Source organism: Sceloporus occidentalis, unplaced genomic scaffold (genome assembly GCF_023333645.1).
Source record: "Sceloporus occidentalis isolate IW3139 unplaced genomic scaffold, rSceOcc1.0.p SCAF_3, whole genome shotgun sequence".
Lineage (NCBI taxonomy): Eukaryota > Metazoa > Chordata > Lepidosauria > Squamata > Phrynosomatidae > Sceloporus > Sceloporus occidentalis.
Genome location: NW_028316983.1, coordinates 117,395,589 through 117,539,767, shown reverse-complemented (window position 1 = coordinate 117,539,767; position 144,179 = coordinate 117,395,589). Strand labels below are relative to the sequence as shown.

General features: G+C 40.3%; 4 protein-coding genes across 9 annotated transcripts in view; 3 read left to right on the top strand and 1 right to left on the bottom strand.

The window, feature by feature from the left end:
- LOC149316620 (actin-related protein 2/3 complex subunit 5-like) overlaps positions 1 to 221 on the top strand; it is a 23,400-nt gene extending 23,179 nt beyond the window's left edge. Inside the window, exon 4 of the mRNA XM_089515941.1 lies at positions 1 to 221. This exon is cut by the window's left edge and continues 3,095 nt beyond it. The gene's annotated coding sequence lies outside the window, so the exon portion shown is untranslated.
- Positions 222 to 5,142: 4,921 nt separating this feature from the next.
- Positions 5,143 to 54,893, top strand: LOC149316619 (sterol O-acyltransferase 1-like). The gene is made up of 16 exons (XM_089515938.1): positions 5,143 to 5,358; positions 10,203 to 10,340; positions 22,997 to 23,052; positions 28,820 to 28,962; positions 29,055 to 29,114; positions 32,388 to 32,495; positions 34,586 to 34,868; positions 35,443 to 35,521; positions 36,162 to 36,243; positions 38,479 to 38,524; positions 38,849 to 38,978; positions 39,178 to 39,275; positions 43,539 to 43,637; positions 43,884 to 44,019; positions 48,112 to 48,257; positions 49,772 to 54,893. Exons 2-16 carry the CDS (start codon positions 10,220 to 10,222, stop codon positions 49,826 to 49,828), a joined length of 1,644 nt encoding a protein of 547 aa, XP_089372064.1. The 5' UTR covers positions 5,143 to 5,358; positions 10,203 to 10,219; the 3' UTR covers positions 49,829 to 54,893.
- A 6,452-nt stretch (positions 54,894 to 61,345) lies between these two features.
- On the top strand, positions 61,346 to 120,686 carry LOC149316618 (axonemal dynein light chain domain-containing protein 1-like). Of its 6 annotated transcripts, none has more exons than XM_089515934.1 (28): positions 61,346 to 61,433; positions 63,851 to 63,982; positions 64,573 to 64,787; positions 65,643 to 65,810; positions 68,111 to 68,292; positions 70,126 to 70,226; positions 71,996 to 72,095; positions 76,951 to 77,036; positions 78,003 to 78,059; positions 78,239 to 78,347; positions 79,666 to 79,787; positions 80,208 to 80,348; positions 80,439 to 80,543; positions 81,780 to 81,900; positions 83,795 to 83,896; positions 86,292 to 86,458; positions 88,152 to 88,230; positions 88,504 to 88,738; positions 89,805 to 90,021; positions 92,009 to 92,102; positions 94,192 to 94,400; positions 98,486 to 98,582; positions 100,717 to 100,827; positions 106,164 to 106,319; positions 107,512 to 107,649; positions 110,695 to 110,786; positions 112,762 to 112,904; positions 120,482 to 120,686. In XM_089515934.1, the coding sequence occupies exons 4-28, from the start codon at positions 65,702 to 65,704 to the stop codon at positions 120,574 to 120,576; spliced, it is 3,168 nt and encodes a 1,055-aa protein (XP_089372060.1). In that variant the 5' UTR covers positions 61,346 to 61,433; positions 63,851 to 63,982; positions 64,573 to 64,787; positions 65,643 to 65,701; the 3' UTR covers positions 120,577 to 120,686. The 6 variants fall into 6 exon arrangements, 5 of the variants coding, with proteins under 5 accessions (XP_089372060.1, XP_089372059.1, XP_089372061.1 ...); XM_089515933.1 differs by having other exon boundaries at positions 65,639 to 65,810; XM_089515935.1 differs by lacking the exon at positions 64,573 to 64,787.
- A 3,956-nt stretch (positions 120,687 to 124,642) lies between these two features.
- LOC149316617 (podocin-like) lies at positions 124,643 to 139,858 on the bottom strand. The gene is made up of 9 exons (XM_089518737.1): positions 139,347 to 139,858; positions 136,698 to 136,994; positions 135,629 to 135,732; positions 134,575 to 134,647; positions 133,610 to 133,692; positions 132,272 to 132,475; positions 127,971 to 128,026; positions 126,245 to 126,323; positions 124,643 to 124,973 (listed from the first exon to the last, which is right to left on the bottom strand). The coding sequence occupies exons 2-9, from the start codon at positions 136,978 to 136,980 to the stop codon at positions 124,701 to 124,703; spliced, it is 1,155 nt and encodes a 384-aa protein (XP_089374863.1). The 5' UTR covers positions 136,981 to 136,994; positions 139,347 to 139,858; the 3' UTR covers positions 124,643 to 124,700.
- Positions 139,859 to 144,179: the final 4,321 nt, after the last annotated feature.

The following is a 144,179-nucleotide window of genomic DNA, read 5'->3' as shown; positions in this document are numbered from 1 at the left end:
CATGCCATATTTTCATGCCTCTTTGCTGCAAGCACCAATGATGATTTTTTTCAGTTTGATTGTTGGGACTGGGTTGCTGCAGTTTTATTACATGGACTTGGCTCATTAGAGACAATTACAAGGTTACAGTACAGTGTTACTTATGCATATACAATTGTTCTAATGTGTGTTATGAAGAAACTATATTGCCAATACAAACGTATATGTTTCGGCAAATGAGACACGCCTCTGTTGCAATTATCTAATCATCCACATACAATTATTGTTGTTCCCCTTCTTTTTTGGACTATTGTTTCCACTTAGCAATTGTCAGTGCATGTTGCTTCCCTGTTTATGAGGCGGTATTGTATATGAATATAAAATCTTTTTCCTTGCAGGGAGGAAAAACTGCATGGCAAGGGTTGTTTTTAGCCAACAACTCAATATTAGCATTGCGGTGGGGATTTCTCTTAAGGCAAGGGGTACTTAGCCCTGAACTCAACTTCAAAGGTGATCCTGGAGCTTAGGTTCTGAAGAAGAGGAGATTTCGGTGGGCCACTTGCACTTGCCAAAACCCACTTTTGTATATGCATACCAAAGGCACAGGTGTCACCTCTTACTTAGATTTGGTAACATGCTTGCAACCAGAAGCCTGGTTGGTTCCCTGCCACAATATTAAGCCACTTTTTAAGTCTACTTAATTACCCAAGTTTAAATAACCCATGCATTCTAGTAAAATAATTCCACAAAAGTGGGGAGCTATTTTGAACATACCAGCATTTTATGAATGGCCCAAGGCTCTTAGTTTCTAGCCTAATCAAGATTTTATCTAGCTGAAAAGCATAAAGCACATAAATTATTTTAATCACAGTAAAGCTAATCTGCTTTAAAATCTTGCATATTTTAAAACAACAAAAAGGATTTTCTTTCCAAGATCTATTTAAGAATTCATTAATACTTCCTCATATTTGTGGGAAAAGATTGTTGGCAGAGTTGGCTTCCCTGACTCCATGGCAAGAAAAAGTTTCACCTGCCAAATTTCTGCTATTCGCAGTGGAAGGAAGTAAAAACACCAGGCAAAGTAGGATGTCTGTGTAACTTAAACTGCCAGATGTTGAAAGAAGTTGGCCCAGTGAATGCGATTGATGGAATTACAAATGAGGACAATATTCCTGTAGCTTTAATTGTTGTTAAATGCAGTCATAGTGACACTGACCGTATGGTGACCCTATGAATGAGACCTCCCCAAGTCACCCTGTCATCAACAGACCTGCTCAGGTCTTACAGACTCAGGGTTGCAGCTTCTTTGCTTGAGTTCATCAACCTGTTGGTGCAGTCTTCCTCTTTTCCTCTTGCCTTCTACCAAGCATTATTGTCTTTTCTAGTCAGTTATATCCTCTCATGATATGTCCTAAGTTTATTGTTATTTGACTTCAAGTCAGTTCTGACTTATGGTGAACCAAAGGTAAACCTGTCATGGGTTCTTCTTGGCAAGGTTTGTTCAGAGGGGTGCTGACTTTGCCTTTCTCTGAGTCTGAGACAGTGTGACTTGTCCAAGGTTGCCCATTCGTTTCAGTGACCAAGCAAGGATTCAAGCCCTGGTCTCCAGAGACATAGTCCAATACTCAAACCACTACGCCATGCTGGCTCTCATATCCAAAGACTGTACCCTAACAGCTGGAAAGAAAAGGGAATTTTGGCAGATGTGCCTTCTCTTAACTCTTCCAAGACAAGCTATTAACTAATAAAGACAGAAATGAAGGTTTTCTTACTACACATTCAAGCTCCAAAGGCATCAGCTGCTTACTTTCTGTATCTAATGCAGGCACTCTCCAGATGTGCTGGATTACAATCCCATCATCTTGTTTGCATAGTGTCTGGGGGTTACACAGGCCATAGTCTAACACATCTGAAGTGCACCAATTTGGGGAGGCCTCAGATAAAGCAATTCACACTGTTTTAGGAGGCATCAGATTCAATGGAAAATCATCTGCAAATATTTTCAATATCCTTTTAAATTTGCAAGTTAACGATCACATCACCTGGTGTGCTTTGATGGCACAGAAGATACTATAGTAAACACCAGCTAAATACCATGTCAAAGAGAACATTGGTACAAACAGTGCAAGAGTTGTTATCAGTGAAATTACTCTGTGGGAAATTCCAGGTAGCAATGTCCTTTAGTAACCTTTACGTAATTCTCATCCTGACAAGAAGTGTTGTCCTTATCTGGGAAGCTTCTAACAAACATTTGCTTGAAGTCCAGCTGTCAATCAATTAGAAGATTTTTAGGTGCTGAGTTGGTTTAAAAAACAATTGATTGAGTTGAAATAAATGTGCATTTTATGAACATCTCAGTTGAAGAGCTTTTAATGTTTTATATTAAATAGGTGTGGCATAATTAACAATAAACTATAAGACAGCGCATCTTTAATTTTTATTTCCTTGTTAATTAGTCAAACGCTTCCTCTTTCTATTCTTGCAGTTCTGTTATTAGTCTAAATGTCAGGCCATGGCTGTTGGGGGTAATATTCCACCTGGGCTGTTTGCCAATTGGCAGTTTCATTGCTATTCAGAAACAATTAGGTATTTGAACATATCAGTTTCTTGGCATATTACTATAGTGATTAAACTGAAACTATATTACCTGCTGAAAGATCGCCTGATATTTGAATAGGGTTAAAATTTGGGAGAAAAGTGGGATATAAATCCAATAAAATAAATAAATAGGTGGCCATCACTCAAATTTAGTATTGGGGCACGGTTAATATTTGTTGTTTTTGTGTGACTTGGAGTTGTTTCTGACTTATGGTGACCCTAATGCAAACCTATTATGGGGTGTGTGTGCAAAAAAAGGAAGCATACCAGATACTGACGTAGTTTCATTCCAAGCAGTACTGAAGCTTCTGCAAATATACACGAACACAAAAGACTAGGGCTACTCCAGCCGTCAAGAAATTAGAAGAAGGCTAGGAGTGGGAACAGCAGCCATGAGAGAAATGCACAAGATCTTAAAGAGTAAAGATATACAACTGAACATGAAAGTGAGGATCATCCAAGCCACTGTCAGGAAGTTCTTCCTAATGTTTAGGTGGAATATCTTTTCCTGTAGTTTGCATACATTGTTCTGTGTTCTAGTCTCTGGAGCAGCAGAAAACAAGCTTGCTCCATCCTCAATGTGACAGCCCTTAAAATACTTAAACAGGGCTATGGTATCAACTCTTAAACATCTCTTTTCCAGGCTAAACATACCCAGCTCCCTAAGTCTTTCCTCATAAGGCATGGTTTCCAAACCCTTCATTATTTTGGTGGCCCTCCTCTGGGCACATCGCCATGTACAGATGTGAAATCTAGATAGTGAAGATAGCCGATAAGAAGAAAATAAACTCATTTGAGATGTGGTGCTGCAGGAGTGCTGAAGACAGCCAAAAAAGGCAAACAATTGGGTCTAAGGATTTCAGGTTAAGCCTGAAATCTCCCTGGAAGCCAAGATGATGAAACTGAAGCTGTCGTACTGTGGGCACATCATGAGAAAGGAGGACTCACTTTAAAAGACAATAGTGCTGAGGAAGGTAGAGCGAAGTAGAAAGAGAAGAAGACCACCAACCAGATGGACAGACTTGATCAGGGAGGCCATGGGCCTGAGCCTGAAAGACCTAAGCAGACAGACTGAGGACAGGGGCTCTTGGAGGTATCTCATCCACAGAGTCACCATGAGTCAATGTCAGGGTGAACAGATGATCTAACAGCAAAATGTAGGAGATACAATTCTGTTATTAGTCTAAATGTGAGGCCATGCCTGTTGGGGGTTATAATATAATATATTTGAGGAGGGAGCAAGCTTGTTTTTTGCTGCTCCAGAGACCAGGACCTGGAACAATGGATGCAAACTGCAGGAAAAGAGATTCCATCTCAACATTCGGAGGAACTTCCTGATAGTAAGGGCTGTTCAACAGTGGAAAAGTCTGACTCTGAGAGTGCGGAGTCTCCTTCTTTGAGGGTTTTTAAACAGAGGCTGGATGGCCATCTGTCAGGAGTGCTTGTGTGAGTGTGAGTTCCTGCATGGCAAGGAGTGTGAGTTCCTGCATGGCAAGGAGGGGGGAGGTTGGATTGGATGGCCTTTTGGGATTCTATGGCTCCATCTGGGTTGTTTGCTAATTGGCAGTTTTGTTAGTATTCAGAAACAATTAGGTATTTGGACTAAACTAAATGGTTCCTTGGGCATATTGCTACAGCGATTAAACTGAAACTATATCCGACTTCGCAAGAAAAACGTAGGACATGACCAAAAAGATAAAGCTAAAAACGTTCATATAAATGCAAACCCATGCTCAAAATGGAGGGATGTTTTGGGCAGAAGGCTGAAACAGCAATAGCAATAGCAGCTGCATTTTATATTTTACATGGTTTCATACTTGCCCATAGAGAATCATTGGGGATTACTTCCCCATAGAGGATGTATAGAGGTTTATTGGGCAAGTATTTCCCAGTGATTATCTATGGGCAAGTATTCCCCTATGTGTCCCTATGGGCAAGTATTCCCCTATGTGTCCCTATGGGCAAGTATTCCCCTATGTGTCCCTATGGGCAAGTATTCCGCTATGTGTCCCTATGGGCAAGTATTCCGCTATGTGTCCCTATGGGCAAGTATTCCGCTATGTGTCCCTATGGGCAAGTGTTCTCCAATGATTCCCTGGGGGCAAGTATTCCGCTATGTGTCCCTATGGGCAAGTATTCCGCTATGTGTCCCTATGGGCAAGTGTTCTCCAATGATTCCCTGGGGGCAAGTATTCCCCTATGTGTCCCTATGGGCAAGTGTTCCCCTGTGTCCCTATGGGCAAGTATTCTCCAATGATTCCCTATGGGCAAGTATTCCCCTATGTGTCCCTATGGGCAAGTATTCTCCAATGATTCCCTATGGGCAAGTATTCCCCTATGTGTCCCTATGGGCAAGCATTCCCCTATGTGTCCCTATGGGCAAGTGTTCTCCAATGATTCCCTGGGGGCAAGTATTCCCCTATGTGTCCCTATGGGCAAGTATGCTTTCTCTATTGGCAAGTCTGGGCAAATGCTGTCATTTGTCTTGGCATATCCCTGATAATAAACTACAAAGCGAGCCACAGATGGAGCAAAGGAGGGCCTTCCTCCTCGTCCTCCATGAGGCGGGCCTTGCTGAGCCGGGGAGCCAGCCTGGCCGCCTCAGCCAATAACAATAACCAGCCGGGGAGGCGGCCTTTCCCCTCCTTCCTCCCTTCCCTCCTTCTTCTCTCAGGCGCTGATGCCTCAGTCCTTCACTCGAAAGCGGAGCTGAGGAGAAAAAGAGGGAAAGGAGGAAGGAGAGAAGGCGCCATTGGCCAGCCCTTTTGCGCGCCTTAGAAGGTGAGGCGAGGGCCATGTTTTGAGGGGAAGCGTTACTGAGGACTGAGGCCCTTCTCTTCACTCTGGCTGCATCCACACTGGGGAAATAACCCGGTTTGGTACCGCTTTAACTCTTTGTGTGGCTCTTTGCTATGGAATTCTGGGAGTTGGAGTTTGTTGTGAGGCCCAGAGCGGAGCTCCACTCCCAGAATTCCATAGCAAAGAGCCACACAAAGAGAATCATTGAGCCAGTTTATATACTGCTTCATGCTGCACTGGGGAGTCTCTAAGCCAGTGGTCCCCAAACTGTGCTCTTAAAGTCATTTTGGACTCCAGCTCCCAGAATCCCAGGCTATGGACCAATATGGCTGAGGCTTCTGGGAGATGGAGTCCAAAGTCTCTTAAAGGGCACCGTTTGGGGACCATTGACTTATATACTGCTTCGTACTGCACTGAGGAGTCTCTAAGCCAGTGGTCCCCAAACTGTGCTCTTAAAGTCATTTTGGACTCCAGCTCCCAGAATCCCAGGCTATGGACCAATATGGCTGAGGCTTCTGGGAGATGGAGTCCAAAGTCTCTTAAAGGGCACAGTTTGGGGACCATTGGTTTATATAGTGCTTCATACTCCACTGAGGAGTCTCTAAGCCAGTGGTCCCCAAACTGTGCTCTTAAAGTCATTTGGGACTTCAGCTCCCAGAATCCCAGGCTATGGACCAATATTGCTGAGGCTTCTGGGAGATGGAGTCCAAAGTCTCCTAAAGGGCACAGTTTGGGGACCACTGAGCCAGGGCAGTTAAAGCAGTCTCAAACTGGGTTGTTTCTATAGCGTGTTTTGGACCTTTAGGTGTAAAGGATCATTCCCGCTATGAAATAACCCAATTTGGAAACCTGTCGTTCAGACTTGTATTGTGGTGGGGGGATCGAAAAGCCCAATTAAACCAATGCGTTAGCGGTTCCTTTTTTAAAGAACCGCAACAAACCGCGTCTCTGATAGTGTGAATGCGTTAGCGGATCGATTCGGATTCAGCCACCGTTCAAGGAAACGGAGGCGAATGGGAACTTCAAACTGGATTAAAATGCCATGGAGAGATTCGCCGCCTTAAAACGTAGTGGGGATGGTGAATGGATTTTGGATTGATTCACAGATGCGAATCTCTCCCTGCGAAAATCACAAGTGTGACTGAGCCCTGGATGCCTCCCAAATAAGGATGTTCTCAGAATAAGTCCCTAAACTAGCATGGAGCCAGGGCAGTTAAAGCGGTCTCAAACTGGATTATTCCCACAATGTGTTTTGGATCTATGATTTTGTGACTGGAGAGTGGTGTTTCCTAAGGAGGAGAGAAAGTGGAGGAACTGGGCAGGGAGAAATCAAATTCGGCATTTCCTATTGATGTAACCAGCACTTTTAAAAACATTTCCATCATGTGACAAGGACTGGCTCTGTATTTGTTTTTATGCCCACCAGCCACCATTAGTTCTGTCCTGGCATTTGTTCCTGGACTGGCAGAGCTTGGGTCCATGGGGCACCACTTTGAGAAGCACTGCTATGCCATACCAAGAATTGGTTTTTAAGCTAATAATATGGTATGTTGTGGTAGATGACAGAGGGACAGGAGATGTAAATGATTAATAGAGTGGGGAAACCAACAGACCTGTGGAATCAGAAAAACTTAAAAACCACTTTGTTTTTACACTGCAGCACTTCGTTGGATGCGTCAAAGTGTTACCATAGAGAAAATAGGATGAGCAGTGGAGACAAATAGCAATGAAGTGCCACTAAAGCTTCAGTTTGTAAGAGTACCGACTTCTGAGGGCCATCGTAGTATAATGGTCTGAACGTTGGACTAAGACACTGGGAAACCAGGGTTCAAATCCAAGCTCAGCCATGAAAACCTACTGGGTGATTTTTCAGCAAGATACACTCTCTCAGCCTCAGAGGATGGCAATAGCAAACCCCCTCTGAAGAAATCTTGCCAAGAAAACCCAATGATAGGCTTGTCTTAGGGTTGCCATAAGTCAGAAACAACTTGAAGGCATACAACAATAACAACAACAACAGTGCTGACTTACCAAGTTTCCACTGATTCAAGGGGTCTGCTCTAGCTGGGAATAACAGTCGCACTTACCACAATATGTTTTGTATTTGGTTGCCATTTGACCCCACTTTATCTTATCTTTCTCTGTGCAGGCCAGAATGAGGAGATAACACTTCTTGCTTCTACTGAAGTGGACTTTAGTCCAATAAATAACATGTATGCTATATATGTGTTAGTCTCTAAAGTGCCAGGAGAATCCATAGCAAATTTGGCTGCAACAGCTATGAGAGGAGACAAATAAGTAACAAGCGATTGTTTGTTATTATACTTGAACTGTAATTCAGATTAAATGAGTTGGAAGGGCTGAGACAAAGGGTGCATCTACAGTGTAGAAATAATGCAGTTTGAGACCGCTTTAATGATCATAACTCCATCCTACAGAATCTTGGGATTTGTAGTTTTGTGAGGCACCAGCACTCTTTGGCAGAGAATGCAAAAGACTTTGTGAAACAATGAATCCCTGGATTCCATAGGATGGAACTACATCACTTAAAGTGGTGTCAAACTGCATTACTTCTCACCCAGAGAGATTGCTAAAGCTTTTACAATGGTTTCTATCCTGATTGAAAAAGGCAGGGATGAACAATCTGGATATTGGGAACTTAATGATTCATCTTGTCAAGGGAACTGGGCAAAAATCTGACCAGAATGCTTATGTCATTTCCTCAGAAGGATCTGTGGGATGCTCACTCGTAATTTCTGAGGCAACTTTTCCTTTTGTCCAGTAACAGTATGTATTTTGAATGATTGTTTCTACAACTCAGGTCCCAGGGGCAGTGGAGTTGGTGACTCCTAGGATTCTTCTCCTTTAGCTACTTTCTGCTTCTGAGGAGGTAGGCTTTGGGTGGGCTTCTAGATGAAGCCGCTTTGGGGTCTAATTTTGGGAGAAAAGCGGGATACAAATTAATCTCACATGCTCTCGGCCTTAGAGTTAGGGAAAGGCAAACCCTTTTGAACAGATCTTGTCAAGAAAACTCCATGATAGAACTGCCTTAGGGTCACCTTAAGTCAGAAACGACTTGAAGGCACAACACAACAACAATACAGGCAACCTGAAGGCAGATACATACATATACACACATACATACATATACACACACACAGAGTGGGGATCATGAACTACGGTAAGTCACAGGGTCAAAGGAGGCAAGCATCTTAATCAGACATGAAGAACATGCAGGCTTCATGACTACAATTCTCATCATCTCCATCATTAGCTATTCTTACTAGGGCTGATGGGAGGTGCAATCCAGCAACATCTCTGGATCACATTATTGATCTACATGTTTATTGGAGGCACCCCCAATCTTTGCCTCATGTTTAATTTAATAGGATTTTTTGTGTGTGATTTAAAACTAAAACCATTTTTGTGATTTGAAAACAACACACTACTTTGTTTTAAAATAACCTTGTTTAAATACAATTTGAATTTAAGCAAAATGTAATTGAAGCTTAATCTGGTAGTTTAGAAAAATGCCTGACCTAAAAATAATAAAGTGTTTCTTTCTGTATGTAGTATCAACAATAGCTTTTAAACAGGCCCAACTGGTTCTGCACTTACTTAATTTTGTTCTTCTTTATACATGTTTGATGTTATATGCCTGCAAGCCATTTCCAGCTTGTGGCAACCCTAAGGCAACCCTATCACAGGGTTTTCTTGTCAGGATTTGTTGTGTGTGTGAGATCTTTTTGTTTTCCTCTGAGGCTGAGAAGAATGTGACTTGCCTAAGGTGGGTATCCATGGCTGATCGGGGATTTGAATCATGGTCTTTTGAGTTGTAGTCCAACATTCAAACCACTACGCCACACTTTATACATGTATACCCTGCTTTTTTGTCCAGTGAGCTGAAGGTGACACAGATTGCATTTCCCCTCCCATGTATCATCTCAACAGTTTTGGAAGGTGGTTTAGGGTGAGTGAGAAAATTACTAACCCAAGGATACCAAGTGAGTTTCATGACTCACTGAGGGCAAGAAACGTGGTTTACCAAGTCATTAGAACCAAACTATATGTAGCACAAGAAATCCAAAGGTGTTATTAGCCATCCATACCCGAAACACACATGTACACTAGGCTAACAGCAATTTTGTTTTCTGAGCTAATAACGGTGGAGGATGATTTAGATTTCAAAAACGGCATGTGGAAAAAGATTGAACATCTCTGATCATGAGTGGCTAGCATGGTTAGGCAATTCCCAGGATTTCCTAGTATTGAGTAATAGCGGTAAAACTTGTGTCAAACTGGATTATTTCTGCACTAAGGATGTAGCCTTAGTATAAAAGTGGCCAGTGCAACTGCTTGATTGCATCAGCAGGGCATGCAAGGAAGATGGCCTTGATGAAACTAGAGGCAGGCAACATAGACTTACTATAGGATACAGTATTTATATTCATGTAAAGACCAAAAATAATGGGAGTAAATATTTTCTGTGATTTTTGCCCAGTGTTAATAATCACACCAGCTTGGGCAAGTCTTTTGAAAGAGAAGAGACTTAGAGTATGACTAGAATGATTGGTGGTTTCAACAAATGCTATGATTTAAGACTTTTTCTGGTTTCACAGGTTACATTGGACTGAAGCTGTATCTTTAAAAAATGTTGGCTGAAACTATGAGGACTAGATACTTGCTCTTTTCAAAAAAGCAGAGAGTGTTCATAGACTGTTCCTAGCTATTCTGAATGAAAGTATAATACAGGTTGGTTATTGCTTGGTTACCAAAAAGGTGAAGTGCTTTATACTAATCAGATTCTTTTCTCCTTCCCTTTTCAGTGTGTTAACCAGTTACAATGGTGGGTGAAGACAATATATCTGTAAGGAATCGCCGTTCAGCGTATGGCACCCCTGAAGAGAAAAATGACTTGCCAAGGAGGCTTGAAGGAGACTGGACATGCTCTAGCTCAAGCAATGGTGAGATCTCCTAACTAATAATTGCAAGACATAGAGTTGTCTCTTGGCTGATTAAAGACATTTTAATTGATTGATCATTTGGTTTTATTAGATAACTACTAAACCTGTACTTGGATAATAAATGAATTCTTAAAAAAAACAACTCAGTAGGTACATGCTCAGTTTAGATACGCTATTAAACAGGGGCTTCTCATTATAGCTTAGAACCCATAACAGGCAAATGGTGTTTTAAAGCTACTTGTTTACTGTCCTTATAGAATGGAAATGAAGACTTGGTGCATCTCTAGAATTATCCCAATTCCCAAAACTAACGATCCTAATCCACCTGTTTCAGCCTTTAGACCAATCTCATTTATCAACCAAGACGCCAAATTATTCATGACTATATTGGCCTGGAGAATAAACATCTTTATCACTCAAACAGGCTTTATGCCAACTCGAAAAATATCAGACGCTATTTGTAGAGCGCTGAATGTTATGTATTATGCTTCTTACTCAAAGACTCCGTTGGCAATAATGTCTCTTGATATATTGAAAGCGTTTGATCGTCTAGACTGGGAATATTTATTTGGTGTACTCCAAGAGATGAATTTTGGTACATGATTTATTAAAGTCTTGAAATCTTTATACAGTGGCTCCCAAGCAACTATTATTGTTAATAACTTAATCTCAAAACCCTTTCCTATACAGAGAGGGACAAAACAAGGATGTCCCCCTCTTTCCACTTCTGTTTGCCATAGCTATTGAACCCTTAGCTAATTTCATTCGATCTAACCGTAATATATTAGGTCCAAAGATTGGAGGCCAAATTCATAAATTAAATTTATTTGCAGACGACATATTATTCTTTTTAGAATTTCCTCATAAATCCTTTATGGAATTAAAAGTTATTTTAGATTCTTTTGACCATTTTGCAGGCCTTCGAATTATTTATACAAAATCTAAATTTTTATGTCTTAATGGCCTGTTATAGACTGCCAAAATAAAGCTGCTTCGGGTCTTTTTGGTGGTATGCTGTTTAAATGATGCGTGCATCCTAAGAATCCAGAAGCTGCACCAAAGCTGCATTCCAGTGCTTAGGAATGGAGTGTGGCTTTGGCGCAACCTCCGGACTCTTAGGACCCATGCATCATTTAAATAGCATACCTCCAAAGAGACCCGAAGCAGCTTTATTTTGGCAGTCTGTAACAGGCCAATATGACTTCTGACCAGCAGAATACACTGCAAAAGTTAACAAACTTACAATTATATCCATCAGGGTTTACATATCTGGGTGTATATTTGACCAAAGATATTAATCAACTTACTTTATGTAATTATAAAAATGTCACTAGTTGGATTATTGCAAAATTAAAAGGGTGTTCCCCTTGATGTTAGGGAGACTTGCTCTTGTGAAAATGTTTATTGCCCCTCACCTTTTTTTTTTATTCCAAATGATTCCTATGTCTCCTTCAACCCTGAGAATTAAAAAGTGGCAAAATTGATTAATTCATATATTTTCAATAATAAAAAAACCTCATTTTTCTCAATCCATCAAATTTCTTCCATCAAAAATGGGGGGGGGGGGGTAGCCATCCCACATTTACAGTTATACTTTACAGCTTTTCAACTATCGCAGGCAATTCCTTTAATGCAAAAAAAAGTATTAATATTTCATGGGTAAAAATGGAACTTAATGTAGATTTACACACCTATTACAGCAATTAAAAAAACTATCAGGAAAGGAGATTAAAGAACTAAACCCCTTGGTTTAAAACTACTATTGAGATCTGGCAAAAATGGAAAGATATTCTCTCTCCAGAATTGTCACCTAACTGTCCATTTTTATATCACCCAATTTTTTTCTTCATGTAGATAAATTCTGGCAATACAAAGGTTGGGAAGAAAAAGAAATGTATCAAATTAAAGATCTCTTTAAGAATAATAAACTCAAATCAATTGAACACTTAGCATCTTCTCTAGATCCATTATCGATTTCGTGGTTTCAGTTTATGCAAATAAAAACCTTCTCCTCTAGCTTGCTCAAGAAAGGGGAAAGTTTGAGATCTATGACTCCCTTTGAAAATTTGTGCAATGACCCTAGTGGAAATAGTAAAGGCTCAATCTCCCACATATATCATCTTATCTCGACAAACTCCTATCAGGATACCATATGTACTAAAACATTGTGGGAAAGTGAACTGAATATATCAATTTTGGACTCAGATTGGTATGCTATTTGGTCATCTATTGTATTGAAGTCAATATCAGCTTTAGCCAGAGAGAACTTTCTAAAGCTAGTACATAAATGGTATTTAACTCCTATTAGAAAATCACAGGTGATAAATTCTATATCACCCTTATGTTGGAGAGATTGCATCCACACTGCAGATATAAGTATTAGGGACTTATATCAATATGTGGTTAGACTGTTTTAAAATTATCCACTTCTGGCATGATGTGATCAACCAAACTGCTTCAATTACAAAACAAAAAATAATCTTTTGCCCATCCCTTTTGTTATTTTCAGTATACACAAGAAGTAATAAATCCTTAAAAAACAGAAAGTTGATCTCTTTTTTGTTGACAGCTGCTTGATTAGAAGTGGCTAATAATTGGAAAACAGGTTTTGTATCCCTGGATAGCTGGTGGAAAAGAGTTTGGGATCAATGGCTTATGGAGAAATTATCAGAAAATATGAAATATAACTCAAAACAACAAACTCTAAAGACCCTTTCAGGAAAAATGGTCTCTCCTTATAGATTATATTAATACAAATTTTATATCCGTTTCTCCTCCATCTAGCCACTGTTCTCTATGATCAGATTTATTTTAAATAATTTGAATTGTGTAAAACCTTAATAAGGAATACCTTATTAATTTTAATAAGGAATGCCTTATTAATTTTAATAAGGATTTTCAATTATTTGAAATTCTTTATATATACCATTGTCTTATGATTGTAAGATTTTGTATGATATATTTTTTTAATAAAATTTATATATTAAAAAAGAAAAGAAAAGAATGGTACTGCATGAGTTTCCTCCTGTATTTAGGAGGAAACAACTTCTGGAGATAGAATGGCAGCAGTAATGATTGGGTATCTACGCATGGTACATGCGTGACAGACCTTTCTTCCTTATCCAGAACTTGCAGTGAGATGTCTGAAAGGTGCCAGAAATCTTAGAAGGGTAATTTCCTCTTATGTTTAGTAGGAAAGGAATGCCTTTTCTAAGGCTGAATCCACATTGCAGAAATAATCCAGTTTGACACTACTTTAATTGCCATGGCTCAGTGCTATGGATTTCTGGGAACTGTAGTTTTGTGAGCCTTCTCTATTAGAGAGCACTGGTGCCGCAACAAACTACAATTCCGCAAATTCCATAGCATTGAAACATGGCAGTTAAAGCCGTTGTCAAACTCTATTATTTCTGCAGTGTGGATGCAGCCTAAAATAGTAAGTGTCATTTGCTCTCCCCTCCCCTCCATTTTGGATAAATGTTTGTAGTAAGAAAATATTTTAAAATGCTCCCCAGTTAGTCGAATACTGTTTTGATTTATCTTTAATAAAATATTATTGGAGTAATTGGCTGAAAAAGACTTCTACAATCTAGTGGTTTCTATAGGCACATTGGGCTACAACTCCCATCATCTGCAGTTAGTGTGTGTAGACTATGGCCCAGTGTGATGGGAGTTGGGCCCTAACACACTGGGGAAATCTGAATTAAAGTACTGCACTTTGATTCAGAGCGTCTGCCTTGCTCTGGCGTTTGCCTGCGTTTGTAAATGCATTACCAGAGGGTGGCATATAGTATCACTGGAGTTGGGTTAGGGCTTGAGCTAGTGCACAATTAAGAGCACTGTGCTGGTGGTGTGTCTTACTGTTCCCTTGAAGGGCCTTGAAAATGCCTTTGTCATTAACTCAGATGGTCTTGGGTTTCAACCAAGTGACTAATCTATCTGGAAGAGGAGAGCATGTGGGATCTTTGTCTGGTAGTCTTAGAGTTGCAAGATAGTTGCAATTCTCTGAGGTGGAGGTTACTCTTGGTCATTCTTTAGTGTTGTAATTGCCAGTGCAATCTTGATGAATGATTGATTATTTCTTAGTGCTGAGTGAAAATGGGGCTTTGAAAGGCTGTTAGTCACTCTTGGTAACCTCTGGTTACTTTGGGCTTTTCTCTCCTTTTGAATTATTTCTACTTCCACACCATCTTTCCCTTCCATTCAGTGGCGATGCATACTCTTGCTATTTCTATGCCTTTTTTTTTTTCAGGTAGAAGGCCTCCAAAGCAGCTTTCATAAACAATCTGATTAAAAATAAATGTTAATTAAAATACCACTACAATAATTGGGACCAGTAAATAATAATAATAATAATAATAATAATAATAATAGAAAAGTACATGTAAACCTATCTGGATGATAATAATAATAATAATAATAATAATAATAATAATAGTAATAGAAAAGTACATGTAAACCTATCTGGATAAATCCACTGAAACTAAAGAGCTTAGTCTAGATCACAGAAGCTCTCGTGAAATGAAAAAATATAAACTTAATTTCTAACTAGGTTGTGACTACGTCTGGATGGCGCCTCGAAGAAAAGGTACTGATAAACCCTGGGATTAGTAGCCATCATTTCTTGTACTCCTGCTGTTGGGAAGCAGGAGGTCTGCTGATGACCTGGAGGCTTAGCACAATGTGTGCACAGGAGGAGGCATCCTTTCAGTGTATGTTGGAAGTAGCTTTTCAACTTAGTACAGAATGTCTTTAGAGTAGTAAACACTCCTGTTTGGTTCCAAAAGAGAGCTAAAGATGTGCTAACCAATTTTAACTTTTCTGGTGCTTCAGTCATACAAAGACAGTGTAGATGATTCTGCTGTAACCTAGTCTTGCTTGCCGAAAATATCCATACACAGCCCAGCTCTCCCTTTTTGTGGGATATTTCTACTGTGGACTGGTGCTTTGGTCGTTGTCACCAAAGTGGAGCTTCAGCATAAAAGATAGTGTTGTGCTGCTGAGCTAGTTTATATACAAATCTCTCAAGTGGTTGGTAAAGTTACTTTTTTGAACCACTGGACCTAGAGTCCCATAGCCAGACTAGGCAGGCTGGGCAGGAGATGGTTCTGGGTTATAGTTTGAACTATAGTTCAGAAAGGTAACTTTTCCAGTTCTGACGTTGCCTTATAGTGAACCAGAGTATCTAGTCCAGTGCAGTTCACTGTGACAGGCAATGGTTCTTTGAGGGCTTTAGATGAGGGCTTTCTCAGATGACCAATCCAGATTCTTTGAATGGGGGTGCTCTACAACTGAGTTCTGCCCCTCCCCAAATCTCTCTGTTCAAATGTGCTTAGGTTTGAAATCATTGCATGGAACTATAAACTACAGGGTAAATAGAAGACTGATAGTTCTAGTTGCCATTGCTCTGTTGCTGGGTGCATGCACATGCCTACATCTCACCTGTTAACTTGTGAATTTCATAGGATTTTCTTAGTCAAGGGATACTAAGATAAGATAAGGGTATTTAGGCTCTTAGATTGAGAAGGCTGATGTTTTAGACAGAGAAGGAAGCATGAAGCTGCATTTTCCTCTTGTAAATCTTCCCATTCGTTCCTCTTTCCCATTTGATGCTGCACTTACATGTCTGGGATTCCTGGGCGGAGAGGTGGGGAGGGCAGGCAGTAGGAATAGGAAGGTGCAGCAATTTTCCCCAATTGCCACTCATTTGCTTCTTTGTAATGGGAAAGTAGTAATGGGCTTTCAGCTTACATACTCATGTTGGGAGGAAAGGGGATGGTTGCCATGGTGAGCAAGGTTGTGGACCCCTTTGTTTGCATCGTGGTTGCTGATGGTGTACAGTTTCTCCAGTTCTGCTGATATGGGAACCACTCACATCTGCTTAGAGATTTACAGATCAAATCTGGAGCTTGGAAAAGTTACTCTCATGAGTGGTGGAGATTACTGCACTACACACCTATAGTGCTGCTGTTCCACTTTAACTGTTCTGGTTGCTTTCTGTTGCATTCTGGGATGTGCAGTTTAGAGAAAGGCCTTTAGAATTCTCAGCCAGAAGGCTCTTAGGCCTCACTGAACTACAAACCCCAGAATGCAACAGGAGACAGCCAGAGCAGTAAAAATGGAATAGCATTACTATAAGAGTGTACTGCAGTAATCTCCTATGATTCCAAGGTTTTGTAGTCCAAAAAATGTAAGTGTAAAGAGATAAATCTGAACATTAACGTGAGGACTATCCAAGACATCATATTCCCCATCACCTTGTATAAATGCGAGAGCTGGACAGTGAAGAAAGCTGAGAGAAGGAAAATAAGTTCATTTGAAATTGGTGCTGGAGAGGAGTGTTCATGATTAGCAAAATTGATTCTATCCTGTGGATAAACATCTTCACTTATTGGTTAAAACTAAATAATAATCCTGGTGGACTGTACCAGCTAATTTTGGCAGATAACTACAAATCCTCTTGGGAAACAGCTATTCATAATTTAGGAGAGCTTTGTCATTAGCTTGGCTTAATGTCCTTCCAACAGCAGTATTAGAAGGGAAATATAGAAAAATACCGTATGAATCTCGACTTTGTTCTTGCTATACTGGAGCTACAGAAACCACTGCTCATGTTCTTCTGTACTGTCAATTCTATAAGGACATTTGTCATCAACTGATTACTCCTCTTATAACTAGATACCCTGGACATTCTGATACTTTTTATTTATGCTATTTGCTGGATAATCAGAACCCAAGTGATGTACTTAAGGTAGCAAAATTTTATTATACCATGTGTAAAATACGTTCCCAACTGGCTGATAGCAATTGATGATAGTCAGTGAAGTTTGATCTGATTTTGCCCTTTTGCCTTTCTCACTTTTGTTCCAATAATTGTACTGTTTTGATCATACCATTATCTCAACTTTTATATTTTTTATTATATTTTATACTGGTCAATGACCGAATAAACTATTGATTGAAGGGTGTTGAGGATACTTTGGACAGCCAAGGAGACAGATGGGTTCTAGAACAGATCAAGGTGAAAATACTCCTTGAAGCCAGGATGACCAATTTGAGACTTTTGTGCTTTGGCCACATCTTGAAAAAGCATGAATTATAGAAAATACAACTATGCTAGGAAAGGTAGAGGGCAATAGAAAAAGACCACATGCCAGGTGGATAGACTCAATCAGAGAGGCCACAAACCTGAGCCTTCAGGAACTGAGCAGAGCAGTGGAGAAGAAAGGGTCTTGGAAGTGTCTCATCCATGGGGTTGTTATGGGTCAAGGTCTACTCAAGGGCAGTACCATCCACCACCATTCCCTGGCCAGCTATTTCTTTTGCCACTCAGAACTTTTAAACGTTTTGACTATTTTGTTCTTATCAATGGTGTGCTCTCATATCACAATCTGCATTTGAAGTGACTTTCCACTGCTCTTTACATCTGTCCCTAGAATAATATTTTTTTTCTAAAGTTCCTTCCATATCTTGCTTAGTGTTGCTCCATCACACTACCCTACCAAAAGCCACAATTGCTCATTCAGTTTCATTTTGCTGGGGCAATACCACTGATTTTAACAGAGAACTGAACTTATGGAGCTGTATCACAACCAAGAGAACAATTGTGAGCATGTAAGGATCTATTTGGAAAAAGCTTCTAAATCAGAACTCATTATTTTAGACATGCCTGAGCCCTAGAGTACCTCCCATAAAGCACTTCAAGGAGGGAAAGCAGCATAGCAGGGGCAGAAGGAGAAGCAGGGCCATGTCACCAGCCTTGTTGAAGGATGCCCTCCCTGCAGTCAGACCTAAAAGGACTAAACTGAAGCTATTGTACTTTGGGCACATCGCTGAGACAACATGACTCCTCTACCTGAAGGAACTGTTTCCCTCTCTCCAGAGGTTTCCTTTAGATAGATTTCTACTAACTACCTAGGTCTACATTAAAAACAGAGATAACAAATGTGGCTAGTGTCAATTGTAAGGCAAAGGTGGAGAACCTATAGCAGCTTGTACTAAACCACAATTCACATGTCCAGTTCAAAACTGTCTTCTGTTAGCAACTTTTCTCCACTGATTCCCAAGGATGCAGAGTGGATAACTGGCCTATTCTCTTCACCCTGATGAGCAATATTTAATGAAACCTGGTGATGAACTCTGATTATGCAAATCAATGATGATATCTCTGCTGTAGGTGGAAAACATGAATGTAACTATGATTTAGTCACCTCCTTTTGAGAAACACCCAGAGATAACATTCCCTCTAGCTCCTTTTGTTCCCCTTAATCAGTGGTTCCCAACCTTCCTAATGCCGTGACCCTTTAATACAGTTCCTCATGTTGTGGTGACCCAAACCCATGAAATTATTTTTGTTACTACTTCATAACTGTAATTAAATAGGTGTTTTCCAATGGCCTTAGGCGACCCCCATGAAAGGGTCATTCGACCCCCAAAGGGGTCCCGACCCACAAGTTGGGAACCACTGCCCTTAATCTTTTTACCTACTCCTTCTTTTCTCCACAAATGGGGCCATTGTCATTGCCAAGGATTCATGGCAAAACTAGTTAAGGTTTGCTCCTTCTGGTATGTATGACTTGCAGACATACAATCTTTTGGAAGAATGTAGTTTTATTACTTTTCTATTCTGCCTTGGGTGATGATCTCCATAGTGCAAAGAGAAATTAACATATAATTACTCTAAAACAAATTTCTGCTTCCTACTTCTAGAGGTAACCATAGTCTTTTTAAATGCCAGCCTTGCCAATAATAAATCTGGTTTCCAGTGACGTAGAAGAGATATCTCTAAATGTACAAACCTTTGTTGTTGTTGTTGTTGTTGTTGTTGTTGTTAAGCTATGTGTACTGCTATAATACGCAGGGTGTGGGTCACATCATCCACCACTAGATATCTCTGCCCAGTGTTTCAGGGAGAAAGGAGGCTCCCCCTCTCATAGTCTCATGTGTCCAGTTTTTAGCAGTAGGACTGTACTCCTTAATTTCTACCGCTCTAGACCTGGGCTGTGGAAAGCCTTGTCATCCTCTTTGTTAGCCACTGGATGGGACCTAGGTATCTGAAGAGGGAAAAGGAACTGGCAGTGATGATAGCTATACCTTTGTTAATAGCCCAACTCCCTTCCCTCAGCTTGAACTTCTGGTAAACGGTGAAAGTTCAGTCTAGCCTTGAGGCCGGAGTTGGGCAAGAAACAAAGGAACAAGAAACAAAGGAAGGAGCAAGGAAGGAGTAAGATGAGGCAGTGCTTCCATTATAGGAAAAAAGCAGCACGCAAGAAACAATGAAGAGGAACTAATCCATGCCGTCCCATGTGGCCATGTGACATTGAGTCACCAAGCCCAGGGTTATAGCAGACTTCCACTTTACTGCATTTTTCAATTGTGGTGGGCTCTGCTCTTGTGAGAAAACTGTTTCTTCCCATTTTAGAGGTGCAGAACTTCAGCAAAGACAAATAAGCATGAGGTTTAATTTGAACCCCTCCATATCCTGTTTGGTCTGTACACCAGCACAGAGGATTATCACCATAATAAACTGTCTAGATTTTCTCTGTGCTGAGACTTGTGGCACCATAAACTTTGTCTCAGAGATGTTGCAGCTTATAAGCATGATTCATTTTTTTAAATAAAGGTTATAAAGGTTCATCTCTCCAATTCCAGCAGATTGTTCATCATATGATGAAGTCACATATATCTTGCGTAATAAAATCGGTTGTGTGTTCTAAAGTTCCTCCTCCTGGTTTAATGATTCATATCTAATGAACCTTGATCAATATTAGTCAGTTCAAGTGTTTCTGAATCTTGAAGCTTGTTCTTTTCCTTTTTTCCGAGTTGGGTAATATGTTAGCTGCACCACCTTGTATTTCATCATTTCCCTTAGATTATTTACATCCCATGTTAACTTATTTGCTGCAAATTGGTGCTACATAAATCTGTATTGAGCTGAGATGATAATTCTTAGCACAGACAAAATCTTCTGCTTTTTCCATTTCTAATACATATTCTGTACTGCTGGTGAAGATACAATGCAGAACTTCATGGTGCATAGAGTAATTTCCTTCTGTATGAAATACAACTGGAAATCCTTTCTAAAAATGACAACCATATTATTTTTCTGAATATGATATGGCTAAATAACGTTTATACCCAGTCTGATGAGTGTTCCTGAGCATCTCTTTAGGCAATTTCAGTTATATCCATTGTGTGGTAAGGAATATACCCACTGGATCTCTTTATGCCCTTAATAATCTTATAGTGTTGGTGTGTTTTTTTCTTCTTGCATTTTAAAATCTTATTTCAAAATAAAACCATGGGTTGGATCCAAAAGTGTTGTTCTACTCATGGAACTGCTTCTAGTTACAGGAGGGAGGAGGTTTTCTCTCTTCCTACAGCTCATCAGATCATGCAAAATCTTTTTTATAGGACTGAGGCAGGAGATACTCAAGCGGCTTTTGGTTCATGCAGAGGGCTAGGGTACACCTGTTAGCAAATATTGGCTGTAAATATGCCAAAACATACAATTAAATGAATGGCTAACGTTCTCCATTCAGAGAGATAGCTACATCTCCAAAAATCGGCCTTTTCAGAAGCACAGCCTTCCCCAACACAGTCATTTCTGTGGTGTTGGAGAGTGCGAAGTGATAAGTGGAAATGTGCCCAGCTCTCTTCCTACTTTTTTCAGCATGTCCAGCTATAGGAAGAGAGCTGGAAGCATTTTGGTTGCTCTCTGGCAACACACAAATGGCTTTGTTGGTGCGGCTGTGCTGCCATAAAGGAGGTTGGTGGAAACAATTTGGTCATTGCATGTGAAGTGACCATAAAAAAGTGAATTTCAGTGGCACAATACTACCCTTAGGGCACCAGATCCTGTCTGATCATGCAAGCTAAATAGGCTCAGTCCTGTTATTATTTGGATGGGAACCCTTCAATGAATACCAGGTGCTGTAAACTATATTTGAGAGGAGGGAACTGGGAAAACTGACATTAATGGTTTCCATAAGTCGACAGGCAACTTGAAGGCATGTACACACAGAAGGGAGATTTATAACACCATTATTACTGAAAAGGATGTCAGCTGTATGTTTAGCATCTGTTTAACCAGAATTAAAACCAAAGATGAAAGTTATGTAGTCTTAACTCTGGTAAATGTCACTATCATATGGACTCTTGACACATATCCAGAGCTGTTCCAGACTCCCCCGCGTAAAACAAATAACAGGTATGCTTGAGCCCCAGTCCTCCCCCATTCTTCCATCGCCCCTTCCTCCCCTTGAGGCTTTCAGGACTGGCCAAACATCAAGACCTTGAATAGGTTGAAGAAGTTGCAGATGAAGCAAATATTTCCAAGAATTGATATGTTATCACTTGTTCCTGTCATGACTCCCAAGGTTCTGTGAATGAATAAATCCCAAGAGCAGTAAGAAGCTGGTCTAGCAGACTGATAAATGGACCTTGATCTCTTTCAGAGCAGGGAATCCGTGGAGTAAATGGCTGGAACTTGTTCTTACATTAGCTAAGTGCTGTGACAACTGAATTTTTAAGCTTGAAAGGATTGAAGCAAGTAGCATGACAGCAGGTTGACTTTTTTGTACACAAAAAAGTATTAAATTTAATTCTACAGTTAGAACAAATGTCTCAAAAGTCAGCATAGTTATATACGGTACATTTCTATTACCTCTCACAGCTTTGATTACAGCTTAGTTCACTTGATGAGATATGAACTATTTTCCTCTCCTGTGGTGAGCGACGAGGAACTTTATAAGAGAGATGTATGGGACTGTCTTGTTAGATGTCTAGGATTGCTAAAGCATACCCTGGAGAGGGCTCCTGTACCTTTAATGATTGTTTAGAAGACGGATTTTCAGTAGGTATTGATTGTTACCTGGTTGTGTAAGACAAAACACATGCTGAAATTCCTTCTTCTATACCATTAAGGATATAGGAATTCTCTCAGTTTTCAGTCTGGGAACCCTAAAGAGGCCTACTAGTGAGGAAATTTAGGAAGATTTATTCACTTTGACTTATAGGGACATATAGATATACATAGACTTAATGATACTGCAATATACACTCCATATGTAGTGATTTGAACATTGAAACTGGACACTGGAGATCAAGGTTCTATCCCTATCTCAGCCCTGAAAACCTATTGCATTACCTTGGGCGAGTCACACAACCTCATCCCCAGAAAACCCTGTGATTGGTTCACCTTAGGGTCGTCATAAGGACTTCTTTTTCTCTAGATAGAGGATTATTTCTTCAGGAAACATTAGACCTATATAATTGTCTATAATTTATACAGTTATGTATAAATTTACAGCTTGCTTGGAAAGAATAGTTTTTCTGTGGTTAATGAGAATGCACTGTAAGCACAGAAGGCTTTTAAATTGGAAGAAAGTTGATTTTTATTTTAGGTTGTTGATGGCCTCAAGTATGACTGAGAAGATGGGTGACTAAACATTTCTGGGGCTAGTAACTTTTGTAGACTTCCTTTCAATACTGATTTTAAAATGTACATGTGTATGCTATTTAAATAGTTTTATCTCTGTATATTCTTGTTCTTTTTTCATATGTTCACATATACTAGATAGATATTAGATATGCTAAATACTGTGTATGCATCTCTGCCTTGGAAATAATAGAGTAATGATTTGTCTTTTCTTTAGGTCGAATTGATGTTGACCATACAGTGAGAAAGATGCAACTTTTAGCAGAAGCGGAGGTAAACATTTTGAATATTAGTCAATATGAATTGAAAGAAAGCATCCCTAGAAACATGATGCTTCTTTCCACTATTTATACATTTATGGATCTATGTTTAATATTAGTCTCTCACTTTATGAAGCCATTGCCCTGTTTTTGACAACTTACAGGTGACTGTTTTCTTTTATCAAGAACTGGGTTTCAGTTTGGGAGAAAAGCAGGAGAAAAACCAGATCAAATCAATAAATAGTACTTGATAGATTCCAGCATTGAGGAATTTGGAAATGCCAGGTCTGGGACTGCTGAAAGGTTGCTTGAAATAAGCAGGTGCTGATGCTTGAAGGAAAGGACTATGTTAAAGTTGACTTGGACAGTTTTTCATATTGTGCAGTGCAGACGTCTGAAAGAAAATGTTGATATTTTGTTTTGGTTTTTAACCTGATCTTGTTTAAAAGTTCATAAATTTTAGCTGGTCTAGACTGGAAAGCCAAACATTGTGAGCACTGGACCCTGACCTTCCTCCAAGGATAGAACCTTTTTCTCCAGCCTTGTTCAAATGAACAAAACTACCCACAAGGTCAGGGAACATCATTTACTTCCTCTTCTACTTCAGGATAGAATGGGGATTCATTCTCAGTGAAGCACAGAGCTTCTATGGCTCTCCAAACATCTGAAAATGCCATGAGCCAGACATGAGCCCCTACCCTTGTCTTGATCTTGGGAAAGGGCGCAGAAAAAATTGCCTCAGTGTTTGTGCTGTGGCTTGGAGATGCCTGAAGAATCTTGAAAACAAGTTGGAAATGCCAGATTTCCCCCTTCTTTTTTCAGCTCAAGCCTAAGAGGATTTCTGGAGTTTGTATCTTTTGTGGGTTTGCTTTTAAGGTGTCTGGAGCATTTTGGAATCACAATGAAACTGTGGGAGTAATACTTCTCCCTAGCTCCAGGTTTGGCTGTTCATTTGTCTCTTGAGTGTGTGTCCCATGTTTCCATCACAAATGATGCTCCAAATTGAGCTGGAACTCATAATGTTTGCTACATAAGGATTGGATTCTTACCACAACCAGCATGGTGACTGGAAATGAACAAAATCATATACACATCTAGCATAGCCAGTGTGATGTAGTGGTTTTAATGTTGAGCTATTGCTCTGGAGATTAGGGTCCGATTCCCCATCGAGCATAAAAACCTACTGGTGACCTTGGGCAAGTCACATTGTCTTAGCCTCAGATTATAGCAATGGATTAGCTGGATTGGGATTCCATGGATTAGCTCAGATTCAAGCCTTAGTCTACCAGTTTACTAGTCCAACACTGAAACCACCACACCATGTTGGGTCTTGTCACTTATTGCCCATTAAGAATAACATGAATAATGATAATATTGTGAAGTCGAAGGCTTTCATGGCCGGCATCCATAGTTTTTTGTGGGTTTTTCGGGCTATGTGGCCATGTTCTAGAAGAGTTTCTTCCTGATGTTTCGCCAGCATCTGTGGCTGGCATCTTCAGATGCTGGCGAAACGTCAGGAAGACACTCTTCTAGAACATGACCACATAGCCCAAAAAACCCACAAAAATAATGATAATATTAATGACAGCAATAAAGCCAGCTGGTTTGACCAGTATGCGAACAGCCTATACACCCCTAAACAAGCTTCACAATCTTGACAGTCCACAGAGGTCCCACAGCCATCATTAATGCCAGAAGGATTCCTAGGAGATGGGAAGATTTTGGAAATCAGGCAAATACATGTTATTGTTGCCAGTCTCAGTAAAAGAGAATGAACTGCAAACTACCGAATGTCCTTTTTGTATGGTGCTAAGAGTACTTCAGTAATGCTCAAAATTCTGCAGCATAGACTCCTACCATATATGGAGTGACAGGTTCCAGAGGTGCAAGCAGGTTTCAGGAAGAGTAGAGGCACTAGGGACCACATTGCAAACATATGATGGATAATGGAGTGCACAAGGAAATTCCAGAAGAAAATCAGCATTTGACTGCATAGATCATAAAAAGCTATGGCTCACTGTTAGAGGAATGGTTGTGCCACCACATGTGATAGTCCTGATGAGAAAATCTGTACTTAAAACAAGAGACTACAGTTAGAATATGGAGAAACAGAATGGTTCTCAGTTTGCAAAGAAGTCAGGTAAGAATGCATCCTATCACCCTGTTTGTTCAACATGAATGCAGAAATTATCACAGAGCAGGCTTAGATTCAGAGACAGGAAGAGTGAGGATCAGAGGAAGAAACATTGGCCTGTTACAAACTGCCAAAATAAAGCTGCTTCAGGTCTCTTTGGAGGTATGCTATTTAAATGATGCATGGGTCCTAAGAGTCCGGAGGTCGCGTCAAAGCCACACTCCATTCCTAAGCACTGGAGTGCAGCTTTGGTGCAGCTTCCGGATTCTTAGGATGCATGCATCATTTAAACAGCATACCTTCAAAGAGACCCGAAGCAGCTTTATTTTGGCAGTCTGTAACAGGCCATTAATAACTTAAAATACACAGAAAACACCATGCTACTAGCAGAAAAGACCAAAAACCTAAAGAAAATCAAAGAGGAAAGTGGTAAGGTAGGCTTAATGCTGAATATTAAGAAAACAAAAATAATTACCATGAAAGGACTACATTAATTCATATTAGATAATGATAAAATAGAAATAGTTAAAGAGTTCCCATACCTTGGATCAAACATTGATCAGAATGGAGACTTCAGTCAAGAAATCAGAAGACTAGGACTGGGAAGGGCAGCTATGAAAGAACTAGAAAGGATCCTAAAGTGCAAAGACATAACTCTGAAATGGTATACTGAAGTTAGGTTTGTCCAAGTCATTGTATTCCCCATCACCATATATAGATGTGAGAGCTCTGCAGTAAAGAAAGCATATAGAAAGAAAAGCAACTCATTTGAGATATGAGGCTCGAAAAGAGTGCTGGGCAGCTAAAAAGACAAACAAATAGGTCTTTGAACAGATCATGCCTGAATTCTCCTTGGAGGCCAGGATGACTAAATTGAGGATGGTGTACTTTGGTCACATCATGAGAAAGGAAAGACTCATTAGAAAAGGCAATGATGCTAGGAAAAGTGGAAGGCACCAGAAAGAGAGGAAGATTGCAAGCCAAATGGCTAGAGTCAGCCAGGGAGACCACATGCCTGAGCCTGCAGGACCTGAGGGGAGAGGTGGAGGACAGGCGGTCTTGGAGATGCCTCATCCACAGGGTCATCACAAGTCGAGGTAATCAACTTGAGGGCAGCTAGCAACAAAACCAACAGCAAAGAGTACTTCCAGAAGGAAGGCTCCTAGTACTGCCAGTCAAAAGGCATTGTGCAGCTATTCTTTTTTTAAAATATCTTTGAAGGATTATTTTAGTGTACATCATAGTGTAGTGGTTTGAGTGTTGGACTACAACTCTGAGGACCAGAGTTCAATTTTCAGCTCAGCCATGAAACTCACTAGGTGACCTCGGGCAAATCACACTCTCTCAGCCTCAGGAGAAGGCAATGGCAAATCTCTGAAGAAACGTGCCAAGAAAAACCCATGATAGGGTCGCCATAAGTAGACCTGAAGGCATACAACAACAGGTGGAAAAAAGGTTGGGAAGAAACAACAACACCTGGGAAATAAAGGAAGGTTTAAGGTGAAGACAAAGGGGCCTGAAACCCTCCCCACAATAAAACTCTGGGAATGTGTCAGGGTAGGTTTGTGCTAAAAGCCTCAATTAGAAGCACAGGAAGTCTGAAAAATGGGAAAGTACCTTCCATTAACAAAAAAATTGAATCTTCTCCCTTTGTGTGCCTTCAGTTTCCAGTTTATGGTGACCATAAGATGAACCTATCACAGGGCTTTCTTGACATTATTTGTTCCCTTGCTGCTAAGAGAGGGTGACTTGCCCAGGGTCACTCAGTGGCTTTTGATGCATGAGTGATAATTTGAATCCTGGTCTCATAGTCCAGTGCTCAAACCACTATACCACGCTGGCTCTTACTGTAGGAATCTGTAACTGTGGGCCCTTGTATCTGCTGGGGTTTGGTTTCAGGATCCTCCATGGATACCAAAATCTGTGGATGTTCATTAAATACAATAGTAAAGTAAAATTTATGTCCCTTATATAAAACAGCAAAATCGAGGTTTGCTTTTGGGAATTTATATATTTTTTTGGATATTTTCATGCCGTGGATGGTTGAATCTATGGACTGAACAACAGAATCTCTGTATCCTGCTTCTCCTTCCCCTTCCTTGTTCTGTTATAATTTTTGCCCTTTTTTGGCATCTGTCTATCTTGACTGAACTTTACAAACAGATCAAACCGCTCTGAAGTTTTTTTTAAAAACCTTCCCTTTTGTGAATATAACAAGTGAAACAGGACAACCAAGAAACTTGAAGTTCCTGTTCTTGTAGAGTTGTCAGCAAAAATGTTAAATATTAACTATCAGTTTGTAACTATTCCAGTTTTTTGAACAGCAGTGAAGTGTAGAATAAGTTTTCTCTGCTATACCTTCTGGTTTCCTAAACATAATACCAATCCTACCCCCCAAATTTAGTGTCATACTTCTAAAATGAAGAATAGTAATTTAATTTTAAAAAACTATTCCTTTTGCTAGATATTTTTTTTAACCATCAGAGGTATATTGTCATTTTGGAAATTTTGGAAAACCTTTTATTTGAATTTAGCTTTTTTCTGTTCAGACTTGCTGTCATTGAGGAAAGAACTTTGTCTTTTTAAAAAATTGTCAAACTCCCCCCCTCATTTTAATAGCACTTTTGAGGGGGGGGGGAAACCAAGCATTTTAAACTCAAACAAGGCAGGGAGGGGGGGGGAGGAAAAAATTGGGGGGAGCACCCCCGAAACTTTTTTCTAGAAAAATTGAAAATTAAAAAAAATTGATAAAAAATGATTATGGAATATTTTATTTCAGAATGATGAATAGAATATTGAAGAAAGGATGTTCATGCATTATTCGCATAAAATTATTTCTAAAAGCTATGTAACAGGATCCTGATCATTGCAATTTCTGCTTTTGATTTCTCTTTCTCCCTTTATTTTTTGAGAATTAGTGCTTAATAATAATAATAATAATAGCAGCAATAGTTGTAGTAATTTTGTGTTTTATTTCACACTTTAAACTTAGACTTGGGGTCAAGCAGAATGGCCGCTCTAGCTCCAGTTGCTCCCCATTCGGTGCGGGACTGTGATGACCAAACACCATGGTCCCAAGGCTGCCCGCCATGGCAGTCCTGAATGGGCCACTGGCAAGGAGCACTTTTTAAAGCTCCTTTTACTGGCTGCTTGGGCTGCCTTAGGTGTCTGCAGTGCCGCTTTGGCCCAATCTGGGCGCATGTGTATGCCATGCACTCGGATCAACCCAAAGCCGGCACTTTTGGCCCCTCTGTTTCAGACCTTCTTCAAATTCAGAAGATTCAGAATGTTTGGCATTTGGCTAGTCAAAACCTCTAAGGAGGTGTTAGTCAATTTATCATGTGGGGTAGACCCATCTATTGCTAACAAGGATGGGACAGAATTATGCTAATTACTTGGAGAAATCCACTGTTAATTTTACTGAGAGGAGACCCATAAAAGTCAATGGGAGTTAAATTAGTAAAGATGAGATGAAAATAAAGGAGTTGCTCTCATTACCTCGTTTCTGATTTGACATTTGTTGATGATATGATGTTGGGAAGTTAATCTAGTATTAAGATGGCAGTAGGATACCAATTACCAAGCAAATTAAGTGTAGTCATATTTAAGCTGATTTCTCTTCTCGTGTTTCTCCACACCTGACCAGAAGCTAAAGCCAACTTTTATGAGGGAATTTGACAATCACTTCACAGAATTTGTAAATGGCTTGGTTGCAAAGTCAGTGATGCTGGAGTCTTCACCACCCACCTTCCCAACTACTTGTACAGAGAAAGAGAGCTTCCAAACTAAGTAAGTGTTTCTCAGTTTAGCTTACAACAGAGCTGATTTGTTTTTACCTTGTAATATATGTTTTTAAAATGCTTCAATCTTCTTTTTCACAGAGGATCAAGAGCACCTCCAGAACATGGAAAAGTTTTTATTGCTAGGAAGTCTGTCTTGGAGTGAGTATGTTCATTGAGCTTGCAACTTCCATTGCTGCCTTGTTCTACTGGATGGATGCAGTTAAAATACACTAGTTTTGGTGATCTGTGGTGCAGGAGAGTAAGAAGTGGTTTATTTTACTCCCCCTGCCCCTTGTAAATCAGCTTTCTTTCCTATCTAATCTCCCCATGGATAGCCCAATAAACTTTGAGCGATGTAGCAAAAAGCTTTCACAGGTAGGAAGGATATGGCCTAATGCAGTGGTTCCCAACCTGTGGGGTGGGACCCCTTTGGGGGTCGAATGACCCTTTCATGGGGGTTGCCTAAGACCATTGGAAAACACCTATTTAATTACAGTTAGGAAGTAGCAACGAAAATAATTTCATGGGTTTGGGTCACCACATTAAAGGGTCGCGGCATTAGGAAGGTTGGGAACCACTGGCCTAATGGAAATGCTTTGCACCTTGTCATACTGTCTAGCCCCGCTATTGTTTGTTCCAGTGGTGAGCAATTGCACTGGGTCCATGTTTACTACAACAACCTCCCACCATTGGATTGTGCTAGTTTTGATGTGGCTTTGTTTTTGTCACATCTCATTTTGATTTAGTTGTATTTTCAGCCAACTTTCTTCTGTAGAGGGGCTTATGAAGGAAAGTAAAGCCAACTGCTGCATTTAGGTGTGTGCTTATGGTGCTTTAGGTGATTTGGAGCAATTTTATTTGATTTTTAAAAAATGGGTTTTGGGCTACAAAAGGAGTTTGGGAATCACAGACTACACTGTCCCTACCCTTGATCTATTCTTGATTGGTAGCAGTTTTTTTAGACAATAATTTTCCTCATTATTTGGTGCCTGATCCATTTGGTCTGTTGATGGATACTCTACAACTGAGTTAAGGTGCCTCTCATGGTGTGTAGAATGCAGAAAGAGTGTAAAAGGCTGCATATCCTCACCCATTTTCTCCTACTTTTCTTTACAGAAAAAAACAACAACAGTGAACACTTGTTACCCCAGAAACTGTGGTGTCATAGCAGGAACTAAATAAAATAGTATTGGGGCCCACTATGGCTTGTGGTCCAGTTGCCTATCCTGTTCTTATGAGAAATGTCCCAATTATTTTATGTGTGAAACTCCAGCTGGGTTTCTGTCTAGTTCTCCTTGAATTTTACTGGGAAATCATTGCAAGTTTGTCCTTCACATTGGTAGCAGAATGTCTGTTTTCCTCCTGCTTTTGAGATAAATAACATTTCAGGGACATATCTGCTGTACTGACATGCAAGGTCTCAAAGAGCACAAACATATGCCTTGTTCTTATACTGTTAGATAGCAATGTTATTGGTTATCCTATTTGTTTCAGTTGAAGGTTCTTTCAAATTTCTACTAGAGATATGTTGGAACGACTCTTTTGTAGCCCTGTAGGATGCTACCCAACATCTTTTGTTTGAAATCAAAACTTGTTTTCCCCGAAACCATTTATTGAGTAGGCTTCAGTAACTCCTTAAAAATGTTTTTATGTTGGTTTCGTTAATGATATAAAACACAGGATGTATTTTTGTTATAATATCAAACTTCACAATGGCATTTTGCAATACATTTCTCAGGTATATATTTTGTGTCTCATGAAAGTGAGCCTCTGGCTTGTGAAAGTGGATTTGGAAAGCTCATAATAGAGGGAGACTCAAGCATTATGAAAAGAAACCTGTTAATTACCATCATAATTAATAATTGGAATAGTTTAATTAACAAAGTTGCCATCACTTAATTCATTACTGAAAAGAAGAGGTTGGGCCACACCATGGGATTTACAGATGACGTGTGGGGGGGTTGACTCTTGATTTCAGGGCACATTATTTTAATGTACTTCCTCAGAAAGATTCTTTTTTGCCGTTTAAAGCTGTCTTCCTCCAACCCAGATTTTCCCCCTCTTCACATAGAAAGTAAGGCCCTAATAGAATTGTTGCATGGGAATGGTGGGAGTCCAGTGCATCTAGGAACTGTCAGGTTGAAAGAGGCAGTCCTAAAGCATAGGGTCTCCTCTTATAAGTTCTGCCTTGTTGGTTAAAGGCTAATACAGAGTATTTTTTTTCCAGTTAGAGGATACTGGTCTAAAACAATTGCAGCATTAAATGGTAGATCATCAGTGTCAGCGAATAAAGGGTGGAGAATTCTTAATCAGAAATGTTTTGAGAGCCTCTGAACATATGCAGAACATATTTGTGCACAAATGAACCCTCCCTGCCTTCCCACATCACATCAAGGAGTGTGGTCTGCAAAGTTCAGTGGTAGAGTACATGTTTTGCAACCAGCAGCTAGGGATCCTACATTTATTTGGTGGTTATATTCAATTGGGAGCCAGTGTGGTGTAGTGGTTTGAGTGTTGGACAATTCTGGAGAGGAGGGTTCAAATTCCTATTTGGCCATGGAAACCCACTGGGGAACCTTGAGAAAGTCACACTCTCGCCTTTAGAGGAAGGCAAAGGCAAACCCCCTCTGAAAAAATTTACCAAGAAAAGCTGGTTATAGTTTACCTTAGGATCACCATAAGTCAAAAATGACTTGAAGGTACACAACAAGAACAACAATTTTTAGTTTAAATGCTCAGATATTTAACAAGTCCACTATTCTCTGTACCCATCTTACTTTAACTGTAGTGTTAAAAGAAGGTGGAAAAGAAGGAGGAGGGAAAGTATAAAAAGCAGAATGTAGAGCCCCTCTTAACAGTGTTCTGACTTACTTGGACTGTGATATTAAAAGTTCCATTCCTACACTAACTAGGTAAATCTTGCAAAGCCAAGATTGTCTAGCATGGAGTGGGATGTCACTCTTGTAATTTTAGAAGAAAGAAAGCAGTGCAGAGTGGCAGAATGTCTGTATGAAACAAGATGCCCTTTCCCTCTGGAAGCATATAGAAAAGCACTTATTCCCACAGTGCAAAACCCAAAAGGTGATTTCCATTAACTTAATCCTACGCATGTTGGAAATTAGATTTTTCTGGAAAATATGCATAGGAATTGTGCTCTGAAATGAAGCACTCCCATGCTGATTGGCAGGTAAAAACCCAGTGTTAGTGTGACCTTGGCTGACAGTGCATATCCTCTTGTGCAAACCTACTGAAGACACTCATGCTGCTAGAATGTCTATAGTCACTGTAAGGCAGAGACTTGTAGCACTTTCTGTAAGATTATAATGATAAGGAATGTGTGGTGTGTGTGTCTGTGTGTCTGTGTGCACCTGGACACATGCTTTCCTAAAATGCCCCAGCATATATCTTTCTACTTTTTACTTTTTCCCTCAGTGAGCTGTTTGAAGTGGATCACATCCAGACCATCTATCACATGTTCATTGCCCTGCTCATCTTGTTCATTCTCAGCACACTTGTAGTTGACTTCATTGATGAAGGAAGGTAAGCATCTTGAAAGATTAGCAGATTTGTTTTTAAATAATTGACATTTTCATACAGGAATTAATGAAGCCACCATCCTACTCCTTGGAAATGTGTTGGCTGAAGAGATTGCTTTTTAGTGAGCTGAACATTGCCTCTAACAGGATGAGAAAAGGGGGTCTGGCACAATCAGAGATGGAAGGGTGGGGAGTTAGGAGTCAGAAGACTTGTTTCAAATGTGGTCACCGGGACCAGTCTGTAACTTGAGACATCAATACAGCTGCCACATAGCACTTGTGTTATCAGTAGCTATGCTAGTCGAAGGAAAGAATCATACATGCCTCACAGCTAAAGATGTTATGTGAGTATGTAGGTTTCTCTGCAATGATGTGCTGGAAGGAAAAGCACTGTAGACTGTTTACTATGAGTGAGAAACCATACTGCACGCAGAACAAATTTTTCTCTCCGTGGGTGTTGCCTGGTCTTTATGCACTCTTAAAAGAGTGCCAAAACCTGCCAACCACTACATTGTTTGTCTTGTACCTAATTAAGAGAATGCTGATTTACTGAAAAGTAGTATTTTGTGTCTGTCCTTGGCAGTGCTGCCTTAAGAGGAGGCATTGCCAAATATTTTTTGTGGAATAATGGTGAAGCTAATTATAAGTCTGTTTGTTTTCAGCTGCACTAGAATATCCCTAGCAAAGATTGTATCAAAGTAGCTGTGTTGGTCTCATAGAACCAAAAACATAACCAGTAAGGGTTTTCTAGTTCAGAATGTTTGTTTTTGTAAGTCCTTTTTGGAGAAGTTAACCATTCAAGAACTCTTTGCTCTGTGTGTGTGTGTTCATAAAACAATCCAGTTTTATCTGAACTACCAAGCATCTCTTGGTATGTTCTTATGATTGTCCTGATGTCCTTCTAGGCAGAAGGTAAGCCTATGGCTGACAAGGACAGCACGCTATCACTTTCAGGCAGAAAGATAGTCGTTACTATTTTTGCCCCATACTCAAGTTTTAGTGGGAGTTCTGCCTATAAGTTTACCTTCCTCTTTCTGAAAAGCTTACTGTATATACTCAACTATAAATCAACCTCATGTATAAGTTGAAGGAAGGTTTTGGGGCCAAAATTATGGATTTTGATATGACCCATAGATAAGTCAAGGGTATAACTTAGGGGCATGTAGCAAAGGATGTAAAGGATGATGCAAAGGAAAATGATGCCAAAGAGCTTAGGAAATTCTGACAGGCATAACTGTTTGTGTCAATCCTAAAGACAGGATGGATGAGAGAGTAGATGGGATCCATACTTCTTTTTGATGCTCCTAGGATGTACTAAACTTTTTCCTTTTACCACTTTATTCAGAGAAAGGGGATGGTTCGTTCATATATATATGTTAAAGTACAGTACTTACATTGACCCATGGATAAGTCAACTCAATGTTTTTTTGAGTCAATTTTTGACAAAATTTCTAGACTTATACATGAGTATATACAATAATTTCTCTGCACACTGTAAGTTTGTGAGTAGGCTTATATGAACTCCATGGGACTTACATTTGAGTAATATCTCCCAGGCTAAAGGTGTTCAGATCCCTCACAATTGGTCATTCTTGCTGGGGTTCTGGGAGCTGCAGTTGAACAACATATGTGCACCTGCATGGTAAAAACTACTGTGTTATACCTACACTTAGCCGGAAGTATGTTCCATTCCACTCAGTGGGGCTTACTTCAGAGATGTTTGTTCTTTAAATCATGCATTACTTTTTTCCAAGCTACCGACAACCATTAGATTGCTTTTCAGCTTGACCAATGAAATGCAGTTTCTGGGTGGGGAAATTCAGAAGATTCATAGCAGAACACCCAGGGACTATGGGTCATTTTTCATAATATGCTGCAACAAACCCACCGTTGTCACAAATATATGCTTTCTTTCATGCTTTACAGTGTTATCTGTCTTAAAGTGTATAAACTTTAAAGAGCAGTGTATGGAATAATATATTCTCTTGCTATAGCATTCAATACTGTAATTGTTAAGAATTTCATCTGGGAAAACTTATTTTAACTCAACTGTATGAGGCTTAACTTTTTTCTTTTGTTTCAATTTCTTTGAAGGTTGGTGCTAGAATTTGACCTCCTGGTCTACTCTTTTGGCAAATTTTCTGTCGTCGTTCCTACTTGGCTTTACATGTTTCTGTTCACACTAGTTGCGCCTTATGGCCTCTTTCTTCAGTGGGCCAAGGGGTACCATGGTTCCTCCCACAAGACCATCCACTCCTTGTTCTTTGGGGTGCTCTTCATGGTATTCCAAACGATTTGCCTTGGACTGGTGCCAGTGTACATTGCATTGACCTATGAGCTACCGCCAGCCTGTTGTTTCATAGTCACTCTTGAGCAGGTGGGTTTGAGTACCGAAAAGGTTGATTAAGGATGTGGGATATGAGAATTAGTATGTAAAATATCAGTGGGGAAGAAACAGACCGGCTCTAAATGTCGGTTTCCCAGCATCTTGGGAGCGTGGTGTTTAGACGCTGCATGCCCCCAGACACCCGGAAGCTGTCCAGATGTGGGCTGGCTTCCAGGCACTCCAGCGGCATGTTTACACACCACATGCCACAGTAGTGCTGTAAAGCTGCAGCAGGGTGGGAAAAGCCACCTTTTTGCTGGCAATAAAAGGCGCGGCAATTTGCCACTTCTTTTTGGGTTGGCAAAAAGGCGGATTGGGGCTGCGGCATGTGGTTGCTGCGAACCCAATCCAGGTTTCTTAGAGGTGGCTTCAAGCCCCCCTTTGGGACAGTCTGTTCCACCCCAATATTACTGCAACAGTAAATACATGCCTTCAAAACATAATGCAACATAATGCAAAATGTTTAATGCAACAACAACAACAACAATAATAATAATGGATGAATACAGTGGGTGCTCCATATCAGCAGGCTTGTCTTAGCTGACCTTCTAAACCCTTCCTGCAGGTACGCCTAGTGATGAAAGCCCATTCATACATAAGGGAAAATGTTCCTCGTGTAGTCTCCTGTCCACCTCAGAAGTCAAGTGAGTAATGTTTTGTTAAAATTCTGTAGCTGTGTGAATGAAGGCTTCCTTCTCTCTTGCTGTTCTGAAGGGCGGCTCTGTTGCTTGGAATCAGTTTAAGAACCTACTTCAGTTCAGACAAAATTATATGGACTTCTTGTCTTTCAAGAATTTCATGGAACGTGTTTATCTCCAAAACTTTATTGGAGTAAGAGTACAGCTGAGTACAGTGAATATAGGAAAAGAATATGAATGTCACACAAATTTCAGTTTCCTCATAATTAGTGGCAGATTTTGTGTGTGTATTTTATTTTGATTTTTTTGATATGGCAAGATTCTCTGGTGGAAAAGGACTTATAATAGGCTATTTGGGTACCTTAGTCTTGGTCACTTTCAGAAAAGGATAATAGAAAAAAATAATAAGAAAAGCCACCTCATTGAATTATAAAGCTACAGAAGTGTCTGTTATTAAATTCAGGCTGTAATAAACAGCTTGATGTTTGTTTGTTTGTTTGTTTACTTATTTATTGCTTTCACATATATTCTACCTTTCTCCTTAAATGGAGAGATAGTAATAAAAAATGGGATGGAAAGTGCCTTTTTTGTGTATGTGTGTGCTATGATCTAATGCTAATTGGGTTTTTTTCTTTCTGTTCTCCAGACTCTCTTCAAGTTCCGCAACTTTCCCAGTATTTGTATTTCCTCTTTGCTCCCACCCTTATTTACAGAGATCATTATCCCAGGTAATGTCAACATGAAAAAAACTTTGCACGTGGCAATTTAATTCCCTCTTCCTCTTAAATGTTTTATTTTACTGATGCATTTATTTGTACTGACACCAGTGTTTCAAAAGGGTACAACCAGGTTGCTATCTTTACTAGACATGAAACCCTTGGAGTGGGGAACATGCACCCCTTCAGTTTTTTGTTGGACTGCAGGTCCTATCAATCCCTCACCAGTGATGGTGTTGACTAATGCTGATAGCAACTGTATAATATCTGAAGCAACTCTAAAGAAAATATGAAGGAGGGTATACCATTTAAAAATACAAGAGAGATGGAAAAATAATTTGATCTTATCTTCATGTGAAAAAGCAGAGTCCTATAGAAAATGAGAACATCAGGAGAATGCTGTTCCCCTTCCCTGATGTGTGATCTTCCTATATGTAAGCACATTTTGCTGAATTTGTTGGCCATGCTATCTGGGGGATTCTGAGAGCTATAGCCAAAAGCACAGAAAATGTTTTCCATATTCTGCCTTTTTTTTCCAAGTAAGAACTCACCAGACTCACTATTCTGCTTTTTTGAAGTTCTCTGCAAGAGCTATTCATCTTTGTTTGGTTTAATTAACTGTGAGTTTGGCAGACTGATATGTGCTAGTGCTTTTAAATAATGGATGAGAGGTGCAACATAAAAATATAGAAGTATCAAAAATGCAATATGGGAGATTGGGGTGTTTACAATACATATCCTTAAAAAACTTCAAAACAAGCACCACACAGCATTAAGACAAAGACCAAATTCAACAGATTGTAAAGGCCTGGCAGCACAAAAATTTTATTATCTGCCACTGGAAGAAGAACAAGAAGCAGGCCACCTTGGCCTCTCTGGGGAAGGAGTTCCAAAGTCTGGGAGCAGCCACTGAGAAGGCCCTCTCCCTTGTTCCCACCAAACATGCCTGAGAATGTGATGGGACAGAGAGGAGGGCCTCTCCAGATGATCCTAAGACCTGACTGGGTGCATACAGGGAGATATGGTCTTTCAAATAGTCTGAGTCCTAGTTATACAGTATAGGGCTTTATAGGTCAAAACCATTGCTTTGAATTGTGCCCAAAAACAGACCGGTATCCAGTAGAGCTGTTGCAGAAAGAGAATTGTGTGCTTTCTGTAGCTGCTCCCAGTTAACAACCTGCCTATAGCTCTCTGGGTCAGCTGAAGTTTCTGAGCACTTTTCAAAGGCAGCCCCATGTAGAGCACATTAAAGTAGTCTGAACAGGATGTAACCAAGACATGTACAACCGTGGCCAGATCAGACTTCTCCAGAAATGGACACAGTTGGTGCACTAGCTTTAAATGTACAAAAGCCCTCCTGGTCACTGCCCAAACCTGGGCTTTTAGGCTCATCACTGAATCCAGAAGTGCCCCCCTACAGTGAATCTGCATTTTCAGTGGGTGTGTAACCTCATCAGATCTGTCTTTTGACTGACCAGAATAATAATGTTCTGTTTGCCCTCATCCAGTCCATCACAGCTTCTAGACACTGGTTTAGTACAGGAACAGCTTTGTTGGAAAGGACTGATAGTGTTTGGTATCATCAGCATACTGGCAACCCCAGACAACCTATGCCAGCAGTTTCATGTAGATGTTAAATAGCATAGAGGATAGGACTGAACCCTGAGGGACTCCATAGGCCAATGGCCAGATAACTGAACAGGAATCCCTCAGCATCACCCACTGAGAGTGTTTCTCCAGGAAAGAATGGAGCCACTGTAAAACAATACTTCCAGGTCCCATCCCAGAGAGGGGATATAGGATTTCTTTTTTATCAGATTTCTGTATATCCTCCAGAACCTTCTTCCATTTCCCTCAACTTAATTGAGTAGTCTCAATTAATCATTTCCTTCATTCCACTTTTAAAGAAACATAAGCATAGCAAAAATAATAACAAATAATTAATTCAGAGTGAAGTATGCAATTTAATCAGAGTCCTGCAAACCAAACATAGCAAAAATAATAACAAATAATCTAGTTCAGAATGTTAAATATTATGTTATTAAATATTATGTTAAATATTTCAGTGATACATTACTACGTTGTTGCACTGGAATAGAATTTCAGTTGTAGTTGTTAGAGAATGTGATAGCCTTATCCAGGAATTTCTTACAAAAACATCTTAAGGAGTGGTGGTGTTTCTACTTTCCGCAGACAGCAAGAAAGGTGATGTATTGGAGGTAATACTTTGTTTGGTTTGCTTCACAGGTCTCCCACAAGAAGATGGAGCTATGTAGCCACCAAGTTTGCACAGGTTAGTTATTATTTTTCCCAGAACAATAAATTACACACTGAAGTGGCTGACAAAGAAACATGGACAGAGATTGCTGTTTCCCTGTTTATTTGGTCCTTGGTTCCTTCTAGCCTTCTCTTTTCAGCAGAGAGGGCTTAGGTTACACCTGGCTACTTTAGGCATTCACTGAATGTAACTGAACCCAGGATCTAAACAAAGTGATTACTTTTTGTTGTAGTGGACACAATTTACCAAGTGTAATCCAGATCTCTGGATATTGTCAATGAGATTAATCTGTCCTTTTTCTCTTCCATTCCTTTTCTCTCCCCCCCCCCCCTTCTCCAGATACTTGGTTGTCTCTTCTATGCTTACTACATGTTTGTACGAATCTGTATTCCTACATATCGGAACTATAGCCGGGAGAACTTCAGTCTACGAGGCCTGGTCCTTTGTATCTTCAACTCTATCCTTCCAGGTGAGTACTTCTTTCCCCCATTTTTTTCTAAAACAGTAAGATGAAATTGTGATAAATGTAGTAATTTGCAAAAGTACAGAATGGTAAATAAGTGTTAGAGTATCCTTTGTTCAGTTCTACCATGGCTTTTCTTCTCAAGCTGGTGCAGTTAACTATATTATCTGTATTTCTGAGGTTCAATTTCATTTTCTTCTCCTAGGTGTGTTGATGTTTTTACTGATCTTTTTCGCATTCCTTCACTGCTGGCTTAATGCTTTTGCTGAGATGTTGTGCTTTGCCGACAGAATGTTCTATAAGGTAAGCAATGCGCCAGGTTAGAATCTAACATAGATTCTAACATAAGTTAGAATCTTGCTGAGACTTTACCCTTATGTAATAAAATGTTGTGCAAGTAATTACACTTTTTGGAGGTTGTATAAGTGCAATCTCTAGTGTAGCAATCATTTCACAAGTGTACGTAGAGTCACTTGTCTCACTTATGCTGGGCTGGGAGCTACCTGTTGTGCAAATAGGTGAACGTAAGGCTGTGGCACACATTTTGCCATAAGTTATGCAAATGTGGTATCAAGTATAACCATGCTAATATATGTGCTATGCTACAAGTGTGTCATATATTGACTAGTCTTAAACTTCTTTTTTCTGTAGTGCTTGCTTTTAAATTCATAATATAAGACTGAAGAAGCAGAGACGGGGCCATACTCTTCGCCATTTCATAAAAATGTCAATTTTTAATAAATTATTTTCCCCCTAACCAAAAGGAAAAAAAGATTTACTTTCTTGTGGGTTTGGTGGTCCACTAACAACCAATCTAGAGTCCAACCCAGCTCTGAGAAAACCTAGTTCACCTAAAGCAGTGATTCCCAAAGTGGCTTGTACCACTCCCTAGGGATAGTGGAAAGATCCAGAGGGGTGGTAAGGAAAAATGGGGTGGCAGGAGAGACTTTAGTCAAAGTATTGATGTGCAAGAAAGACAAGAGGTGCCGGCAGCCTTTAGGACCATAGTGAGGATGGGGAATTAGAACATGTGGCAACAGGGAAGAAGCAGTGGCAAAAAGAAGTTTTCACATTTGGGACCCTGCTTAAGCTTTGTGAGCTTTGCCAGGACTTTGCTAGTGGCAGGTTGGAGCTCTGCTGCTGCTCCTGCCAAAAGAAGAGATAGCAGAAGAAATGTGTGTGTGTCGGGGTGGGGGGAACTTGAGGTTGTTTGGAGAAGACATGTATCTGGGGAAGGAGGGGGAGTAGTATCTGGGGTCAATTATTTCAAAGCTATGCCTTTCTTACCTCTCTTGAATTGGGAGTCCTTCCTTGACTGGGAGAAAAGTGGGAAGCCAGCTGTGACCCTCTGCAACCTGGTGAAAAAAGATTGGGAATCCTTCCTCACTGGAGAGAAGCTTCTCCCTTTGCACCTGGTCATCTTGGCAGTAGCAAAAAGAGCAGCTAATTGAGCAGCGACAGAAGCCTCTTGCTCGTGCCAGACTTTGCCCCGAGACTGGTGTGAGTGAGAGGCTTTTTGCTGCTCAAATGGCTGCTCAGTCACTGCTCCCTTTGTACCTTGTCACCTTGGGAGCAGCAACTGAGCAGCCAGCTAGCTGGCCCTCCTTTTGCTGTAAAGGAAAAGGCCTGGGCTGCTGCTGCTGCTGCTGTATTTGCACAGGAGAGGCTGAGGTGATGGCGAAGGAGGTGGTGACAAGCTGCTGCACAAACAGTAGACTTAGAGATAGGCATTGGGGGCACTAGGATTGTCATCAAAGAGGAAAGGGAGCGTAATTGGGAAGCACTGACCTAAAGAGAGAGAGATGCTTAAAAAAACATTTTCCCAGTCACACTGCATGGTATTGAGCAGTGTTGCATCCAGTTCATTCAACTGACTATGCTTTTCCTAACTGGCTCCCCTTCAAATTGCTGGTAGAGGCTGGCACATTTCCATATTTCTGCCAATATACAAAACCTTAACGTATGTGGAAACATAGGAGAGAAGAGAGAAATTCGGTATTGCATTTGATCTGTGAACGCTAACTAGAGTAAAACCAGCTAAATTTAATGGACAGTCCCAACTAAGGTATGCCTATTGAATCAATGTGGCATTCATTATGTTGACTTACCAAGTCCTATTCATTTCATTGGGTCTATTCTGTTAGGGACTAATAGTTAGATTAGAAAACTAATCTTCTCTGATCCAGACAAACAATCCATATGGTTTGATGAGTGAGAGAATAGCATACATGCTTACTGGTGGGTGTTGAAGGAATGAAGAGGAGTATAACTGACAACTTTGTGCCATTCTTTAGGATAGTCTTTTGAACATGGCAGTTTTGAGACGTCTTGGATTATGAATCCTTCATCACTCTTCTCCATTCCTTCCACACCTACCCACATTATTTTGCTTGATACTCTCACTGTGACCCAGTTTGCTATAGTTTGTTGTAGTTTGAGTCCACCTCAATACAGCAGTGCCCAGAAGCCTGTATTGAGGAGGACAGCTCAAACTACAACAAACTATAGTAAACTGGGCCACAGTGAGAGTATCAAACAAAATAATGTTTGCTATCTTCTCCTGGGATCACTTTCAAAATGAACTACAGTTGACCTGCAGTATCCATAGATTCTTTATCCATGGATTCAGACATCCATGGCTTGAAAATATTTTCTCTATATATAAATATATATATTCCAAAAAGCAAAGCCATTTTATGGGGTATAAAAGACACTATTTTAATAGCCATTGTATTTATTGGGACTTGAGCATCCACAGATTTTTGGTATCCACAGAGTCCTGGAACTGAGTCCCAGTGGATAGCAATGGCCCACTGTAATAGGTAAGAGTAAAAGTAAAGGTTTTCCCTTGACAAGATTGTTTGGTCATGTCTGACCATAGGGGATGGTACTCATCTCCATTACTAAGCCAAAGAGCCAGCGTTGTCAAAGACGACTCCATGGACATGTGGCCAGCATGACTGCACAGAATGCTGTTACCTTCCCACCAAAGTGGTACCTATTTATCTACTTGCACTTTTACATTCTTTCAAACTGCTAAATTAGCAGAATCTGGGACTAGTGGTGGGAGCTCTCTCGGTCACGTGGCACTTGGGTCTCAAACTGCAGACCTTGCAAGTCTTCAGAGTTGGTATCTTAACCGCTGAGCCATTCTGTCCCTCCCCACTGTAGTAACTCAACAAATAATGTAGCAAGCAATCTGGCAGGTTACGAAATTACTCCACTAATAATACTATAGGGATGTGGTGGCTCAAGTGGTTAAGACGCTGACTCTGTTGATTGCAAGACTGGCAGGTTGGCAGATCAAGGCCCGGGTGCCACATGATGGGGTGAGCTTTCATAGTCCCAGCTTTTGCCAACCTAGCAGTTTGAAAGCATGCAAATGCAAGTAGGTACCACTTGCATAAATAGGTGCCACTTGAGTGAGAAGGTAGACAGCATTCTGTGCAGTCATGCTGGCCACATGATCACAGAGTAGTCACTGACAACGCTGGCTCTTTGACTTAGTAATGGAGATGAGCACTTCCCCCTATCGTCAGACACAACTTCATAATCTCGTCAATGGGGAATACCTTTACCTTTACCTAATAATACTGTAAACTGAATTTAGCTTTAGGATCCTGAAACTAAGCTTTTCATGAACTACAGTGCAGCCGTGTCGTACACAGGCAGGCTTTACGTGACTTTCAGCATACACTGAAAGCCGCGCTGGGAGAAGGGGCGGTGTGTCCCATAAGGGATAATGAGGCATGTGCCTGTGGCACATGTGCGCCACCACGCCGCCGCATGCACAAGCCCCATTCACTTAAATGGGGCTCGAGCATAGGCAGAATTCCCTTTACGTGGGGGAGTCTGGAACAGATACCCCGCGTAAAGGAAGGGCTGACTGTACATTTTTTCTACTAATGATTTAAACTCTGTTTTTTTAATATAATCTTTTTGGCTTTTTGTTTCTGTGGTTTAAACAAAATGTATCTGCTTTGGGTCAATTACTATAAATTAGGAAGACTTTTTGTAGCCCTTTGCCAGTGCTTGTAAGTACTGGACTGCTTGAATGTCCATATTCCAGATTGATACAAGCACTGGTTCGGGACCAGCCAGTTCCTCTCTAGGCCATGAATGATCAGGTTCTGCAGTCTAGACCATAGCAATCAAAATTCTGAACCTTAGCTATCCTTTATATTTTCATTTAGGGGTTTGCTTGGAAAGTTTCTTCCCACACAGAGCTCTTGTCATGTTTGAATTTGCCCTAAGAATGTTGGCTATAAGCCTTGGAGACCTGGCTGCAAACATTAAGATATGGGCATCTAAGGGTGGTAGTGGTTATTTTTGCATGACTCATTAGAAAAATCTATAATGCTAGGGAAGATTGAGGTCAGTAGAAAGAGAGGAAGAGCACACACCAGGTGAATAGATTCAATTAGGGATGTCATGGTCATGAATCAACAAGACTTAACAACAACAAGGTTGTTCTTGCAGCCAAAGCATCCTTGACACGGTGGTCCTGAGTTTTGAATACTACTTCATAGGTTTGTGCCCATTTGACACTCCACTTCTCTTTTGCAGGATTGGTGGAATTCTACATCGTTCGCAAACTATTACCGAACGTGGAATGTAGTGGTGCATGACTGGTTGTATTATTATGCATACAGAGACTTTCTTTGGGTGAGCAATAATCTGTCAATACCCTCTCTTAATCATGTAAAATCCAGTTGGAAATGGTTCTCCAATGGAGTGGGAAGAGATTTCACATTAGCATTTCCTAGTGAGGAAGGTACAAATATACAGAAGCATATACTTAGAACTGTGTAATTATATTAATAGGCACTTTGGGATCACATGCTGTAACAGTTTTTATTGGTTATTTTTCAGTAGGGTAACTGGTGTCATTTCTCTCTATGTCACTAACAGTTGTTTGGAAAAAAATTCAAGGCTACTGCTATGCTGGCAGTCTTCACTGTTTCTGCTGCTGTACATGAGTATGTTCTGAGTGTCTGCTTTGGTTACTTCTATCCGGTCCTCTTCTTCCTCTTCATGTGCTTTGGAAGTAAGTAACAAATACACTTTGAGCAGTAAGATTTGGTAAAATCTTGCTGAATCTATTTTCATTTATATAACTGTTGCCAATATTTAATGTGTAAAATATGAGATGTAGGGGCTGACTCCTGCCTTCCATTCTCATTTTTTGATTTGGAAGTGTTGCCCTCCCACCCTACAAAATCACTTCAGATAACTTCCTCCTTTTCAAAGCCAGTGCTTTAGTTGGTGAAAAAGCTATCTTTGTCATATCATGCTTTTGGCTGAGAGAGCACTACAACTACCGTAGGATATAGTGTCACCTAACTTTTCTCTAGAACATTATGAGAGGACAGGAAGGATAAGGCAATACAGAGCAAGAATTGAAGTGGTTGCCCCCTGTTTCCCTTAATATCTTTCTGCACTACCAATAAAGTGTATATAATTCACCCCGTATAAAATCCCATTTCATACATGGTCAGCATTCCTTTCCACATTAATAACCTAATTTTATATAGTACAATGGAGGTGCTATCTAATAAAGTACTGCTAATTTATTGATTGATGCAAAATGTTATTGTCTTATGGTTTTACAATGTGCTTCTAATTTTTGAAGTTCTTCTGATGACTGCTCTGGAGATCACTGTTTCTCCTTTGTTGGTATTGACATTACAGTCAGCCCTCCATATCCATAGATTTTTTTATCCACAGATTCAAACATCCATGGTTTGAAAATAGTTTTTTAAATGCATAAATTCCAAAAAGCAAACTTTCATTTTGCCATTTTAATAAAGGACAGCATTTTGGTATGTCATTGTATTTAATGGGACTTGAGTACTAGCATATGTGGTGGCAGTCAAGCCTTTCTTTCTCTTTCATGTCTCCAGTTACAGCTAGTTTGCTTTTTTCTGTAAGAGCAAATGGCACCCACTGACTTCTCAGCTGGCAGAAAAAGAGATAATTCCAGGCACTGCCCAGGCGAAGCAAGGGATCATATGTTTGAGTGATTCAATATTCTGATTCCCCTTCAGTTTTTCCCCCTTGTCTCATTCAGGAAAGGTCATAAACAAGCTGCTCTGTGTTTGACTAAATTTCTCTCTTTTCTTTGAGTCTCACGTCCTTCCTGCCAACCCTTCTCTGCCCCCGTTTCATCACGTCTGCTGCCAATCGATTCCAAGGAGTCTATTCATTCCTCTTTGCAGAGTCCAAAAATGGGGTGGGGTGGGGTGTGCCTGCTTCTGGATCTCAAATTTTTCAATAGCTTTATCAAATACAAGTGTTTCTGGATGGAAGCCTTCAAACAATCCATGAGCACATCTGCCAAGGGGACTACTTTCTAATGATAGATATTTCATCAGCATATTTCAGTGTCCTTTCCCACTCCTCAGCTCAGAGGTACCTTCATTTCTGCTTTATCAGTTCAGACTTACTCCGTTTGGGTTGGCCTCGGCTCCTTGGATTTTTACCAGGGTGATTGCCGCTAGCCACCTTCTTGCAACTCAGTTTTGTACATCTAAGGGCACTCATAGACTCCAAAAAAGGTTTTATTAATCCATCCCCTGAGCAGATAGCAAAGATCAGGGAGTAGTTCCTCCTCCTTGTGAAGATAAAGGTAGGAGACCTGATGTCTCTTTCTCACCTTCTAGGCCTCACGGGCTCCTGCATTCATCATCATGGACAAAATTCCACTCCCACCCCCTCAATGGCTCCTGCACCTCATTTAGTATCACATAACAAAGAAACTTTGCACCAGGGTATATCTCACCAGGGAAGTCAGTCTGTCCCTTTGTTAATGGACAAATGCTCTCAACCTCTCAAAGGGAGTTTCATTGCTGGACCCTCCCAGGGAAGTCCTCACCACAGATGCCAGCCTCCAACTTTCCTACAGCAATTGGCTAGAACCGGAGGCCATCAAACCAACACTCTTCCACATTTAACAGGCTCCCAAAGGGACACACATCTTTGTCCAGACGTAGAACAAAACAGACAATTCTTATCTGATCAGGCAAGGCAGTCTTTGTTCCTTATCCCTATTCAAGGTGGCTCACCATTTGCTCTCCTGGGCAGAGGAAAACCTCCTCTCCATATCAGCCCAACACATCCAGGGTTCCCTGAACACAAAATCAGACTTCCTCAAGCAGGCACACTGGATCCAAGAAAACAGGAGTTAGACACATCTGTTTCCCAGCAAATACAGTTGCTTTTCGGCCATCTGCAGGTTGATCTGTTCACTTTAGACACAAACCACAAGGTCCCCAGGTACTTCACTAGATTTCATTCCCTCAGGACAGAAGCCCAGGATGCCCCCCAAATGACTTGGCCTCCAGCTCTCCTATACATCTTTCCTCCGATATCCCTAATCTCCAAAATACTCAGGAAAATCCATCAGGGAAGAGCATCGTTTGTTCTCATAGCCCCTCATTGGCTCCACAGACCTTGGTTCTCCCATCTACTAGCCCTGGGAATCCAGGACTCTCTTCTTCTGCCATCTAAGCCCAATCTTCTGAGCCATAGCTCAGTTCTGCACCCAGATCCAGTTTGGCTACAGATAGCTGCCTGGCAACTGAAAGGAAATTTTATGTGAGGGCTGGTTATTCACATAAGGTAGCAAACACACATTTAACATTCAGGTGGAATTCCAACATTAGAATATATGAAACCACCTGGAAGGCGTTTCTCAAAAGGGCTTTCAGCCCATTTCTCCCCTCACAACCTGTGTAAAGGAAATCTTAGAATTTCTACAAATGGGTCTGAATGCTGGTCTGAAACCCAACACACTCAGGTGTCAAACTGCAGCCTTAGCATCCATTTTATTACCCAATCATGAGCATTCCCTCTCTTTTCACCTTCATGTGAAGAGACTTTTGAAAGGGACCTTCCACCTAACCCCCCCTGTAGTTCATTGCTTCCCAACTTGGGCTAACCATAAGGTTCTTACAGCCCTTGCCAAGCGACCTTTTGAGCCATTAAAGTCAGTTTCCCTTTGAATTCTCTCCATTAAAATATTTTTCCTCGTAGCTATTGTTGAAAGTTTGAAGCTCAGTTTCCCTCTAGTTTGATCCAGGGTTATTGCCAAAAGTAAGTTTTTATTTTCACCGCTCACAGCTTCTCATTTTACCCTCCTTCTGCCCACACACAGTCCATCCTTTAGAAAAATGATGGTATAAATTGGTTCTCAACATCTACAGTAGATGCACCAGTACTTTTAGGAGGTTGAAAGCACTTTTTATCTTGTTTTCTACTCACCTCTCTGGGACGAAAGGTTTCTCTGCCTACTCTGACATGCTGGATAAAGGCATGTGTCTTCTTAGCCTATGAATCTCTGGTCTTCTTAAGCCACCACTTGTCATTGATCATTCTACCAGTTACTTCTGCATCCTTCTTAACAAACACTCCATGGAGAACATTTGTAGAGCCACCACGTGAGTCTTGCCTTCCACCTTTACCAGACATTATAGATTGGATAAATTTGTCTCAGCCCATGCAGCCATGCAGCTGCAGGTGTACCATCATATTGTTTCTCATTAATTATCTTCTTTTGCTACCATCTCTCACACAGATTAGTTAGGCTAGGGTACTTCCCTTTCCTGGATGGCTCCTTCTCTGCCAACTGAGAATGGCATATTGGAGAATTTGCTGTAAATGTCCATTCTAGCCAAGGAGAAGGAAGGGGCCACCCAGCCCCACCCTCCGATGGCAAGATTGTACTTCCCTTCTTTTGGGAATCATCTCCTTTTTCCCAATTTTTTCTCAGCTTTGCAAAAAACTGGAGAGAAGATAGAGATTAGGAAGCTGAATCACTCAAATTGCCTCACCTGTTCAGCATCTGGAATTAACCTTGTGCTGGATGGCGCCTTCTCCTTGGCTAGAATGGGCCTCCATAGTAACTCTTCCAATGTGCCATTCTTTGGGAGACTGTAAAGATCATTCAGTCTGTAATCCATTGAGCTAGATGAAAAGCCTTAACCTTGTTTCAATCTGAAGGGCAAAAAGAGGGTGAGAAAATGGTGGCAAAAGGTGCAGCCTCTTACTATGATGGAACCCTGCCACTTGTGGAACATAGAGGGTACTAATAGCATCCTGAACTGATGCATTTTGAATATGCTTTATGTTCTTTCTTCAGTGGTTTTCAACTTCATTCTCCATGACCGTCGGGAAGGTCCAATCTGGAATGTGATCATGTGGACTTTACTGTTCCTTGGCCAAGGCGTCATTGTTTGTCTCTATAGCCTGGAGTGGTATGCCCATCAGTACTGCCCTTTGAAAAATGTGAGTAATCCTTCTGTAATAATAAGGAGAGCAAACTGAGCTACTATTCAACACAAGGCATTTAAAACCAGAATGTAAGCATCAAATAACTCACTGTAATTTAAAAAAAATGCGCGTTCTGATTTTGCAGCTTGAAAATCTCAAGTGTAATGCAGAGTTTTTGAGTGGTCTTTTTGATGGAAGAACATGTGTAGAAGCTGGGCTTGACACAGTAGGAGAATGAAAATTTGGGAAATTTGAATTTTAGCATCCTGTCCCAAACTTTTTCAAATGTTGCAGTTTTTAAAAATAAAGAACTTGAACCTTACCAAAACTTCATTCTCTCTGAGTCATTAGTGCAGAACAGGCATTGGTGTGGTTTCTTTCTAATAGAAATAGCTGATCTGGCAGGAAATTATATTAGGGGAACTGGAGAAGATGAAGAATAAGTGTTCAGATTATTAGTGGTTGAGGATTACTGAACCACAGGCCTCTCTTTGTTATACATGGTCAAAACACTGCAGGAATAATCTGCAGGGGAAAAAAGTTTTGTGAGACATTTAACCTTCTTTGTCAGAGTGTTCTGGTGCCACAATAAACTATTCCCAGGATTCCCTAGCACTATGTCAGAGCAGTTAAAGCTGTCAAACTGGATTATTTCAGCAGTGTGTTTTGGACCCATGTCCTGCTAACAACAACAACAACAACAATAATAATAATAGATTTATTTCTAGCCCACCCAATCACGAAGAATCCGGGCAGGTTACAACAATAAAATACAACAAATTACACTAGAGTTAAAAAATCAAACCCTAGACCTACCACCCCCCATTCCCAGTACTAAAACAGAATTAAACAGTAATAATATTAAAACATTTAAAACATTAAAAACATTGAACAAACAAAAAATAGGCAGAAACATTGGTGGGGGAAAATGGACAGATGAGGGGACAAATATCTCTATATCTGGGGAGGGTAACTAAGTTGGAAAGGCCTGCCGGAAGAGATCCGTCTTGAGTGCTTTCTTAAAAGCTGCCAGAGTGGAAATGTGACGGATCTCCTCCGGCAGGTCGTTCCATAGTTTAGGAGCAGTAATAGAAAAGGCCCTCTGGGAGACAGATGTTAGCCTAGATTTTTTTGGCTGTAGTAGATTTCTTCCAGAGGACCTTAGTGTGCGGGACGGACAATAGGGAAGAAGGTGTTCCCTCAAGTACTCTGGGCCCAAGCCATGTAGGGCTTTAAAGGTAATCACCAACACCTTGTACTTTGCCCGGAAACTAATAGGCAGCCAGCGCAGGGACTTCAAGACCGGTATTATATGGTGTTCCCGTGATCAATCTGGCTTTAACTGCTTTAACTGCGCTGGCTCAGTTCCTGGGAATTGTAGTTTATTGTGGCACCAGATCTCTTTGACACTCCTCTAAAAATTAAATTAAATTAAATTAAATTAAAAAGCCCTTGGTTCATTCAGGACAGGGTTGACACTTTTGTAGTTCTTCTCACCTCAAATTTGTATTCCTCTTGTGTCTTTTTAGCCCACGTTCCTGGACTACATGAAACCACGTTCTTGGGATTGCCAAATTAAGATCTGAAGTCTTCTGGGCTCAAGGTTACCAGATGTTCTTAGAAGCAAACATTTTGTCACTCAAGGCAGCTAGGGGTACTTGACGCTCATTAGGTGGTTCATATTCTCTAAGCAGCGCCAACCTGAGCCATTTCCATGCTGGTCATGAAGCCTACTGAAGGATTGGTGAAGGAATTTGCAGGGAAGACTTTTGACTACTGCAAATGCTGGTCTGTATATTACTGTCTTCTCTTTTAATCTCCCAAAAGGACAGTATTGTTTGATCTGGGTTAATCTTGCTTATCTGAATATAACATTCCCTCAGAATCACCAGTATTCATATGTATTCTTTTTTCTTTTCTTTTTGCTTGTTGCTTCAGTATGATTATACAATAGAGTCAGGAGTCCAGCCACCTTCCTTCCCTGCAGCACATGCAATAGACTTCTAGAAAGGGTAATAGATTTCTGTTACTTGGACTGTGCCAGGGAAAAGATAAAGAATGGTTGGAGATAGTCTTGGAATTGTATTTTCTAAGCATCAACATAAGTGAGACTTTGATTAATTCATCTTGCTGGACAGCCAAGTGCCTGGTTATTTATTAGTGCATTTGGGGGTGTCTGGATGGAGCAGAAGCAATAGGTGTTTTCATTCCTTTCTGCATGAATAGCTATAATATGTGCATATGATTCTGGTTGATCCATCCATAATTTTTTATTTGGACTGCAACAGATATTTGTAGAAATATTTAATTGGCTTACAGTGAATGGAATCAGTCAACTTCCAAGACTGAATAGTCAAAAGGGTGTTTCTGTCTTTATGTATAATGCATTGTGAAAGGTATGCTTGAGTTTTCCTTTGCTGTTCATATGTTTTATTTTTTCGTTTTGAATAATTGTAACAACAGCAATTATAAAAATCTTCAATGGTTGAATGTATCTTTGAGGGACTTCCTGTGGAAGATTCCTGTCTTAATTACATTGGCAGAAAAGACTGCCATGTTTATCCATCTTTTAGCGTTTGCTCTGGTAAAATGGACATTATATTAAATACTAACATTAAAATGTAACTTGAAATTACAGACCTGCTGCATTGTGAGTAGCTTTTTTTTCTCTGTGCTGCCAGGGATAGCTGACAATATTGTGTGCTACATTACAATACAGACAGTGTCCTGTGTTCTGAAAAATTATCTGTATATTGGGCCATTTTCTATAATAAAAGTGAGTCCTTTCAATACCTTAAAAATTGGACTGTTCACATTTAACATACCATGTACATTCAGAATTTCCCAGGGAATCTACTGTCTATATCACAAGGCCAAAGTAAGTGTGTTGATGTTATGGATAGAGTCTGAGAAAGTTACTTTTTTGGGACTGCAGCTTCCAGATTCAGGGAGCTATTGTCCAAAAGTATAACTATGAAGTTCTGTGGCTGCATTACATTTTAATAGTAAATTGTAGTCAGGGAGCTCCCCAATCTGTGCATAGAAGAGGGTTTTTTTACTTTACCCCCAGTTTGGTCCCATTCCTGAAATGCTAGTTGCATTAAAAATGATGTTTCCACTGGTGTGAATTATGGGTGAAATGGTGTTGCAGTTTCCCCCACTACATTGATGATGATGATTTGATAGGGCTAATTAGCAACTGGACACAATTAATTTGCTGGCCTTCTCCAGCCCATAGACTGCCATTTGGTCATCCCCACTCTACTAAATTCATGTCATCATTATTACTAAAGAGTGCTGTCCTTCATTACCTGCCTAACATTAAGACGGGCATTTCTCATTAACACTTTTTTCTGCAATGATTTAGTGTGTGTAATAGGATTGAGCATAACAAATAAGAAAATACATCAGCTTGATCCTGTTGCTCTAATTAAAAATATATATGGGGGTGAGTGACAGCTTAGATCACAGTAAGGTGTACCATTGTGAAAAACAGTGTCCTTATATTGGTGGTTGGCAACTAGGGTTCGTAGAGCCCATTTGACATTTAGATGAATGTCTGCTGGCCAGCCATTTCAGTACAGCCTGGGCCTTTCTCCCAGTTATCCCAAAAGCCATTTGAGGCCTGTTTCAGAACAAGAAAAGACAGAAGAACAGAGAACTAGCGTGTAGATGACATGTGCTCTCTATGTACTTTGCTTTTGTCTTGTGCATGGCGCATGGTGCACTTTAAATTCTAGGTGCTCATGTCTTATTGCAACACAATGATTTATAGTGCAAGTAAGAAACGATAAGTGTGCTCATATCTGCTGGGAAGAAGTGATAAGTGCACTTTAATTACTATTGTGATATGATCCAAGAGCAACAAACTGGGACATCAAGAGAGAAGCAGTTAGGGCAACCGAGACAAGATTTCTTTCAAGACACGCAGCCACCCAGCCTGAAATTTCACATTACTTTCATCCCCTGTATTTTATAGAAAATGGTGGTTTAAAATTTAAAGACATATTACAGATTAGCTCATGAGAAAGTAGTCTATTTTCCATTTTAGTAATACATATTTGAGTATCTCTCGACTAAGAAAACCCTGTGAAATTCATGGGGTCACCATAAGTCAAGAGGCAACTTGAAGGCACATATACACACACATTTCAAATTAAATTTGATTTTTTCCCCCAAATTAACAATATTTTTTAAACCAATGGCAGAAGAGTGTACAGTTGGCCCTCCATAGCCAGAGATTTTGTATCCATGGATTCAAGCATCCACAGATTGAAAATGTTCCCAAAAAATATAAACTCTGAAAAGCAAAGTTGTCTTTGCCATTTTATATAATGGACACCATTTTACTATGTCTTTGTATTTAATAGGACTTGAGCATCCTTGGATTTTGGTATCCATAGAGGGTCCTGGAACCAAACCCCAGCAGGTCCCAAGGGCACACTGTAGTACACATTTAATGTGTTGTAGTATTTTATGGGAGAGTCAGCATGGTGGTTTGAGCATTGGACAATGACTCTGGCAACCAGGATTCAAATCCTCACATGGTCATGAAAATCCACTGGTTGACCCTGAGCAAGTCACATTCTCTCAGCCTCAGAGGAAGGCAAAGGCGAATCTTGCCAAGAAAACCCATGGTAGTTTACCTTAAGGTCACCATAAATTTAAGTTGGAAATGATTTGAAGGGACACAAGAACAAGTATTTTATGGATAAATCAGTAAATTATTAAAAAACCAATCTTAACATTATTCTAAAATGTTTGTTTTCTAAAGAACACTACTTTTTCCACTTCCAAGTAGGATCAGTCAAACTCCAGCATATACTAAAAATGTAATGCTAGGAATCAGCAGCATATCAGTTGGGCCAAATATACCTCTCTAAGGAGTATTAGAGAGTTGAGTAAAGCAAGTCCAGAGTGGTGGCTGTGGCAAGCAGTCAAACATGTTGATGGTTCATTTTGCAGAATGGAAGATGAGAAAAACTCTGGCTTGCAAAATTCCATCTTTGGAAAGGGGCCCTGCTCTCAAACTACTTATTGAATGGGGCCTTGAGTATTGTTTCACTCTTGAGACTTAATATTTCTCTGACCTTCTCTGTATCTTATGTATTGTTAAATTTCTGTATTCAGGCCTCAGATGAGCTGTTATGTGAAATCTGTACTTGAAAGCTTACAGAAGAACTTCCTATTATTTTAAAGCCTGAGAACCATGCCAGTCACACTCTAAGGAAAACACACATAATCAAACGTACCCAAAGGTTTTAAATTTTATATTATCAATATGAAATGAAATCAAGGAAAATCCTGCTAATATAGTGTATCTTCACCAGGCACCGGCCTGAAGAGAGCACCAAACTATGCTTCTGAACTGTGTAAACAAAGTGAAATCAGTTGCTTCCTTAATTCCTTTCCTTTTGATATTGTGCAGTTTTAAACTGTGGAAACACCAACAACGTACATAGTCTGGTTAAGCCTGAATCTTTGCCTGTTTGGCTAAGCCATATGTTTCCAGATTATTTATGTGTTTATTAATCAGTGCGAACTGGTTAATTTCTTAATGGTTAATTTCTAAATAATTGAATGGTGGAAGATTAAACACACATATTGAATATTATGTACAATATCCAGAGTATGTCCAGAGTCAAATACAGTGCTTGTTCCAATGCTTCCTGTTAACTAAAAAGTACACCAAAACAGTATCTAGCTTTGGAAAAGGATGAGTAGTGGCCTTTGGCTATCTGAACTTTGGCCAACACCTTGTGTAATCTCCAAATAATCTGATAAAACACAGTTTAACAAATACTGCCTGTAAATGCTGTTTGCCTGTGATTGCAGATTCTTCATAAAGTTGTGACCTTTAACTAGAAATGCCCTTTAGCCATGAGTAGAATAATAGGGTTCTCTTCCTTGAACACTACAAACAGCATACTTGCAGCTTTGAAGAATTGCTAAACCAGTGTTAACATGGTGAGATCATCCATTCCATACTCTTTGTTCTTCTGTGAACTTGTTGTCTATGAAGGTTGAATGTTTTCATAAGAAGGCCTGCTGCTGATTTTTTTTTTAAAGTAACCTGAACCGCTGGCTTTAAAATAAAATTTGATAATTTAGCAAATAAATCCAGATTTTTTTTTTAAAGTAACTACTTGTATGTTGGGGATGGGGGACATGAATATACTAACTAACAGGCATGTCCTTTGGTTCTCAATTTTTGATTTTAAGCTGCCAGTGACAGGAGATAAACTTTTAATATATCTAAAGTGCCAAAAATATGCACAATTCAAGCAACTGCAAGGCATCCTGTTAGACTGCTTGATAGGGCTGCTGGAATTATTCAGCAGATAATGGGGGCTATGACTTAGCTTTGGCTCATATAGAGAAACAGAAAGATTTGCATGAATGCCAGTGAAAGGAAATAATTAAACTAGAATTGGCATTGGACCAGGAGCACTAAACTTGCAGGATCTGTGAAAGACTGCAAGAAGGAAGCATTGGGGGTCATTGAAGGTTGACAATTGTAGGGAATGCAATACTCTTAAGTAATTCTAAAATGTGTTGAATTGTATGTTGTGACTTGTTCTGTTCTGTTTAAAGGTTTATATGATCCATACTGTACTATAAAAACTGAAATATATTTTGCTATCTCTGAAATGTCTTTGTCTGCATTCATTCCTGCACTGGACCACATTCAACCTTCAAGTGGGTTCTTAATGTGGTGTTCTCCACATAATCCACTGTTCATGCCAGTAAATGTGGCAGTGTGAGGCAGTCTTGCTCCATGAGCCAGGCCTTCCTCTAGGATACATCACTCCACGTTTGCACTGTCAGTAGGCATTTTATATATACTGAGCACATAACTGGGCTCTCCCCCTCCCACCCACCCACCCAGGATCACACAATAAGGCTAAAATCATAAGTGTAATAAAACGTGTACAATCTAAAACCCTCATAAATTGAAATGGGAATAATTGTAAGTCAGAAAATAAATTCTTTTTTTAATTTAATTTCATACATAAACACAAAAAACACCTTTAAAATTATTACTACATGAAATACCTATCAAACACAAATATAAACATCTATAGATAGGATGTACTAAAATTGTTGTCTTATATCTTTATATAAGTCAGAAAATAAATTCTAATCTAACATAAGGACATCAGGTTTGAATTGTGACAAACTGATTAAATTGAAGATCAATTTCAAATTTAAAGAAGCTTATCAAAGTGCTTTCTGTGCATACTCACACTGTTGACTTATTTGGATGCAGCAGCATAAATATCCATCCCACATAAATGATATTCGTTTGGGGCACTTAAATAGAAGGAGAGCCAAAATCTGTTGGGCTTGTTTAAGTTGTGCACCAGCAGTTGTCCAAAGGTGCTAAATATTGAGCCTGGGCCTACAAAAGATAAATCTTGTAAGTCCTAGTTCCAGTAAAGGTATATCTCAGTTAATGAAATTGATGTGTTCTTGGTTGTTATCTCTTTAGCACAAAATTTGATACCAAATAACATGGAAAAAATAGGGACAGATTCCAGCATGACAGAAAAGAAGAGCTATTCAACATGTTTCAAGGAAAGTTTTATTCAGAACTAAGAATAAGCACATGTGAAATGAAACCATCAGTTCAGGTAAAGCTTGCATAACATTTTGAACCTTCTAGAGACCATCTGAAGCCTTAGTCCAGAAAGTATCCAGGGATGACTTTGTTCCCCCACCAGCCTTCATTTACTGTAGACATGCTGCTGTACCTGACACCAAAAATCTGTGTTTCACCCTCCTTCCACCACACATCTTCCAAATCCAGATGTTGTTAAATAAAACAACCTTTTAACTAGACAGAAGATGAAAAGGAAAGGGGAGTTGTGACAGACCCCCTGTCCAGGCTGACCCTGCAGTTTCAAACCCTTGGGCAACTATCACTCCCCTTGCCCTTCAAAATCCATCCCTGGTACTTGGGCCTTAAGATCATCCCTTTATGGACACATGGATGTGTTCTTCAGTAGTTCATGGTAGTAAAAGGGATCAGACTATCAAACCTAAGAGAAACAGCTGGACATAGGTAAAAAAGAACAAACAACCAGAAGTTTATTAATATACAATCAGAGCACACATTAATGATCATTCGCAGCTCCCCAAAACCCTATTCAGTTAGCTCTACGACCGCTTTTCCCAATCTTTCCCCCATCTGCCTTCTATCAGAGACAACCCTCAGTTTTAAAGAAAAGGAAGGAAGAAGTAAAAATAATACATATATGCCAGGACCTGTAACTGGCTTTTATTTTAGCATGAGCTTTCATAATATAAACCCACTTCTTCATATGCTGTGATAATAAGGCCCTAGTATAAGCATATTTACACTGTTGTGGGATAAAATATAATAGCATCCAGAAAGATGCAAATCATGTCCCTTGGGCTACATTTTCAGATGTAGTACTACTTGGTAGTGCCTCTGAGGAAGTAGGTTTATATCTACAAAAGCGCATGTGAAAATAAGAACCAGTTACCCTGAAAGGTGCTATCCCCACACTTTTTAAACTGTAAGAGTCAAACATGGCTACTTTAACAACTACCACAATCGAAATAATCAGAAACAGCCAAGCCCTCTGATACAAGAGCATTTGTATCTGATAGATAGCATCTGATACAGTCCCAGCTGAGACCACTCCAATGCATCATCCACAAGCTATAACCAGTTTGGGAGAATAAGTCAGCCTTCTCAAGCTCTGATAGACAGTCCTTTATTGGCCCACTGACAGCCTCCAAATCTTAAACACGCACTAACCACAGGGCACATAATATGGATGGAAATACTAATAATAATAATAATAATAATAATAATAATAATAGGATTTATTTATATACCGCCCAATCACTGGGAATTTGAGTGGTACTAACCCAGATGCCAACTCTGTCCACACATCTACTCAGAGTTGCATTTATTCACTCCTCCAGTGTGATGTATGCCATCCTATGACAGCAATGCCAGCATCCAACAACAGGCTCAACACAACATAATCAATTGACACAAATATGACATTAGAAATGGCAACACCCAAAAACCAGCTGAACTACATTTTCACCTCACCCAGCACTTTGAAAATTTAGAGCAAGGGACATGATTCTCTCCTATTCCCACAACTATATAAGAATACTTCACGCCAGAGGCACCATTGTGGTTTAAACATTGGACTATGACACTAGAGATCACGATTTGATTCCCTGCTAGGCCATGGCGACTCACTGGGTAACCTTGAGCAAATCACACACTCTCAGCCCCAGAAAACCCCACAATAGGTTTGCCTTAGGGTCACTATAAGTTGGAATCAACTTGAAGGCACACAACGACACCTGAGGCCTTAATACCAGTCCATGCAGTTTATATCCACGCAAGCTCATGGCCTGTTACAGACTGCCAAAATAAAGCTGCTTCAGGTCTCTTTGGAGGTAAAAATCCGGAAGCTGCACCAAAGCTGCACTCCAGTGCTTAGGAATGGAGTGTGGCTTTGGCGCGACCTCCAGACTCTTAGGACCCATGCATCATTTAAATAGCATACCTCCAAAGAGACCCGAAGCAGCTTTATTTTGGCAGTCTGTAACAGGCCTATGCTAAAATAAAAAAATCAGTTAACCTTGAAGGTGTTGCCACATACTTTTTTTCTTCCCTTCCCTTCCTCTGTTTCATGAAGTAATCCGTGTTGCCAACAAGCCTCGAAGATATTCCCTGAAATGTTTTACCAAAATCCCAAATCTCTGGAATTCCCTAATATTTACTGGAATATTAAGTCAAAAATCCCTGGAAAGAAATTAATTAAATTCCCCGGAAATTGGCAATGCTGGAAGTAATACATACCGTGTATGATATGGCTGGAATAATGTACATCTTTGGCCTTATGTAAAGCACTTTTCTTATCGAATCAAAGTGGTAAGTCAGAAGGAGGCGAAGCCCCGGCCATCGCCGCTGGCCTCCTCCCTCCTTCCTGGCCTCCGCGGGGGCCAAGAAGGAGGCGAAGCCCCGGCCATCGCCGCCGGCCTCCTCCCCTCCTTCCTGGTCCCCGCGGGGGCCAAGAAGGAGACGAGGCCGGCGGCGATCGCCCCGGCCTCCTCCCCTCCTTCCTGGCCTCCGCGGGGGCCAAGAAGGAGGCGAGGCCAGGGCGATCGCCGCCGGCCTCCTCCCCTCCTTCCTGGCCTCCGCGGGGGCCAAGAAGGAGGCGAGGCCGGGGCGATCGCCGCCGGCCTCCTCCCCTCCCTCCTGGCCTCCGCGGGGGCCAAGAAGGAGGCGAGGCCGGGGCGATCGCCGCCGGCCTCCTCCCCTCCTTCCTGGTCCCTGAGGGTCCCAGGAACGAGGCGAGGCCCCGATCCTGGCCTCCGATCGTGGCGGGGCCCAGGCGGGGAGGGAAAGCCTCCTTAAGTGGAGGCTTTCCCTTGCCGCTTGGCCTCCGCTCCCCGCCGCGATCGCGGTAAAATGTAGGACAGAATTTTCAAATGTAGGACACACTTTTTGTGTGTCCTACATTTGAAAATTTTGTCCTACATTTTTCCCGGTTTCGAGGTCCGGCACTATGGCAACCCTATTGAAGGGCCACCATTTTACTATGCCATTGTATTGAATGGGGCTTGAACAGTCATGGATTTTGGCACCTATGGGGGGATCTTGCTGTAACCAAAGCCCAGCAGATACCAAGGGCCCACTGTATGTTAAAGCCTCCTTCCAGAATTTCAGGTTTGTTGGGAAAAGAGTCCATGGATCCGCAAACCATCCTGAGTTTCAGCTTCCATGGCATAGGGAACTGTGAACAGGTCCACTCACACCACACAACCATGGCGGCATTTCAGGGTTAAAACCTCCTCACCAAAATAGGAGCCCTCAACAGGGCAGCTGCAGTGGGGGGTTGGGGTTGGGGTTGAGGTTGAGGAGGCTAAAATCCCACCAACTCACCACTCAGTTGAGAAATATCCTGATATCAGGACTGTACCATTTCAAAACAAAAATTGATAACAGTGTGTGTGTATAAAATGTGTTTTATCTTTTAATAACTATCTGTTTTAATATTGTAATAATTTGGCGGGATACAGACCGCCCAAAAAGGGCAGTCTCCCGCCGCATTGGTTTGCTCCGCGAGGGAGCCGCAGCGGCTCCGTCACAGAGCAAAAAGAACCCTTGTGGTGCCTTTGTGATGTGCGGACGCTATGCATCCATCACGTCAAAATGGCGGCACCTGTATGTACAGGGTGCCGCCATTTTGACGCCCTCGTCACGTGCGAGGGGCAAGTCGCGTCTGGAAGCGTTGCCCCTCTCACGTAACAATGGCGCCCCGTAGGGCCCGTCTGTACAGCGCCATTAATTCCTTTTTAATGTGCTATTTTCTGTTTTTAATTTTACTGTTTTTTAATGTTGTGAACCCGCTCTGAGTCCCGGTTCTGGGAAATGAGCAGGATACAAATAAATATAATAATCTCAATAATAATAATAATAATAATAATAATAATAATAATATCACACATACAAATGAAGGGGAATGTAACAGGAACAGTGCAGCAATAATGGCTGGAGTGTCAGACTGCGATTGTAAAGATCAGGGTTCAAATCCCTGGTCGGCCGTGGAAACCCAGTGGGTGACCTTGGGCAAGTCACACTCTCTCAGCCTCAGGGGATGTTGTCTTGTGCCTTCCTTTCATGCCACCTAAGCAGTCTCTAAGCAGTTTACAAAGTGTAAGCTAATTGCCCCCAACAATCTGGGTACTCATTTTAGCAACCTCAGAAGGATGCAAGCCAGAGTCAAGCTTGAGCCCTTTCGCTGGTATTGAACTCACAACCTTATGGTTTGTGAGTGAGTGGCTGCAGTACAGGCATTTAATCACTGCCACCAGGGCTCCTAGGGTGACCTTATCATGGGGTGTTCTGGACAGGTTTCTTCAGAAGGGGGTGTTGGGGTTGGCAGTGCCATCTGAGGCTGAAAGAGTGTGACTTGTCCAGGGCCACTCAGTGGATTTCTATGCCGCAGAGAGGAATCAGACCCTGGTCTCCAGAGTCATAGCCCAACACCCAAGCCACTAGGACACGCTGGCTCCTATAGCAATGGCAAACCCTCTCTGAACCAACTGGCCAGAAAGGACTTGGAGGCAGAGGAACAGACGCAGGAGCCAATGGAGGGGGGTTGGTAACTCTTTGGTCAGTGCTCGGTGTGACTAGGACACTTGAGAGGCCAGCTTTTCTCATCCCATCATGGAAACCTTGGGCAAATCTCTCACCCTCAGAGGAAGGCCATGGCCAACCCTTCTCTATTTTAGGCTGCATCAATAAAGTATAGTATCTAGATCAAGGGAAGTAATAGTGCCACCCTATTCTGCTCTGGCCAGGCCCCACATGGAAAACTGTGTCCAGTTCTGGGCACCACAATTCAAGAAGGACATTGAGAAACTGGAGCAATGTGTCCAAAGGAGAGTGACTAAAATGGTGAAGGGTCTGGAAACCATAAAGCCCTATGAGGAGAGACTCAGGGAGCTGGGAATGTTTAGCCTGGAGAAGAGAGGGTTAAGAGGTGATATGATAGCTCTGTTTAAATATTTGAAGGGATGTCATATTGAGGAGGGAGCAAGCTTGTTTTCTGCTGCTCCAGAGAACAGGACCCTGAACAATGGATGCAAGCTCCAGGAAAAGAGATTTCAGCTCAACATTAGGAGGACCTTCCTGACAGTAAGGGCTGTTTGACAGTGGAACACACTCCCTCAAAGTGAAGTGGAGTCTCCTTCTTTGGAGGTCTTTAAGCAGAGGCTGGATGGCCATCTGTCACAAAGGATTCTTTGACTGAGAGTTCCTGCATGGCAGAATAAGGGGGTTGGGCTGGATGGCCCTTGGGGTGCCTTCCAACTCTAGTATTCTATGCTTCTATGAAACCTTGCCAAGAAAACCCCATGACAGGCTCGCCCCAAGTCGGGAAAATGACCTGAAAGCCATCCAACAACAAATAAGGCTTTTGGACTACAACTACCAGCATTCCCCGGTTCCAGCACAGGTTCCTGACGAAGGACCCCAGCGCCGTGGGTAAGGTGGCTATGTGAGTGCCTGACAAACAAAAAAGAGGCGAGCCCGGTTACCATGGCAACAGATGCAGCCGGGAAGCACCAAGCAGGATGTAAACACAGAGAAACAAGAAGGAAGCAGCGACACTGTTTGGGGGCTTCTAGGTAACACTGCGGCCCAGGTTCCTGGATCTCATGATGGAGGAGGAAGCACAGGAGGATCATAGTTGGAAGGGCCATCCAGTCTATCTCCCTTTGGCACCATCAAATACAGACACACACAAAATATCCCATATTAAAAAGATTACATATATAGAGCTAGATCCCATATAGAGGAATATATATAAAATATATAACACTCATAGATCTCACATATAGAGGAATATATATGGAATATATAACACTGATAGATCCCATAGATAGAGGAACATATATAGAATATATAACACTGATAGAGCCCATAGATAGAGGAACATATATAGAATATATAACACTGATAGATCCCATAGATAGAGGAACATATATAGAATATATAACACTCATAGATCCCATAGATAGAGGAACATATATAGAATATATAACACTCATAGATCCCATAGATAGAGGAACATATATAGAATATATAACACTGATAGAGCCCATAGATAGAGGAACATATATAGAATATATAACACTCATAGAGCCCATAGATAGAGGAACATATATAGAATATATAACACTCATAGAGCCCATAGATAGAGGAACATATATAGAATATATAACACTCATAGAGCCCATAGATAGAGGAACATATATAGAATATATAACACTCATAGAGCCCATAGATAGAGGAACATATATAGAATATATAACACTCATAGAGCCCATAGATAGAGGAACATATATAGAATATATAACACTCATAGAGCCCATAGATAGAGGAACATATATAGAATATATAACACTCATAGAGCCCATAGATAGAGGAACATATATAGAATATATAACACTCATAGAGCCCATAGATAGAGGAACATATATAGAATATATAACACTCATAGAGCCCATAGATAGAGGAACATATATAGAATATATAACACTCATAGAGCCCATAGATAGAGGAACATATATAGAATATATAACACTCATAGATCCCATAGATAGAGGAACATATATAGAATATATAACACTCATAGAGCCCATGGATAGAGGAACATATATAGAATATATAACACTCATAGAGCCCATGGATAGAGGAACATATATAGAATATTTAACACTCATAGAGCCCATATACAGAAGATCATAGAATCATGGAGTTGGAAGAGACCTAAGGGCCGTCCAGTCCCACCCCATTCTGCCATGCAGGAACTCACAATCAAAGCTCCCCCGAGAGATGGCCATCCAGCCTCTGTTTAAAAACCTCCAAAGAAGGAGACTCCTCCACACTCGGAGGGAGTCGAACTGCTCTTGCCATCAACATTGTGGGATCTAGGGAGGGGTTTTTTTTTTTAGCAATGGTACCAAACACAATGGAGAAATAATATGGTTTGAGACCGCTTTCACTGCCCTGGCTCAGTGCTAGGGAATCCTGGGAACTGTAATTCATTGTGGCCCCAGAGCTCTCTGACAGAGAAGGCTAAATGTCCCACAAAACTACAGTTCCCAGGATTCTCTAGCACTGAGGCAGGGCAGTGAAAGCAGTCTCAAACTGGGTTATTCCTGCAGGGTGTGTTGGATCAGTGGTCATCAAACTGCCTCCTTCAGGCAAAATGAAACTCTGCCTTGTTTTAGCATACATGGCTTGCTTCCTCCTCAGCCACTTCCCCCTCTGGCTTTTTAAATAACAAGCCAAGAAGGTTTCAGGACGTATGTGGCAGACCTCACTTCTCCCAAGAGTCCTGTCCATCTCAAGTCTGTACAAATTTAAAAGTGCCCAATATTTTTGGATGACCAGGGTCCAGCTGGATTTATGTCAGTTATAGCATCCGAAGAAGGAGACTCCGCCAGTCTCCAAGGCGTTTGCAGGAACTCTCCTCCTTGGGGGTGTGAAGGGTTGGGTAGTGTGCCTGTGTGGGGATGGGGCCCTGCATGCAGAAGAAAACTGTGAATGTACAAATGATTCCTAGAATCGTAGAGTTGGAAGAGACCCCAAGAAGGGCCTTCCAGTCCAATCCCATTCTGCCATGCAGGAACTCACAATCATAGCACTCCCAACAGATGGCCTCTGTTTAAAGACCTCCAGAAAGGAGACTCTAACACACTCCGAGGGAGTGTGTTTCACAGTCAAACAGCCCTTACTGTCAGGAAGTTCCTCCTAATGTTGAGGTGGAATCTCTTTTCCTGAAGCTTCAATCCATTGTTCCAAGTCCTATTCTCTGGAGCAGCAGAAAACAAACTTCTTGCTCCATCCTCATTCCTTCCAAAAGTTAAACAAGGCTATCATGTCCCTTCTTAACCTTCTCTTTTCCAGGCCAAACATTCCTAGCTCCCTAATTCTCTTCTCATAAGGCCATTTCCAAGGCCTTCACCATTTTGGTCTCCTCCTGGACATGCTCCAGACAACTTGCAATTCACGTTTTTTCTTTATCTTGTTTTGAAAGGGACATTTGGGTGGACAGAGCTCCGGGACTCTGAAGTATTCTTTACCTTTCTTCAGCTGCATTGATTATCTCCGCGGCATTTTGAACCTTCTGTTGGGATGAAAATATAGAAGCTTTTGTTTTCTATCAGAGGTGAGCAATGCATAGCCTCCTAATTTTATTGAACTGAAATCCCTATCATCCCCCATTACTGTGTTAGATAGCTCTAATGGGAACTGCAGTGTAATATCACCCAGAGAGTCACAAAATGACTATCCCTGACTTACCCAGTGCTCTTCATCAAGATTAATAAAAAGTAGCTAACAATTAGGCTAAATTCTTAATAAATAATACATTTAGAGGATGTGAAGCAGTCCATTTCTTAAGCATTAAGTATTTACCTATACTGGGAAAAGCAGTTCCAATAGAGATACCAGCCTTCATGTCTTGCTGTAAGAGTCTTACCTGTGTACCAAAGACATTTTGTGAAGGCTCCTAGTCTCCAATGAAATACAGACTTCTGAATTTGAGTGGGCATGTTGTGGACCTTCAGAAGTTTGTTGGATTTCATTTCTCATCATCTCTTGTGATTGGCTACTTTGGGTAGGTAGAGCTGATGGAAGTTGCAAACTATTAACATTTGGAAGATTGTGATTCGCTTCGCCCTAGCCTTGCCAAAAACCTCCCAAAAACTATAAAAGTTATTAGCCTATGTGTTTACAAGCTTTTGTTTTCCTATGTAGCCAGCCAGTCATGTCAGCCACCCTAATAGCCCAAGATAAACTACTGCACTAAAGCATTTCTTATCGGGCAGAATGGGAATGGAAACCTTGCTGTTTCTGACCGATGCCTGATGATAGCTTCCAAGGACAGGCTACCTCCTGCAACAGGTCACACAACTAACTTCTGCAGGCTACGTTAGGTCTGTGGATTCAAGGCTATCATCCCCTTATCTCAGGTAAAAGGTGGTTATTCACAAGTATGCATTGAAAGTGTTAATATAAAAATACACACTGTGGCCTAAATCCTTTTGTTAGTTCAGACCAGAGTAGACCCATTGAATCAGTGGGAATTACCCATGTGTCGTCACATCATTCACCAATTGATTGAATGGGTCTACTTTAGCTGAGAGTGACCAACATAAACCAGGCTTCTGTGTGTATGATGAAATGGGCTGCAGTTCACCAAACGTTATACCATGTTAACCTGTGACTGTTGTAATGTGCCTTCAAGTTGACTCTGGCTTAGTGGAACACTATCTTAGGGTTTTCTTAGTAAAATCTATTCAGAGGCAGTTTGTAATTTCTTTAAGGCTAAGAGAGTGTGAATTGCTCAAGGTCACTCAGTGGGTTTCCATGACCAAACAGCGATTCAACCTGGGTCTCCTGGGGTCCTCATTCAACACTCAGACCATTACACCATGTTAGCTCTTAGTACAGTATATGAATCACCCACTGGACAACATTAGGCAAGCTGCCCTCTCTAAACCTTTGAGAAAGCTAATGTCAAACCTCCTCTTAATAAATCTTGCCCAGAAAACACTAGGATAGAATAGCCAAAAGTTGGAGTTGACTCAAAGGCACATTAAAACAAAAGTAATAACAAGTCTATATTAGTCTTCAGGGTTCCACAAAACTTTTAGGTTTTGTTGCTCCAGCACATTACAATGGCCAGAGGTTGTTACACACTGTACATTGTGTCCTTCCCCCATGCTAATATAACTTTGTAAATAATATATTTGAAACTATCATGCTATTGATTGCAATCATATGATCTACCTATGTGACTACTATTATATCTTCTTTCTAGATAGTTTGATGCTGAAAACATCTCTGAATCAGTAAACAAACCATCCAAAACCAGTATCTCAGCATGCCTATTAGCAAGGAACAGATTCCAGTGCTGCCCTCTATGCCAAAACAAGAGGACAAAATGACCAATGAGAGCCCTCCCATAGTACTTGTCAGCAAGGACAATACTGGTAAGTTTCACAGGAGGTTGTTTGATTCTGTATGGCTAAAGCCAGAAATTGTGTATTTTTCAGTTTTGGTGACTGCCCTGTCTGCAGAGTTTGGGATTCCTCATGGAGTTGCTATACCTTTTGGGGAAGAGGTTGGTTCAATCCAATTTATACACATTTGTGTCACAACAAGCAATGCAGGAGGTTCTGCCACAACATAGGAGAATAAAAGACCTCTCAAGGGTATAGCAAAGAAAACTGTAGCATATGCTATTTCAATAAAGTGTTTCCAAATCATTTGCCGGACATAAGCTATGGGAATACCTTCTTAAAATCCCTGCAGGCTGAATTTCAAATTGTTAATAAGTGAAGGTGACACAGATATATTTTGCTGAAATTTGTTGGTTTGTTTAGAAAAATACTCCTTTTACATATAAATAATAATAATAAATAAAAATTTTATTTGTATACCGCCCTTCCCATGATCAGGGCGGTGAACAACAGGATAAAACAATACAATATCATCTACATATCAGAACAAACAAACAATACAAGTACAATACAACTATTAAAACCAATATTAAAACCCCTTAAGCCAGCTACCCTTGGGTAGGGGACTAGCTGAACTTGTATTGGGGAATGCTGTTTGGAACAGGAAGGTTTTCAGCTCCTTCCTGAACTGGGCCAGGGAGGTGGCCGAGCGGAGCTCAATGGGCAGCATATTCCAGAGGGTCGGGGCGACGATGGAATATGATCTCCTTGTTGTGGAGACTAATCTGGCCCCTGGAACCCTCAGTAGGTGCTGCCCAGATGTTCTGAGGGTGCGGGGCGGAATGTATGGGGAGAGGCGGTCCTCAAGGTAGCCTGGGCCCAAGCCATATCCTAAGATTTTGTTTCTCTCTCTTTTTTATTTACACCAGATTCATTGGATGTTTTCAATCCTTTCTGCTTTTGTTCCACTTGGGTCAGAAACCCAGAAGATTAGTTGGATCTGAATCCTTCATTTCTTGTGTTCATGATTTCCTCTATCATGCTTTCATCTCTTTGCTCACTTGCCCAGACATATTTTAATAGGAAGAATCCCTTCCTATATGGCTCCTCATAGTTTGAAGCAAATTTCAAAGAGATGGCCATTTCACTCTGTTTTTGTATGTTAAAATTTCTTTTCACAACGGTTTGGCATAGAATGTAGCAATTATACGTGGGGCTTCCAGTCTCTTTCCAGAGGGAGATGGTTGTAAAAAGGTGCCTTTTGTCAAATGGATTTCCCCAGTGTGACAAAAGTCTCTTTTGGGAAGGGAATGGAAGCGCTGTTCCTGAGAAAAGTCTCTACAATGGTCTCCCTCAGGAAGAGAATGGAGTGCTTTAATGCCATGCAGAGAGGTAAGCAGAAAGGCTCTTCTGTGCCATGGCTTATTTTTGGAATGCAGTAAGGATGTTAGTATGGATGAAGCAGTAACAACAAAGTTGGTTTATTGGGTTTTATCAAACAGCCATTGCACACAAATATATAGCAAGAAAAGGGAAGCTAAACAAATTAAATTACTGACAGTCAACCTTCAAGGATCAAATAATTTTCCATACCCTTTGTAAATTTTATATCACGTGTTTGTAGAGCCTTAACAAGAAATTTGATACAAATTTCTCTACATCAGACCACAGAAAACAAACCTTCACAAGCGATGAACTTCCCTTGAACAATTTTAACAAAGGATAAATATAGTTCTTTCTAAGGTCAATATAAACAGGACATTCAAGCAGCACATTTTATTGAGACAGAATTACAACCACATACTCTGTCTTTCATAGGAACCCTCTTATGCCACCCCATTGAAACTGCCAATGGGAGAGCATTTAATCTTACATGTGTAAAGATTGCCTTCATTTTAGTTTTAGGTAGATCCATCAGATATCTTGGAACGGATAGATACAGCGGAGTAAAAAATCATTAAAATTATTGAATTGGAAGGACTTAATCTCAGTCATCTCAGTATCCTTAAATCTTTGGAGCATTAATACTTTGGCTCTATCATAGCCTTGAGTACGAAGAAAGGAGACAGAAAGTCCCAGATTCATGGCAACCAACTGTACTTTGTGCTTCCATGGATTTGGGCTCATTTCTAAAAAGATCATCAAAAAAGCCTCAGATACTCTCATCAGAACTAACAATAGGATTTAGATCAGTGAGAAAAAAACAACAACTGTGCTGGCCCAGTGCCGTAATAATGAATTTAAAAAATGTATGTTTTAATTTTCAACAAACTATATCCGCACTATCCAAACAGTAACACTTGCTGTATTTCTTCCCTACTCTTTTCTAGAGCTCCTTGAACTAAAAGGCAGACGCTATATGGTAGACCATTCAAAGCGGCTTCCCAAACCTTTACCATGTGATTTCATCCCAGAAGAGATCTTTGTTGCTCTGACCTCTGCTGCAAATCCTGTCCCATGCCCCACTTTCTTAAGACCTCCCAAGAAAACAAAAAGTATGAAAGACTTTCAGGTATGTCAGTTCCTTTCCAGTCAACAGAGATATATTTTATTCAGTATAATAGCTTTCACAAAATTCATTGCTTAGATGCCTGCTAGTAATTTTAAATTATGCCTTTTACACCTACACTTCAGTCTAGGACAATATATTGTAAGAGACAATGTTGTCTAAAATATGGAGTTGTAAGAAACACAATAGGCTCAAAGGTTTAATGAAAGTTAGAAGGGACAAGAGATTCCAGCAGAAAAGACAGAAAAGATGGTTGAAAATGGTAATGTTGGAGGCACATGTTATAGCAAAACAGGGGGAAACTAAGTAGATCTAAGTCAGGATCTGTGGCTAAATAGGAGACTACAAAGAGACTCTGATTGTGGCCTTCTGAATAGTGGTCATTAAATGTAATAAATAATAAAGGCCTGTTCTTATCTGAGGTTAGGAATATAGAACAAATAACGAATCATAGCGAGTGTAAGAAATAGAGGTTTTCAAGCGAAAGATGTTTTAGGCCATAGTGTAATTAATACAGGTAATGCTAGATTCTCTTTCTAGCATCCCCAGTTAAAACAACTGAGCTAACAAGACTGGAAAAGACTCTGCCTAAGATCTCAAATTGCTGTTGCCTAAATAGTAGATTTGGTGGGCCTATTCCATGATCCTTAGTTTAGGCGGTGTTGGCTAGTGTTCATCTGCCACTGTGCATCTAGCAATTATCTAAAACTCTTAGGTAGATCCTATTCAACTAACTTGGTATCAGATATCATCTACATTTTAATTTATAAGATCTCTTTCTTAAGTTCTGGCACAAAGTAACTGAAGGTATATTTCCAAATTAATTTCTGATTGTCTTAAGATACATCTTTCTGAAAAGAAGATTCCCATGTAGTCTTGATAGCAACTGAATGCTTTGTCCAATTTCCCTAACAATTTATGCAAGTTATTTAGTACTCCTATTTGGTCATTCCCACCAACGGCACTACTTTTCCTTAGTGATTGGATTGTGTGCTCCTGTGAGGCAAGAGGCTATGCGTATGGCAACAGTACTGCTGATAGGGACTCCCATGTCAGACATGATTTTGCTGAGACTGACTAAATGTGCGAAGCAGTTACCAGGCAGCAGCAGTAGTGGAACAGGCAGAGGATCAGAGACAATAGCAGTGGCATTGTAACTAATGATTCTTAGTACTGTACTTAGCACAGTAAATCTTCTTTTGAAGATCTTTTACCATGAAAACCTTAGGATGGGATATACCAAAATGAAACAAGAGATAGTGCCAGAAGATGAGACTCCTATGTCAGAAGACACTCAATGAGCTAGTGGTGAGGAGCAAAGAACAAGTGTGAGTACTCATATGGCTAATGATGCAACTGGACTCAAACTGAAGCTGTTGAGGAGCTGAAAGGTGAAAGTCTGAACCTACTCAACACATATTATAGGAACACGAAATATAAGAAGCATGAATCAGGGGAAGCTAGATATAATAAAACAAGAAATAGAATGTCTAAACATTGCAATACTTTGAGTGACTGATCAAAAATGGTCAGGAATGGGACATTTTGAGTCAGATAATTACACAGTGTTTTTACTCAGGAAATGAAAATCTAAAGAGAAATAGGATGACATTTATAGTGAAGAGAGATGTAGCAAAAGCAGTCAAAAGATATAATGCAAAGTCTGACAGAATAATAAGACTTCAGGGAAAACCCATCAGTATAATTTATCTGGATTGGATGTTATAGGAAACATGCGTAGCAACTGGAATGCAAAAATAGGAAACAAATATTGTAGGAAAATTATCACCTGCTTCTGGAAAACATGTGAACTGATGTTTTCTGCTCATTTTTTAGGGTTGCATCCGCACTGCTGATGGAGTTTGGCAACATCCTCTTCGCAGAAACAAGTTTCGATACCTGATACAGCATCCCATCTCCCTGACAGGAGCAGGAAGGTAAAAGTATGAAAATAATAGAGCCCTCAGCTGAAGCTATTGGTATCTCACAAATCTCCTTACAGTGTGTCTTCAACCAAAGGATTTAAAGCTTACAAGAACCAATGGTAACTCTGCAATGCTCGAGTCCCAGTTGTAAGGCGAAAGAGAAGCTTCTTAGACTCTGATAAATAGAGGTGTATAGTTCACATCATAGGTGTAATGGTACATATAGACAGGAATAGGTGCACATGAGCTTGGCTGTTATTTAGAAGAGTGGTTCTCAACTTTGGTTCTCCCAGTATTTTGGATTTCACCTCCCACAAGGTCTAACCAGTATGACCCTTGGTCAGGGGATCTGGTAGTTAAAGTCCAAAGACTGAAAAACCCCACCCTAGAGCAAGGCCTGCATTCCTGCCTGTCTTTCACACATCACAGTGCTACATGCTCCACAGAGGGAAAAACACCCCATCACTAGAAGTTGCATTTGGGTGGAATTAACAGGGATCCAGTGGCTTAGTGGCTATGATGCCAATTCTGACGATCGGAAGATTGGAAGGTTGGCAGTTCGAGAGCTGAGTACTGCATGGTGGGGTGAGCTCCTGTCACTAGTCCCAGCTTCTGCAGTTGGAAAGCATGCAAGTGCAAGTAGATAAATAGGTACCAATTTGGTGGGAATCTAAGAGCGTTCGGTGTAGTCATGATGGCCACATGACCACTGGAGCAATCCTCAGATAACGCTGGCTCTTCAGCTTAGTAATGGAGATGAGCACTACCTCGTACAAACGGTAACAACTAGACATTCATGACAAGGGACTACCTATACCTTTTTTTTACAGGGTGGAATTACCCTATTTTATATCTGGATTGCATTTACATTACATTTGGCAGAACCACTGGGATACTACTTTTTAAATATATGAGTTGTTTGATTTAAAAAAAAACCTAGTTCCATCCTTGTTCCACTTTGCACTATTTTAATAAATGCACACCCCTCCTTTGTTCAGTTGTTTCTCTTGATACATAAGGTTGCCTGTAAACCCTTGAGTGTTTGAGGCCTTGAATTTATGTGTTTCCCACTGAAAAAGTCAAAGTCAAAAATGTATACCAGGCAAATGATTTTGTGACAGAGGCTAACTAACTAACTAACTAACTAATTATATTTATGTGTTCCTTTCTCTGGAAAAGAGACCCAAGGTGGCTCATAGATAAAATCAACTGAAAATTTTACAATAAAAATCTAAAAACAATTAAAACAATCTTGCTAAAACAATATAAATTTGCAATTAAATATACAAAAGCTTTAAAAAATGCAAATAGAACACACACACCATATTAAAGCCTCTCTGGTATATTAAAAGCCTGCTTGAATAAAAATGTCTTTGCCTGCCAGTAAAAAAAAAAAAAAAGCAGTGAGTGGGCCAACCTAGCCTTCTGTGGAAGGCTTTCTCTCTTGTCTTCACCAAGTGAGCCTGTGATGGTGTTGGGATTGAGAAGAAGCTAAAACAGTCCATTATTGTAAGAATGCCAGACTTACTTTGGATCACCAGCTTAAACCAGGATCCAGCAACTTGTGAGTCTCCAGCTGTTATTGGATGGTAACGTCCTCCCCAACATAGCCAATGGTGGTGACTCCCAAGTGTCGTCGTCCAATAACAGCAGGAAGACTGCCTTGCTTACTCATAGTTAATGCTTGATTCCAAATAAGAGGAATGGTGGGACAGTGGAACTTGTAAATGCCTCTGATGTACCTTCTCAACTGAATTATTGTTTTTCTTGTGTTTATTAAGGGATGTCTCTTTTTTGTATGATATTGCTGAAAAAGAAGAAAAGAATCCTCCCCCATCGCCTGAAAAGCCTTTGACGCGAGATGACCGTACCGTTAAACCTGTGAGTTCAGTGTATCTATGTCAAAGCACTAATAACCATGAGCACAGGAATAAGGTTTCATAATTTCTTTCAGAACACTGATAGGCAAATTGAAGTTTGAACTGAGCATTAAGCATATTTTGGGGACTGTATAGAGCCTGAATAATATCTTTAAGCTTGAAGGAGCAGCATGGATTGAGAATGGCTTATGGTCGATAATTTTTAAAATAATTTCAGATTTTTTAACAGGTAAGTCCATACTTTGCCCAAGCCATGTCTCAGATGGCATCTGCATCTTCAGAGAACTATTTGTTTTGATTGGTTGAAAAAAAAATACTAAAAATATTTACTAGTTGCCTACTAGGCCTAAATCCAGTTGTTCGTCCCACTTAGAATAGACCAATGAATTTCATAATCATTAAGTTCAATTGATTTAATTGACCTACTCTAATTGGACCTAACAGAATCACATCGTAATACAGATGTACAAACAACTACAAAACCAATACAACAGAGGCAGTTTGGCTCCTCCGTTTGGGGTTACAGAACACTCCTCTCTGAGAATTATGTTTGCATCTATCCAGTTTGAAGCTGTAGTTAATTGTTTGTCATTTTACGCTGGGCCTTGATTTTACAGCACAAGATGAAGTGTTCTAATTTGATTGCTTTCTTTTTAAAAAAAAAACAAACCTATTTTATTCAATAGTTAATTAAATACATAAACATAGACAATCACATACACAGAGATACACAAAAAGAAACCAAACAACATGTATTTAGACATCTAAGCACATGACCATTGACCTTCCCCCCCCCCTCCCCAGTTGAAAAGAAAAGAAAAGTAGGAAAACTTCCCACATATTGAATTGTTATCTTGCTTAATAAGCCTATTACCCTGTTTTAAATGTTATACTTATTTCAGTAATAGCAATCTACATTCTTTTTATTAATCAATCTACAAACATAGGTAAAGTTTTAAAAATAAACAAAAAAATAAAAAAATTGTCTAGCTATTGAACCCTGTCACACTAATATCTCCTCTTATTTGCTTAACATATTCTATAAATGGTTAATATGATATTATATTTACTTCAGTATACTGTTAATTTATCAGATCACACCATTTCCATTTCTTTCTCCAACCATTCCATGCGTGTTGGAATTTTATTAGCTTTCCGTTTTCTCGCAAAAAACAGTCTTTCCGCAAATTAATTTATCAAAATTCTATGTTCTTGTTCTTTTTTTATCATATAAGTTTATTATATTCCATAAGTACAATTCTGGTCCCATAATCATTTCCAAAATTTTTCTTATTCATATATTGATTTTATACCAGTATTTCTTTGCCTTCCTACACTTCCATAATTTGGTTACTTTCATGAGCATTGCCTGTTACACCGCCTAGATACATCTCTAGACCTGCCAGCAAACCATCTTCCTAAATGATCACTGAACTCTGTCAGCATAGGGGCCTATGACTTCATAAAGAACAAGGACCGATCTGGATTGCATGGGGAGAGACTTAAGCCATGGCTGCATGGGCCAGAATACTCTGGGAGAAGCCTGGAGTATTCTAGTCCTGAAGCTGCTCCAAAGTTCCCCCATTACCTGGGCACTCTGGAACAACACCAAGCAGAGTGACACTATTCGCATGCACGTCCTGTTGTGCTGCCAAGCATCAGCACTGCTGGAGCAAGTAGCTCCATCTGAAGCTGAAAACAAGGTGCCCAGCATGGATCACATGGCTAGGCACCTCATTCCAGTTTCAGGGGGAGCGATTTATGGTGGTGGAAGAGGATGGTACTTAGGGGTGTGTTGTAAACAGCCACCTGGCATTGCTCTAGAGCAGTAGTTCCCAAACTTTGGCCCACCAGGTGTTTTGAACGTCAGCACCCAGAATTCCTTATTGCTAGCCAAGCTGGCTAGGGCTTCTGGGAGCTGAAGTCCAAAATATTTGGACGGTCAAAGTTTGGGAATCTCTGTTCTAGAGGGCTCTAAATTTTCTGGGGAGATCTGGAGCAAAAGGTGAATTTTTAACATCTGTTGCAAGGGTAGTGTCCTATGGGTTCAGGGCTGAAATGGTCATACATTGTCAGGACAGTTCATACTAGAAACGGGAATTGGGCCCTGTGTCGTCTGGACTGATCATGAGAACTGGGGGAGGTTGTGTTATTTAGCCTATGTGGAGATGGCCCTAGTAGCTGCAAAATGGAGAAAGGAAATGTTATGATTGAGTCCTCATGCTATGCAGCGACCATTGTTGCATAGGAGGGGGTTGTTTTTTGGGCTCCATAAGAGGAGACCGGGGGGGGGGGGCTCATGGGGCAAAGCGAGGTCACATGCAGAGGATGAGGGAAAAAGCTATTTAAGAGCCAGTCACCTGCTCACATGCCTCTTTTCTCCTGTTCTCTGCATTTCACCAACAATAGAGTGTGAGTATTGCTGGTAGTCTTGAAGCTGGGCATGAATTTCCCCCCTTTATTGGATTTTTTCCACCTACTCCATACTGTACCTCTTGGGACTTTGACACTTGGCATGCAATAGTGTAAATAGCCTTCCATCTGGTAGGTGGTGAGAGGAGAAGATACCAGATGAATACTAGATCCATGTACAACTTGGAACCACATTATGGTTGAGGATTGAGCTATGGAATTGTCTCCATGGGACATGGGACTTGTGGGGGTGGAGCTCTTGGTGCTTACTCTCTATTATAAACTCATGGGAGTTGGGAAGGAGCCCTTCAGGTCCACCTTCCAAAATGACCATGTGAGAAGCTGTCAAGATGGATCTCTTCCGGCAGGCCTTTCCTGAATAAGGTATTCGGCCATAAAAGGATTACTCCCATATACCATGTATTATCCTGCTATTCTGCCCATTGTTTATTTGATATTAATGGTTTATTTTAAACTAATTTTAATTGTAACTCTTTTTTAGGGGGGATATTGTAATGCATGCAGAATGTTGTAAGCCGCTTTGATTGTTTTATTTCAAAAAGCGGGGTACAAATAAAAGTTTTATTTAGTTATTTATTTATTTATTTATTTATTTATTTAATATTTTTGGATTGCCCTCAGGGTCTGGTGTTTCACCCAAGGCTGGCTGGGGAGATGTCATAGGTTGACATCTGGACCTCAGTTAAACCTGCACCTTTGTTTGCTCAGCCCAAGGCCTCAAACATTTAAATAGGTTCTAGGTCAATAAAAATGGTGTTTGGTAAAACCCCAGATATTGTGTCTGATCTTATTACTTCATGATTGGTCAACAGTTGCCTTCTCTTATTGTCTTTGTTTGTACTCAGCTTATGACCATGGGGGTGTCACTTCCTGCCTACACATATTTCCTATAATATCTAAAGCAGATTGTAATAGAGATAGTAATAATGGTAATAATAATAATAATAATAATAATAATAATAATACATTTTATTTCTTTCCCGCCTCTGCTCAAGGTGAGGTACAACATGTTAAAATGCAAAACACAATTAAAAAAGAAACCATATAAAACCAATAGTTAAAATACAAGACTATAAAACCATTTAAGTACACTCATAGGAGTACATTATTTAAAATATACAAATTAAAAATTCATCATTTAAAATTGACTGGGTAGACCTTCTGGAAGAGATGTGTCTTTAATGTTGTTTTAAATACCATCAGCGTTTTCAGCTGTCATTTCTCCTCTGGCAGGTCATTCCACAGTATAGGGACAGCAACCTAGTCCTGGTCCCTTGGAGCAAATATTTCCCAGAGGACCTGAGGGCAGATTTTACAGGAGGAGGTGATCCTTTAGGTAACCTAGACTCAAACTATGTAGGGCTTTAAATAACCAACACTTTGTACTTTGCCTGAAAACTAATTGGCATCCGGTGAAGTGATTTTTAAGATCGCTGTAATCTGATCACTCCTGGAGGTACCCATAATCAGTTTAGCTACCATATTCTAAACCAGTTGGAGTTTCTGGACTTGGTAAAAAGGTAGCCCAAGGTAGAGTTCATTGCAAAGTCCAGCTTTGATGTTACCAACACAGGCACTTTAGGTCCTCCAATCCTAGGAAGGGGTGCAGTTGGTGTATCAACAGGTAGTTATCATCTGATAACAGCAGATAATAGATTGACACTGCCAAGACCACAACACCATCACTTTATTGAGATTGTATGCTGTTTTACTATCTTTGCCTGATGAAAACACTTGTGAAGTTTCAAAATTTTATATTTTACTCTGTGATATTTACTGTTGTCAACCGCCCGGATTGGTTCGCCACAGGGCGGTATACAAATAAATATATTATTATTATTATTATTAAAAGCTCACATCATGTATTTTACATCTTTTGGTTGGTCCAATAGAACCGTTACCACAGGATGGATTTTGGCTCTTGGGTCCCCTTCAAACTATGGTTATCCAAAGCAGACCATGGTTTGAAGGAGGATTGATTTGTGTTAAACTTGGATAAGTACAAGTCTTTTCCTAATAGAATGTTGTGGGGAAATTGTAGATCTCCAAATGTTTTGCTTACAACTACCATATCATTGACCATGCTCACAGGAGTTCCTGGGAGTTAAAGTCCCAAACATCTGGAGGACACTGCTTCTGCTTCTCCACCCTCTTTCTTCATAAGGTGGGAAGCATGCAAATCTGATTACAGTAGTATTTCCCTGTATCTCTTTTGAGAGTGGGTCAGCTCAGAAAAATAAAGAGTGGTTTTATTTGCATGTTTGGGAATTTTAGCTATGCAGGAAGCCATGGTAACATCGCACAAAGTGTGTGTTTGAATCCAAACAAACAAATCCAAACAGACTATTTGGGAATATGTGGATTCTTTATTCTTACTCCATTCTACTATCTTCTGAAACCTGAAATTTCTGTTCTCTTTCTAGTTACCAAATGTAGCAGATACTCTGGTGCCAGAGGAATTTCATATTGTAAAGAACAGAGGTGTCCTGGGCTTGGAGTATTATGATGAGTGAGTACTACTGTACCAGTACTGTAAGCTGAATAAAGAGGGAAGAGCAAAAACATCTGCATCTAGGCATCTAAGAAGAAAATGTATTTTAAAAATCTGACTAACTTGGAATTGCTAAATTCCAGATACTGAATTTGTATTTACCCACATAAACTGACTCCCTTATGGACTTCTTCACTGAACATTAGGTTGCCCTCCTCCCCCCAAAAAGGCAAATAAGAGTTGTGAACATGTGAAACTTTGGATAAGATTTAAGTTTTCAGTTAACAGAGACCAAAAATCTGTGAGAGGATTAGATTTTACTTGCAGATTGTCAGGCATCCCTGATTTAATAATTTTTGCTCAACCAGCCTCACTTTTGATATTAGAGTGAGTCTGGCAGGGGAAGATGAGTTTGGGTGACACACTTTAGTCTGTTGAGATGAGACATAGGAAGATTTGTTTCCCTCACCCATGAATCCTTTTTTAATGTTAAAATTATTTTATAATATGGACCTAAGGAAATTAAAGTAGCTGTCCTTAGTTCTGCTTTGGATCTCAATTTGGCTAACATTTCTGGAGAAAAGTGTTAAAGATTGTGCTAGCACTGTGTGAATTGTATGCTACAATACTATTATTTTTATTGCTTCGTTTTTTCCTAAGAGTGCTTATGTGCTAGATGTTTAATGTAGAATTGCATACTTTTTGTAGGCCATTCCTATACTTCATGAGTGAGAATCATGCAACCTTCCAGTTGTTGGACTGCAACTCCCATCCGTTGCACCATTGGCTATGCTGGCTAGGGTTGCTTGAAATTCAGGAATATCTGGAGGGCTATATAAACCCCATCCCTGCTGTAATCAGTAGTCTGTAATAGAAATGCTCACATTTCTTTGTCTCAAGTTCAAGTTTTCAAAATTGTACAGTTAGAAATAAACGGTTGAATTCCAAAGAGGTTAAGCAATTTAATTTTTAAATCTGTTCCAGTAAATACACAACGCTACTTGAAGATGAAGAAAACAGGCTACGGGTTTTTCCCTCCATGTGAGTAATGTTGAATAAAGATGCTTTGGTATTATATGCTAAAAATATGTGAACCTTTCACCCTGCAACTCATTTTATCCCCTATCCTTGTCCATATTGACTAATAATTGGTCCAATATCTAAAGTCTCACCCTTGCTGCAGAAATTATTTTCATATGCCTTCTTTTCTCCTACTTTAGGAAACCATCTGGGAGGCTGGAGGTCCTCCAGTTGATGAAGGTGATGGATACCATGTTAGAAAAGGCTGGAACAGATAATGAGGATATTGGGGTGACAGGGCTTTCACAGGTAATTGTTCCTCCTAATAACAATCTCATTACCTCCAGCATTGGACATTTCTAGTTAAACTGTTTATGCGTACTATTGAGTTGGCCATAGTAGATGAAAATTAGCAGTTTATGGCAAGGAGGTAGCCTGTTCCTATTCATATTATCAGATAGAAGGGGGGAAAACAGAGTTAAAGGAGAACAAACAAACATTGTACATGATTTTTTTAATTGCAAAGATTATGGATGAGGATTTTTTTTATTGAAAAGGTGTTGGGTGGTTATGCACATCCAGTGGTATACAGATAGATGGTGACAGAAGCCACTAAATTAGGCAGCCAAAGAGGGGGCAATTTCCTCTCCTCGTGTAATCTTTATGGACCCCTGAGCAAGACTCTTTTCTCTCCCTTTTGATAGATGGAGGAACAGATTTTGTTGACAGGGGAAGGATAACATACTGTACTGTTTAGTATGGCACAAATAATTAGTGGTATTGTTAGATAAGAACATGGGTCATGATGGTTAATCTTCTGGAAGAAGATTAACCATCCATTATGAAGCCAAGCCGTCCCTGCAGTCCATCTGCCTTGGTCCAGGCCTTGGAGGTAGAGAGGAACTGCTGGACCTCTTACCCTTTCCCTCCACCACTCCCTTCTCCTTCTGTGTCATGTCTTTTTAGATTGTAAGCCCGAGGGCAGGGAATCGTCTAACTAAAAAGATTGTATGTACAGCGCTGTGTAAATTTACAGTGCTTCATAAATAAAGGTTAATAATAACAATAATAATAATAATAATTGCTTCCCATTCCCTCCCCCTCTTTCTTGCTACATTTCAAGTTCTGAATAGCTGTCTTGAAATCTCTCTTGCAATTTATGGGATAGCATTCCAAACTTGCTGACAGGATCATCACTTTATTCCTTCCAGATCTGGCATTTTTGAACTATTCTCCTTTTGAATTACCTTCCTAAAATCTTGAGAGGACCCCCCCCCCCAAAAAAAAAATAAGGTTTATGTTCATACTTTTAAAAAAAACACAGCTCAAACTAAATATTCTTTGAATAGTAGAGTCAGCTCTTTGGGATGCTCAGGACTATGGATTCATTAATTCCTATCATATTTCTCATGAAACTGCTATTGGATAGTAAAGTACAGATTCTTCTAAAAGAAATTTCAATAGCAAACCAATTAGAGTAAAGATAGTCTTAAAACTTCATTCATAGTGTGAATCTCTCACAAGTGGTTCAAATTCATTAGTTTCTTTTTCCTATAATATCCAAAAGCAATCACCTTTTCCTACTTAGTTTTTAAAAGGTAATTTTTTCCCTTGCACCTTTCCTAAGATGCATAATGTCCTAGAAGTGCTGAAGGTGGAACAGAACATCTACAACATAGTGTTTCATGAAATAATCCGGCAAGTCAGTGTGGAGTGTGCAGAACGAGGGGAGCTTCTTTCCAAGCTCAGGTTAGCATCTTAAAATTACTCAGAGAAGAAGTGGGCTAAATTAGTGTTTTGACTACATGATATGGGTAACTACATATAAGTACAGAAAAAGTGCTGTGTGAAAGTCTTCTTGAAAGTCTTGCCATTGATATTTTTAAAAATATTACCTATTTTTAGTTCACATGATAGTAATTATAATGATGCACTATTTTTTGTTAACATCCTTCCTACAGACAAATCTATCATGACAGATAAATTAGTTTTAGTTTGTAGTATAGTTTTATATTGAGCATTTTGTATGTATTTAGATTATTAAGATTTTAAGTCCAAAGGTCTGTTCTGTTTTAGTTATTTACCAGCTATACTAAGAAAGGATTCTCCCTTTAAACAACTGCCTTGAAAATTTATTTTCTTCTTCTTCTGATACACTCTCTCTTCCAGACAAAGATATGTTGAGTTGCTGGAACGGATTCCCAGACAGATGAAGAATCTATACAAAGAAATGATGGCACAGAGGGTGATGGACAAACACATCACAGATGAGTTATTTCATTTCAAGGAGGCAATAGGACAGTTGACAAGGTCTCTGTCTTGACTGCTGTTTTTGTTCAACTATGAATAAAAGGTGTGATTGTACAAAACACTTGATGGTGTTTCTATTTTCAACTGCAGGGAGCTGAATACCGTTCGGGAGCATGACCACAGAGCAACTTTCGAAGCTGAAAAAGCCTATGAGGAGCTGGCAAAGGCCATATGGGATTCTGAGATGAATGCAAAGTGAGTTCCAGATTAGGGTGGAGGGTAGCATTGTTAAAGCAACATAGAACCTTACTTGGAGCAACATCACTTTTTCTTTGTCCTCATCATTGCTAAATAGCTTCATAAAATATTTTACATTTTTCAGTTTTGATTCAGGGGTGAACTTTGTGAAACTGCAGGTAGTATACGATATCTCCTCTGGGCCAAGAAAAATAAAGGCTTGAGGAATATTTCTGATTATTATGAGAAAAAAGGAATTGATATAACAGTTGATATAGATATAGTTACTATCAGGCTTGAACATATTTAAAAGCAAGCTTCTAACTTTGCTATAAAATGTCCCTACTCACTCAACATTACTGAAAACTCCCCCCCCCCCCCCGGCCACTTGGCATGGTGCTCCAGGTAGAGAAAGTTCCACAGAGTCCTATGCCAAAGTGACCCACTTCTTCTTATGTAACCTATTGGCACAGAGGAACAATCCACTATGATTGGGTTTTCCCCACATGCCAACCTATCTCTAGGAGGCCATATTCTTCTCAGTGGGCAGCAGGTCAGTTTCATAGTCCTTCCTCATTGCTTTTTAAAACTGATCATAGTTAGATTGCAATCCCATGTGGCGGGGCCTGACCGTTTACTACATTTACCACATGTTACAGTCAACATATGAAAAGAAGTCAGGCATTGATCTGATAATTCTGAAGGCATTTGTGATTTAACAGTAAAGCTGAAAATATTTGCCTTGAAGCCATGCTAAGTTGGAAGCAACTGCTGTTAGGCTTTGATCACTTGATATCCCTGGTATTCTTGTTTCTCAGTTGTTGAAGCTAATTAGCTGAGTAAGATGGCAAGTGATCAAAGCCATTGAGCAACAACATTCTCTTCTTTCCTGTATCATAATGTCATGGCAAATACCTACAACATGTCCTTTAGTGTCAGCTGCATTTCAACTACGTAGCACTTCAGCTTTCACAACAGTCAGGGCTTGACTTTTTCATGTGATGAATATGCTGACTAACTATGCTCTTAAGTGATTTACTATGTTAGGATTGTGTACTATTGTGTCCATGGCTTGAAAAAAAAAGTTTGCTTGTTCACATTTCTGATCTGGTTAATAACCTGGCTTTGAAAGGAATAGGTGACTACCTTCCCATCCCAACTACCTGTTGAGGATATTATCAAGGAAATTGATATCTTTAGGCAAATGTTGGAGTCTCCTTTATATTAATATCTCATTACTCATTCCTCTTTTAGCCTTTTGGATGAATATCGTCAGCTGTATGAATTGCAGAGAGCAAGACTTGAGGCTCAGATTCAACAGCTAACCCACGAAAAAGAGCTATGGAGCAATGCTACATATGAATTGGCTCTCAAGGTAGCTGCTGAAAGAGGCACAGAGTGCTCTTGCTATTCAATACTGGCAGATTCATGAGTATTTTTATTGCCTTTCCTGTTTTTCAATTTAATAATTTGTCACTTTACATAACTTTTTAAATGTGTAAAATTAGTAGCAAATAGGTTTATCCTCAAATTACAAATTATTCTAATTTATGAACTGAAACAAAGAGTGGACACATTACATTACATCTATTCAAGCTGAACAAAGAGGTAACATTTTCCACCCCCCAAAGTTCTGATTTTCCTGATTTTTTGCAAGGTAACTTCAAGAAGTAAATTGTTAACTAATTTCAGCCAAAGAACAAAGGGCCTTTCCAAACAATGTTCTTATTGTTTGGCTCCCCACCCCCAACAAATGTACACTGACCACATTTTCCCCTCCAGGTACCTTCACTTTTAAGTGGATGGTTGGAGGAAATCATATTTTTCTTGCAATACATTAGAAGTCATCCCTCCCACCCTGCCCCACCAGCCGTGGAGGAAGACATCTACATATGGGTTAGATCTTCCCATTCAGCCACCCTGAGTCCCATTTTAGCCACCCTGAGTCCCAGCTTTTGGAGAAGGATGGGATGATGATGATGATGATGATGATGATGATGATGATGATGATGATTCTAGGAAACCTCCATCCACTGCTGGGAAAAAAAATCCAACCTTTCCAAAAAGTAATGAGCATTCCATTTTTGTTTCTGGGAATGTAGAATTTTCACATAGTATCTCTCCATTGCTCTTTGATGAGCAAATTGTCTTGTGGTTATGCAGGTTTCTTGGCCAGCTAGTTTTAGTGCCTGTGTCACTGTGTCACTTTGGTGATAACCAATGTGTGATGCTGTTCTTTCCCACTTTGGAAACAGATCAGATAAGAAGAGTCAGAAGAGGGTAGGCTACATAAAGGATCACAGGAGAGCATGACAAAGGGCAACAGGAAGCACAGTGCCTTCAGTTAGAGCCAGAGATTATTAACTGGTGCCTTTTATGAGCCTATCATTAGTCTTTTGGGGAACAGATGATCCTATCTGTTTTTGTTTGTCTCATTTCAAATGTTTTTTTTCCAGTCACACTTTTATTCAGTCCCATTTCTGCATCAGTTTATTAATTTTAAAAGGAACAATTGAACAAATGAAAATAGACATCTCTTTTGAATCAAATTCTTTTGATTTGTACCACTTTATGCAGTTTTCTAACAGATATTTTTGTATCAGAACAATACTGGCGTAACATCAACATAATTTAATTAGGTGCTGCAAATATGACAAGTCCTGAGCAGAGTGCTCGGGATCTAGTATCTGCCTTTAAGCAAAGGTAATTGTTTTACTTAATATGTTTTATTATGGAGTTCTTGAGAGAATGCAGTTATCAAACATATTCAATGAAGTTAACATGGCACCTGACACTGTTTGCAACTGGCCCCAGATTAGATGAAATAACTCCTCCTGTATCAGATGAGAGGACGACCTTAAAAAGAATAGGGCAGCCATGCTTGGTTATAACTATGTTAAAAAAAATATTTGGGTGGAAGGGGCAGAGGTGAACTGGATAACAGAGGATGCCTTACCTGAGGCTCAGCACCAGAAAGGCCACTAAAAATGCAAACCTGATATCAACAGATGTGCAAAACTAATTGCAGTTTGAGATCACTTTAACTGCCATGGCTCAGCGCTAGGGATCCTGGGAACTGTAGTTCTGTGAGACATTTAACCTTCTCTGTCATAGAGCTCTGGTGCCACGACAAACCACAAATCCCAGAATTCCATAGCATGAAGCTATGGCAATTAAAGTAGTGTCAAACTGGATTATTTCTGCAGTGTGCATGCAGCCCCTATGAATTTCATCTGTCTCTTTAATGTTCTTTTAATGTGCCTTTTTAGGTGATTGAAAAGAATAAGCTGATCTTGGCTCGCAGAATGTACAGCAGTGAAAAAGCTTGGCTTAAAGGCATGAGGCACTTCACATTGCTTATGGAATCACAGGTGGCATTTACTTGAGAAACCTATTTTGGGTAATGGGAGAGTGTGGTATGATCTGTGATGAATCCAATACTGTTTGTTCCAGGAAGGCTGAATGTGTCCTATATGTCCAGGTCCTGCTTGTATGTCCAAGTCCCCTCAAAAGACTGTGTTCACAGTCAGGGGGTGCTTCTTGATCTGTCGCTCCAGATGATAAATCAGATAAATGCGACGGTCAAGAGTGCCTGTTATCAGCTTTGGCTGATACGCCAGCTGTGCCCTTTCCTGGAAGTAAGAGACCTAGAAACTGTGGTACATTCACTGGTAACTTCACAACTTGGTTTCTGCAATGCACTCTACATGGGGCTACCCTTGTGCCTAGTCCAGAAACTCCAATTAGTACAAAACATGACAACCAGGTTGGTCACTGGAAAACCCAGGCATGACCAGATAACACTTATTTTAAAGTCACTTCACTGGCTGGCTATTAGTTTCTGGGCACAGTGCAAGCTGCTAACATCATGGAAGTTTGGTCATTCCAATGACATTGTACCAGGGTTTTGTTGGGTTTTTTTTTTTACAATTTCTGTAGAAATTTTGTAGAAATTTTCACTAACTTCCTGAAGTTTGACAATTTTGGTGACGATCTCACCAGATCAATATTTGAGCAAGCTTCTCTGTGTGTATTTTGTAGAAGATTATTTGTGTGTATTATAACTATGTGTGGCTTTTTAGAAGCTATTTTAATAAGCAATTATTTTAGTCTATTTTTAAGTAATGCTTCTTTGCAGACCCTCCCAGCCTGAGGCCTGCCATTAGCAACAAGACAATACACATGCAAATCACGCCTGCCTTTCCAGGTCACACAATATATATACCCAAGTCCTTTCCAGGCAAGCATTCTCTAAAGATGCCAGCCACAGATGCTGGTGAAATGTCAGGAAGAAAGTCTTCTAGAACATGGCCACATAGCCTGAAAAACCCACAAAAAACAATGCTGCTTCTATTTTATCTATTTATATTTAGCATTCTAAATACTGTTTTTAACTGTTATACATCACCTTGGGGCTCTAGCAGGCTATGCATATATATATATATATATATATATATATATATATATATAGTATTCAAAACATTCTAGATACTAATGTCCCAGATATTCATCCCATCTTCCAATTGTCATTCTAGGGATAGATCTATATCAGTAAATGTGATGTGCTGTTTTTGCTTGAATACTTCATGCATAGCTTCAGACCATGTGGAGTTCTTCCTCATGGATATAGGCAAACATAGTATTTTCTCCTGATATCCTGCTCTTTCTTCTGCAAGATCAGTTTTGGTCTGGAGCATGCTGCCTCAGAGTGTGGTGGAGTCTCCTTCTATAGAGGTTTTTAAACAGAGTTTGGATGTCCATCTGTCAGGAGTGCTTTGTTTGTGTATTTCTGCATGGCAGGGGGTTGAAATGGATGATCCTTGTGATCCTTTCCAACTCTATGTCTTTGCTCACATATTGTTAGAAAAGTAGGGGCAGGGAGGGGATAAAGTGAATTCAGTCCATCCCAAGAAATAGTAAGAATTTCTTAAAAGCTGAGACTTATGGCAAGCAGCACTGCATCACAGCTAGCCCAGTGTGCAATGCTTCACACTGTTAACAACAATATATCTGCAACCCCCTATGTAACAGAAATTTCAGGAAACTTAAATTTCTAGGATTGGCAGAGCAATAGGATTAGCAAGAGGACCTAGTAATTGAAAATCCATAAGTTTATTTCCAATTGTCGACAAAGGAAAACAATGAACTCAGTGGAATTCAAGTTCCAAAAGCTGAGACCCCGAACAAGGCAAAATGGCTCTTTTTATATTATTCAAGACAAAGAAGCTTCTTCAATACACCTGATTGGCTAATTACAATTTAAACATACAGAATTCTTACAATCAGAACAGAAATACATGCATATATTAAAACTGCATCATCACTCCTTACCCCCTCCTGTAGGAATTCAGTGGCTTTCCTCCTAACCTTGCTTCTGAATGTCCTTATCTCAGTACATTATGTTATGTCTTTTTACTGGTGCCAGCTTCCATCCAGGTCAAGATGCACTCATTATTCCTTTGCTCTAGTTTTTCTAAACTCCAAGCCTTTATTTCAAAAACCATCTCTCTGGCTGACAAAGGTGACTCCATCTTTCTATAGTTTTTTATTTCAACAAGGAATTTCCACCACACCTATATCCAATTAACTTTGCAGTGATGAGCTCTTGGTGGTAAACACTGTGGAATTATGATGAACATAATTTGCTTAGCAATTTAAATATCCATCACAGAAAAGTTTTTTTTAAATTGTTATTTTGATACTCGTGTCATCCAATCTAATCTTGGTATGGCTTTCTCTTCATTTTTTTACTTGTAATATACTTAGGATGCCATTGATCTTACAACTCTACAACAGTTGACACAGGAGTTTCGGGAGCTCTTGAGCCAAATTGGCACAGAAGTGCAGCAGACTGAAGGAACTAGTAGGGAGAGGGCAAGAAGTATTCAGAATGGTTTGGATGGATGGCTCAATTACTTCAACAATCACATTCTGTGAGTCTTGAAGAGTAACCATTTGCCATTGAGTGGTTCTATAATACTAACCAGTCACATGAGAAATATGCTAGTCCTTTGTGTTTTAATGTGGAATCATAATACTTAGGTCTTATCCCTAATGTCTGCTCTACCCTGAGCTCTAAATTAAGGCTGATGTCACACACCCCTGATCTAAAACATCAATCCTAAAAATATTTTTTAATTTTATTTTTGTTTTGGATAGCAATATTCATCATTATTGTTTGCTATTTTTCTTTTTTTGTAAATTAGAAAGACTCACATTTTCTAATGTGTCTTGAAAGGGAAGTTGCTCAAGCTGTCCAATCATTTTGGCTGCACTTTTGTGTATCTTTTCCAGCTGTACAATATCCATTTTTAGGTGCAGTGAGCAGGGCTGTATTCAGTGTAGTCCTAGCATAGATGTGTATAAAAGAATTATGGTGGTTGAGGTGTGTTTTTTATTCCTTTCCTAAAGATTGTCAGAATGCCTTAGACTGCTGCAGAAGCAGAATTTATTGACAGCAATAGGCAACAAACCTACCAATCCTACATGAAATTCCCCGAGAATCTCTGAATTTAATAGCTTCACAGCCAAACAGTTCATAGTACCAAACTCACCCTGTCTTGTTCTGCCTAAATTCAAGCCATAAAACAGAACTATTTCTTTGCCCTCTGCCTCTTAGTTCTATTTCCAAAGACCTAAGGCCATGATCAAATAATATTAAGCCCCCTCCCCCCCATCCCTGTTTTTCTACCAGAAAAAATTAAAACAAATAAGATAGTGTCAGGATTGGTTAACCCTATCTACTTTAGTCAAAGACCGTAAATAAAATTAATTGATTGGTGAACCCTGTCATGTTTTAATGCTTGAAATGTGTATTTTGTGTTTGCATTTCTTTTATTGACAGTAGCATCACAGGCCTGTGATGGATATGCTCACTTGATGTGCTATTGTTACGTTACGTTAATAGAGTTGCGTTAAGGTCACAGTACAACATGTGGCTGTGTAATTATGTATTGTTTGATCATATGTGCTTTATATGTGGACTGGTTAATTTTTGTTCATAGTAGTGAAAGTCAGGCTGATTAATAGGCGCTATCTGTGAAGGAAAGAGGAGCAGTTGGAATGCCAAATGTGTGTGGGTGCAATTTTTCTGTGAGGCTTTTATCAACTAGCTGTCAGTTAGCTGAGGTGGGAAACACTGGCAAAACTTAAGGAGACTTATAGTATGTTATGGGAACAAAAATCGCAGCTTTAGCCCACCAAATATATGATGAGAGTTACTCTTCTGTATGCTTTGTATATGGTATGTGGGGGTGGAACCTAGTTCTGCCTAAGACGGTTTCCTGATAACATCACTGTGACTTCAGAAATAAAGCCTTTTTGTTTAACTTACAGAGGATTGTTTCACAGTTCTTGATAGACAGTTCAAGTCCTCAGTAATGTGCTCCTAGACTGAGGAGACACTCTCACCATAACCCATTAGGTTCCCCTGCAAAATCTAGCAAAATTCTGCCAGCCTATTGGAAATGGGCGGTATGCTTCCTGAAGCACAACGTAATTCCTGATAATAGTACTGTAAGTTTGTTATATAGTCTCTCAAGTAAGATGTTTTTACAGAATGTGTTTATTTACTATTTGTTGTATTCTTTGTCATGGAATATCTGCCTTCCCTCCTTGACATTTTAGTGGAAAAGGAAGTTACACTTTGACAAAGGCAGTCACTTTGCTGGATCAAATCCTAGTGGATCTCAAAGCCTGGGAAAAGGTAAAATAGTTTTGTTGTGGTAAGTGACTGTATTGAATGACCATATTCCAAAATTCATAAACATACATAAAATACATACATACTACGAGCATTAGTAAAATATAAATGTATCATATGAAATGTAAAATATAAAGCATGAATAATAAATGTATACACATAATAAAAGCCTAAATATTTACTAAAATTTTATTTTCACTGATTTTAGCCGCATCAGTACAGAATTTTGCTTTCTTGGTCAAAACTACAGTGTGTTTGTTTGTTTGTCTGTTTCAGATACTGACTGAGGAATTGGCATTATATGGAGGAGATATGCTTCTAGTGAGACAAGAGCCTCTCAGAACAGCTGCCACTCGACAAAAACAGTGGGTGGACTTGGGATTTGCTGTGCTTAGCCGCCACAGAGATTTCCATGGCAAGATGCCTCCAGAGTTGAAATTGCTGGAGGAAATCAACAAAAAATCCAGCACTCTCTGTGAACAATATCGCAGGAGGATTGGTGGGGAGAATGGTGAGAAATGGTTGAGTGTGCCATAAAGGGCTTCCTTGGGTAGAAAAAGAGTCTAGCAGAACAAATGAAAAAGCTTTGCCTGATAAGATTTTTTAAATATGCAATTCTAAGTATTTTGGAAGCAAGGTCCAATGTATATATAGAGCAAAATCAAACAGTAAAGGCTTTTCTGGAGCACTTTTGACAGCAACTCAGAATTAGAGGTCACATTTGCTCTCAGCTGGGAACTTGCACTCCTCCAAAATGAATAATCAAATGATCAAAACAGGATAAGATGGGGAAATACAATAGGCTAATAAGTGCTAGTCTTTTTTTTTTTAAAGAATGCTTTTAAATTTTCACTGCCATTGATGGAACAAACTTAAGTAAACTATGGATTGGAACATTTAGAAGCATGTTTTCCCTGAAGTCAAATATTTTGTTCACATGCACAATAGTAAATAAAGAAGGTATAATTTTACATGCAACACAATTGGCTTGTGCTGTGCCTTAGATCAATCTGATTTTTAAAGAATTTGTCTGGTAGGAACTCCATCCTAATACTTAGGCTAAGAAGCTGGCAATAGGGTGAAGTGGCCCTCAGATCTGGCCCCCAGATATCAACAGAAGACAAAACCAAGGCTGTGTATCTAAAGGGCACATTATCTTCCTAAAGTATTAATGATGGAGCATTGGTCAAAAACCTACTGGCCCTCAGAGCTGGCCCCAGATGTCAAAAGAAATTGAAACCAAGGTTGGGTATCTAAAGGACACCATATTTTCCTGAAGTATTAACGAAGAGGCATTGGTCAAAACCTATTGCCTGCTTTTCATAGAGGCCTTTCAGGAAAACTAGTGCTGTACTTGAAAAGTACTGGTATATGTTATTTCATTTTAATGCCTGATATTTTGTTATTGATTAAAGTAAATGCCAGGCAATTAGTAAATCTGCAACTTACTACAATTTATAATATCTCTGCCTGTTGTTGGATACACAGTATGTTTACTCTGTCCTTAATGTGTTATTTGCCAGCTGTCTTCGTTCTGCTAACATCATGTTTTGTTTTATATGTTTTGTGTTCTTCAGGGTCAGCCAGGATTTTAATAAGTTTACTTCACAGTTTGGAGGACTGGAGTTTTAAGCTACTAGCTGGCAAGCAGAAGGGTGGATTCCATGAAACTGACTGGATTAAATTTTTCCAAAGTGTTTCTGAATGGTTGGTCCAGATAGATGATCTGTTTAAATTGATTGGTACCAGTGAGACACCAGAGGAACGAAAGTTTAGAACACTTAAGGCTTCACCGTAAGAGCAGATCTTTCTCAAAACTATTTGTATCTTACTGTCTTGAGAACTTTATTTTATCTGGGTGATTTTTTCAGTAGAAATCTTGAGGTAACAGAATGCTCAACTGAATACTTCTGAATACTCACCTGAACTCTCATATGTGTTAATATATTTGAACAGACACTAAACAGTAGTTTTTATAAGAATGCTGAAGCCCAGAAACATTTGTCCTCTACAGAAAAGCAAGCAAGGACTCTTTACCTTGCCCTTTGGGAGGTTTACCAGAGCAATCTGTTTGAGCATCTCAGCTGAGAGTTGAGAGAATCTCCATTATTGAACACCCTGGGTTAAAGTTAAAGCTCTGCCTGTGTCATAGATTTACTGTACATGTGTAGCAGAGCGAGGTGCTGGTATACACTGCACTACTGCTGCAATGAGATTACAGGTTTTGATGCCCTGCTTCTTTGAAAATGCCTCACAAATGGAAATCCAGCACATCAGGCAAATGGGTGGGCTAGAATTACTCTTCTTCATGCTTTAGATTTCTGTTTATAGGATTGTTCATTTTTCTATGATGATGCTCTCAAAAGTGGTACCATCTACTATAGACTAAAATACTAAAGTCCCATAATGCATAGTAATGTGAGGGTTCTCTGTTGGTTAATATTAACAATAGGGTGGGAGAAATCAGTTGAAGGGAATTGCTGAAGGTTAGGCACGAATCAGCCACCTATCCCTATATTACTGTATTAGTGGTGGTTTATTGCTGAAATTAGCTGTTATTTTTGCCGTGAAGAATTTCCACTGCAGTTTTGTCAAGAAACAAGTAGACCATTTAAGTTTCACTATTATCCTTAGGACCAAAACAGATGAGATACAAGCACCCTATAGAGTTTATTACACAGGGGGAAATGTGGAGTTTAAACAGTGATTAACTTGTGAAAACTGCGTAATTGACATTAAAAAACGATTAAAATGATATTAACACAAGAGACATTATTCCGTGAATAACCAGGCAATAAACAGCAAAAACTCATTCACGGGAAAATCCTGTAAATCGTTTGCTGCTGTTTCTTCCCTGGCTATTCATGGAATAATGGCACTTTAATCACTTTTCATCTCGACATTGTGTGAAAACCATTAGTGCAATTGCGGGATTATCACAGGTTAATCATGGGATAATAGCACTTTGAACACGACATCATGTGAAAACCATTAGTGCAATTGTGGGATTATCATGGGTTAATCACAATTTATGTTTCCAATTGTCCCCCGTGTGATAAACTCTTATGTATTTTCCTCCATGAAAGGGAAAGCCATTTCAGAAGTTCCATTTCTGAGAAGATGGATGACAGGACAAAAAGATCTAAATAGTCCTTCTTTCTGCCACTCTTTTGCACTTGAATACAGACCCTGGGTGGAAGAAACAAAACTGGATATGGGTTTAACATCTAGTTTGTGTCGTAGAGTATTCTTAAGAGTATTCGTATAGGTCTGTCGCTTAGGCAGTGTGAGGAACTGTTTACGCTGGCCAGAATCTGTGGATTCTTTCAGCCCGTTTCAGTCATAATTTTATAACAGAGATGGGCAGCTACGATGTGGACAGCCATTTTTTCAGCTCTGTTCCTCCCCATTGGGGCATAGTGATGTGTATGGGACATTCTATAAGTCACCTGGTTTCACTTTCAGTTTTGCTTTTGTCCCCCAAATTGACTATTATATTCAGGTGGTTTGTGGGAATGTAAGGATCAAATATGACCACTGTAGGGTCATATTTTTTAGCAGTTTTGTTGTGGTTTGGTTGATTTGGGGATTATTTTTTGCTTTTTTTTTAATTGATGAGGCCCAGGGACTTTGGGGTTCCCTGAAGGGTTTGGGCTCTGTAAAACTGGGGTTGGAGTTTCCCTACTCCCGTTTTAGAACGTAGGAGTCATTGATGTAAAAACACAGGGCTTGGCTTTGATTTGTTGACTTTGATTTGTTGAATTTGATTTGTTGACTTAAGGGTACCACCAGAAGAATTGTTCAAAAAGATTCAACAGTGGATCCTGACAACAACTAGTGGTTCTGAAAAAGAAATTGTTCAGCTCACACAAGAAGTATGTATGCCCATATTCCACATGTTCTGTTAAGGAGGGCAAGCTTGTTGCTTAATTAAAATTGGAGGCAGTACTTCAGTCTTTAACATCTTTTGGGGTGTTTTGTTGTTTCCTTTTTCCTGTACTGGGAAAGACTGAAATGATCTAGTCACAGCTAACATAGCTATAGGGCAGACGTATCCTATCTTACTGAAAGCTGATTGGCAAGGCTAGTATGCTGCAGTTCAGGAAGGACTGGTAAGGCTGATCTGGGAGGAACAATTAATGGTTTATCTGCCTAGCAATCAGTACTGTTTAACAATGTCACTCTCCTATATTTTCCTTTCAAAAGAAAATCTAAAAATAATGGGCAGCGGGAGGGTTGGAATTAGAACCAAGAAAAAAATAGAGAGGTTAATTTTTCAGATACAGTGGCAAACAGGGAGAAAATAGTTTTTCCCAGGATAGTAGTGGAAATAAGAATCTATTTCCTTCTACTATCCTGGGAAAAATCATTTTCTGTTTAATTGTTTTTGTGAAATCATAGAATCATAGAGTTGGAAAGGACCTCGTAGGCCATTGAGTCCAACTCCCTGCTCAGTGCATGAAATTCAGCTAGACATCCAAAGAAAAGAGACTCCACCACTTCTCTAGGTAATTGGCTCCACTGTCTAGCCACTCTTACTGCCATGAAGTTCTTTCTGATGCTAAATCATTATCTACCCTCCTTTAACTTAAAACCATTAGACCCAGCCCTACTTTCTGGGCAGCAGAGAACAAACCTGTACCACTCTCTTTTGGATAGAAAAAGGTTTATTGAAAGTGGCAGCAGCATCTTTTTTTTAATTTTTTTTAAAAAAAATACCTTAAACTGGTTGTACAGTTGATTCCAGGCAGAATCAAAGTTTAGAAATGTGTTTCTTCCTGGACAACTCCCCAAATCTCTTAGCTAATATGGTGGCCATGCTGGCTGGGGAGTCTGGCAGTTTTAGTCCAAAAATAGCTTTTTGCAAGCTTTGGGCAGCAATCCCCACAAAGTGCTACTTTAAATAATGCTACATAGCCACCTTCAGAGTAAGCACAGACATACTGTCCTACAGCAAGTCTTAGGTCAAGATCCTATACACTTTTAGCATAGCGGAAATATACACCAGCGTAATATGCTGGACCCCACAGCTGTGTTACAGAGCGTGCAGTGGACACCATGGCTTTGAGCTCACACACTGAGCAGTCAGTTAGTTCTCTACCCTCCTGAGCAAAGATGAGTGTGAGAGAAAGTTGTCTATGTGCCAGCAAAATTATTGGCTGCATTGGGATGGCATTTAAGCAACCCCTGAGAATCACTTGTGTATTGATTTTTATGATAGTGTAGTGTCTCAAAAGAATTCCAGGCTTAGACTCTCTTCTGTTCTCTCACCCCAAAAAGGAACCACAAAATGTTCACACTACCTGAGAATGGGGCTGGGGAAAAAAGGAGAAACATTTCTGACTGATGTTATCAACCCCCCACCCCACTTAATACCTTGCTCATGTAAATGTTTGCTTTTTCACATTCCAGTGCCATCTCTGTGCCCAAGTGCATGCCTGACCCTCTGCCTGTTGCTTTAGTTGGCCATTTCATGGAGCTCTTACCCAAGTTTCCAGTGACCAATGGCCTGTCATGTCTTTCTATCCGGTGTGGGCTTGTACCAAAATTAAAGGGGAAATATGCTGTCTATCTGGGTTTACATGTGCTAAAGCTGAGTGTCATGTCTATTTCTTGAAGAAGACTTTATACTGTCAACAGTTTTAATGCTTGATCCAATTGCTATGTTATGATCCACAAGTAAATATAACCAAATCTAAGACAGGCTACAGTGTGGGTGCCACAGCAAGTTTTTGGACATGTAAGGGGGAAAGGAGAAGGGAAAAGAGAGTGGGGGATACATGGAGGACAGAATTAGATACAGTAGTTATCTAAAGGTTTAACAATCTACAATATTAATACATTTTATTTAATTGCAGGTTGGGAAGATCAGGGGCTAGATGTGAAGTTGAAGGCCACTGTTTTAAGAAGAGTCATGTTGTGTCTTGAGAGATCTTGAATTTCTCTTCTTTATGTTTTCTGCAGACAACTGACTTCCACAATGTTCTGAGCAAGTGGATGGTGAGCCTGCTGATTCACATGGTGCCAGAGTTCACTTCTCACAATACTCTCCCCTTGACTGAAGCAGAAATTGCAAGGCAGGCAGAACAGAAGATGCTGAACCTTTTCAATTTGGAAGTAGAAGCTAAGAGTCTGGCTGCAAAGTTGAGCAAATTTTCCTGTTATATAGTCAGGTACTGCTGATTTTTCTGAACTTCATTTGCCTTACAAGATCTGGAATCCTTTTGGTTAGTCCCAACTACAACAGAGCCACTGAATCAACATTTGATTAAATTCAGTTGATTTAATGGGTTTACTATGGTAGGGACTAACAATAGAATTTAGGCCAAGATCATCTAATCAGGCTTGGGAAAAGCCTATGATGAAATAACCATGTAACTATGGCCTTGGGTAACAATGAGAAGTAGTTTGATTTGTTACATTTTGTGATATCTAGGTCTTAGCTTCACATATACCACTGGCCCTTCTTATACATGGATTTTTTTACACAGATTCAAGCATCCACGGTTTGAAAATGTTCAAAAAAAGTATAAATTTCAAATATCAAACCTTGATTTTCTAAGGGACACCATTTTGCTATGTCATTATATTTAATGGGACTTGAGCATCCACGGTTTTTGTTATCCATGGGGGATCTTGGAACCAAACCCCAGTGTATAACAAGGGTCCACTGTAGTAAATACAATAGAGTCCCTGCTCTGAAACCTTAATTGACACATTGAAAAGAGTGTAAGATTTTACAAACTGTAATTTATTAAATAAATGAATGGATGAAATGGGCTATAGCCCACAAATGCTCATGCTATAATAGTTGTCTCCACATTTGCAGATTAAACATTCACAAGTTTGATTATTGGCTGATTACTTACTGTATTTGCCTCTGCCATCAGAAAAATAGATTCTGTCTAGACATCTGTAGGTCCTCCACCATGACACTATGGTTGACTATGGTGGAAGCTGACCAGAGAGTCAGGCTGCAGGACCTACAGCTACCTAGAAAAATGTTCTCTTAGATTAAAAAAAAACACAATGTGCCTATATTTGCAGTTTTTCCACTTGCGTGGGGTGGGGTGGGGGGCTGTGCCCCCACCCCCATGAAAGTTGAGGGCCAACTGAGTACACAGTAGTTCTAAAGGCTTCACAAGACTCTTTCTTGTTTATGCTACCACAGACTAATACAGCTATACCTTTGGAGAGTATATAGTATGTGAGAGCAGTGATAGTATCTATCTCACAGGGCTGCTAGAGGATGAATTCTATATGATCTCTTATGTAAACTTTGTCAGGACTGGATGCCCTTTTCTGGCCTTCTTTATTTTAATTAATCATCTCCACAAGTGGCTGATGTAGATAAGAGAAACCATGTTTAGTTTTTTGTGGGGTTTTCGGGATATGTGGCTATGTTCTAGAAGAGTTTCTTCCTGACGTTTCGCCAGCATCTGTGGCAGGCATCTTCCAGTCCCATTTCTATTATGACATTCCATTGGTGAATTTTCTGTGATGTTACCACCTGATGTGAGGCAAGCAACACTCATTTCTCTTCAGCCTTCTATCTGCAAAATGGAGATCATAAGCTTGATAAGCTTACAAGGATCACAACACTAATGTATCAAAACATTTCAAATATGCTATGTGTAGTTTCCCTCCCTAAATCCTCTTGAAGAATCATAGAACCATAGAGTTGGAAGAGACCACAAGCACCATCCAGTCCAACCCCCTGCCATGCAGAAACTCTCAATCAAAGCACCCCAACAAGTGGCCATCAAGCCTTTGTTTAAAGACCTCCAAAGGAGGAGACTCCACTACCCTCCAAGGATGTGTGTTGCACTGTCAAACAGCTCTTACTGTCAGGAAGTTCCTCCTAATGTTTTAGTGGAATCTCTTTTTTCTGTAACTTCTACTCATTGTTTCTGGGTCCTATTCTCTGGAGCAGCAGAAAACAAGCTTGCTTTGGCCTCAATATGGCACCCTTTAAAATACATAAACAGGGCTATCTTACCCAGATCCCTAAGCCATTCCTCATAGGGCATGGTTTCCATATCTTTCACCATTTTGGTTGTCCTCCTCTGGACATGCTCCAGCTTCTCAACCTCTATGAGTTGTTCTTCATAGGGCATGGTTTCCAGACCCTTCACCATTTTAGTTGGCCTCCTTTGAACATGCTCACTTCTCAACATTCTTTTTGAATTGTGGTGCCCAGAATGGGACACAGCGTTACAGGTGAGGCTTGACCAAAGCAGAATACAGTGGCCTATTACTTTCTTTGATCTAGACACTATACTTTTACTGATACAGCCTAGAATCGCATTATCCTTTTTAGCTTCCACATCACACTGTTAACTCATGTTCAACTTGTGGTCTACTAGGACTCCTAGATCCCTTTCACATGTAGTCTTGTTAAGCCATGAATTCTCCATCCTATATGTATGCATTTTGATGCTCTCCTCTGGGGTATCAGCTACTCCTCCCAATTTGGTGTCACCTGCAAATTTGATAAGCATGCTCTCTACTCTTTGGTCCAAGTTGTTGATAAAGATGTTGAACAGCACTGGGTCCAGGACAGAACCCCATGGGGCCCCACTGGTCCCTTCTCTCCAAGATGAAGAGGAGCCATTGCTGAGCACCCTTTGGGTTTGGTTTGTCAACCAATTACTAATCCACCTAGCAGTTGCATTGTCTAGCCCACATTTTACTAGCTTGTTTGGAAGAATATCATGGGGGACCATGTCAAAGACCTTACTGAAATCAAGATATGCTATACCTACAGTCTATAACTAGCAGGGTACTTCCTTCCAGGCTGCAAGCAATATCCTGTCAAACTGATCTTCTCAGGGGGAGGGGGAGACAACTTTGTTTTCCTAGCCTAGTACACCCTAGTGCTGGAATTGCAGAGTTTCTGTGAAACGCAACAGGTTTCTTTCTTCTATTTTAAAAATGATTTTTATTTATGTATATATTTATCTGTCCTTTGTCCTTTGAACCCTTTCCCATATGTTCTCTTGAGTGGGGCATAAGTGCCTTTGTGGTGGCTGCTGCGTAAATTTCAAAGTGAGAATACTCTCATCTCCAATTGTACATTTTTCACCAGGGTAAGGTTATTTTTCCTTTGTATCCTAAATTAATTCAATCTTCGACAGATCCTGAAAAATTCTGTTGACCTCATTCTGTTCTGAATTGATGCATCTGCAAGATAATTTGCTCACACAAGTTGGAAGTTAGGATGGTATTCTGTTTCCCTATGAATAGAGCAGCTTCTGTTAGGAGAAGAGAATTTACTTCTTCCTCACCCATAACAGTTTTGGGAATAAAATGTCATCATCTCTTCTATTTCTCACTGGCTGTGGGAAGGTATCATCGTGTCCTACCAGTCCTTGGCAAAAGACTCCTCATACAGGTTCACTGGCCTTAGCAGGACAGCTACCACTACAACAATCAGGGATAATCCTTCTGTGGAAAGAATTTGCAGGGTGGCTGCTTGCACATTTTTGCTGAGATTTATGTTTTTGCCTCAGCAGATGCTGCCTTTGGTGGACTATAACTGCTTAGGTAAGTCAGATAAATTGCTTAGGGCTTACTAAGTGAAGTGCACAGGAGGCACAGCCTTGGCTGATACTACTTTGTTCCATCACCCAAGTATTTGATTGGCTTGGCTTTGGCTTGATAGCCTAGAGTTTCTGGTTCGCAGTTTGTAGAAATTGTACTAGTTTTCTGAGACTAGCCCTGACCCAGGCCTTTTCCATGCAGTTGTGTCATTGTGAGGCAGCAAGTATTGAACAAATCGAAATAAATTGTGGGAATGCTGACAAAGTCAAATGAGAAATATGCTTGTCCACTAGAATAATGCCTATTTTCAACAAAGACTTGTTTATATAAAAAAGGATCTTTTACCTTAGACAGAAGGATTGTTATTGGTAGAAAATAATCAGTTTATATTGCACCACAAAATATTCAACACATGTTATGTCAGTAATCTTTATGCAGTTCATGTCACCCCAATTTCCAATGTGGGCAATGAAATGAAATTAAAAAGGCTTGTCTGCAGGTACTTAGCAAACTCACCATAGAGGTGAGATTGGAAAAAAACAAAAATTACCTTGGTTTGCAGAAAGTACAGCTTTGCTGACCTGTAGTTCTCTTGCATTTTGCAATTGCAGTTGTATCAGGTGAATATGGCAGATAGAACCAGAAGAGATTTAATGTAGGAATATTGTGACTTGACACATTGTTATAGGTTGATTGGCATTATCTGTTTCCTCAGCTGTTGCAAAGAGATGGTTGCTTCAATAACACGCAAGAAAAGGGCCGCTTTTGAACCAGATGCAGACCAGGAGCTGCAACAGTTGGAGAAGATCAAAGTAAGAACTACCAGTAATGGACTTTTCCTTAAAAAAAAAACCTTTCTAAAAGAGAAATTTTACATCTTAATTGAAAGATAATAACAAAAAGCTGTTATACGTACAGGTATTAACTTACAAAAGATATTTAGCACTTATTGAATCATTTGAAAAGTGCCAGACACTGGAAAAAAATATTTACCATTTCTCAAGATGACATACACTATCCACTTAAACAACAAAAGTGTTTTTGGCATCTTAGACTTAAATTTTCTTTGGTATTAGCGTTCATGAACTACAGTCTACCCCATCAGATGCATTAGGCAGAGTGGGCTACAGTTAATGCAAGCTTATACCTTGTCAAACCTTTTAGTATTTATGATGCCTTAAGATCCTTTTTTAAAGAATATTTTTAAATTCACATACAGCAGACATTTTTAACCTAACAAAGAATAAAAGGATATAAATATATAAGGGAATACATGTGTCTTCGAACTTTCTGGTTTGTGATTATAATTATATCTTAATCTTACTCCTTCCAAACTACATGCTTTTATTAATAACTACCCTAACACCACACCTCTACTTAATAATACTTACATTTCAAATCCTAAAAACTACAACATTACTCTTATTCTTCATAAACTGCACAACATTTCTCCTATTTTGTTTATATGAAACAATACAGTGGGCCTCTGGTATCTGCTAGGGTTTGATTCCAGGATCCCCTATAGATACCAAAATACGTGGATGCTCAAGTCCCATTAAATACAATGGTGTTATAAAATGCTGTCCCTTACATAAAATGGCAAAATCAAGGCTTGCTTTTGGGAATATGTATATATCTGTAGGATTATTTTCAAGCTATGAATGACTGAATCATCCATGAATGCAGAATCCATGGATACAGAGTGTTGACTGTAGTTTTTTCCCTTAATTAAATTACAGTTGCCCCTCAGTTTTCATGGGGCATCCGTTCCAGACCCCCAGTGCAAAAATAGAAAATCACTTATATTCAAGCCCCATTGGCTTGAATGCTGGTGTGCCTCATTTTGCCCCCCTCCTTTTGCCACTCTCAAACAGGTCATTGTTTCAATAAATCCTTCTAATTTCATGGTCCTGTCTTCAAAGGAAGTCAGCTTTTCATCCATCTTTTGCATATCCATTGAAATTTGGGCTAAAGATTTTTTATATCCTTCAGTTCCAGTTTCAGACACTCTCTTATTTTGTCTTTCAAGTCTTTCTTAAATTCTCTTCTCTAATCACTATTCCTCTGACTCATCTCTCCTCTCATTTTATTCATCTTCTCTTTCATCTGCTTTCATCTAATTTCCTCTAAAATCGATTCCTTTCCTTCATCTTAATTGGTTGTTGTTCTTGGTCCCTGAGTAAATGGAGGTTGTCCAGTTTTTTATCTCCTCTCTGAAGCCATTTTTCATACCTTTCAGACTGTTTTAAATGGCAGTTTCTTTCCCAATGTAATTACTTCTCTTGACCATACAATGTCACTTTAGTTTCTTTTTCTCAACCAGATACATCTGCATTTATTCTCTTTCACCCAGAATCAAATCTCATTTCCTCTTCAGCTCCCAAGATGTGATAATGACGTTTTGTCTGTGAAACAGATAAACAGTCTTTGGTTCTCATGCCACCTATTAAGTTAACCACTTAGACTCAGTCCTCTTATTTTAAAAATATCAAAGCCTTGCATTTTAAAATAGCTTCTTCACTTTAAATTGCAAAGTCTCTCCTGCAACTGTAATTATGTTTATAGTCATTTCCCTCTTTTCTTTTCAAATCCTAATTACTTTTAATAGAAGTTTCTTTCCTGGAAATGAATTGTCCTTATTCACTAGCAAGTTTCTTAAGGCTTCACAGTGTTGATGGTATTAGTTAAGAAAGCTGAATGCAGAACACCTTGGTCCCTCTCGGTGGCTGAATGCGACACAATTCAATGTTGTGTCCTTGAATGGATGACAGTGATTTATGTCACTCTGATCACTGAAATCAGGCAACAGACTCCTCTGAGCTTCCTGTAACCAGAATCAATTTGCCCTGGTTTAAATATTCCAAACTGACACTTACCATATCCAATACTCTAGTTGAACTCCTCTTTACCTTTTAGTGACTGACTGCTTTTCCTTTACATTTACAGACAGAGTGCCTGGATTGGATTGAAACCTGCAATCTTCTTCTGTCTGGAATGAAGACTTCTCCCACTACCTTAGTCAGTCAAGAAGAACTGATCAACCTGTTTGGGTTAGAGGTAATATGTATTATTATTTTGGTTCGGGGGAGATGTTGACTTCATCTTTTAAGATTCATGGATAAACCCATTTCCCCTTCTGCAGTGGAATTTCCTCAGAGATGAACACTTGAGCAACCAGATTTGAAAATTGAGTTTGTGTATATGTTCCAGTGACCAATCAGAAAACAAAGCAATTGCAATAGCAAGTACATTTCTATGCTGCTTATCAGCATCCTAAGTGGTTTACAATGTATAAGCTAATTGCCTGCAAAAAGCTGGGTACTCATTTTAGCAACTTCGGAAGGATGCCAAGCTGGATCAACCCTGGAGCCCCTGTCTGGTATCAAACTCACAACCTTGTGGTTTATGAGTGAGTGGCTGCAATAAAGGCATTTAACCACTGAGCTACCAGGGCTCAAAGGACACTAAATGCAAGATAAACAAGTGAACAAAACTGCCTGATCTGACAAATTGACATCTTTCACTCCTTGAGAGAGCACTTCTAAAATGTGCTGAATCTCTTATCTGGGTTAAAGTTATCACACTTTTCTGGAAGCTTTCTTGCAGTGGAAAAAGACATTTATTTGCTATAGCATGTGATTTTTCCCTAAGTGGACTTAATATGGGCTTCATGGGAAGTCTGACAGCTGAGGCACATATCTGGGCCTGAACAGACAGGCCAAAATAAAGCTGCTTCGAGTCACTTTGGAGGTATGCTGTTTAAATGATGCATGCATCCTAAAAGGCCGGAAGCCGCACCAAAGCCATACTCCAGTCCTAAGGACTGGGGCGCAGGTTTGGCACAGTTTCTGGCCTCTAAAGATGTGTCATTTAAACAGCATTCCTCCAAAGTGACCCGAAGCAGCTTTATTTTGACCTGTCTGTTCAGGCCCTCTGATGGATTTCCATTGTGGGACAGAAAATAATCCACAATTGAGAGTACTAATTCTTCTTAATGCTGCTGTAACACAATGTCTGTCTAAAACAAAGCTTGTCATTGGGGGTCAATTGACACAGTACTGGATATGGGAGGCAGATTTTATATTACTCATAACCATGTCTTCTATTCATCATATCCCTAGTGGAGTGAAGGAGACTCATTGGAGAATGCCACTGAAGTGGGATGCCTCTGGCTTCTGCTGTCCCTAGCTTCTGATCACCTAGCTATTGACCACTTCATACCCATTCTGGAGTCTGGTTTTTTTTCTTTTTGGTTGTTGTTGTTGTTGTTTGTCATACTGTGATGTTGCCCAGTGTTGGGAACTCATGGACACCATGGCTGCCATGGGCCTGTCCCAGCTAATTCAGGGTCCTACGCATTGTGCGGGTAATACTCTCGATTTGGTCTTCTGTTCTGATGCGGAAAATCCATGGGTGGAAATATCTGATATTTCCCCCTTGCCATGGACGGATCATTTCCTGTTTGAGGTGAAAATCAAGGTCTCTACCCAGATCCCTCCCGGGGGTGGTGGACCTATTAGGATGGTCCACCCTCGAAGGCTAATGGAACCTGACCGGTTCCAGGAAGCCCTAGAGGGACACATGGTTGGAAGTGACGGCGATTCTGTTGATGCCCTGACTGGTATCTGGAATACCGGTCTCTCGAGGGCTATACACAGTATCGCTCCCAAGCGCCCTCTCAGACCCGCTTCCAAACGTAAGCCCTGGTATACGGAAGATCTCCGGGCAAGGAAGCGGGAGCTGCGACGGCTAGAGTACCGTTGGCGGAAACACCTTCGCTTAGACGACAAGACTCTCCTAGCCCAACTGTTAGAGGACTACGGAGAGGCGATATGAGCAGCAAAGAATTCGTTCTATGGTGCTCGTATCGCGTCCGCGGAGTCGCGTCCAGCAGAGTTGTTCAGGGTAGTTAGGGAGCTTACTCAGCTCCCCCCTACCCTGAACCAGATCCTTGAACCTTCTAAGGCCTGCTGTGACTTATTTAATGACTTCTTCGTGGATAAAACTTCTCGGATAAGCGAAGGTCTTAACGCCGACATTCAGGCAGAACCTAGTGTAGAGGCGTCCAGGGCCTCCGTGGACTTTATTAAGCTGGATTGGTTTGAGTTGGTAAGTACCGAGGATGTGGACAAGATCCTCGGAAGTGTTCGGAAGACAACCTGCTCTCTCGATCCCTGTCCCTCGTGGCTAGCAGCCCAGGGGGGACCGGCTGTAACTTCATTGTTACGCCGGATAATTAATACATCTCTGAGGGAAGGGCAATTTCCATCTGTTCTTAAATTGGCCGTAGTAAAACCTTTATTAAAAAAGCCCTCCCTCGACCCCCTGGTGTATAATAATTATCGGCCAGTTTCACTGCTGCCATTTTTGGGGAAGGTGATCGAGAGGGCGGTTGCAATCCAGCTTCAGGGGGTCTTGGATGAAACGGATTATCTGGACCCATTTCAAACTGGCTTTCGGGCGGGTTATGGGGTTGAGTCGGCCATGGTCGCCTTGGTCGATGATCTCCGTCTGGGCATCGACAGGGGAAGCGTGTCCCTGTTGGTGCTCTTGGACATCTCAGCGGCTTTCGATACCATAGACCATGGTATCCTTCTGGGGCGCCTGGCAGAGGTGGGAATTGGGGGCACTGTGCTCCAGTGGTTCCGGTCCTACCTCTCCGGGAGGTCCCAGATGGTGCAGCTGGGAGACGTGTGCTCCGACGAGAGGGCCCTTAAAACTGGGGTCCCTCAAGGAGCCATTCTGTCTCCCATGCTATTTAACATCTACATGAAACCGCTGGGAGAGATCATCCGGAGACATGGGGCGCGGGGTTATCAGTACGCTGATGACACCCAGATTATTTTCTCTATGTCTCCGACTGATGCAGTGACTGAGGATGGCGTCTCTCCTCTCGTGGCCTGTCTGGAGTCAGTAATGGGCTGGATGAGGGAAAACCGACTCAAGCTGAATCCAGAGAAAACGGAGGTACTCGTGATAGGTTCCCCTGGTCCAGGAATGACGGTGGTTCCACCTCTCCTGAACGGGGTCACGCTCTCTGTGAAGGACTCCGTGCGCAGTCTGGGGGTGCTTCTTGACTCGTCCCTTCACCTGACTGCTCAGGTGAATGCGACGGTCAAGAGCACCTGTTACCAGCTTCGGCTTATTCGCCAGCTGCGCCCATACCTGGCCCAGAGGGACCTTGAAACTGTGGTACATGCCCTGGTAACCTCGAGATTGGATTTCTGCAATGGACTCTACATGGGACAGCCCTTATATCAAACCCGGAAGCTTCAAATGGTGCAGAACATGGCAGCTAGGCTGGTCACTGGTACGTCCAGGGCCAGCCATATAACACCGGTCTTAAAAGACCTCCATTGGCTGCCCATTCGCTTCCGGGCGCAATATAAGGTGTTGGTGATAACCTATAAAGTCCTAAATGGCTTGGGCCCAGGATACCTGAAGGACCGCCTCTCCCCGTACATTCCGCCTCGCACCCTCAGAACATCTGGGCAGCAACTACTTAGGGTTCCCGGGGCGAGATTATCCTCCACCTCTAGGAGATCTTTTTCCATCGCCGCCCCGGCCCTTTGGAATACGCTGCCCATAGAGCTCTGCTCAGCTACCTCCCTGGCCCAATTCAAACGGGATTTGAAGACCTACCTGTTTCAAATAGCATTCCCCGATTAAGTCCCTATAGGCCCTCCCGCCGCACAGGCAATGGATTGGCTAACCCGGGGGCTTTTGCTTTTGCTTTTGTTTTGTTTTTTGTTTTTGTTATGATTTCGTTCATTGTATGATGTATGTAATTTTTGGTATGGTTTTAATTGAATGTTGTGTATTTTAACTGCTGTAAACCGCCCTGATCTTATGGAAGGGCGGTATACAAATAAAATGTTTATTATTATTATTATTAATTCTGTGGATTACATTCAGTATCACCATTACCATTATGGCCCAAAACACACTGCAGAAAATAATCCAGTTTGAGACCGCCTTAACTGCTCTGGCTCAATGCTAGGGAATCCTGGGAGTTGTAGCTTATTGTGGCACCAGAGCTCTCTGCCAGAGAAGGCTAAATGTCTCACAAAACTACAGTTTCCAGAATTTTCTAGCATTGAGCCAAGACAATTAAAATGGTGTCAAACTGGATTATTCCTGCAGTGTGTTTTGGACCTATATTTGCAGCTGAACCTTTGAACCAGTAGAAGGTGACACCAGTGGTGTTCAAATTGTTGGGTAGGACCCACCGGGAGAGGGCATGGGACTTCTTCAAGAGGGTGTGAGACTTGGAGGCCCTGATCCCTCCTCTTTCTCTGCTTCCCAAACCTTTCCTGTCCTGAAGAGAAAGGCAAGGAAGGTGCTTGGAGACTCAGCATGCACTGTTTCCTTATAAAACATTTATTTTGCCTTTCGCCAGCAAGTAAAAACATTTTATGCGGGCAGGCATTTGGTGTATAACACATAGCTGAGTGTTTTTTATGGAGTAGGTGGGTTTTTAGTTATGTTTTTAATGTTTGTATACTTCTGTGTGATTTTATATTGGGTGTAGATGCTTTTAATTGTTTTGATTTCTACTGAGATTTTAAAAGTTTTGTCTGTGAGCTGCCTTGGGTCCTTCTGGGGAGAAAGGCAGCATATAAATGAAACAAACAAATAAATATAAAGGGAGGTGGTTTATGCTGATACTCCATCTTCTCTATAGCCCCTGAAAATCTGTACCAGAAGAGATCCCCTATAGAACAAAAGGGTGGGGCCTGATGAAAAACAGAGTAAAACTTTTCTTACTTGCTCCTTCTTTTACTAGTGGTCTATAGGAATCAAAAAGTCTATATGTTCAACATTGGGTGTAAGCCTGTATGTATATTTAGTACTTTGTGCATCCAAAGTTGCAAAAGGCTTCATTGAACTGACTTCAGAATTTGTCCATTCAGTAGCTCTGTGAGGTAGTGAGTTGCCTAGGCCCACTCAACTTAATGAGTTGCCTAGGGCCACTCACTGTTTTACACCCATTACTATTTTCTGCCCATGTATATCAGATCCCTGTGCATAGAGAACTGATACTTAGTACTGAAACAATTCAATTTGCAATCAATAATCCAGGAAAACTAATGGTCTCATGTAAATTTCTTTGATAGCTGGTTTGTTTAATTTTAATCTCATCCAGAAAGACTCCAGGGAACAAGTTCTGTACATAACTAAAGTGAATACTTGACAAATCATCCACGTAAATTCCCTATCATGACCCAGTAAGTTGGTCAGAGGAGCCAATTAGCCAGTATATCCTCACAAGAAGTTTTACTTAATTTTAATGTTGTTGATAGTATGTTCAAAAAAGAGAAATTTCTAAAAGTGGAACTGAGCTAAATCTCTGAGTGAGAATTTCGTGACCAACTTTTTTATATCCACTGCAGGCAGTTCAGCAAAAACGTCAGCTGCCACCAAGGCCAGAAACTTACCTAGAGAGCTCCTTCCACGTTCAAACAGAACAGGCTCCAAAGGAAGATAAGAAAGATAAAGAAGCTGGTTCTTCGAAAGAAATGGAAAAGCCAGAAGCACTGGAATCAGAAGTGAGCTTTCCCATTGGAAAATGGATAGAGCTATCTTCCTGTTTAATCAAGACTATGTGTATGCCATGTGACTGTTGTATACATATGCAGTATTTGATATCTTCCACACAATTTGATATCATCAGACTTTAATGTAGTGTTTTTATAAACGGAAGAGATATGTTTCCATCCCTTACGACTGGGGAGAATAGGTTTAGGTTACAGGACATTTGCAAAGACTCACAACACAGTGGAATTTAATGGAAGGCTTCCAGTGAATTATATTCAGGGCAGTTGATGGAACCAGCAGTGATGTGGGCTGTTCTGTTGCTGATAATAATGCATGGAGGATCTACTTCCATCAGATGTCACTAGGAATGAGGGGTTGATGCAGTAACTATATTGCCAGTGTTAGGGATGTATGAACATTTAATTGCTGTGTAATTTGGTTCCACATTGTGTTAATAACATGCCCTGCTATTCAGATCATGCTTGCTGATCCAGCTTTGCCATGATCACTTACCACTCACAGAATGGTGTTCTGTATTGTTACCACATTTGGAAAAATGTTGATATTACAATGAGATTCTGGTCACTAAACTTAAAAGCAGTTTTTTGCTGCATATTTTGGATTCTTCTAGTGCCAAAAATAAATAGAGACAGCACTGTTGTATATCCCTTGCTGTATGTACTATATTCACAAAGGATACGATACTTCTTTCTTCAGTTTTCCATGCAAATTCCTTTTGTTGAGAAAGCACCCCACTACAAAGTTGTAGATGTAATGCCACTTTAAATGTTATAGTTTCCCACAAAGCATCCCAGGAACTTTGGTTTGGCTTAGTATTGAGAATTCTCTTGGAGTTGAGGTTATTTATATCTGTAAAGCAAATAAGACCAGACTCTTCAAACTTTTCAAATCATCTACAGTTGCTACTATTTTTCAGCAGTAGATAATCCTTCCTAGAGTTTTAGTATTTCTGATCCCCTTCCAAGGTGTCTGTGAACACCCTACCCAAGATGTGTACACCACATGTACCCCACAAAGAAGAATATAGACCTTATCAGGAACATGAAAATGGGTAAAGACTGTGTTGATATTCATTATATTGTAGCATACATAATTGGAGCTTCTTTAGTGAAAAGAGTTTTGCTTTCCTGAATGAACAAGGAACAAACATTGTGCTGTTCATTCCTGCCTTTTTCCTTGCAGGAGACCCCCTCTATGCCCAGCACAAGCATTGCTGTCCAACCTGAAGGGGCTGAGATCATTCACCCAGTCAGATACATTGGTGATGATGCTAATGTGTACACCAGGCCTCTGAATGTGGAAGAAATCACAGTCTCAGGGGTATGTACTTAGAAATCATTATATAGAGCCATGCGGCGTTATTTTCAGACTAGGTGAGATTTCATCGGCTGATGTTCGATTTTTTCAAGGGCATCAGAGAGGGGGATGGACAACCAGATCTGACCCATTAATTAAATCCAAAGAACTGCTATTGTGCAGCATAGTTCATTAGCTTTATATATCGGGGAACTTTACAGATAATAGTGAGAGCAATGCCAGTTCAGTTTGTTCTCTTCCAAGGCTATAGTAATCTCAGCATTAACACAAAGCTCAGTTTGGTTAAAACACTGGAGAATGATTCCTCTTCCAGACAAAACCTGGTCATGGCTCTCTGTGTAAGTGCACTATTTGTTGGTGAAGGGACATTAAAAGACATTATGGTTGAGATCAAGGATAAAAAGGCCATGCCTTCTATCTAAAAGAAAGATAACAGACATCAGGATAAGTACCTGGGTCACTCCTTTTGCCCTTTTCACTTCTTTTTCAGGCCCAGGGATTTCTGCAATCTCAGACCTACATGATCCAGATTCCACGTCTAGCCCAGAATACAAGGAACCCAGCCCTACCCTTCCACTCAAGGAAGTCTCACACCAAACCCAGCAAGATTTCTAACCATCCATTTTGGCTGGAGGGAAGGTTAACCCAATTTCTCCTGATCTTGTAGCGATTCATCATGGATTGCTAGATTCTGGATTCTATTGCCCATGCCTGCTCCCTGCCTACCACCCATCCCAACATTTCTCAGTCACCAGTATCCAAGCCAACCCAGAAAAGACAGGTGGTCATGAAAGCTATCCAACATCTCCACAACAAAGCAGTAGATCTGGTGTCTCAAGTGAGTGTTTTCCTAGTGTTTAACTGGAGAGGAGATTTTCGCTCCATTCTGGACCTCAGATATGTAAATAAATGCATCACATACAAGAATTTTGGGATGGAGTCACTCCAAACTATTTAGGAAATCATCAATTGGGAAAGTTTCTCTCCTCTTTTGATCTTATAGATGCCAGTCTTGATATCCTCATTCAGCCTGCTCACAGAATTCCTTTCCAATCCATTCAGATCAAATGGTAACAATCACCATTCCAATTCAAGGCTCACAAAAAGGACATCATATCTCAATCCAGACAGAACATTCTCCTGAGGGCTTATATGGACAGTCAAGCAGGCCTAATTCCTCTCTTCCAAAAAAGGGTGCATATCACCAAAACTAAAAAGGCCACTAGACTGCTCTGCTCCTCAGACATCATGTCCCTTTGCTCACCTGCTTAGGTCTCTTAATAGCCATAGTCCCCTGGGCCAGGTCTCATTCTAGACCTATCCCATGGCTTTTCCCTCCCTTCCAGGGCCACATTGCTCTCAGTCACAGTATTTTGATCACTCTCATTCAGAAGTCTGGCTGCCAGAAACAGCCCTTGGCGTTTACCTCTCGCACCCTAGGCTCCAGCTTCTTGCAGGAATGGGAAGAAGGACTGCTTACTGTAGCAGAGGGACATTTATTTGTTTATGGGGTTTATATCCTGCCTTCCTCCCAAAATGGGATTGACTTGCAGCTTCAGCCTGCCCCGATTGATCCCACCACCACAGATAAAGCAGCAAAGCACCACACTGGTGGACAAGGAGGAAGAGGCAGCAGCTGCAGCTGGGGACTCAGTAGTACAACCATTGCTGCCTTTGCTCCCTGGTGCCACAGCTACTCCTCGTCTGCACCAGATCTGATAGTGGCCATGAGCCACAGCTTTCAATAGATGGGTGCCTCCTTCTCCAGACACTTACTCGTTTTACCCTCAGGGAGCTGGAGATATCATTAGTGTCATTGCCACCTGGGCAGGGGCAACGGCTGCAAGACATTCCTTGCTCATCCTGCAGCTACCAGGTGGCTGGGCAGGCTTGCAGGCAGTGGTTTCACTAGGGGATGCCTGCAGTGGTGCAGATACATCCCAGGAGAGTGGGTGGCAGCCTTCTGGGTCCCACATGGCAGTGGCTGTGACTTGAGAGTGGAATGTGGGGTGGGGAAGTGGCTGCCTTCATAGTCCAATGTGGCAATGGTCATGTGGGGCTTGGAAGGCTGGGGGGGCTACTGAGAGGACCGAGCGCATCCACACTTTGCTGCTGTGGTGCCATTCTACATGCCATGACAATGAGGTGGGGAAGTGCCCTTTTGGCCCTGCCCCTGGAAGCCTTGTCCCTGGAAGCTCTGCCTCCCCATGCTGGGTGCCACCCCAGGCAGGGACACCATTGCTTGAGAGGGCAGGAGAGAGCAGCACCACTGCCGCCACCTGAGTTGGCTGCAATTAATGGGTTTCCATGTGCAGAAGACTTGGGTAGGAAAGGCACTGGGATCCAGTGGTGGAAGGATAGAGAGAGGAGTGGGGGACTGGTGTTTGGCTTTCCTGAATAGTAATCCTGGCAACACATCTAATACGACTATCCCATCGATTACTCCATGCCCAATCACTTGTTGCTTATTTTAATTGGATTTTAATTAGATTATTTTAATGTTTAATTGTTTAATTCTTGTTCTAGGGAAGGTAGGGAAATGGGAATGTTGAGAATTTTTATGAAGTTTTAATATGTAAGCCACCTCGATTATCTTTGATAGAGAGGTGGGATATAAATAAAATTTTATTATTTTATTATTATTTATTGGCATGGAGCTCTCCTTTGGCCCAAGGCTGGAGACTGTCACCAACAGCCACTGCTGCTGCATCTCATGTAGATCTCAGTTCAGCTGGGTGATGGTGAAGGAGGAGCAGCAAGAGCAGCAGCCACTACTGCGGCTGCCACTTGTGTATTTTGTCTGTAAACTCAGCCATGCCATCTACTTCCTTCCCTCCTGTTCTTCTCTCCCTGGAGAAAGTAGAGCCCAAGGATGTGGTGCCTTGTGGCTGAGGCTTATGGCCACCTTCACTGCTGCCCTGTCATGGTGATGCTAAAAAACTTAAGGATCTTTGAGCCTTTTAGATTTCAGAATTTCAGATAACGGATACTCAACCTGTATCACACTCAATTTCCTTTTTGTGCTCATAAATGCCCTTTTTATTCTAGCGGGAGTTGTATGCCAGCCAATGGACCAATGAATTCTCAAAAAGGGAATTTGAGATGCTGGCTTCACTGGAAATTCTGGAAGAACGGCTTTTGTGAGTAGTAGCCATATTATTCATTGCAATTCAAGTTTCCAGTGCATAGAGTGGTATAATTTGAGATAATTAGGAGGATTATTCTCCTTGAAGGAGATCTGGTCACCAAAATGTTTATATGTAATCCTTGGCAACCCTGGCAATTTCAATCTAGATTCAAATAGTGTAACGTTTGCTGACAGTTTTGTACATAAAGGGAAGAAAGACATTTTCAAAAGAATAAGAGATTCATAAATGCATGTTCTTGTGCATGCCTGAGATATTAGTGTGCCATGTAACTGTTAAGCTTATGTAGTAATGACTTTACTGTACATCCTAAAAATCTTGTTAGTCTGTAAAATCAGTTTATAAAGAGATCTTGTAGCATCTTTGAGACCTACTGAAATAAAAAAGTTGGCAGCATGAGCTTCTTCAGATGCATTTGCTTAACAATCCCACAGAGGCATACCAGAAGGAATTATACAAGTTACTTAAAGAATTTTCCATGGAGGCATAGAATCGAATCTTTATTGACATGATCTTGACACACCCCAGGAGTCTCAGCCAGGCACAGTCTAACACATTCTATGAATGTCTTTATTAGCACAGGGAAATATGCACTTGCTTCCCTGTCATGGTCCAACTTAGTACTTGTTGGGTTCACTCAGTACTTCAGAGTGAACCACACAATTACTGAAGTTTGTCCTTTTCTGCTTTGGTAGCCACTCTTTTGGACACTATGAAATGTATGTGGGATTGACAATGGATGTGCTCATTGAACATGCTCCCTCTCCTGAGGTATTCTTTGAAAGGAATACTTCTTTCAGTGATACTTGCAATGATACTTCTTGGTGCCCACTGTTGTATAGTGCCAGGATGAGTGTGGTTTAGGCCCTGAAGGGACACACAGTATGATTTTCAATTCCTCTTATACTGTGTGAGCTAACACCATTTGCAGAAAATGTAAGTGCATCACTTCTGGTCACTTCCTAGGCTGTTGGCAGGGACAAAGAGCTATTTTGAGTGGGGAGTCCCTCAAAATATGGTGTACATGCCCCACAAAGGTTTGTTTTACACTTAAAGGCTGGTTTGTTTGTTTATTTTTAGGGGGGCTGAAAATGACTTTGGCTGAATTGGGAGTGGAGGTTGGGCTTTGATAAGTTGTAAGGTAGGGCCAGCCTACAGACTGTATGCAGCCCTTCAGAGTAATTTTTGTGCTCCCCAGGGCCCCCTAAGGTGAAATAAAATTGCCTCCCAAAATTGAGTTTTAAAAAATTTGTTCTAAAATGCCCCAAAATGATCTTTAGGGAATGTGGAGGGAATTTCCACCCCATGCTCCCTAGGGGTCAAAATGAAATTTTCCAACATTCCCCCATATTTTTTTTTTGCCCTAAAATGCCATCTAGGGGTGCAGAACGCCCAAAAACATGCCACTCAGTCTCCTAAAAGCTGTTTGAGGGCAAAAAAAAACCCTTTTAAATTTTTTTACAGAAGCAGGTGTAGTAGGGAGTGATGCCCACCAAAGTCTCCTGGAGGGCTAATGTGGCCCCCTAGTCTCCCACAGTTGCCCATCCCTGTCCTAAGCATGCTATTTTGGGTTTTCTACCAGCCAGTTGTAGAAGTAAGAGAACCACGAATATCTCAAGCATAATGACTGATTTCAGACACACAGAGACAGACTGCATTACCATATTGTGTTCTAATACTTTATGCAGTTTTTCTCTAGCCTAGCTTTGACACTGGGCAGTAGAAGCAAGTTTTAAACTAATGGGGAAAATCAAAGTAAAATAATGGTAGGACTGCTTTCTGCACACTTTTCTTTTATGTGAAAAGAATTCCCTCCTATTTTTCATATGCCAATGGGAAAACCTTTGTTCAAGATCTGTGCACTTGTTTAGTTTGACCCTATGGCAGTTACCATAATTTCTTGGCCTGGCTTACCTGTTATTTGCTTAGAGTTTACAGTGTTCCCCTGCCCTGACTTTTGTTCTTTCAGAGAGGCTGAAAAGCGGGCACAGCAAGCTGAGGAAAAATCTGAAGCCCTTCATGAGGAGTTGGAAGAAGCTCTGACAAAAATCCATGATATGGAGGGTGAGGAACAACACCTGAAGGAAGAAGAGGAACCAGAGCATGAACTAGGTAAGGCTAAAGACTCCAGAGAAGCCACAGGAGATTGTTTAAAATGCAGCTTTGTATACCAGGCATACCTTTATTTTAAAATATTAGGCATGAATGTCACAAATGTCAGGGTAAAAGAATTCTAATCTGAGAGACTAGGGTTTTTTATGTACAGAAAGAACATTTTGGTGGAAAAAAATTCAACATTCCCTCTGTCCACTTGCAGTCTGAAATACACTTTGTTTTTTTTGTTTTTATATATATAAAGAAATTTTATTAAAGATTGTAACATTTGACAATACATTTAACATTACATAACACATATAAAATAAAACACCACACAAAATACCCATTAAACCTAAAAGGAAGAAAAAAAATAAGGAAAAAAAAATAAAGAAAAGAGAAGAAAGATTAAAAAAAAAGAAGAAAAAGAAAAAGAACCTCCTGTCACATCTCATTCATTCATTCCTAACATTTAAAACATCATATATTTAGACTACACATAACTAAAACAGTCCTTCCAATCCCTGCATTTAAGTATCGTGATTAATAATTTCTTTTGTGATCCTAATCTTCATAGTTCTATTTCATCGTATTTGCTACTTTATCTATAAAGTCTATTTCTAATGTACTCTAAGATCTGTTTTTATTATCTTAGCTATTTTGTCTAATATTAATATATACATATTTAAATTCCATATAATTAATTAAACCATTGTTATTGTGTCTTAATCTATATCAGTTTTCAAATTATTCTTTAAATCCTTCAATGAAAAGTTCTTTTCTCCCTTGTTGTAAAAAGATCATCACTTCTTTCCAGTCCTCATAGAATTCTTCCATGTCTTCGTTGTTAAGTAGTCTTGTTAGTTTGTCCATCTCCGCTAATTCAAAAATTTTAACAATCCATTCTTCTAAAGTTGGTATGTTTTGGTCTTTCCAATTGCGTGCCAGTATGATTCTTGCTGCAGTAATCTGATAAAAAATTATTTTACCATGTTTTTTTTCTATTGTTTTTTCCAAAATATTTAACAGGTATAATTCAGGTACAAATTTGAGATTTATTTTCAGTATGTTACAGATTGTTTTGTGAATTAACTGCCAATATTTTTTAATTTTGGAACAGGTCCACCAACTATGAAAAAAGGTGCCTTTATCTTTTTGACATTTCCAACAACTATTGTCTAATCCATATATTTTAGCCAATTTTTCCGGTGTTATATACCATCTGTAGAACATCTTATAGTAGTTTTCTTTTAAATTTTGACTTCTTGTATATTTTAATATTCTGTTCCAGGTAAACTCCCATTGTTCCAAATCAATATTATGACCTATATTTTGTGCCCATATTATCATATTACTTTTGATTGTTTCCTTTTCTAATTCGATCTTCAATAAAAATTTATATATCCTTGATAGCAGCCCTTTATTTTTGAATTTTAGAATGTTCTCAAGTTCCGAGTCTTCTATAATTGTTGAATTGTTTTTTATATCTACTTTAAATTTTTCTTTTAATTGTAATTTTAGGTACCAATGTATTTTATAATTTTGATTGTGCAATTCATCGTCCGTTTTAAATCTATGATTGTTTGATTCTTTTGTTAATAAATCTCTATATCTTAGCCAATTTTCTACTACCCCTTTTTCCCTCCAAAGAAAGGCTTCTTGTGGTGAAGTGTCCATTGTAATTTTCTCTCCAAGTTTCTTTCTAACTTTTTTCCAAACCCGTAGCAATGGTTTCCTAATGCAATGGTTGTTAAATTCTCTATCAATTTCTGCTTTGTTATAGTACAAATAGGCATGCCATCCAAAACTTAAATTATCTCCTTCCAATTTTAATAGTTTTTGTTCTTTCAATTCTAGCCAATTTTTCACCCATGTTAAACATGCTGCTTGGTAGTAGACTTTTAGATCTGGAACCGCCAAACCTCCTCTTTCCTTGGCATCTTGAAGGGTTTTCATTCTAACTCTGGGTTTTTTCCCTAACCAAATAAATTTTGTCAAGTCCCTCTGCCAATTCTGGATTGGTTTTTCTTTTGTTATAATCGGTAATGTTTGGAATAGGAATAGTATTTTTGGTAAAATGTTCATTTTTATACATGCTATTCTTCCTAATAAAGAAAGTTTTAAAGATTTCCAATTATCGATATCTTTTTTTATTTGCTTCCAAAGTTTGGTATAATTATTCTTAAATAGATCTATATTATTTGTGGTAATTTCTATTCCCAGATATCTAACTTTTTTTGTTACATTATAGCCAGAAATTTCCATCATCTCTTTTTCTACAGTTTTGTTTAAATTCTTTGTCAATATATTAGTCTTACTTTTATTTATTTTGAGTCCAGATATCATTTCAAATTCTTTTAATTCATTTATTAGAGGTCTGATGCTTATTGCAGGATTTTCTAGGAAGATAGCTAAATCATCTGCAAAGGCCGGTGATTTAAATTCGATCCCTTTATTATTAACACCTTTGATTTCCTTATTCTGACCTAATTTTCTGATTAATATTTCCATGACCATAATGAATAATAAAGGAGATAAAGGACATCCCTGTCTTGTGCCTTGTTTAATTTTTACAACTTTAGTTTTTTCTCTATTTATAATCAAGTGTGCTTCTTGTTCTTTATAAATGGCCTTTATCCAATTCATAAATTTGTTTTTGATTCCTACCTTTTTTTAAAATTTCAAAAATTATATTCCAATTGACTATATCAAATGCTTTTTCCATATCAATTAGTATAATAGCCAATTCTCTGTCTTTTTTGTCTTTAAATAGTTCGATAATGTCTATCATAGTTCTTATATTTTTTTTCAAATATCTTTGGGGTAAAAACCCGTTTTGCTCCTCTCCAATCCATTCTTTAATAACTTGCTTTAATCTGTTTGCTAATATGGCCGTAAAAATTTTATAATCAGTGTTTAATAAAGAAATTGGTCTATAATTTTTAATTTCTAGTGGGTCTTTTCCAGGTTTTAGAATTAAAGTAATATTGGCTTCTTTCCAGGTCTTTGGGAATTTATTAACTGTAATGTTGTTTAACATTTTCTGTAAGGGGGTAATTAATTGATCTGCTAATTTTTTATAGTATAATGTTGTAAAGCCATCGGGACCTGGGGCTTTCCCTGTTTTTAAATCTTTTATCACTTGAAGGATTTCCTCTTTAGTTATTGGTTTCTCCAAATTATCAATTTGTTGTTCAGTTATTAATGGTACCGTTATATTATCTAGATATGTTCTAATTTATTGTATATCTATATTCTGTTCATCATATAGATTTTTATAATAATTATGGAAGATATCCATGATTTTTCCTTGGTCAGTCACCTCTTCTTCTCCTAATTTAATTTTTGTTATATAGTTTTTTTCCTTTTCTTTTTTTAGTCTATACGCTAACTATCTACCCGATTTATTCGCATTTTCAAAGTAATATTGTTTTGAAAATTTCATTTTTTCCCCCACTTCCTCAATTAAACACATTGATATTTGATTCTGGAGTATTTTAATTTCATTCTCTATTTCTCTGTCTTCTGGGTTGTCTTTAAGATCTTCTTCTTTCTTTTTAATTTCCGCACTGATTTTATTAATTTTTTGGTTCCTTTTCTTCCTTTTCCATATGTGTTCCTGTATAAAGAATCCTCTCATGACAGACTTACCTGCTTCCCAAACGATGTCTTCCTCCGTTCCTTTTCCAGAGTTATCCCTAAAATAATTTTCTAAGGTTTTTTTAGCTAGTTCTAACGTATCGGATTTTTAAAATAAATTGTCATCTAATCTCCATGAAAAGGTTCTCCCTCCAGTTTTAATTTCCATCGCTATTGGGTTGTGATTGGATATGATTCTCGCCAAAGTTTCAATACTTTCAATGTTTTTCGCCCAATTTTTAGTTATAAAAAACATATCCAGCCTAGAAAACGAATTATGTCTATGTGAATAAAATGTAAATTCTTTTTTATCCCCATATTTGTATCTCCATGCCTCGATTAAGCCTAGGTTTGTTAAATTTATTAGGGAGTTTACCTTGGACGTTTTTGATTATTTTTTTTTATTTTCTATCTAAAACTGGGTTCATAACCCCGTTCCAGTCCCCCATCATAATAATATCTTCATAATTTAAATCTAATATTTCATTCATGAGTTTTTGATAGAATTCATTTTTTTTTGTTTAATGGGCCATAAACTCCGATTATCAATATTTTTTGATTATCTAGTTTCACTTCTATTCCAATATAGTTACCTTCATTGTCATTTATGATTTCTACAGATGGTATATTTGATTTTACGTACATTACCACCCCCTTTTTCTTTGATTCATTAGCAGAAACGTATTCTTTTCCCAGGCTCCTATTTTTCAACAAATGTGTTTCAGATTTTCTGATATGAGATTCCTGGAGGCATATTATATCCCAATTTTTCTTTTTTAAAAATTGAAAGGTTTTTTTACGTTTTTTAGAGAGGTTCAATCCCTTGATGTTCCATGATAATATTTTAAATTTCATTTTATCCCTCCAGAAATCCGATTGTCTATGATACTTATCTTAAGTCTCGTTCGGTACTTCTCCTTCTTCTTCGCTCTCCTCAAGTGTTCCTGAATTGTCCTTCTGTTCTTTTGGATTGTCGTTTTCTTCTTCTTCTTCTGAATGTTGACTCAGGATGTCCGTTTCCTCCGGTGTTTGATTCTTCTTCAAAACTCTTAAAAATTCTCTAGCCTTGCTCAATGTATTAATTCTCAGTCTTTTTTTCTTGTAAGTAAATGATACACCTTCAGGTACTTCCCATTTGTAGGGGATATTATGCCGCTTTAGGGATGCAGTCAGTAGTTTGTAGTCCGCTCTCCTTCTCAATATTCTCGCGGGAATATCTTTCAAGATCATCAGTTCCTCCTTATCTACTACGAGTCTTTTTTCGTAACTTTTTTCTAAGATCAATTCTTTAGTTCTTGTCCTTATGAAATAAATCGAAATGTCTCTAGGTAAGTTTCTTTCTCTCGCGGTCCTTGAATTAATCCTGAATGTCTTGTCCACGTCTTTAATTAAGTCCGAGCATGGGATCCCCACAAAATCAGCCAAAATTGGAATTATATATTCGTAAAGATTTTCGTTTTGTAATTCTCTTAGACCTCTGATCTTAAGACAACGTTCTCTAGTTTTCAACTCAGCAATAGCTTTCAAGTCTTTTTCTTTTTCTTGTTCTAATGACAGTTGTAGTGTTTTGTCTTCCAATTCCTTTGTTCTAACTTCCAATATCTCCACCTTAGTATCTGTTGTCTTTAAGTCCTTTGTTACTTTTTCAATGGATTGTTTTAGACACTTGATCTCTGTCTTGAATTCTCGTTTCAAATCTGTCTTCATATCCCTCATTTCCTGTCTCATGTTTTGCATTTCTAGGCCCAATTTTTTAATTTCCTCCAAGATTGTCGATTGTTCAGTTTGTTTAGTATTGAGTTCCAAGGAAGGTCTTCTATTTTGGATACTGGTCTGTGAAGTGGCGAACTTTCTGAGTGACATTGCCATCTTCTCTTCCTTGTATTTTGTTTTGTTTTATTATGTTAGTTTTATTTGTTTTTTCCTCTTAAATAGTTTCAACACAATCACTATTTTGTTGTTGTTTTGTCTCTTTAAAATATTGTTTTTCACTTATAGTTCTTTCTTATCTTTCTGATGTTATTTTTATAATGTTTTTTCCTTGTTGAATTAGCACCTTCTTACCACCAGATGTCCTAGTTTGCTCAATTAACAAAATCTGTTTTAAAATGTTCTTCTTTTCCACTAGACGTCGCTGTAATCCCAGTTCCTAAGTCAAGTCTTTTATTTATTTTAAGTGTCCTTGAGTTCAATATTGTTTTGGCTAGTTGTTTTTTCTTATCTTTAAAGCTGAAATGTCCACAGTAGTAGTCCAGCTTGCAAATTTTAATGTTGCTTTATATTAGATTTTCTGGCCAATTTTTAAGTTTCAAGCCCTGAAAGTATTCACATATAAATCCAGAGATCTGTCCTAAATAATTGTTGCAGTTTGAATATAACTATCAGTAAATATTAGTTTCCCCACTTGGATTTTAAAGCACAGTAGGCAAGAATTTCTTTATTTCCTTTTTCTTGTTTTCTGTTGATATTATTTAAACAGAGCTGAGCTTCTCTTCTCCCCCTTTTTTTTCCTCTCACTATCCTTCTTTTTGAAGTTAATAGTATTGAACTTTGTTATTATTATTGTGAATATATATATGTATATATGTTTTTAAAGGGGGGAGACCAATTATACAGTTTCTTCCCTTTCCACAGAATATGTTAGCTCTCCTCTCTTCACTTCGGCTGTTTATACAAGATATAGGAAAGAATTCTTGTTATTAAGTTTCATTTAGTTATTATTGTTGCAACTCTTTTCCTTCTCCGCACTCCACCGCTTTCATTTCTTAGAGTACTTAGTTCCTAAGATACAATGTAATTTGTTTTAGTAGCTTATTCTATTGGACTTTCCTTTGGTTTTCCCCTGAATGCAAGGATTTTTTTATTGTTAGTTAGCTTACTCAGTCTATTGTATAGTTGGTGGTGGTTTTTCGCCGGTCGCTTTACACGGCTTCCATCCGCGCGGTTCCTTTTGGCTCCGTCTCCTTCTCCCTCCCCTCGCCGCGGCAAGACGGGTACCTCCGTCTCCGTCTCCGCGCCGCCGATTTGGGGGGTTTCAGGAGCTCTCCGTGAGCCAGGTAACCCCTCCTTTTCAAAGGATAGGGAATCCCCCTATTTTTCTTGTGGATTTTTAAGTTTTGAGTCGTCAGATTTAGGGGGAAGCCCCGCACGGAGATCTCGTCTTTGGGAGCCTCCTAAAGGCGATCCGCCATTGCCACCGTCCCAACCCGGAAGCCTGAAATACACTTTGAACATTCAAAGTCTTGCATGTGTGTCAGGGAGAATTAAGGATGCTTTTGTCCACTGAAATAAGTGGGTGTCTTAGGGTCCATTCACACTACCAAAATAACCCAGTTCCCAACACCTTTTGTGGGGGGAGCACAGAAGAACCCACTTAACCTGTGTCCTTAAGAGGATCTTTTTTAAAGAGCCGCAGTGATCCAATTTTTCGGTAGGGTGGGTAAGCTGTCAAATTGATTTGGATTGTGCTGCATTCTTCCTAGAAATGGATACACCTCCATTTTAAACTGAAATGATGACAAGTGTGAATGGCAACAGGCTTAAAATGCCATGGACAGATTCAGAAACGGAAAATGTGGTTGGAGCATGGATCTGGTATTGCATCACTGCGGAGATCCAGATCTCTTCAGGATAAAAAAGTGTGATGCCCCCTTGGTGCCAACTGATTGCCTGGCACCAACTTAGATTTCTCATGTATATCTGTGAAATGTGAGCATATTTGCAAATGTATGTATCATGCAGATATATTTGTTGCAGAAGAAGTGGTATACGGCCATGACTCTCTGTCAAGGTTGCCCTTGGAGTTAAACCCTAGATGTATGACATATGACATTTCCCTAACATAGATTTTGAACCAAGCTTTCTCATTACCAGGCCCATTTTGTCCTTGCTGGCTCCCATATTAGCTGTATGCTGGAATGTAGATCCTTAGTAATTCTGTGTATTTCTCATTGCAGAAGTCCCTTCTAAGAAAAAGCTTGATACATCTTTACAGCCTGGTTCTACTAAAACAAGCACGCGTGTTAAGAAATCCACTAAACCTAAACGCTGATGAGGAGGATTAGAAGCAAACCTTTGACTCTTATGCATAGCACAGTATGTGGGTTGTAAATCTCTGGAGTTCAAAGACTCCCTAACAGGTTCTGTATCAGTAAATACATGGACAGGAATTTACTAAACATTCTGGGCATGTTTCCTGAGTGTTATTATTTATTTAGAAAATATTCAAGGTCCAGGATGCAGTCTCAGTCTCAGTCTCCCTCCCTCCCTCTCTTAAACTGGTCACAATGCAGGGTCATCCAGGGCATAAGGGACAATTTCGCAGTTGCTTTTCAGACCATGCTGTGCACAAATCGGACAGACTCCAGACAGAAAGTGAGGTGATTCAGGAAATAAGCATTTTCACAAAACTACCATATTTGCATTTCCATTTCATTTGTGAATTCGCTCTCTTCACATAATTGCAGCAGTCTGAAAACCAAGTTCCCTATCCTCCCCATTCCCACATTTCTCAGGGTCCCTTGCTGTGCCAAGGAGAGGGAGAAAGCCTTGTTCTTAAAGGGACACACACACAACTCTTTCCCTCACACAGCTGGTTTCCTTCCTCCTGCAGCAGGGAACAGCTGGTGAGAGAGTAAGAGAGAGGAGGTTTTGGGATTCCTCCTGTAGAGGGAGAAATGGAGGACATGTCCTGGAAAAGGAAGGCATTTGGGAGGTTCAGCCCCCGCTGGAATCAGGCAGGTTTGTGGAGCAGCCATCTCCTCTCTCTCTCTGATGTGTGTGTGTTTGTGGTTTTATGGAAGCTTGCAAAGGAAAACATCAGCCTTCCTTCATCTGAAACAGCTTCTGGGGCAAAGAGGATTTTCCTCCCCAGTTTCCCTTTCCTTTCTGGAGCATGTGTGTGTATGCACTTGTGGAAATGACAGTTTGGAGCATGCGCAAAAAAAGTAATGTGCTTTTAACCCCTTGTTGTGCGCTGTGTGTGATAAGCATTAGTGAATTGGCTTGCTTTTCCGGGATGCCAACACTTTAATCATTTTTGGGATGGAAACACATAGGTTCCCGTGTGATAAAAGTCCTATGAGAGTTTTCATATACAGTAGTTACTTAGAATTATGTCTTCACTTTTCCTAATCCTTTGGTATATATAGAATACATGGGCAGGAAGGTCCGTTTGCATTGAGTGGGTGAAGCACCAAAAATCTCTGTCGTCTTCCACATCTCTCTATGGTTCAAAACACACTGCAGAAATAATACAGTTTGAGACCACTTTAACTGCCCTGGCTCAGTGCTAAGGAATCCTAGGAACTGTAGTTTACTGTGAAACCAGAGCCCTCTCACAGAGAAGGCCTCACAAAACTACAATTCCCAGAATTCCCTAACATTGAGCCAGGGTAGTTAAAGCGGTCTCAGATGGGTTTGTTTCTGCAATGTGTTTTGGACCTCGGTGAAGAAAATAAAGCCAGTTTGCTGTTGTAAATATCACAGGTCTTCACTGTGATACTGATGAAGGAGACACAACCTGTACACTAAAATAGTTGAATTAAAAAGAAATGATGTTCAAATGATGAGCAGTGGCGTGAGAACATACCAGTAGCCATTCACAGTCGGAATCATGAATTATGTACTGTATTGCAATGCCTGTGTGTAGCAACCTCATTGACCATTTACATGTTATGTAAGTATATGATATATTCTACCTACTTGTAGGCACCTATGTCTTAACAACAGAGGAAAATGTAATACTGGAAGAAACCCTACATATGTAGACCTATTCCCATAAGTTCTATTACAGCCTTGCAAGCTCCCTCACACAAGCTTTCAGCTATATGACATGTTCCCTCTTTTCAGTGCAAAGGTATGACTGTCTTGAAAAGAAAAACATTTGTCCTGCTAGTTGTGACAATGGTTTCACCTTTAGAATATTTTGAACACAAGAACACAGGTTTGGCAACCATCTACTCTGCAGATTTAGTAGACTATCATTTATTATCAAATTAAGAAATGTAATAGTTTGCTTTGTCAACCAAAGCCTCCAGAGGTGGTACGCAAACTTAATAGAATAAAATAAGGTCACATTTTAAAAATCTGATTACAAAAACTGAGATTGCTGTAAAAACACAACAGCAAACCAAGAGTTCTACTTTCTTAAAATACCTCACAAGGCCTGGTTAAATATAAGAATGTTCACCTGCTACCGAAAATACATCAGGTTGGTATATATAAGTTTAAGTTTTTATACTTTATTCTGTTGTTCAACATAACACCCCATTTGCAATTTTGATTTCAAAAGTTCTTCTATCAGTTGTTTTGGTTGGGATCAGCACAAAAACATGTATGGAGCTGAAAGAGAAATAGTTAAGGAAACAAGTTTTAATGATGGATTTTCTCGTTGCAGAGCACTAGGAACAATGTATGATTGTCCAGCCGCTACTGCTTTCTATTTCCTTTGCTATTACTAGAGATTGCCAGCTTGTTTTCCCCTTGTCTGCAAAATCAGGTGGACTAGAAGCATACACATAACTAGAAAATGAAACAGTTTTGGGACATGCTGACGGAGCTGCCAGCTGGTATTGAATGGGGCCACCCAGGCACATTCCTTGACCCTTTGCTCAAGGAGTTGGTACAGCTGGTGTATGTCCTTTGTTGGCATTAATAACAGACAGAGCTACTCCCTGAGCTAATTAACAATTTAAATAAACAGACAGGAAAGAGCTTTCATAGCAAGTTCCCAAACTTCATTTGTGTTGTGCGAATGGGTCAGCCAGTTCAGATAGGATGCGTCATAGCCAAACCCAAGATGCCGTGTGGGTGTTGGGTAATAGCCTAATTCACTTTGCATTGCTTTTGTGACTCCACCACTCATCATCACTACTTGTGCTTATCTTCATATTATGCATCGTGTCTGTACTGAAAGACAAGCATGAAGAATTTAATGAGCGGATAATAGTAAAGGTAAGAGGGTTAGTTAAAATCACTTCCTGAGGACCCATGTGTTATTGTCTAGCTCTTTCTTCAAGATGTAAAGAAAAGCATGCATGGTTCTCCCCCATCATTTTATCTTCCCAACAACCTTATAAAGCAGGTGAGGCTGAGGAAGCAAGTGGCTCATAGTTAATCCTGAGAGCTTTTTGGCTGATTAAGGATTCGAACCAAGCTCACCATATTTAAAACCAGTCAATGCTCACAATACCACAGTGGGCTAAAGATTTTTTAAGCTGTATACAGACCCACCAAACTGCCTGCCAATCATATATAAACATAGACCATTGAGACTGGCTGTACTTCCTATTAAAAAGGAGCAAAAGCTGGAGCTGAAAAGTTGATCTTCCATTTGCTCAAAAAACCCATCTTCTTAACATTTTAAGGTGGTAGAATTCAGAGACATGTTAGTCTGAAAAATCAGTACTCAAAGGGATCTTGTAGCACCTTGAGACTAATTGAAAGAAAGAAGCTGATAGCATGAGCTTTCATAAACTTCAGTCTACTTCAGATGCATGAGCTGGAGTGGGGACCTAGAGGTCTGTTTCTGTGGGGCTCAACTGCTTAAGACACTGACTGTTGATGGCAAGATTGGCAGGTTGGCAGTTCGAGGCCTGAGTGCCGCATGATGGGATGAGCTCCCAGCACCAGCTTCTGCCAACCTAGTAGTTCAAAAGCATGGAAATGCAAGTAGATAAATAGGTACCACTTTAGTGGGAAGGTAAACAGTGTTCTGTGCAATCATGCTGGCCACATGATCACAGAGTAGTCTCTGACAACGCTGGCTCTTTGGCTTAGTAATGGAGATGAGCACTTCCCGCTATGGTCGGACATGACTTGACAACCTTGTCAATGGGGATATCTTTACCTTTACCTTCAAAAGCTCATGCTACCAGCTTTCTTCTTTCAGTTAAAAAAAATGGACAGAATAGTCTCAAAGGTGCAATAAGATTCCTTTGCATACTGACCAACATCCTGAAATATGTTTTTTCTCTCTCTTGTAATCCCCATTAGCTACAGCTTGATTTGGTACTTGCCAATATGTAGAGAAGCCTTTTGATCTCTTGAACAACACCAAGTGTTCTAAAAATTTAAGGAAAAGATTTAATTTTATTAGACAAAAAGATGTCATGGATTTAATAACTTCATCAGGAGACAGGGCTTGACATTGGAATTCAGATTTCTGCTGACTCCCTAAAGCATGGGTGAATCCTTGTCCTTTGGAACCTCTGGGCGGTTGGTAGTATCTGAAGACGGATTGCAGACAATGGATTTTGAGTTCACTACTGATGCAAGATTCGGAACATCAAAAGGGAATGGTAAAATAAAAGTGGAAGGTTTCTCTCCAGTCAAGTTTTGCAACAGCTGAAGGTAACGGAGTGGGATTGCAGCCGGTGTGTGGGACAGTATCTCAGCTGCCATCTTCAGGGATTCAGAGGCAGCCTTTTCTCCTTCAGCAGCTATCACCTAAAATGCAAGGCCATTTAAGGATATTTCAGTGTTTCCACAATAGAGCCCTTCTGTGTTATTGACACATTGTTTTTTTTCCCTCAGCTGGAAGCAAAATTAAAACAGATTCTGCTCTTTCTACAATATTTACTTTCAAGTCCCTTTCTATAAAAGTCATTCACAATATTCACTGTGCAAATTTTGGCTCTTTGGTTTAGCTTCTGCACCCTACAGAAATAATCCAGTTTGACACCACTTTAACTGTCACGGCTCAATGCTATGGAATCCTGAGATTTGTAGTTTCTTTGTGGCACCAGAGCTCTCTGACAGAGAAGGCTAAGCATCTCACAAAACTAGAGTTCTCAGAATTCCATAGCACTGGGCCATGGCAGTTAAAGTGATGTCAAATTGGATTATTTCTGCAGAGCGGATGCAGCTACTGCCATCTGGATTCTTTGCAAAAAGGAAATGGACAAATGATAGCAATGCTGAGGGGTTGTACTGGAAATACACTCTGTCAAACTTCTGCTACATAGACTTTCAGGCTCAGCTCCAAAAGGCCATTGTTTTGTGACACATTTCACCTCACATGACCAATTCTATTGAAGCAGTGGGTAATCTGAAATTATAGTAACTAACACCACATTAACAAATATGAATTAATAAGGCCCACATTTTGAATGAATAAGAACTGAAGGGCCAGCCAGTGACACATCCCCACACAATGCAAGATGTATGGAAATGTTTTTCAAACACACTTTCCTCAGCCCAAAATCTTGAACTGATGCTTTGGTAGAATTTTTCCTTTCGTTAAAGTAGCATCCAGGATGCTTAAGGAAACTTCTTTACCAAAGATTGCATGGCAAGTCCCTACTTCTGCTCTGTGTAGTGAAAGAGCCCTTTGTCTTAGCTTGAGCAGTCAAGCTAAATGAAGCAGAAGGGCTCTGCAAAAGCATTTGTTTGCACTGAGAAAGGGGTTAAACAATCCCTAGTTCCTCAGTTTACACAGGAAGAGAATAATGAGATAGTATAAGAGGAGGGAGGAATCCTTGATCACTAGGCTGGAGCATCAATAGAGAACATCAACAATTGCTTGCTCCCAAACATACAAGGGTATGGAAAGATGGTGTAGTGAATGTCCATGGCACTTTATATTCTCACAGGGTATAAACCACTGCTGTCTTGTATGTAAACTGATATTTGGAATTAGTAGTCATTTGACCTGAAGGGAACAGGGAAGAAAGCCCTTTAAAAACAAGACCCTTAGTATGGGCTTGCTGTTGGCTTACCCTCACTGTGGCCTGCCTCTGGGCTTCAGCTTGTGCAGTCAATGACTCCCGAAGGTCAGCCGGCAGCTGTATGTCTTTACTGAAATAAAAATGGACACCCTGAAGGCTGGAGCTGCTGTCTCAAATCAAAAACAATCCTCCAGCTTAGGAACAGACTTTTGGCTATAGCAGAGAGGGAATAGACACCTTCTACATGGCTGACTAGCTTCATAACAGAACATTTGGGATATTGATCTAGGTGCCTTACCATTGTCCCTCCCTACTCATTCCTTCGCAATACAGTGGTCTGTACACTGCCATTGACAATGAGCTATATTTTTACATCAGCTTTGTTCCTTCCAATTCTATCACAGAGGAGAGACAATGACTGCTGGAATTTCCAAAAACAGCTTTAAACAGCTGCTGGTTGCACTTTATGATAAAATATAGGCCCTATACAGACAGCCAAAATAAAGCTGCTTCAGGTCACTTTGGAGGTATGGTGTTTCAATGATGCATGCGTCCTAAGAGTGTGGAAGCTGCACCAAAGCTGCACTCCTGTCCTTAAGACTGGAGCATGGCTTTGGTGTGGCTTCTGGACTCTTAGGACTCATGTATCGTTTAAACAGCATACCTCCAAAGTGACTTGAAGCAGCTTTATTTTGGCCTGTCTGTATCAGGCCCTAGATAGATATATTTGACAAGATTAATTGATAGTCGCTGCTCTTCTTGGCTGCCTACTTATGGCAGTGACAAGAATAAATGGGGAGAGATCACCTGGCAGTCTCTGAAAATCAGTTTCTTTTGTTCTGTACCTCTTTCCCTAGCTATTAGGAAGGGACCCCATGGCACCATATAGCTGGAATTAGGATTATCAATGGTGACATGGTAAGGGTGGAGGGAATTGTACAACCACAGATAATGCATTTTCAAGGCAAATATCAGTCACTGTTCCTTCTTGTCAAGAGAGAGGAATTTGCTGCAAGAATGAAAGTGCTGTACAAGTCAATAAGACATCAAGGACTTTTCAACTACAAAAGATACATAAGAGTAAAAAGTTATTACAAGTCCAAGCTCATAGAAACAGGACCAACCGCAATTAATTGTATATTGCTTGGTAAAGATTTATAAGGAGTACTAACCAAAAGGGGAACAACATACAGCCTCCTATGATGGAAAATTCAGGATAATGTACTAACTGCTTATATGCATATGATAAAAACGTAAAGAGCTGCTAAGTTTAGCTGTTCTTATTCAATTTCATCTACGTCAAAATTTCAACAAAAATCTAACAATCTAAATAATGAAAGATTGTGAAAGGCTAAATAGGATAAAGGATTGTCGGGTTGTAGTCTAAAACATCTGGAGGACCACATTCTCCCATTCCTGTCCTAAAATATTTTCTCTTTTCTGTCACTTTGCCCTTGTAGACCACACATTCCACACCTCAGTGGTGTCTCTGTGCTTGGCATCACCCGGTGCAGCGGGGTAGGCAGTGAAAGGTAGACTGCCCTGCTGTCCTCAGTCTCCCCAGTGCCTCACTTGCCTGACCCTCCAGCACCCACTGCTTGGGGGGCAGTGCTGCTGCCCTCAACTGCCATTTGATGTCTTGTTTGGCTGCTGGCCAAGTGAGAAAGGGGTGCGATGCCCTTTTTTGTTCACCCAGCTGCTGTGCCAGACTCACCAGATGTACACCTGGGTGTCCTCCACCCCCCATTCCCCCTACTGACACTGCTGCCATACCTACATTTCTGTGCGCTCCATCTTGATCCCCCATTGACAGGTGATGGCATCCACGGCCACCTGCAAAAAAAATGGTGGTTTGTTCATGGTAGTGGCCTTATATAGTGGTCCAAGGAACTTTAAAAATGCCCAAAATGTTTATTAAGAACAGCTCAAATTGAGATTAACATCTTCTAGGCCTCCTAACTGCATGCAAACTTCATCTAGATCTGTAAAGGCTTAGCAGCACAAAAATATTTTAATTTGCTGCCAGAAATACAACAAGGATGGGGCCAGACTGTATTCTCTGGGAAGGGAGTTCCAAAGTTTGGGAGCAGCCCTTGTTCCCACCATATGCACCTGACAAAGTGGTGGGACTGAGAGGAGGGCCCCGCTGGATGATCTTAAAACCCTAATGGGTTCATACAAGGGGATACAGTCCTTCAAATAGCTGGACCGAAGGCTTTACAGGTAATATAAATAATTGATGGGTGTGGAGCATTTTGGTACAAATGTTTGCTGTCTCATCAACCATGGGGAAAGCCTTTGGCAGACTTCATCCTCATAGGTTTGGGTACATTGAAGTCTGCGTTTGCCGTGGGTAGATACATATTCTAGTGTCGCTCAGCTGAGGAAACCAAAGGGAAAAGTAAACAGTGCTAGATGATAGAAAGGGACACAGAACTACTATACTTGCTATGTATGTTTTAAAAAGAGAACAAGATGTAATGCATATGAATTTTGTGAGAGCTACTAACTGCAGAGCCAGAAATTGTTATGTAGATTTCAAGGCAAAGGTGAAGAAAATTTAAGGCTTGCAGGATAGACTTTTGTCTTAAGTACAATCCTAAAGTCCAGTTTTCAGAGCTACCTTAAAGGTAATGTGTTAAGTAGGCAGACACATGCTAAGAATTAAGGTACAGGGTGCCTCTGAGCACATACTGTAGTTTGGGATTTTGGGATTATTACAACAACCAGATCTACAAGTCCTTTCACACACAGCTCCACTCCTGGTTTTTGACAAGTGCTGCATCTCAGCAACTTATCTTTGTGGGTTTTTAGTTGCTGATGTGGTTAAAAGAATGGGAATCAGAAACCCTTACTAATTACCAAGCTTACTCCTGTTTTAAGTGAGGCCTAAAACACAAGCATTAGCTGTAGATCTTCTCAAAATGAAAGGCGACCCTGAATGGTGAAGTTTTGACATTTAGATAGCAGGAGAGACCAGGAAACTAGAAGTGAGAAAGTCATGCTTGAGAAGCTGAGACCAGATGTAGGAATAGCAGATTTATTTATTACATAGTTATTTGATTGGTTGTATTTATACTTCACATTTCCTCCAATGAGCTCAAAACGGTATACATGCCTCCTTTCCTCCTGACTTGATCATCACAACAAGGGCTAGGTTGAGATAAAGTTGACGCAGGATCATGCAGTGAGTTTCATGGGCCCATGGTGTGATGAAAAATGGTTTTACAAGTGAAATGCTGAATCTCACAGTAAAGCTCTGTGCATCAGTATAAGTCATTTCAAACTGCTCTCCCTGTGAGAAATCACTAACTCTCACGGCAGCTGCAGTTCTGTGAGGATTTGCACCTGGATCTTTCAAGGCCAATACAGCTCTCTAATCTCTACACACAAACTTGCTCTCTTGTTAAGAGAAGAACAAGAGGTGTGTGAGCTAGGGGAGAAACGACAGTGAAAGTTGTGTGTATACGCTGTTGCTTCCCTTCTCCCAGGAGAGGTGAGTAAAGGGATAATGAAGAGCACTTAATTTCCACTTTCAGCCCTTTCTAGACAGCACAGCCTCAAAGGCTTTAATATTTAAGGGAAGGATAAATTGGAGTACAAATAACAGAATTCCCTATTCCCTCTTAGAAACATGTTGTCAGGAGTGTGGGGTTCAACTAAATGGATTTGAGGGATCCCTTCCAACTCAGTGATTCTTGATTGATAGAGTTATGTATGCCCCAATATCAGAAACAAAAGGGACTTGGCAGAATGACTGTCTCTTTCTTGTGAAAATGACTTTCAATAAGTGATAGAAAATTCTGTGAGTTGTGTTGTGTATGCCCTATCATATACTACACTGTTATATTGCCATTGTTTGTTCTACTTTAACTGCTGTGGCTGCCTTCTGTGGAATGCTGGAGTCCGTAGTTTAATGAAGCCAAAGAGTTCGCTGGCTGAGACTTCTAAATGCCCTTCTCTAAACTGCAAATCCCAAAATGTCATATTGCCACAGCAGCTAAAATAGAATAATAGCATCCTAACAAGCGGGTGGAGTCTTCTGGAAGGAGACACTAACTTTACTGCCTCCCCACATTGCCTGCTGTAGAAGAGAGCATCTGGAGAAATACAAGCAGGTTTTTTTTTTTTGGGGGGGGGGGGACGTCTGTGCACAGCTGAGACAGTGTGAAGTTATCGAGATCACAGTTCGAATCCCAGCTCAGCTATGATGGAGATTTTCTTTAGAGCTCTGACAGAGCTGGGCATCTTGTACTCAGGTCTTAGAAGCCAAACATAAAACCTCTCTCTCTCTCTCTCTTTTTGTAGTGGGTTTGTGAAATTTCCACTAAGTCCACTTGTGTTCATGTTTTTTTGCTGCAAATAAATGTATACATCACCAAAAAAAAACAACCCTTAAAATGGCAGTGAAATAATTTAAATCCCAAAATCAAATTACTGAAGCTTCTAAAAACCCATCTCACCGTGTATGTGAAGCAAACATGTAGGTATTGCGGTAGACTACAAACAGTACAATTAGCCTATTTCTGATATATTGACCAATCCACCCAACTTTGTGAGTTATATCTCATTCTCTTTTGTGTAGCCAATTCGATGCTGTTTTTACTGCTCTTGCTTTTGTAATAACCCTTAAAATCTAGTTGGGATGACTCTTCTTAAAGGATGTATTTTACATTGCCAGGGAGCACCTTATGAGTAAAAATCGTTTATTGTTGTGGTATGCCTTCAAGTTGTTTCCAACGTATGGCAACCCTAACATGGGGCTTTCTTGGCAAATTTTGTTCAGAGGTCGTTTGCCATTTATCTTCACCTGAGTGCAAGCGACTTGCCCAAGTTCACCCAGTGGCTGAGCTGGAGCAGAGTACAGATATAAAGAGTCATAGTTCAATGCTCAAACCAGTATGCTACAAGAAAGCTAATGGAGCCAGTGTGGCATAGTAGTTTGAGTGTTGGACTAGGACTCTAGAAACCAGGATTTGATTCCCAGCTCAGCCGCAAAACCCACTGGGTGGTCTTGGGCAAATCACATGCTCTCAGCCTCAGGGGATAGCAATGGCAAACATCCTCTGAACTAATCTTGCCAAGAAAACCCCATGATAGATTTGTTTTAGGGTTGCCTTAAGTCAGAAATGACTTGAAGGCACACAACAACAATGATCCTCCGATTTAGTCAAGTGAGTGGAGCAACAGAACTTTTTCCCTTCCCACAAAACAGTAGAAGATGCTGTCCAATTAACATTAGCTTCAGGTCAGACAAAGGAAATATTGTGCATGCACAACACAACTCACAGGATTTTCTATCACAAGGTGGACACCTGCTCTTAAGGTGGATGTGATACCTTCATCGTCGACACAGCTATAATCAGAGATAACCATAAACAACAAAAAGGAACCTTTATGTTCAGACAGGGTTGTGAATGCCTTTAGTCACTTTGCTTTTAAGACTACCTTGATTGGTTGATATTGTTGTTGTTAACATGCTATGTTTAGAATCATAGAGTTGGAAGGGGCTTCATAGACCATCAAATCCAACCCCCAGCTCAGTATAGGAACTTGTGTTACAGCATCCTTGGCTGGTTTGTCTCATGATATGTTGATTTCTTTGAGCTGCCCTTAAAGGCCCAGATGTTTCTTGGTATGATTTAACAAGGCAGTTCTTACGAGTTTCTGGATTGTGAAAGCACTTTCAGGAAAAAGAAAATATAGGCCTGTTACAGACTGCCAAAATAAAGCTGCTTCGGGTCTCTTTGGAGGTATGCTATTTAAATGATGCATGGGTCCTAAGAGTCCGGAGGTCGCGCCAAATCCACACTCCATTCCTAAGCACTGGAGTGCAGCTTTGGTGCAGCTTCCGGATTCTTAGGATGCATGCATCATTTAAACAGCATCCCTCCAAAGAGACCCCAAGCAGCGTTATTTTGGCAGTCTGTAACAGGCCATAGACAGCAATGTCTTGCCAGTGCTTTTTCACTGGTTACAATACATTCGCTAGTGCTACTTGTAGGAGTCAGTGGGAGGTCCTGTCATTCTGTGCAATAGACCTTCCTGATGCAGAGAGCTGTAGTAAAACCTACTCACCTTTATCTCCTGGCTGATGCTCTTCCTTTCCATCAGGATGTCAGTGAGGGACCGATGTGCCAGCAAACGCTTTGCAATGGTCTGTACTAGCAGCTGGACTGCATTAGAGAGATTGGCTAGTGTGGTCACAAGGAGTGTGGCATTCTCCATACGATAGTAGCAGACAGTATCTATTGCTAGACTCATCATGTCCTTGGTTATGACCTAGGGCAAGCAGAAGATATAGCAGGTGATCAGCCAACATAATGTGGTGGGGAAGGAGTGGGTTAGTCATTCTATCCACAGAGAAACAGCAGGGAATCTGGTGTTAGCTATAGATTGGGCTGGGCTACCTTCACATATTAATACAAGAGCAGGTGCAATATAAGAGACAAGGCAGAATAGAATATATTCTGACAGGGTACATCGGTATGGCCGGGGGGGGGGGGCAGATTTGTAGGACTTGGTTTCCAGAATCCCAACCAGCATGCCTAATGGTGAGGGGTTCTTTGGAGCAGTAGACTAACATTTGGGAAGCCACTGGGATAAGTAATTGTTAATAGCTGTACAATATTCAGAGCAATTCATATATGTTATATTAACAGGCCTGTAAAGCAGGTTAGTGTTGTTATTATGCGTTTCCAATTTATAGTGACCCTAATCTAGGCTTTTCTTGGCAATATTTAGTCAGTGGAGGTTTGCTATTGCCTTTCTTTAGGATGAGAGTGTGACTAAGCCAAAGTCACCCTGTGGGTTTCCATGACTGAGTGGGGTTTTGAACCCCGATCTCCATGAGTCCTAGTCCAACACACAAATCACTACAGCACATTGGTTTCTATACCACACCTGAGTCCTATTAATCTTCATGATAATTGGCAGGGGGTGAGGTTAAGAACATCATAGATTGCGTAGAACTATATAGGTGAGCTCACAGCTGAGGTAAGATTCAACCTGCAGACATTTAATTCCTAGCAATTAAGAATCTCAGGCCCTATACAGCCAGCCAAAATAAAGCTGCTTCGAGTCACTTTGGAGGTATGGTGTTTCAATGATGCATACATCCTAAGAGTCTGGAAGCTGCACCAAAGCTGCACTCTAGTCCTTAGGACTGGAGTGTGGCTTTGGTGCGGCTTCTGGACTTTTAGGACACATGTATCATTGAAACACCATACCTCCAAAGTGACTCAAAGCAGCTTTATTTTGGCTGTCTGTATCAGGCCTCAGATTACCTTTTGTCTATACTATAGAAGTGTATTTGCTTGACAACTGCATCTAATTTCCAGATAATATGTGCAGGTGCTTCCTGCCAATGGCTTCAGAGAGAGACAAATGGGGGAAGACACAGCTGGATATGCTTACTTCATAGAAAGGGATCTCTAAGATTTTAATGCGAAGGTCTATTTTGTGGTAGGTGTCCAGACAAGGAAGGATGAAGAACAAGCCTGTTAGGTACAAGAAAACAGCAACACTTGTACATTGGATGTTGTAAAGAAAAGTCAAATTTCTGAGGGTCAAACAACACAGTATATTGAGCGTGTATCATGTAGCTTCATATTCCCTTTTTCTCTTCTACACTAAGCATATGTAACCCCACACATTTCCTATTTTTCTCAGTTCATGAGGTACATGCAGAGACATTTGAAGTGCTTTGCAGCCATTAATTTCCCACAAGGATGGGAAAAGGTGCATGGCAAAATGTCATTTCTCATTCAGCCTTATGGAAAGGAAATTGTAATGACAGAGTAATTTGTCCAGTGTTAATTGATGATATCATAAGCACAACTGTCATGTGAACAGGAGACCTTCCATGTTTCTGGGATACTTTACAAATTAAAGGAAAATATCCCCACTCCCAGCTTTCTCGTCTTCACCTTTTCTTGGTATTAGAAGAAAAATATGTTGACAAATTGGTAGAAGACTCAGCAGTCAGTATCCCAGGGGTGCATTCCCTATTAAATGACTATATGTAAAATGCCACATCAAATATTTCAGAAAAGAGGTATGGGTCATATTGTAGTAATGGAAAGACCTTGTCATTTCTGAAATATGTGAAACAGCCTTATTGTTTTATTAGTCTGTATTTCTCTGTACTTGGAAGAAAATGGAACAAAGAACAGGCCCCCAGGGAGGGGGGATGATTGCTTCACACAGCTCTTACTATGTATCCTTTATATAACATCCATAGGGAAAACATCTTCTTTCCCCCAGCACCAATGTCATGAATGTATTTGCGTATGCATGTGTGCCTTCATGTTGCTGGACAGAACATCATATTTACAGCAAACCTGAGGCTGTGGCAAGTCAAATGGTTGTTCTATACTTACCAGGTCCTTTGGGTCTTCCCCGAAGAATGCGTCCAAATCGAAACAAAATGGCTCTCTCATACTCTCGTACAATCTGATATAGAAATGCGGAGATTAATCATTTGTGAAACTGAATATGAATATTGTAGTAGTAGTTTCACAACCAGCCCAATACATTTTTCTGCTTGGGGCAAAAAACAAGATGACACCCTTCTCCTGATTCATATACAAACCTCCAATGCAGTAGCAATTGGATGGAGGTACGATACTGGTAATGGGACATTATTTTTCATCACATGATGGTGGTAGACTGGGTTAGAAGGAACACACCAGACCACATGACACACATATATCTTTTTTCTTCTACCGTTCCTCACTCTTCTTCAATGTTGGTAGCCTGAGGCAGCTGCCTTACTTTTCCTAATGATAGGACTGGCCCTGATTTGCTTTGTACTGTAAAATTGAGGAGTGCATAGAAGAAACATGTCCCTTCTCAGGGTGCACACAGTATTTAGTGTGAATAGACCCCGATATCAGTAGGCTCTGCTTTCATCAATGTGGGCATTACTTATACACATGCATATTTGTGTAAAACATGGTTCATGAGACATACACTTGAGAGAGAGCTTCCATCCTCTATTGCAGGAATAGGAATTGGTAGGTGTCCAGATGTTGTTGAACTGGGCTCCCTTACTGTTTGCTATGCTGTGGCTAGGGGCGCTAGGATTTGCAGCCCAACAACATCTGTTGGGCTGCATGTTTCTCACCCTCTGCTCTACTGTATCTACAATGTACAATGGGCCCTTGGTATCTACTGGGGTTTTGTTCCAGGATCCTCCTTGGATCCAGAATCCAAGTCCATTAAATACAGTGTCATAGTAAAATGGTGGCCCTTACATAAAATGGCAAAATCAAAGTTTGCTGTTTGGAATGTGTGTGTGTGTAATATTTCCAAGCCATGGATAATTGAATCCATAGATACGGCAGACCAACTGTATGGGATAATGCATGAAATACTGACATCACAAAATCATGGAGTTTGCACATGCTTCTGTAAGACTAACAATAGCCTTACCTTCATGCAGAACCAGATGGAGAAGGGGAATGTGACCATTATGAAAAGGAGTGAAAGGATGACAAGAAGCCACTCACATACTCCTAGGCCTGCGGACTTTACACCTAAAGAAAAAGACAGAGGGTTCCAGGATTATACAGGGCTCTTTCCCACAGTTTTAAACTTACTTGAATTTCTAGAAAGACAAAACAAAGCAAAATCAAACCCAAATGGTTGCTGCCCAAAGGGGAAAAGAAGTAGTGTACAGTATTTTGGAAACAAGGTAGAAAATAAAAAAAAAAGAAGTGAGATAAAGTGTTTGAACCTCCAGACTTCATAGGTCAGAACAGGAATGTGTGATTCTTTTAACAGTCCTATTTACAAACCAACTGTTCCCTGAGTTACACTTCATTACAATTGTAGTATGCATTGGTAGAGGCTCTTCCCTATCCACTCTGCTACATGCCTTTAATCTGTGATATTTCCTGCAATGGCTCAAAATTATCCCTCCATCATAGGTGCAGCCCATGTCAGAAATACATTACAGAGTACAATGGCTATGTCTGCCCTGTTTAGGAGATACTACACTATACAAGGAGAATGTGATGCTGACATTGGCCCTGTACAGACAAGCCAAAATAAAGCTGCTTCAGGTCACTTTGGAGGTGTGCTGTTCAATTGATGCATGCGTCCTAAGAGTCTGGAAGCCGTACCAAAGTCACGTTCCAGTCCTAAGGACTGGAGTGTGGCATTGGTTCAGCTTCCGGACTCTTAAGACACGTATGTATGTTAAACAGCATACCTCCAAAGTAACCCGAAGCAGCTTTATTTTGGCCTGTCTGTATGGGCCCGATGAGGGCATTGTATAGTATTCTCTTGAACTAGATATCAGCCAGGAGGCACAGGGAAGAAGAAGCAAGCTGCTGTTCTCTGTACTGGCAACAATCAAACATTCCTCATGAGATATAGCACAGACCTTATGGAGCACTATGTCTTCCAGGTCTAACAAACTAAGTACTCCTTGCCACTTAATTCTGTGCCCCTTCTAAAGGCCTACTTATTCCACTGTTGAGCCCACTTGTCTCCTTACCTTCCTCCACCTTCTCACTTTCAAGTAGGGCCATCACTTCTGCTTCTTCCTCAAATGATACCACATCATCCACATCTACCACAGTGGAAGTATGGACTTGGTTGTCCCATCCCAGGGTGCTCTTGGTCTCCTTTTTTCTGTTCCTCTGTCTGGACTTCTGCCTTTCTTTGCTTGTTTTCCGGCTGTGTTCCATTTTCTCTTTTTTGCTATTTGGAATTGATGGCTCTCTGTTTCTCTCATGGGGCTCCCTAGAAGAGCTCCGAGGCTTCTTTTCTGCCTTCATTTTGTAAGCTAGTACTAAAGAAAATAGCTCTATGTCAGAATGGGGGAGTCTAGCAATTTATGCTGTCCAAAAGGGAGGGTGAGAAGGAGTGACAAGCTGTCACAACCTAAAAGGAGAGTCTACACTGAGCTATCGAGACAGCAGTCATTAATTTTAGAGGAGGAGTTCTGTTAATAACGTGTGTCCCTGCAAAAAACAAGCCTCAGTGCTGATGCATCTTAAATACTAATGGACTGTAGCATGTGCTTTCACAGATTTAATTTTTGTTCATTAAGAAATTATTCCATTGTTTCTCATTTGTGATCAACCTTTCACTTTCCCTTCTTTACAATTAGTTCGGCAGCTGCAGATTGTGTGGATTCAGCTTCTCTCAACATAGTAGGTCAGTTAAAAAGCTAATTTTCCTCAAAATATAATCACACCAAGCCTGCTTTTTATTTAATTAAAAAAACCCAATATTTGTTCTAAACTAACTAAATTGAAGAGTTTGGGAGCCATGGTTGCTCCCTTGCTCTTGGAAGTAACATCTCCTTTCCCTCCTAGGAGAATCAAGAGAGAAAAGCCTTTTTAGTTTACTGGGCCTTATGGGGCAAAGAAGCTGATGGTGCTGTTTCTTTCAGTTGCAGAAACTGCATCCAGGTATACACTAGGCAGAGGGAACGATAAGTAGTCTTGGTTCTTCTGCAGTATGTACACTAAGGACATATGACTCTGAGAAAATTATAAACCAGTTCCATAAATTACTTTATGGAACTGATGGGATTGCTAGAGACCCAGTACTACTGATCCCACAAGAGTGACTTGAGTCGACCTCTTTATCTCACCATCAACACAGCAGAAAAGAAACCAGAAGCCTTGTTGCACTAGCTGTTATCGTATTTTGTGACTCTAAGACAGTGCAGCACTCTGTGGCTCTGTGTGTGTCACTTTTGCTCAGTGAATGTGTGTGGAGATTTCTATAAAAATACTGGTACCAATTTGAAGGGTGGTATGGATTTTTTGTTACCGTAATTCTCTGAAGCAGCTTAAATGCATCAACCCTTGAATGTGTTGTCATAGGTATCTCTCTCTCTCTCTCTCTCTCTCTCTCTCTCTCTGTGTATATATATATATAGTATTAGACTCATATATAATACTATATATAGTATTAGACTCATTCAAATTAGTCTTGAGCTGGTAGTACTTTCCTTAAATATAGGTGTCTAAGAAGAAATGAATGGACTGAAGGAAGTGATAAATCGTGTGTGCATTTTCACCCTTGAATTCCTTTGTGATTAAAAATCTTTGCCACTCCAGACTGTTGTAAGCACAAATGAATTCTCTTTTAACTCCCTTTCCTAGCTGTCCAAAAAGGCTGAGAAGGGCTTTGGTTAATATCTTGTTGCATTTAGGGAAATGGTGATTAACAAGTCCTGCAGCAAAGCAGTTGGCATTTATTTCATAGTTATAGCCAGAGCTCAGTGCAGTTTACCAAAACACAGAGTTACTTATTTCTATTCCAGTATGGTTATTGAAGACAATGGCAAACCTTCTCCAAACAAATCTTGCCTAGGAAACCCTATGAAAGTTCACCTTAGGATCACTGATTTGAAGGCACAAGCAGAACAATGGTTATTGTTATTTGACTTATCTTAAGGTAACCCTAAAGATGAGAGCATTCCAGGAATCCTTGTCATCAACAGCTCTGCTCAGGTTTTGCAAACTCAGGGCTGTAGCTTCTTATTGAGTTAATCTATCTGTAATGTGTATTAAGGGATTATTAATGGTAGTGATGATTCCTGCAAAGAATGCCTCACCTACTGTCTTGACGTATCTTGTCCACAAACATTCTAATTAGTCAAGGGTAGTGTATTTATATTCATGTAAATATATTTAATCTCTGCTGCCTCAGAGACTCGAACTAGGTTCCAGGTCTCCCTCCATTATGATGACTGTGTATGTTTGAGAAACTGGGGGAAACTATTTGAACCCTTTCTTTCCACATTGTCAATGTTTTATGACTGGCAAACAAAAAGGAATACCTTGTTGGAGCCCAACTATAGTCCCAATAACTATTTCTAATGTGTATCCCTCTCTGATGAGACTATTCTCCTTTGAATGTCTACTTAGTGCTTGTAAAATGTCTATTGTTATGAAGGGAGAATGAACGGAGAACACCAAATAGCATGGGAATTAAGGATGTACTTATTCATGTTGTGGAGATCACAGACAGACAGGACACCATGTACGGGATAAAACTGACCTTAGCCACTGAAAATCAAGCTGGTGTCTTTCTGGACTAGAACCATTTTGCCTCATTCAGTTTTGTTTCTTGGACACACTGATGTGAGATTATATGCTAAAAATCATCTCTGCGGCATACTTACACCAGTAGTTCTTACACTGTGAACAACTGGCTCTGCAAACGGTGTTGCTGGCAAATATTTGGCTTCTTGGATCAATGTTTAATGAAGATGAACCTCTGGCAAGTGATGGGTTGCTCAGCAATTGGCAGGAACATTTTTTCTCAGTGTTTCACAAACCTGATGATCATGAGTCTTTAAACTGAGTTATGTGTGGGAGGAAGAGAGTTTTCTTGAGGACAGGAGTTCATTAAGTGCTGGCGTTATAGAGAGAACTGAGTAAATAGTACAAGAACACAACAGTGCGAGGAGGGGGGGAAATGTAAACAAGAATATAGGGGGTATGACTTGGGGTGTTAGATGTCTCTACATTAATGCACAGAGCATGGGAAATAAACAAGATGAACCTAAACTCTTAACACAGCAAAGCAAATTTGATAGGCATCACTGAAACCTAATGGGATGAGTTTGATTGGAATGTAGTAATATTGAGGTACAGCATTTCAGAGAAGGGAGGAGGAGTAGCACTATATGTCAAGGATATTTATACCTGTGAAAAGATCCATGACTTAAATCCTGGAGTGCACCTTGAGAATGACTGGGTAAAAATTAAGGGGAGAGAAACAACAATGATGCCATTGTGCGGGTGTACTACAGAGCCCCAAACTAGACTGAGGACTTGGCTCATGCCTTCCTGGAACAGATGGCCACACTTTCAGAAAGGAGACTTGCTGTAGTAATAGGGAATTTTAGGATTTCAACTATCCTGACATTTGTTGGCAGTCAAACTCTTCCAAAAATATACTCTGCCAAGAAAATAAGGTCCAATAACCTCCTCACTTGCCTTGTAAACAATGTAATGGTCCAGAAGCTAGAAGAGGCAACAAGTAAGTTTTTCGCACCGGGGTTAAAGCGTTCCCCGGTGTGTTCTAACGTGCATGTGCGGGGGCATGCAGGGAGCGTGACGAGAACGCAATGGGACACGGAACGCCATTTTTCTGCACAGCGGAACGCCGCCTTTGCCGCCGTGCATTCCCATCGCGTTCCCATCGAGTTCCAGAGGGCGCTTTGAAATGTTTTAACCCCAGTGCGATAAACTTTAAGGGCATCAGCTATTTTAGATCTGATTCTAACCAATAGTGATGACCCTAGTGGCGAGATCCTTAGATGGGAGTGATCATGTTCTCCTGGAGTTTGTTATATAGTGGAAATAAGAAGCCAAGCGCAGTCAGACACATGCTGTGGACTTTATGAGAGCTGATTTTAACGAACTTAGGGAAATACTGGGGGTGATCCCGTGGTCAAGAATATTAAATAGTAGGAAAACTAAAAGAGAAGAGAGTTCATGATGGATGGGAGTTTTTTCAGAGGTGAAGGCACAATGTGAAACAGTTCCATTTGGGATGGGGGGAGAGGGAGGTGTCTAAAGAGACCAGGATGGATGACTAAAGAACTTTCAGCTGAGCTAAGATTTAAAAAAGACATGTACAAGAAACAGAGAAAGGGGGAAATCAACAAAGGGGAATTTCAACAAATAGCCAGCATGCGTAGGGATAAAGTCAGAAAAGCTAAAGTGCAGAATGAGCTCAGGCTTGCTAGAGAGGTTAAAAACAATAAAAAGGGCTATTTTAGTTACGTCAATGGGAAAAGGAAGAACAAAGAAATGGTAGGACCGCTGTATGCAGAAGATGTTGAAATGCTAATAGGGGACAGAGAAAAAGCAGAACTAGTCAACACTTTATTTGCTTCAGTCTTCTCCCAAAAGGAAAAACAGTGCTCAAACTGGAGAAAATGGAGGAGATGATGCAGTAGGGGAAATCCAGAACAGAAGGCAAACAGATATTACAGGAATACCAAGATACTTCAAATGAATTCAAGTTTCCAGGGCTGGATTAACTACACTTTCCATAACACAATCAAGCTGACTTAAAAATATAAGTCACCAACAAACTAAAAACAATCTAAACAACAAAACAAATAGCTAAATAAACTTCTATAGCTCACTGGAATAGTAACTGACTTTCTCCCACATTGCTTTCTTTCTGGCTGATGATATTTTTCAAAGCGTTTGAACATTTATGGGTATAATATTTGTATGGCAACTGTCTTTGTATTGCAATCTGTCTGCTCTGATGCTAGGCAGTAATCCCAATTAAGCAATGGGCAGCTTTAGAATAAATCAGAAATTTAGCCTGTAAAGTCTTTGATCCAGTGACTTCTGATGTTCACTTGCATTGGTTTATAAATCACTATGGCGAGTTATAGACCGCCCATTTGGGGCGGTCTGGACCCGCCCCTTTCCCCAGAGTATCGGGGCCTCAGTGGCCAGAACGGCAGCCGCTGAGGCCCCGATCCGCCGCTTTTCAGGCTGCGGGGAAGCTGCAAAACGCCACTTCCCCGCAGCCTGAAAAGGGGTGTCCCTGGGGCTTCAAGCCCCAAGGACACCCCGCGGCGGTGGGGAGAAGAGAAAGGGGCTGCTTGGCCCCTTTCTCTTTTAGTCCGCTGGGCGCAGCCGTCTGAAGGCTGCGCCCAGCGGACTAAACCAGGAAGGAGCTCCGAAACAGAGCTCCTTCCTGCTCCGTGTTCAGGGCGCACTAAGCGCCCTGGTGCGGAGCAAGAACGTCACGTCCGCGCCGCCCCATCTAGAGGCGGCGCGGCCGTGACGTCCTCACGGCGGCGGCCGTATGGAAGGGCCGCGGCCGTTTAGTGCGTGACGAGCATGCACTAGGGTTAGGGCGATGCGGAAGCACCACCCTTTTGTAACCCTAGTGCATGCTCGTCACGCACTAAAGTGCCGGTGTGTAACCGGCCAAAGTTATATATCAAGTTATTTGTGAGTCCAGATAGATATTCCTCAAGCATTTCACTTTGTGCTCCTGAAGAGCTTAAAAAAACCAATTATGTAAATACAAAGAAAGGATAAAAGAAAAAGAGCAGAGGAGAAGATAATTAATAGGATATTAATATAGGCATGGCGTATCGATTAATATAAGCTGACCATTATAGGTGCAAAAATACATTTTCTTGAAGATGAGTCTGTAAAACAGACATTCAGGCATAGCTAAAGTAGTAAGATTTCTTTACCTTTGTAACAATGGATGGGGAATATTTTATCTTTCTAATCTTGGAGAATGATTACTTTAGCAATGGTAAAAGCACACAAGATCTAATAACCTTGACCATTAGTTAATTCCAATTTGCAGGGATGTAGTTAATGCAAAAATCTAATGCAAAAAAAATTAAATTTAAAAATCGAATGCAAAAATCAATGTACTGTAATTTCCTACAAATCTTTTTTAAAAAATGGGAGAGCCTTTGCAGAAAAGGGTTGCATAACCTATGGAGACAGCAAGATCCCGGACAATTGCACTGAGCTATGCAGCTATGAAAAAATGAACAAGATCCTAAAGTGGAAAGATGTACAACTGAGCATGAAAGCCATTTCAAGCCATTATGTTCCTCATCACTATGTATGGATGTAAGAGTTAGACGGTGAAGAAAGCTGATAGAAAGAAAATAAACTAATTTGAGATGCAGTGCTGGAGAAGAGTGCTGAGGATACCGTGGATGGCTAAGAAGACAAATAAATGGGTCCCAGAAAAGATCAAGCCTGAAATCCCCCTGGAAGTGAGGCTGTCATACTTTGGCCACATCATGAAAAGGCATGACTCCTTAGAAAGACAACGATGCTAGGAAGGGTCAAGGGTAGAAGAAAGAGAGGAAGACCACAAGCTTGATGGATAGACACAATTAAGGAGGCCAAGGGTCTGAGCCTGCAGGATCTGAGCAGAACAGTGAAAGATGGTGGGTCTTGGAGGTATCTTATCCACAGGGTCACCAAGAATCAAGATTGACTCAAGGGTTGTCAACAACAACAACATGCACACTCTCGGTCATGGTGCAGACACATTCTCAGCCGCACTCTAGTTTTATGCCCTGCTAGATGGTGCCATTATAAAACTTTATTTGTAAGGGACAATGCATGGTTTATGGTTTGAGTGTGGGTCTATGACTCTGTAGGCTAGGGTTTGAATCCTAGGCTCAGCCATGAAACCAGGGTGACCAGACATCCTCCTTTCCCAGGACATCTCCTACATTTCAACCTTCTGTCCTGGAGGTATTCCAAAATGTCCTTCATTCTGAGCAGGACTATGGAGTTTATCACACGGGGGAAATCCCGTGCAGAAATGGAGGTTTAAACTAGAAAAAAAACCACAAAAGCGGGTTGATTTTCACACAACATAATTGTTAAACTTGCGTTAACCCGAACAAAAAGTGGACAGAAAGTAGACAAAAGCCACTCCTTTTTACTTTTGGAAAATCCTGAAAGTAAAAAGGAGCAGCTTTTGTTTACTTTGCGTTCTGGCTAACACAAGTTTAACAACAACGTGTGTGAAAATCAACTTGCTTTTGTGTGTTTTTTTCTAGCTTTTAAATCTTGCTTCTCCATGGGATTACCCCCATGTTATAAACCAAGAGGCATGGATTTATATTAGTGGGGGCTTCTGCTTTTATTTTGCATTGGCCTACATTTATAGTGTCTTGTTCTCCTTTGTGGAGAGGACATGTGCTCACCCTGCATGAATCCCACTGGGTAACCTTTGGCAAGACACACTCTCTCAGCCTCAATGGCAAGCCCCCTATGATGACGCTTGCCAAGAAAACTCCACGTTAAGGGTTGCCATAACTTGGAAAAGACTCAAAGCCACATAGCAACAACAACAAACTGAAATTATTGGTATCTGGGGGTAGTGAGGGCCCTGTTTTTCCGCATGAGGAGAAACAAAAATGGTGTCACTTCTTATTAGTGCGTTCTCTGAAGAACGCCCCCCGACAAGGCAAGTGCCCCTCTCAGAA

Excerpts from the sequence above, each read along its gene's own strand:
- LOC149316619 (XM_089515938.1), top strand. The coding sequence starts at position 10,220 with ATGGTGGGTGAAGACAATATATCTGTAAGGAATCGCCGTTCAGCGTAT. Across the intron at positions 38,525-38,848 it reads TAGCCACCAAGTTTGCACAG|ATACTTGGTTGTCTCTTCTA; the intron begins GTTAGTTATTAT and ends CCCCTTCTCCAG. Across the intron at positions 48,258-49,771 it reads AGTACTGCCCTTTGAAAAAT|CCCACGTTCCTGGACTACAT; the intron begins GTGAGTAATCCT and ends GTGTCTTTTTAG.
- LOC149316618 (XM_089515935.1), top strand. The coding sequence starts at position 65,702 with ATGCCTATTAGCAAGGAACAGATTCCAGTGCTGCCCTCTATGCCAAAA. Across the intron at positions 65,811-68,110 it reads TGTCAGCAAGGACAATACTG|AGCTCCTTGAACTAAAAGGC; the intron begins GTAAGTTTCACA and ends ACTCTTTTCTAG. Across the intron at positions 81,901-83,794 it reads CATATGAATTGGCTCTCAAG|GTGATTGAAAAGAATAAGCT; the intron begins GTAGCTGCTGAA and ends GTGCCTTTTTAG.
- LOC149316617 (XM_089518737.1), bottom strand. The coding sequence starts at position 136,980 with ATGAAGGCAGAAAAGAAGCCTCGGAGCTCTTCTAGGGAGCCCCATGAG. Across the intron at positions 134,648-135,628 it reads CCATCTGGTTCTGCATGAAG|ATTGTACGAGAGTATGAGAG; the intron begins GTAAGGCTATTG and ends TTTCTATATCAG. Across the intron at positions 126,324-127,970 it reads AAGATGGAGCGCACAGAAAT|TAAAGACATACAGCTGCCGG; the intron begins GTAGGTATGGCA and ends TTTTTATTTCAG.